The sequence below is a fragment of the Pelophylax lessonae genome, assembly GCF_965119305.1.
Source record: "Pelophylax lessonae genome assembly, chromosome: 4".
Lineage (NCBI taxonomy): Eukaryota > Metazoa > Chordata > Amphibia > Anura > Ranidae > Pelophylax > Pelophylax lessonae.
Window position 1 is genome coordinate 307,254,633 of NC_138771.1, and position 135,081 is coordinate 307,389,713.

The 135,081-nt window shown below is 44.0% G+C and overlaps 1 protein-coding gene across 1 annotated transcript; it reads right to left on the reverse strand.

Moving 5' to 3' along the window:
* Positions 1-9,705: 9,705 nt before the first annotated feature.
* On the reverse strand, positions 9,706-98,753 carry KDM3B (lysine demethylase 3B). Its single transcript, XM_082254092.1, has 24 exons — positions 98,363-98,753; positions 83,670-83,837; positions 81,714-81,827; positions 81,521-81,629; positions 72,909-73,033; positions 64,515-64,589; positions 57,740-58,285; positions 52,915-54,097; positions 52,584-52,785; positions 50,922-51,136; positions 48,486-48,638; positions 42,747-42,851; positions 36,276-36,403; positions 35,261-35,525; positions 31,086-31,327; positions 23,796-24,059; positions 23,532-23,703; positions 20,868-20,958; positions 18,520-18,650; positions 17,254-17,373; positions 16,943-17,082; positions 16,677-16,853; positions 16,087-16,221; positions 9,706-10,373 (listed from the first exon to the last, which is right to left on the reverse strand). The coding sequence occupies exons 1-24, from the start codon at positions 98,528-98,530 to the stop codon at positions 10,293-10,295; spliced, it is 5,109 nt and encodes a 1,702-aa protein (XP_082110218.1). The 5' UTR covers positions 98,531-98,753; the 3' UTR covers positions 9,706-10,292.
* Positions 98,754-135,081: the final 36,328 nt, after the last annotated feature.

Here is a 135,081-nt window from a genome sequence, read left to right on the forward strand (position 1 = left end):
GAACACTAGAAACCGCCTTCGGAGGGAAGGACGGATCCAGACGAAGTACCACCTGGCTCCATGAACCAACAGATAGGGAGAATGACAAGACAATGTCGCCAGGGCTGACACCCCGTGTGCAGAGTGACAGCAACCAAGGCCACCTTCCACAATAAGGTAAAGCAGGGGATACCCACGATACTCGCAAAGGAGGGTCTGGAAGAACTGACCGCACCAACCAAGGTCCCCAGTTGGCGACGGAGATCGCACAGGAAGAACCAAGTGTCGCACCCCCTGGAAAAAGTTACGCACCAGAGAACGGGCAGCCAACGGCCTGTGGAATAAAAATTATCAAAGCCAAAACCTGACCCTTGACAGCACTCAAGGCCAACTTTTGGTCAATGCCCCCGTTGAAGGAAGCCAAGATCCGGCCACTGAGCAAGAGCGAGGGGGAGCCCAAGAAGACTCACACCACGCAATACGCGACTTTCTCATATGATGAAAAAAATCATCATAGAAGACACTTCCCAGGCTTTATGCAGGGTGGGAATCACCGAAGCAGACAATCCCCGGTCCGTTGACACCTGGCTTACAACAGCCAAGCCCGCAAGCCGTCGAACGTAAAGCCGGATGGGAAATCGGCTCCGGAGAGAAAAAAAAAACCAAGGAACGTTAGCGGCAAGCCTGACCAGGTCGGTGTACCAAGCTCGGCGAGACAAATCCGGAGCCACCAGAATGACCGAAATCCTGCCACCTTGATCCTGCAAAGGATTCTTGGCAGCAACAGGAGAGGAGGAAAGGCAGACAGCAGCTGACACTCACCTCGGCCCATCCGCGAGCACTCTCGCACGACCATGCCGGCGACAGCCTTGCACAGGTGACCACGCCAAACAGCTCAGCGTTGAACCTAGCGGATGTCCTTGCCCATGACAGAACACGAGGCCACCCTTGCTCCCGCCAGAGGGTCCCAGGAGCGGGCTACGACCTCTGCACTATCCTGTAGATGCGATGCCAACAGGCCCACGTCCAGAGTGCCCCCAAACGAAGGCACAACTGCAGGAACGACTCCGGAGGAAGGGACCATTGCCCTGCATCCAGGGCCAGTCGACTGAGGCAAACCGCCTACCGATTGTGTTGTTTCCCCCCTGGAAAGGGAACGGCGGATAGAGCCGGAACAAGGCGCTCTGCCCAACGAAGAAACATCACTTCCAAGGCAGCAAGGACACTTATTCACCATGGGGGCACCATGACACAAGCCATGGTCGCGGCGTAGTCAATTGCAAGTGCACCGGACAGCTGCAGGTGCCCGATCCAGTGAACTAGACAAAGCTGGAACTCTCTCAGCCACAGGACAATAAGCGTTAACCTGGATCCTCCAGGGACCATACTTCCGAAGCAGAAAACCTGCCGAGGACTCCTCCCCACCTGGACAAGCTTGCATCCGTGGTGACAATTGTCCAGTAGACAAGGAGGAAGGATTCCAGAGCAAGACTCCCCAGGCACTGGCCCAGCCGGATCCGCAAGTCCAGAGAGTTTGGATTCCAGTCGCCTTCGAGAAGGAGTGCCTCCTGGGGGATCCCCAGAGGGATTGAGCGAAAGGGACCGTCTTGAAAAACACCACCATCAGTCCCAGAACTCGCATGCAGGTTCAAAGAGAAGACCATGTGCGGAACAGCAACAGTCGACCGCAGTCTAAAGTGCCAAGAGTTTTGACCCCGGAGGGAGAAACACCCTGACCGAGGACAAATCCAAAGTCAGACTCAGAAAATCCAGTCTCATGGAAAGGACCAGGGATGATTTCTGAAGGTTCAGAACCCACCTGAACTCCACCAGAGTTCCCACGGTGACAACCAACTTCGTTGTCAGCACCGTAGGGGACTCCAAAACGGAGAAGCAGATCGGCCAGGAAACCAGGGCCGATACGCCCCGCTGCCGCAACAGCGCCAGGACCAGAGCCAACACCGTCGTGAAGACCCTAGCAGCATAAGCGAGACCAAAGGGTAACGCCACAAACCAAGAGATCCTTCCCCACTGCAAAAAACTGAGAACCCGTAGCTGTCCAGAACATAACGGGACGTGAAGGTAGGGAGCTTGATGTCTGTGGAGGCCAGGAAGCCCCCTTATGTAGAGAAGCCACCACCGTGCGAACCAATACAAACTTGAATTTGTGATCCGCATGGAACCAACAAAAGGCCAGTAGGCCCAGCTTGTTGAACCAGAGCCTGAACTGCCCCACAGAGCGCCTGTAAGCGATCCGGAGACAGACGCACATTGTAAGGGAAAAAACCTTACCGGAAATAACCGGATCGAAACTCGATCCTGCAACTGGACCGCATGACCTCCTGAACCCAGTCAGCCTGGGATCCGGGCCAGCTGCAGGTCCTCAACCCCCTAGATGGGAGAGGAAGCACCTTCAGGCCATGTAGGCCTTGGCAGCAGGTCTGGAAAAAACCAAACCCATGTACGCCAGACCAGGGTCGTCTGGAACCCACACGGAAGTCTGGAAGGACTTCGCCACATCGACCGTCCACGACGGACGAAGAAACTGTTTGCGAGCCGAAAGGGAGGAACCCCGACTGCGACAAAGGCCCTCACCCCTGACAGCCTGTGTCATCCAGGGCATCACCAAACAGGCGATCCCCCTGAAAAGGGAGATCCATTAAGACCTTCTTAGAAGTTTGATCCGCAGACCAACACTCTGGTCAAGTAGACTCCGGTCAACCACCGCCAAAAACGACAAGGTGTATACAAGGGAGCCTCGACCAGCGCGGCATCGCAAAAAAAAAAAATGCAGCCCCTCCTACAGGAGCAGCCAACAAAATGAGCGACACCCAAGCTGCAGGGTGTCACGCACCGAAAACAGCCAGTGCGTCCACCAGCGCCTGTCGCGGCAGGGGAGGTGGAAATGTCATCCTCATCATCCGAGGATTAAGGGCGCGAGGTAACAGACCCAGCAGGGAGGCCCACGCCTGCGGCGCCTGAGCAAGACTCAGACTCCCAGACATCAGAAGAGGCAGGGGTAGGTGGAGAAACGTTTTGGCGCACCTACCACCACCCCCCGGGCCCAAATGCGTCCCGAGCTGCCGTAAAGGCATAGACGGACAGTGGAGATCCGGAAGGCCCTGCGGCCTCCGTGAGGGGGTCAGGTAGGAAAAAATGGCCGCAGGGTCCATACTGAACCTGAGGAACCCGCCAGCAACTTTAAAAAAATAAAAATGTAATTTTTTTTAACCACTTGCCAACCGCCACACGACTATCTACGTCGCCAGTCAGCCCCTCACAGGCAAAGTGACGTAGATCTACGTCGCTAGCCTGTGAGCCTCTAGGGGGCGAGCATGCGCTGCAGGAGGCGCGCTCCCGCTTGTTCCCTAACATGTCCGCGCGCGAGTGACCGGCGGACCCGATGTCCGCCGGTCACTCACGATCTCCCCGTGGAGGGAGAAAGGTAGGCGGCTAATGAAAAAAAACACAGCCGCCTGTCATTCTCCCCTGTGTAAGAGCAGAGATCATATGGTCCTGCTATGCAGGATCGTATTTCTCGGTTGTTACACAACAAGCCACATCCCTATACAGTTAGAAGCACGCCCCTAGGGACACACTTAACCCCTCCTTCTCCAATAAAGTTAAAGAGGTTGTAAACCCAGTTTTTTTTTTGTTCACCCTGAAAGAGAAACACATAATGAGCTAGTATGCATCGCATACTAGCTCATTATAAAATACTAACCTTAGAACGAGCCCCCGCCGTGCCGCCCGCTTACCTCTATGACGGGCGACATGTTCAGTCGCCCGTCTTCAGGGATCGCGGCATCCGGCCATCTGATTGGCCGGAGCCGAGGTGACATCACTCCCACGCGCGCGGGAGCCTACGGTCACGGCACGGGGCTCTGAAGGAACGGCGGCCGTTCCTTTCAGAGCGCATGCGCCAGTGACGTCATTGGCTGCATGTAAGGTAAATATCTCCTAAACGGTACATGTTTAGGAGATATTTACAACTTGCAGAGGAGGGTTTACTTCCTCTTTAACCCCTTCCCTGCCAGTGTCATTTTTACAGTAACCGTGCGTATGTATAGCACTGATTACTGTAGTAATGTCACTGGTAACCCAAAAAGTGTCAAAAATGTCAGTCAAGGGTCCGATCTGTCCGCCGCAATGTCGCAGTCCCGCAAAAAAAAAAAAAAAAAATCACAGATCGCCGCCATCACTCGTTAAAAAAAAAAACAACAAAAATATTTCCCTTAGTTAGTAAACGCAATAACTTTTGCGCAAACCAATCAAAATACGCTTTTTTACCAAACATATGTAACAGAAACCAAAGGGAAAAAGAAGCAAGCTTCTTTTTCCCTTTGGTGACTGGCTCTGGCACCTTGAGCCGTTCCCAGTTTCTTTGGGGTTCTCCCCATTCAATTGCATTTAATTGGGATGTCGGTACCTTCGTACATATATCTGAAAACAAACACTATTAATCTATTATATGTAGCACAAAACAAATTGGCCAAAAATTAAAAAATTTTGATTTTTACTTTTTTTTTGGGGAATTTTATATAAAAAAAATTTGAAAAATTGTTTTTTTTTTTTTTTAAATTGACACACGTTTTTTGTTTATAGCGCAAAAAGTAAAAATCGCACAGGTGATCAAATACCACCAAAAGAAAGCTTTGTTTGTGGGAAAAAAAGGACATCAATTTCATTTGGGTACAGTGTCGCACGACCGCGCAATTGTCCATTAAAATCACGCAGTCCCGAATCGCAAAATAGGCCCTGGTCAGGAAGGGGGTAAAATCTTCCGGGGCTTAAGGGGATAAACTGACCCACAGCGCCCCCCCGTGGTGGTCAGGCATGTGCTAACGGACCCCCACAGAGAGGGAGAGACCATCCTCAAGACTCACTGTCCTTCAGGCACTCCCACCAGCCTTCACTGCAAAAAATCTCCAGCAAAATGGCCGAAAACGGGTGTACCAAGATGGCCACCTCCATAGAAGCAGACAGAGGCTACAACAAAATGGCGGCCCGCCCAAAATTTGCGGTATTCGGGGGCCCTTTGGGGGACTCCCCAAATGCCCATCCACTTCAGAAGAACCCCAGCAAGGCCCCGCCCCCCGCACGATCATTGAGCACCGCGGACAACGCACACTCACCCGGCCCCCCATGCGGCCTGCACACTAGGCCCTAGGCTCAGGTAGGCCCAAACAGTGGGGGGGGCGGAGCTAAGGCATACACGCGCTCCCTGGCCAGACTGGGGTGACCACTGGATATGGGGGTCCAGTCTGTCGCCCAGCCCGGCATAATTGCTTGAAGATCTCACAGGAAAAAAAGTCCCGGAGAAAAAAAAGCTAGCTAAAAAAACAATTCTACATAAAAAAATACTTTATATGCCAGGACCAGAGATCCCAGCAAGGAACTAGGTCCTTACTCCTCACTAGGCAGATTAAAACTGACATCCTGCAGGAAGAGAGAGGGTGTACCCTCCGGGACTGCCCATGGCGTAGCCAGAACTTTTTCCTGCCTAGTGTCCTACTCCTGTAGGGGGCAGTATAACCCTACTGATATGAATCAAAGAGAACTGCGTCCGTCAATGAAGGAATAGAGAAAATCTGTTTTGATAAAGTGGTTGTAAACCTCATGAAATATAAACAAAACATATTCCTCTACAGTGTGTACTTTTCTTAACCACTTGCCGACCGCCGCAAGTACATATACTGCGGCGGTCAGCCCCGGCCAGGCAAAGTGACGTACCGGTACGTCACTAGCCTGTCACTCGCTTATGAGCCAATAGCGGGCGAGCGCCCGCCCCGGCTCGTTCCCTAACAAGTCAGTGCGTGTGACTGGCGGACCCGATGTCCGCCGGTCACTCGCGATCATTTGCCGGGAAGGGAGAAAGGCAGGCGGCTAATGTAAACAAGCAGCCTGTCATTCTCCCCTGTGTAAAAATGGAGATCAGACGGTTCTACTATGTAGGACCGTTGATCTCTGTTTTTACACTAGTACCCATGTCCAATCACAGTTAGAAACATGCCCCTAGGACACACTTAACCCCTCCCTCTCCAATACAGTCAACTCCTTCCCTACCAGTGTCATTTTTACAGTAACAGTGCATATGTATAGCACTGATTACTGCAGTAATGTCACTGGTAACCCCAAAAGTGTCAAAAATGTCAGTCAAGGGTCCGATCTGTCCGCCGCAATGTCGCAGTCCCGCAAAAAAAAAAAAAATTAAAAAAAAAAAAATAAATCGCCGCCATTACGCGTTAAAAAAAAAACAACAAAAATGACAAAAGTCTTTCCCTTTGTTAGTAAACGCGATAACTTTTGCGCAAACCAATCAAAATACGATTTTTGCAATTTTTTTTTTTTTCACCAAACATATGTAGCATAAAACAAATTGGCCGAAAATGTTAAAACATTTTGATTTTTACATTTTCTTTTTGGGAATTTCATATAAAAAAAATTTGAAAAATATTGTAATTTTTACAAAATTGACGCTCTTTTTTTTGTTTATAGCGCATGATCAAAAAAAAAAAAAAATCGCACAGGTGATCAAATACCACCGAAAGAAAGCTCTGTTTGTGGGAAAAAAGGACAACAAATTTGTTTAGGTACAGCGTCGCACGACCGCGCAATTGTCCGTTAAAGTCACGCAGTGCCGAATCGCAAAATACCCCCTGGTTTAGGAAAGGGGTAAAATCTTCCGGGGCTTAAGTGGTTAATTAAGCTTAATTAAGATCCCCAAGTGTCATTTTGGTCTTCTGCTTTGTTCCTCTGCTATCAGCACAAATTACTTCTGATAAATTTTCTCCAAGAGAAAGAAATTGAGAGGGGAGAGACCTCTAGCACACAGCCTTTGATCGACAGTCTCAGCTCTGTTCCTGTGTGCAGGAGGTGTGTTCCTTCCCTCCAATTAGCTCTCAGAACTCTGCTCGCCGAGCTCTGCAGTGTGCAATTTCGGCTCCCCTCCCCCTTTTCTAAAAGCTCATAAAAGCATTAAAATGTTTGCACTTTGTATGGATGTATTGAAGACTGCAGATAAACAGGTACAACTACAGTAGGAGGATTTGTTCAATCTATATGTATCACCTGAGGCAAGTCACTTGTTAGGGATTACAACCACTTAAAAGGCTGGACATGTCTTTTTTAGGAACCACTTCTCAATAGCATATGGAGGAGAAAAGCACTTGGGTGGAACAAATATGTTTTCAAGATGAGGCCAGTCACTGTACAAGACAACTCAATATTAACCCCTCAGCCCTGACTTACCATGCCAGTCTTGCGGCCCCATTGGCTGAGAAAGGATATTAGGGACTGAATCCCATACAGGTCTTCACCCTCATAGTGGGCATATCCCCTCCCCTAGGAGTCTTCAGGGACAGGAATCCACTGGCAGATAAATAACGGTCCTGGCCCTATAAAGCACCCTGAGGCTAACGCATTGTGCTGCAGTATGGGCCGAGGTTAGCTCCAAACACAGGATCCAGTGCCTGGGGCAACATTACAAGTCTGTCCCATATCTTCTTTCTAGTGGGCCTGGGTTTGTTACTCAAGGTGCAGCCAACTGAAATGGAAAGTTGCAAGGTGGAAGCAGTGGCGAGTATATTTAAAAAATATAGGAGTGGTTATGCCAGGACTGTCCCTACAGCTATGTTGGCCAGTGTCCAATCACCTGCATAACACATGGTCTAAGGACTAAGATCATGTGTCCTTGTAATGTACAATTAAGAAATATAAATGTTAAAAATGGATCTGTTCAAACAGATACATAACACAATGTAATCTGTTAACAACTGTGACAGGTGAGCATACTGGAAGACTGTATACAGGAAATGGATGGATGCTGTGTCATGGCAGAGTACTTTTCATACAGGAGCGTGTGAAGCAATGGTTATGGTAGCTCCCAGCACAGATACTAAGGCAAGTAGGGTAAGTCCAAGTTCAGTGCTTACTCCATTGCCAGCTACATTGTGGAGGGCAGAGGCCATCCAGCAAAGTCCTCACTGACAAGCTCCATTTCTGAATGTACCAATACCAAATAATAAAGGCTGCAGGCACAGGTCATAAACTATTCTTGTGGCTGTAGAATCTTTTGAACACAGAAAATACAGTGAAACAACTGCACACTGAATTCACAAAGCTTTTGACAAAGAAACTGGGCCTAGTTTCTTCATTAACCACTTCCTGACCATTCTGCATTTACAAAAACGGAAGAGGTTAAAGTGGTTATACTAAAATGATTGCAGCCAGAGTAGTGATCCTGGTATGTATTTTTTCAGCTGGCGATTTTCTTTTATGTAAAGGTGATCCTAGTGGCTATACAGCTGTCGGATCACTTTTACAGGTGGTGGAAGAGGGTTCCCCCCTCTCCCCCACCTTTACATGACTTTCCCATCCCACCGGGGAGCCCGGTAAGTAAGAGACCTCCAGCATCGGCTTTCGGGTACAGAGCAGAACTTCCAGTTTCAGTCTGATGTAAACAAGCCCTTACCAGCTTGTGAAAGCATCCGATCAAACCAATCTCAGTTTGATCAGATGCTTTGGAGGCCAGAGGAGAGATAGGAGGTTTAATAAGATCCCAGAATCTCTCCATAAAGAGGACCTTTCATGGTCCATGCTATCACAAGCAATTTTGTCGCAATAAAGTTGATTAAAAAAAAAAGGGAGTGTAAAAAAAAAATGAAAAATGAAAAAATCAATAATATATTTATATAAAAATTTCAAGTGATCCGGTCCCCCAGTGCAAAGTGAACTCGCATGTAGGTCCCACATGTAAATGGTGATGTATCGCCCCGAATGTCAGAGCAAGCACAAATAATTCTAACTGTAAAGGCTTTTAAAGTGTTTACTGTGGGGATTTTTTTAGGTACCCGTATGCAATTTTGAAGCATGACAAGTTAGGTATCTATATACTTTAATGTAATATCTTTTATGTTTTACTAAACAATTGGGTATTATAATGTGTCTGTGTTTAATAAAACCGAATTGTATTTTCTCCTAAAATTTTGCATTTGACAAACTGCTGCACAAATATTGTGCGACATAAAAAAATGCAGCCGCCATTTTATTCTTCAGGGTCTCTGCTTAAAAAAAAAAAATATAACGTTTGGGAGTTTTAAGTAATTTTCTAGCACAAAAAAAATTTTCATTACGTTGACAGAAATGTCAGGACTGGCTTCGTCTGGAACTTGTAAAGTGGCCAAAAATATGTAATTGATAGTGCTGTGCATTAAAATATAAAAACTCAGGAGAGATTTATTGTACTTTAATAAGAACATGGAAACCCTAATCAGCCCTTCACAAAATCAAGGTACATGAAATTATATTAAAAGTGTTCTACAGTATAACACTAAAAAAAACTGAATATATATATATTTATATAAACACACCTGCAAAGTGGCACAACTTTACAGATGAAGAAATGCTCACCTTTCCAGAGGTCAGTATGGAAAGCTCTGAAATGTGAAACATCGCTGTCCAGTCCAGCTTATTAACAAGTTAGGTTCACAAAGAAACCCTGTGTTTCACGCACTTTCCACTAGTTTGCTCTGCTAAGATGCCTAATAGTGGCTGTTGTTAGCATTACCACATGTTCTAGAATGTTTTGGAGATTTTTAAACTTAAACAATTCTTGCCCTCATGAATTAATAAATCTACAGAGGAAAGTCAATCTGAAAGGAAGACTAAATTGAATGTGCCTTTTTTTTGTAACACAGGAAAAACAGAGGTGGATTTGTTAAAAGGTCTTGTTTCATGAAAGAGTTATTATTTTACTACAAACCTATTTTTCTTAATAAATACATATGTGCAGCCCACTTTTCCCCAGTAAAAGCATAAATTCAGCACCCCTCCTTTGTATTTAGAACTAGCATATTGAACTATGCTGTTTAAAAATGGTTTAACAACTTAACCGGTATTGCAAAACCTACTAGGACAAAGTTAAACTTATCCATTGTGTTAGACAACTGGGTGTAACATATTTTCTCCTGTAACACATTAACTATGTTAGTCAATCTAAAATTCAGGTTGCAGGATTCTTCAACGTCCGGAGAATCGTACACAAAAATCCAAATGTGCTCCTGTTATGTCCCCAGCTCTGAATTGTACTAGAAGCACAACTGTCCAGTGCTAAAACGATTCAGTTAAGTGCATAAGTGAAACACAATCCACATTACCTCAGATATGAGGATTTATAGAAAACCTGGCTGGATTTTAATGGATCCATACTTTAAGACAGTCACCTCTATCAAAGCAATTGAGAAATCACAAAGGCTTTTGTCACGTTATTCTTCAGAGCTAAAAAAAACAAAAAAAAAACAAAACGGTGTTTTCTATGTTCGAGCCAACTTGGATTCATGAGCTCTTAATGTTCCGACAGCATCTTTCACTGCATGATAGATAATATTTTTCACCTGAAATGAAAGCGAAAACAAAATAAACAAAAAAAAAAAAAAATAAACACTACATTATGAGCATCATGGACAGATCAATGGAATACAAGCATTATTTGTTTTTGGGCAAATTATGTTCTACAACATTTTCTGTCCTTTGTACACATTGGAAATAAGGCTCGGTTTCCACTAGTGCGACTTGCGGTGCGACATGACACATGTCAAATCGCACAGCAAGTCAAAACCCATTGTTTTCAATGGGGCACGTTTCCACTGCCGCGGCTTCAGTTGCCGCGACCTCAAAAGTAAATCGTGTACTACTTTTGAGCGCGACTTCCCTCTATATATGAGGGACAAGTCTAACTGAATCCGCGGTTTACTTTTGCTATGAAGTCGTGCTAGAAGTAGCACGACTTCGTAGCCGCACTAGTGGAAACCGAGGCTAAGACATGAATAGGTTGGCACCACATCCCAATCATGGACATTGCATAACACAAAAATATAAAAGAGAGGAGGGATTTTAGAGGTGCCATATATTACCTCAAGAAAAACACATTAAAAAAAAAAAAAAAAAAAAAACAAGAATGTTTATTCAATATAAAAATTATAAAATCATTTCTTTAAAAGATAAAAAAGGCTCAATTGTATTCCCTGATTGTTATACCACTTCCCTGCTACCAAACCTGCACCTCCTAAACATTGGTAGATATTTTACTGGCTCATGATTAACGCTGTACTGACTGAACACCACCAAACCGCGCTGCCATTTAATCCTGGGATCTTCGTGTGATATATAGGAATTTTGGCAGCAACTTCATTCATTAACTTGGTCTGGGCAATTTCACCTCCTACCACATATACTGAATTATCTGCTGAACTGGGTAGTTGTGTCTGTTCTGTGGTTCTTTTACTGGCTCGGTACAACAAATAAGGCTTTTTCTGGTGTACTCTCTTTCACCATACACAGTTCGTGTTCTCCTTTTCTGTACTACAACCACAATTTTTTGGGGGTAGGGGATAATGTTTGACCAGGGTGTAGCACCATTTTCAGGGCATGTTATCTATATATTGCATCAAGCTTCCCTGAAAAAGCTTTTATGTGAAATGCTTCGGGACCTGGTGGACACTCCTCTGTATGACATCTGCTATACCTCCTATCTCTAATTTGCTGAGCTGTATTTGTACAAATATATCTACAAATGTTTAGAAGGTGCAGTTTTGGTAGCAGGGAAAGGATATAACAATGCGAAAAAACAATTGAGCCTTTTTTTTTTTTGTTTTTAAGGAAAATATTTTATATAATTGTTTGTGTTTTCTTGAGGCAATATTTGGCACCTCTAACTTTTTGTTTTATACTTTATCCATGTCCTTCTCATCTACAGCCAGTGAAGGAAACAAAATATTGGCAGACTTTTTCTCTGATGTGGTGAGGGTTCTGCAATTTGTGAAGCATGTGAAACAGTCTGTCCCTTTCACTTTGAGGAAAACAGTGTAGGTAGGAGTTGGGCACCCTGCATCTATGGTGTTCCATGCACCTACCAAATGGGAAACGGCAAATTAAATCGTCCCAGAATCCCTGAGGGAAAGCTAGACTTTGGTAAAACAGAGAGGGGATCTGGGCTGGCTGGCTACCTCCATGACTCACACATTAAACATATGAGTTTTTAAAAAAACTTGTCCATACACATGTAATGTTTGTGCTGATGTTTACATGTAGGCAGCGCAAATTAGGACACGGGTGGCTCCTGGTTTAATCATTGGCACAAACGTTTTACCACACACAGGATTAAATTCGGTCCATACGCAGGGCTGTGGATGCAAATATCTATACAGTTGAAAGCAGCTCCAGATTACAAAGTTGCAGCAGGGTATATGAGCTTATTAACATACATCTGTGTTCAGATCAGTTAAAAAATGTATGCATTACAAATCTGAAAACCGCATATTTTATGCCCATGTGCACAATGCTTTTACTTGAACATAGAGTAGACCGAGAACCCCAGGGCCCCAGTACTTACACTTTCTTAGGCTCAAGCAAACTCTAAAAAGTATTGAGGTCACTACAAATCTCCAGTATCGGGTATCCAGTGTGACATTGACAGGAGAAAATTGGATTTTTGTACTTACCGTAAAGTCCATTTCTCCAAGTTCATTGATGGACACAGCGCTCTGTAAATCATAACTCAAGAGTGCGTGGCTAGGGGGTCGCTGAAAGAAGATTGTCAGGGCAGACACCTGGCCCTTGATAGTACTCAAGGCCAACTTCTGATCAATGCCCTGTTGAAGAAAGGTTAAGATTCGAGCCACAGAAAAGGATCGAGGATGAGCGCCAATTGACTCACACCAAGAAATGTACGCTTTCAAGAAAGACCTCTATCCCTCAGTACCTGGCTTTCAATAGCTAAGCCATTAAAAGCAGCAACTGTAAAGCAGGATGGTAGATCAGCCCTTGGGACAACTGGTCTTCGCTGAGAGGAAGCCCCCAAGGGATGTTTATGGCCACTAGACTGATTGGAAGATCCTTGCCCTTGATTCCCTGTAGGAACTTCAGAAGAAGGGAGGGTGGGGGCAGGGAGGAGAAGGGAGGGTGGGGGCAGGGAGGAGAAGGGAGGGTGGGGGCAGGGAGGAGAAGGGAGGGGGGGGGGGCAGGGAGGAGAAGGGAGGGGGGGGCAGGGCGGAGAAGGGAGGGGGGGGCAGGGCGGAGAAGGGAGGGGGGGCAGGGCGGAGAAGGGAGGGGGGGCAGGGACGGAGAAGGGAGGGGGGGGGGAGGGGGGGAGAGAAGGGGAAGGGGGGGGGGAAGGGGAAGGGGGGGTGGAGAGAGGGGGGAGGAGAAGGGAGGGGGGGCATCGAAGCAATTGCCCTCCCCCCAGGAAATAGTACCAGATTTAAGTTTACAGAGGCATTATCTAAATGCAGCTGCAGATACTTTATTTCTGCTTCCCCCGGCTCCCAGGAGACCTAAAATATAATCCCTGAGCCCCATCAGTTCATTTAGAGTGGCCCAGGATGCTGTATCATAGAGAGAGTTTTTTTTTAAATTCCCTGCTCAGGTGGATTAATACCACCAGGAGCCGCATTTTGCAACAATAAAATGAAGGTTCCGGCCAGGCGGACTGATATAAGGCAGCAGCCTCATCACTGCCTGACTCCTTCAGCCAATGGGTGCAGAGAGGAGAGGGCGGGCTCAGGCTGAGGGGGAATTAGAGACACAGCAGCGTGTGTCTGTGTGTGTGAACACACAGAGGGACAGGTTCCCATAGCAGGCTGGGGCAGTGAGGAAAACATCTAGGCTGCAATGAATTCATTTGTCTCCAAAAAGGTACAGTAACACACCCATCCCCCTTCACCTATGCCATGTCCTTGCTGCTGGCCAGCCACCATGAGGAATTAGACAGCGGCTAAATGTGTTCCATCATCATTATTATCACACAGTACAGATGCATTGAGCCACAGCACCTGCATTGTGTGATTGTCATGATGATAAGGATATAGAATAACAGTGAAAATAATCTTTCTGCCTCCTTCACACAGGGTGTGCTGCATACATGTGTCTAACATGCAGGGCTGTCATTTACTGGCTTTAGGATGCATAAAGTGTTGCATATATCCCTGTGCCGGCATCCCATTTATTTCTACTGAGACACACGGCCAGTGTGTCCCAATATGTCATGCTTCCAGGTGTGCATGCAGGGTGCTTTCATGGACCTGCACCAGCATGTCATTTTAGGACAGTGCAGCCATGTGTCAGAATACAAATAAATGGCATGCCGGCATGGGGATGCATGTAACACTTTAAACCAGTGTCGCTGTTTTAACCAGTTGCCGACCAGCCGCCACAGTTATATGGCGGCAGGTTGTCGCAAATCGTCGTACCTGTACGGTGGTGTGCGGGAGCGATCCTGGGGGCGCGCGTGCCCACTTGCCAGCGGGGGAAGCCGAGGCGCAGGGCCAGCAGCCGGGATTGGCGCCGGGCACCCGCGATCGCTCTCTATGAAGAGAGAACGGCGGTCTGCAGTTGGAATCACTGCAGAGCTCCTGTGTTCCTCCTATTTAGGATCACAGGTCTCGGTGTTGATATTACAAGCCCACCCCCCCAGTTAGAAAGCACCCCCCAGGCTCACATTTAACCCTTTGATCGCCCCTGGGTTAACTCCTTCCCTGCCAGTGTCATTAGTACAGTAACAGTGCACATTTTTAGCACTGATTACTGTAGTAATGTCACTGTTCCCCCAAAAGTGTCAAAAATGTCAGTTAGGGGTCCGATCTGTCGGAAAATCGCAGATCCCCACCATTACTAGTAAAAAAATAAAAATGACAGTGCCCCTCCCGAGATTAGACTCTGGATCCGCCCCCGGGGGGAGAGAAGGGAGGGGGGGGGGGGAGAGAAGGGGGAGGAGGAGCTTCGGCATCCCCACGAGGCTTCAGTCGTCTCCAGTGTCTCCCGGACTAAGTAAAAATGGCCCCCGTCACATCGGGCTACACTAAAAGGCTGCCAACGCGAAGACCAGCCAGACTAAGAAAATGGCCGCTATCAGCTACAGCATGTTGCTAGGATCTTCCCTGTGCCCTCTGCAAGTGGACCCCCTCCTGAAGGTAGGACACACGTTGAGGGAGACTCCACTGCGCACTCTGCACTGGGACCCCTCTGCACTATACCCACACTGTAAACAATGGGGCATGCAGCTAGGGGTCTCCTACACTGGGACCCCTCCAGACTACCAGGGCAGGACACACTATCCCAGGACTCTTACAGAATGGGGATAGCGGGGGAGACCCCAGGGGTCTGCGCTGCATCCTCTGCCCTGGGACACCCACCAGACTCCAGGTCCAGACAGGAGGTAAAGGGAGTGGGGGAAGCCCAGCTTACTGGGGGATTTTTAAGGATGGGAGGAGGGAACCTGCAGGCAGGTCCGACCGTCCCTAGAGGTTACCCATGTCCACCCCCCCCCCCCAAAAAAAAAAAAACGCTAAAAAGGGAGGACTGTATTTATCCCTTCCATGGTGCAGGTAACGCTCCAGGCAGAATCCTCGCCATCGAAGTAGGGAAGCTGTCGGCCAAGGGAACGCTGCGACTCAGACTCAAGCCCGGTCGTATGCAGCCCAGCGAGACATTTAACTCGCGGGCCAGTCTCTGTCTGTGAGGCTATGTCATGGCCAACCTAGTGCGTAGCTGAGGTCTGCACGCGCTCGCTGGCAGGGCGGGGGGGTGGGACCACTGGATCTAGATTATCCAGCTCACCGCCTAGCCTGGCAATTGTTTGTAGATCTCCGGACAGAAAAAACAAAAAGAATGCAAGGAAAGAGAAAAAAATACTAGTACCAGAGATCCCAGCCGGGAGCCTAGGTCCTTACTCCTGACTAGACAGATTAAAACCGATTACCTAGAGCAGAGAGGGGGGTTATATACCAAGCGGAGGACGGCCCATGGGTGTAGCCAGGTGTTTTGTTCTGCCTAGTCCTACTCCTGGAGGAGGCAATGTAACCAAATAGTTCTGATGTATGGAGCGCTGTGTCCGTTGATGAACGAAAGAGAAAATAGAAGTCAGTGTGGTATGTTAATAGCAGCCAATCTCCAGGTTTGGGAACAAGACCAAAAGTCACACCAGAACCCCAATAAAAATAAAAAATAGGAAAAAAAAAAAAAAAAAACTTTGGGAAATGTTGATTTCACTTTAAATCAGAAAACAAATCAAAATGTAATCGTGTAATACAAAAAGCACAGAAAATACCCTACCTGTAGCTTGTCCTCATGGTTGGTGTGGGTATTTGACAGATGCCTAAATTCCTGTGTTAGGCGGAAGCAATGTTTAACATGCTCTGGAGACACAAAGTCTTCGGCTACTTTTATACAGCTGTATAAATTGTGGACCTTTGGTGGAAGAATAAAAAAAAAAAAAAAAATACAATTAAAGCATTGCCTTTTAGAACACTGAGGGTTTGTTTGAGAAAACCCAACGTAAGAGGATTTGGGATACCTCTGCTAAATACTTTTTGATAACACAGCCTGATCCTCTGGTGTAAAATATTCTGAGCCACATCCAAAAGCCTGCATCAAGGTCAGGACACCTGTTGTATAACTTTGTCAGAAATTCAGGAGAAATTGAAACTGCCACGCTCTGGTCGCATATAACTTCTACCTATATAACCATTTTTCTGAAGTCTTTTTCTTAAATTACACATTTTCTTTGGTGCTTAGCTCAAACTGATTAGGTTTGTGACAGATTTACTTTAAAAAGTACATTGTGACTGTTGTTTTAATAGTGCATGTCTGGCTGTGAATGATCTTTAAGTTAACCCTAAAGCATAAAAGACAAGTCTTGGTACCTGATGTGGGGCTCCAGCAGGAATAAAGACCGCATCACCAAGGAACTGCACAATTGCCCAGCCTTGTACACCATATTCATCATGGAGACGCTTACGCAACGCCTGATCCAAATACCAACTCTGATCATGTATTGGGTCATGGTCTGGTGGATTCTCTTGCCCCTGTTCATCCCCATACTACAGAAGGTAAAAAAAATATGACATTGGGGTTAAGCTAGCAGTATGTGTTTAATGTGAGAAATGCATTAATGGTAATATATTAGTACCTTTCTAAGCAGTTCCCGTATTTTCTCGGCATCTTTGGCAGCATAAATATGCCATAAAGCTCCAGGTTTTTCTTTTCCATCATGAATTCGCTTTTTTGTTACTTCATCCGCATCTCCCTCTTCTATGGTCCTAAGTACCTCTGAAATGTGAATGTGGTTATTTAAACATTACAGCTTTACAAGAATACAAATGTCTGCCTGAAATAAGTGCAGCACTGTCATACTGAAATGATCAGCTATCCAGTTTAATAGCAAGCAATACAAACAGTGCACAAACTTAAACTGTGGCTTTGTTTTAAACAAAGTCTTACCTTCATCATGTGCACTTTCTCCTATTGGGATGCCAACATAAACCATGACGTTTACTGCGTCAGAGACATCCAAATGCAAGTTTGTTGTACCAACCCTCCTATCTTCAGCAGTAATTAATCCTTAACCAAAGCAGAATGAAAGTGAATATATTTAAACATACATCACATTAACTTGTCTTACAGCATAGCTAAGAACATTTACCAGACCACCTATTGCCACATTTTCTGAGCTTTAGATTACTAATCCTTCCAAATGATCTACAGTATTACTGGTTACCATTTACTAGCATTTTTAAAATGTCCCATAAGCATTATCCACATTCCTTGGTCCTCCTGATTCCTGAGGAAAAAGCTGCCTCCAAGCAAAAAGCTTAAGAGAGCCAAAAATGTACTGTATCCCAGCTTCATTGACTGCACCTAAAACAACTCCAGTAATGTGGCCAACCTAAGGATAGTGTACCTAATAAAAAGGTCAACCAGTGTTGTAGCATTACAGGGAAAGCATTTGCCAGTACTAACCTAGAAAATAGGGAAGGTTTGAATATATCATCATGTGCCTCTCTCCCCCTAAGGCTGAACAAAGATACATGGAGAAACTATGAAATGTAGCCGATCTTACACTGCATATATATCTTCTAGATCAGTTTTTTTCAACCAGGGTGCCTAGGTCACCTGGGAAAAAAATCACTAAAAATGGACCCAAAATTGTGTACAAGCCAGTGGGTGGATCAAGCCTACATTTATGTTACAGAAAGCCACGGGTTTTCATTGTGCACCATTGCAACCTTCTAGCTGCTGAGGTCCTAATTAATGATGCCATTGGACGTCGGGCGCCTTCATCAGCACTGGTGTCACATTAGGGGAGTGTGGGAGAAGAGAAACATTGGAATACTAGTTAGTACCACTGTGCAAAGGTGTATTTGCTTTGGAAGAATAAAACACCTCTAAAGTTGGGCGTCCTACGTGTGTAGATGTGGTTGGGTTATGTAAACCTATTAGTTTAGCTTTTTTTAGAATGGAGTGCTTCGAGAGTGTTTTTTAAAGGGTGATTGAAACTTAAAAAAGGTTGTGAAACATTGTTCTAGATAATAACACTCAATTTTTAACCCCCTTACATAGGTCTCCAGTTATTAGAAGTGGGAACGTAACTGCAATTACGTTTACATATCAGCATATTGTAAAAATAACAAAAAAAACACAAATGAGGATTTGTAGCTTCTGAATGCAAAGTACAGTATATAAAATGAAATCAAAACTAAAGCATACCATAGGCATTGTACATTTTAGGTCCAAGATCTGGTCGGACAAAATAGCTGGGTAACCTAGAAGCCAAATTAAGCCTCCCATCTCTTTTTGTATATTCTGGCAAAGGAAGGTTCTCCATCAGATCTTCAAATCTAAAACAAAAGTTGAAATAATTTAAAAATGTCAGCCTCATGAAAGCATTTTACCAGCGAAGATATAAAGCAAGCTAGAAAATCTCTTTTTTTTTTACACCACTGGGCCTCACTTATCTATTTCTGGAATAAGAACTGTGTACGCAGGAAACTGGTGAGGTTGAAATCTGTACCTAAAAATGACAGAATCTGAATGACCACATTTGTTTGGTTGCTTTACAGCACTCATTTGTTCTCAGAAAAATGCTAAACATACAGAAAGCATGACCCATTTTTGAGTACAAAGTAACAGAAGCCTATATGGGTGGGTTTCTCTATATAGCACCTTAATGGCATTGCTGAAATAATTGTTAAAGCGGAAATTCCACCCTAAAATTAAACTTACCTCCACCTTCTCGCTCCGGGTCACCTGAAAAACAAATGGATAATCGCAATTTTTTTTTTTTTTTCTTTACTTACCTGGTTTACAAGAAAATATACTCACCTTACTTCCTCTTCCTCCCCTCGGCGGCCACGGCGATTCGTCACTTTCTGGCTTTGCAATGATTCCTGGGAGCTGAACGTCATCGCTCCCAGGAATCAATGCGCCTGCCCTGGCCCCGACGTCAGTTCCGGTGCAGGCGCCGTCATACCTTGCTAAACAGCTTCTGGGCATGCCCAGAAGCTGTGCAGGGATGACGCTGAGGCACCGGTAGTGACGGCGGGGCCGGTGCAGTGCATCGTGGGACCGAAGAAGACGGAAGAGGACACAGAAGAGGATCACGCTGGCTTCAAGCTGCCCACACCTGAGATGGCAGCGCTGGAGAATACATTTTCAAGGTAAGTATTTCTTCTTGCAGGTAAGTGCGACCCGGGACAGATCAGAGGCTAGCCATTGCAGAATGCACTAGCCCTGACTGTCCCGGGGGTATTTTTATTAAAGAAAAAGTCCCAGGGTGGAACTCCGCTTTAAACGAAAACTTTTCAGATACAAAATGAGTATTTCCCAAAGTTCAGTAAAAGGGAAAGCTAACCTGGGACCATGTCTCAAACGGATAGAAACATGGCTCAATCTTCGGTTATCCTACAGGAGTAATAACAATGTGACACTGGATCACTGGCACACCAAGGACCTCTAAATAATAGGATGGCCATGGAAAGCCCTTCACAAGCTAAGAGCAGTTACAATTACAAACAGTGTTAAAGTCAAAAAAGGGTTCAAGTTTTCTGCATACTAATGTCCAACGGAATACATAGTGCTGAAGTCTGTCCAGTTGTACTCCTAACACCTCTATTCATAAGATTCATCTGACTTCCTAAATTATAAAGATAAAAATAATTTCCTAGCAGGTGCACCAGGCAGTGTTACAGGGAAGCGTAGGAAAGAAGTTTTTTTTTTGTATTAAGTGTTACCGAATAGGAAAAGTAGTCATGCACTAGAGCTGTATGATAAACCCCTCCGTTGATCCCCAATGAGCAGGTGGATGACAGGTTCACTGTGTAGAGACGGACCTGTCAAGAGGTCCTCTGTGGGGAGATCTGCTGAAAACGGACAGCATGTCCGGTTTCATCCGATCCCATCTGATCCAACCCGCTGGACGGAAAGCGCATGTATCTACAACCGTCTGTTTTAAGCGGATCTTGTCAGATCGGATGACAGACCGGTGTTAGCGGACACATCTCCATTGACATCCACCTCTCCATAGAGTTGAATGGGTGGCCCAATCAGGTCTGCCTAAAAAATGGACAGGTGGACCTGATCGGTCCGATTGTGTGAAAGGGGCCCAAGCCTTTTTCTGACACTTGTTGCTTTAAAGTTAAAATCAGTATTTTTTGCTAGAAAATTACATACATATATATAAAAAGATTTTTTTTTTTTTTGCAGAAACCCCCTAGAGAATACAATGGCAGTTGTTGCAATATTTTATGTTACACTGCATTTGTGCAACAGTCTTTTAAACACAATTTTTTGGAAAAAAATAAACTTTAATAAAAAAAATAAAAAAAAAAAAAAACAGTAAAAAGTTAACCCAATTTTTTTGTATAATGTGAAGGATGATTTTCGCAGAGAATCGTGATCTTTATTCTAAGCACAAAAATCACGATTCTCGATTTATCCAGAATCGTGCAGCTCTAGCATGCAATCACAGATGAAAGTGTTTCTCAGACAAAAAAAAAAAAAAAAAAAAAAAAACATACATACAGTATGTGTACTGGTTGAGCAGGAAAACATTTTACCTTGTAGGCATCATGTCCCTAAAGTCTTCCCCTGGTGGCCAATCCTTCAGTTTAAGAACCATAGGCGTCCCATCCTCTGCTCGTAATCTCTCTGACAAAATATTTAAGGTTACATGTTGCATTAGTAAAAGGTAAAATAAAAGTAAAATCCTTTGAACATTAGGAGCATTTTTACTACTACATTAGGTGTTTATAATAAACTATAATTTACGGTAGATAATATAATACTATTTAAAGCTCTCTCTCCCTTTCTCTCGCTCTCAAAAGCTGAAAATGTAATACGTTGCAGCCTACCAATCATTAGATGTGATGGCTGCATTAGTTTTCTTTGTCCAGATTTGTCCAGTAACACACCTCCTGTATTATACAAACACTCATCAGGATGATGGGGGAGATTTTGACAGCATAATTGTCAGTCTGGAGTGAGGGGAGTGAAAGATTTAAATACAACAAATTGAAGCTGAACCCCAGCGAATACTTTATAAGCCGTTATGGCAAACACTTTCACTTTGAGCCTCACCATTTCAATATGTTACATACAATTCTTTTAGTCTGGAGAAGTAAAATCCTGCAGTCAAAAATCTGAGGCTACGTAGCTTACATACAAGCTAAGGCTGGGAACAAAATGCATGAAAATGCACCCAAGTCTGCTATCAAATAAAAATATCATGTTTTAAAGCATAATATAGTTGGATTGACTACAAAAACTAAAAGTTATAAAAAAAAAAGGTACAGCATAAACATCTCTGAAAAAAAAAAAAAAAAAAGCCCCAAGTCTTACTGGATTAAAAATGTATTCAGTGGCGCTCCTAAATGTGAAACCACCAACCATTACCCACCAACAGTTCATATTATACCTCCAGGAACGGCAGCCAGGCAAACAATAGCGGGAGCCTGGAAAAACCCCACCCTCTGTTCTAGCGGCCCAAAACAGGATCACCCAAGCTATGATTCATGTCAAAGTAAAGCTGTACTATTGGATATGATCCCTAAATATGAAAAATTCTGAAGTCCATGGGTTGAACATTATTTGCCCTCCAACTTCGTCAATACAATCTTACGTCCATCAAGGCTCCCGCGTAAGAGCGAGCAGCAATGTACACAACACCCCCTAGATGACCCAGTCTCCCCTGGAGACTGCTACCCTCCTCTCCCCTATTCTTTCTTCTACCCTTTCACAATTCTCCACCTCTACTCCTCTCCTCTGTACTTAACACCCTCTCACTATTTTCAAGATGGTTTTCGCTTCAGTTTAACCACCTCCTTCCCAAGCTTATTCTGACACTTTGCTCCTACATGTAAAAATCTCCTACATGTAAAAATCTCCTACATGTAAAAATTTTTTTTTTTTTTTTGGTAGAAAATTATTTAGAACCCCCCCAAACATAACAAATAAATACCCAACATGTCGTGCTTTAAAATTGTGTCTGCCTGTGAAATGGGGGCAAACTATAGTGCTTGAAATTCTCCATAGGTGACGTCTTTACAGGTTACCAGTTTAGAATTGCAAAGGAGGTCTATTACTAGAATTATTGCGCTCACGCCGACGTTTGTGCCAATACCTCACGTGTGGTGCAATCACCATTTACATATGCGTGCGGGAGTAACGCATGCAATCGCATTTGCGCGTAAGCACGGTGGGACGGGCGCTTTAAATATTTATTTTTATTATTATATCAGTTTTTTGATTTGTCATATCCTCCTCAAGCTGTAGATATGTCAACTGTCGGTTTTCATGCTTGTATTGTATGCCTTTCTTGATAAATAAAGAATTTATAAAAAAATATATATATATTTTATACAATTTTTTTTTTTTTTTTATATACTAACTTTATTGCTGTTACAAGGGATAAACACCTCCCTTGTGACAGCATAGGCCGTGACAGGTCCGCTCTCCTTTGGCCCCCAATGCAGCCGATTAGACACAGATTGGTCTGATTGGCTGCTATCCTGGCCGCTGGTGGCCAAGTAAACAAAGAGGCGGAACCAAAAGTGACAAATTACTTGTCGCTCCTGGTTTCCAGGCTTAAAGAGAGAGGGGAATAATGTCCGTTCCTTAGTCTCTGTAAAGGGCAGCCATTGCCACCGGCCACATTGCTCCCGGCCTCCGCAATGGGACTGAAGAGCCCGGAAGAGGCAGTGGCAGGAGGGGATGGGACCCCCTTCCGCCACCCGCAGGAGTGATCGAGTGGCTATTTAGCCACTTGGATCACTTCTGTATTAATGAGAATCGCCGGCTAAAAAGATAGATACTGGGATGACGCCTGTAGGTGCAGGCATCATCCCGGTATAACCAATGAAACACAAGGACATACAGGAATGTCCTTGGGTGGGAAGTGGTTAAAGGAGGAGGATTGTACCACTGTTTTTATTATTATATAATATTATCCACAAATTTTTCAGTGACATGTTAATTGTATCTCGTTTGTACCAATCCTCTTATACCAAAAATTTTATTGTGACATGTTCATTGTATTCTGTTCATTTTCTCTCCAAAAAAATACACAAAGGAAAAATGTATTCACTATAACATTTGCTTAGCGATTGACTGTTTTCCCACATATTGTAAAGGAGCAGCAATGAACGGTGAATAAAATATTACATCATTTGAGAGGATGTTTTTTTTTTCTTGTTAACTAAGCCAAAAATTAAAAATGGACTTACTTTCAATAACTTCAAAACCATCCCAAAAATCTCGCACTTTTACATCTGAAATAATGGCACAGTTTCGGCAATTCACCAGGTCTACATCTTGATCTCCAAATTCCCGGCTAAAAGCTTCAGGCTTCCATAACTCCGATTTAAGTTTCTTCTGCACGCTAGAGACTAAAACAGGCTAAGAGAAAAAATACAAGGGTTTTTTTAATTCTCTATTACTCTGGCTGTGTAAGCAGATGATTGTATTAAAACAAAAAAAAAAGTTCTCACCTGCCCTTGTTTCCAACATTCCCTAAAGATTTTCCAGTTATTTTTGTTGCTAGGGTCATGAAGACAGAGCAGTCTTCCATCACAGAGCCAGGAATGTGAGGTATGTGGATCTAGAACATTTAAACCCATCACCATTTCCTTTCCCTCCTTCAGGCTTTCTGCTGAGCTACTGGCTCTTTTGCTGGCATCTGACGTCTTTTTGTTCTCTACGACAGAAGCTATAATGTGGTCCAGGAAGTTGGGCAAGCTAGATTTCCCCTTTGCCTAAAAGATTTATATGATTTAGTTAAGTTAGTATGAGAAATGACAAATATAAATTACAATACAAATGGCCATTCCAATGCCACTGTGGCAGAGTGGAGGCCACAGATAAAGTTAATTTGCTTCCCATCTAAAAACTGCAAGTAGTTGCCCGTCCTTCTTTAGGAAAGGTTTACACAGTCTTTCCACTGGACCTCTAGGCCTTTTTCTGACACTTGTTTACATGTAAATATCAGCATGGTTTGCTAGAAAATTAGTTAGAACCCATAAACATAACAAAATAGTGGGTTTTGCAATTTTTTGTCACATTATTTGCCCAGCAGTTTTTCAAACTTAAAAAAAAAAAAAAAAAATACACAATACATAACCAAATTTCTTGGTAAAAATATAAAACACGATGCTACACCGAGATGTTACGCGCTTCCAGCACAGACTGGGGTCTCACTCTGAACTGTGTACTAACGATCGGGACCTGTAACTCCCGTTTCCGGGTCACTTGATCGCTGTGATAGCCTCTGATTAGCCATTACAGTGATCAGTCACCCTGAAGTGTTCTCTCGATCTGTGAATTGCAGAGGAAAAAAATAAAACATAAAATACCTAGATCAAGGATTGATCTAGGTCAGTGCCAGGGTTATGCCTCGTACACACAATCAGATAATCGGACGACTTATCGTTGGCATTTTGTTGCACGGTACTAATATCGAATTCAACAATGCGCACTAAACGTATGATTTTTTTTTTCCGTACGATTCTGGAAAAGCTTCCTGGTTGCGTAGCTACGTATCGGATAGTGCAAAACAAAAACAAAACAATGGCAGCCAGGCTTTTTCCAGGTTATTTTCATGATTCAGATCATGCATGGTCTTTGTCTATCGATTTTTAGCGAACGCGAACTGTACCGATTCAACGATGGTCGTTCGCTAGGCTATCGTACGACAAAAGTTTTTTCGTGTTTGTCCCTTTGGATTTTGTTGGACAAAATGTGATCGGCTGCCGAAAGCTGTGTACTAACAATCAGATTATCGTGCGATCAATTCGAAAGCGATTTTTTCGTACGATTGTCTGATTGTGTGTACGAGGCAATGTTTGGGTCAAGGTCAAAAGGTGAAGGTCAGTTTTTTTTTTTTTTAAGTAAAAAAAAAAAAAAAAAAAAAAAGCAAAATGTGCACTTGTTTTTAGGCTGTACTACGGGTACAAACAACATATACATATGTTGTTATTGCTGCGATTGTCAGTAGCAGGATAATTTAATTTGGGTTGTTCTTTGATGGAAGGTTATGGTAATATCAAGAAAAAAAAATACAGCCAATTTAAAAAAAATATATATTTGTCCTGAATAAAACATGGTATAAATCACCTTAACCACTTACCACAAAGTGGCGTATATTTACGTCTGCAAACTTTGCGGGGTTATACCTGGATGATGCCTCTAGCTATCCCGGTATAACCGTATTACTCACTATTTAAAAGGCAACCCCCTTTTTTATCAGCAGCAGCCATCTATTTTATTATATATTTAATATTTTCCTAAGCGCTGGCACTTTACATTTATTAACTTTACTATTTAGTATTTTTTAAATGCAGTGAAATGTGATTTTTCGTAATTTTTCCAAAAAAATGGCGTTTTAAAGACCGCTGCGCAAATACCGCGTGACAAAAAATATTGCAATGACCGACATTTTATTCTCCAGAGTCTTTGCTAAAAAAATATGTTTGGGGGTTCTAAGTAGTTTTCTAGGAAAAAATACTGATTTTAACTTGTAAACAAAAAGTGTCCGAAATAGGGCTGGGGCTTAAGTGGTTAATGGACAAAGTAGTTATGATATTTTCCCAACACATGTCAAAGTTGCAAAAAATGGATTTTTGTAAAATCTTACCGTAAAATCCTTTTCTCTTAGCTCATTGACAGATGTAGTCCTCGGTGATTCAGCACCTTCAGGTTATGCTGCCCTCCACAGGAGTAGGACTAGACAGGAAATAAAATGCTCTGGCCACACCCTTGGGGCAGTCCCCGAGGGTATATCCTCTCTCTCTCTGCCACAGCAAATCAGTTATGTCACAAAGCAGTGTTTAGAGAATTTAACCCAACCCAACTCCAAAACAGAGGGGCGGGTACTACGTCTGTCAATGAGCTAAGAGAAAAGGATTTTACGGTAAGATTTTACAAAAATCCATTTTTCTCTATCGCTCATTGACAGACATAGTCCTCGGTGATTCAGCACCTTCGGGACGTCCCAAAGCAGTACCACAAATGAGGGGTGGGAAAAATGGAAATTAAATCCAATCTAGAAGGCCCAAACGGTGCCAACTGGAAGTTTTACAATGCTCATCCTCAATGATGAGACTCAACAAAAAATTTTTCAACAGAAAAAAACCTCGAGGTAGACCTCCGGTCTCCTCAAATTACGGCCTGCAAAACCTTGCGGCCAAATGAGGCATCCGCCGATGCCATCACATCAATTTTATAAAGTATCGAGTGGAGTGCGCCCTAACAGGGAACGGAGGACTCCGACCCTTAATAGAATAAGCCTGTACCACCGTCTGTCTAATCCATTTGGCGATAGTCGCGGCAGATGCAGGCAACCCCTTTCTGGGGCCATCCGTGATCACAAAAAGTGAATCTGTCTTACGGAACGATTCCGTAGCCTTCAGGTATACCCTGATTGCCCGAGCCACATCCAAGGAATGCAACGCATGTTCCCGATGATGATTGGGCTGAGGATACAAGGAAGGTAGTACAATATCTTCATTCAGATGAAAATCTGAAACCACCTTAGGAAGAAAGGATGGCTTAGGATGAAGTACTACCTTATCCCTATGAATCACTAAGTATGGGGACTGGCATGATAAAGCAGCCAGTTCTGACACCCTGCGTGCAGAAGTGATAGCCACCAAGAAGGCCACCTTCTGGGATAATGTAAGCAAGGGAATCTCCCTGATGTTTTCAAAGGGAGGTTTCTGTAGAACCGACAAAACCAAATTAAGATCCCAGGGCGGTAAAGGCGCGCGGACTGGTGGAGCCAGGTGCCGCACCCCCTGGATGAAATTCCGCACCAAGGACTTGGTAGCTAAAGGTTTCTGAAAGAAGATTGCTAATGCTGAAACTTGACCCTTGATGGTGCTCAAGGCTAGTTTCTGCTCAACCCCTTTTTGCAAAAAAGCCAATATTCGAGTCACCGAATAGGTACGTAGAGGAAATCCTAAAGATTCGCACCACGCGATACAAGTCTTCCACGTGTGATAATAGACTCTGCTGGAAGTCGCTTTCCTTGCTTTAATAAGGGTAGGAATGACTGAAGCTGACAACCCTCTGTCCTTCAGTATTTGGGTCTCAATGGCCAGGCCATTAAAACCAGCGACTGTAAAGCACGATGGTAGATTGGTCCTTGAGACCGCAGATACTCCCTGAGACGAAGTTCCCACGGAACGTCCGCGACTAGCATGTCCAAGTCGGCCAGCCTAGAATTTCTAGGACCACTGGCGCTGACTGGATCTGAACCAGGCGTCCCTAGAGCTATCTGGCCCCGACCATCCGAGAAAGTCTGGTCGTTTTCTGTTCCCACACATTTATCAGACACCTGATTCCTATCAGGAACGGTGATCTTTCCTGGTTGAACCTCAGGGACCGAAGTCACCTGGCTAGAGGCTTCTTGGTCTGTCTGGTCAACCAGATCCGATTCCTGTGGGGAATTGAGACTAATCTTTGGAAAAGGTAAAGGAAAAGATCTGTTCAGGGAACGGTAACTACCGCTCCCTGTAGTACTTAAATGTTGGAAGGGAAGAATCGCACCGGTAGCAGTAGTCGATGCTCGATCTAATGTCCTGAATACCGGTGAAAACGTCCCCCCACCCTCAAACCGGGTGGGGGCGCACCTTCAGGCTGTGTAATCCTTTGCTTCGGGTTTGGCTGAGTCGGTCCTCTGTTTGTCCGATCAGTCCTTCTTGAACCCTCCTGGAGTCTTGCCTTTCCCGCTTGTTCCAGCCGGGCGTGCGAACCCTTTCTGGGCGGTAAAGAAAGGTCCTCGCTTGTTACGAGGTCCCTTAGCTTTAGCAGCCTGTGGCAAAGTGCTCTTGCCCCCAGTGGCGTCCTTAATGATCTCATCTAGGGTGGCCCCAAATAGGCGATTCCCCTGAAAGGGGAGATTCGTCAAGGTCTTTTTGGAACCTAGGTCTGTTGACCAGCATTTTAACCACAGCACACGTCTGAGGATTACCGCTGACATAGATGCATGCCCTAATAGGGGGGTAGCATCCAAGGCTGCGTCACAGACAAACTGTAGCCCTTGTATAATCTGTTCCATCAAATCAGATGTTCCCTGGGGGATATCTTTCCCCCTCAGGTCTTGGCGTACCAATCTCGCCCATTCCGTTAGTGTCTGGGAAACTAGACCAATAACAATTACTGGTCTAAATGCTGACCCTATCAGGGAGAAGATAGTGCGGGACTCCGCTTCCACCTTTCGATCCACCGGATCCTTAAAGGACGAAGTGTCCTCCACTGGGATAACCGTGGCTTTATTCAGCCTGGAAATAGGTGGATCCACCACTGGTGGTACCGTCCATTTCTTAATGAGGGATTCCTCAAACGGATAGCGTCTAGCAATACGCTTGGAAATAGTAAAGGTACGCTTAGAATGCTCCCATTCTTCTTTAATTTTATTACCAAAACACTTGGGTACAGGAAAAACCTTCACCGTTTTGATGGGCTTGTTAGTACCAAAGGGAATCTCAGTTTCAGTTGCCTCTGCCGGTAAAACCTCAAGTCTTAAGGTTTCCCGCACCGCCACAACTAGTGCGTCCACCAATGCTTCTTGAATTATGGCGGAAGAATGAACGTCCTCCTCACTGTCTGAGGGAACTTTACCTGAGACAACAGCCCTTGCAGAGGGACCTGCAGCTGCAGTGATCATCTCTGAATCTGAGTCAGAGGTGTCAGATGATATAGGGGTAGGCGGGGGTCGCTTTCTTGACCCCCGTCCCTGACAGGCCGTCTCCACCCGAGCCACCAAAGACTCCAAAACTGATGTAAATGCGTCTATACTCTGTGCACCGGCGGGTCCCGTGGTCCCCTCGAGGGAAACAGGTGGGGGTGCTTGTGTGGCAGGGTCCATGATAATTCCAGTTACTACCCGGAAAATTCAATCCAAAAATAAAACTTTTTTTTTTTTTTTTTTAGACCCCCAGCGCCACAAAGCCCCTCAGTGTTAGCTGCTCAGGGACCCCTATCGAGCGAGAGAGAGAGAGATAAACCCCCAGGCTCACCACTTGATGCTCAGAGTTTTCCACTGCACTTGTCTCAGCACTGTCTCGAATCGACAGAAAGTCTCTTGGCTGGCTGCCCGGGAAGAAAGGAGGCGGCTCCGCCCCTCCGTACGCCTTCCGGCGCCTCCCCTAGCTCCACGAGGTGTTTGGGTCACCTCAAACATGGCCGCCCCCATGCTGGAGACACGAGGCTACGCCAAAATGGCGGCCTCGTGCGATCTAGCAAACAATGGCGGCGGTAGTACCGAATAGCGGCGTGACTGCAGAGCATCACAACACCTTCTCTACATGGGGATTTAGCCTGGTCGGCTGTACCGGACCCTGGCGGACCGCATGGCCGTTGGAAGGCCTGCTATTGCTGGAGACCTGACTTGGAAAGCAGTCTACATGTCCGTGGCTTCTGACTGGTAGGATACTTATATTATCACAGTAAGATTCCCATACTGCCACTGATTACAATCTTTTAACATATTTACAATTAGATTGTCAGCTCCCAAACCAAGCCTCCTGGCTTTTTGCACATAAAAATCACACTCAAAGTAGGGGGATCTGTGCCATGTTATAGGATAGAGGGGAACTCATCCTTACCATACAGAGAGGGGCCCGCGTTCACCACAAGACCCGTCAGGGGAAAGGGGGAACATACTACTCACCATACCGGAACCAGGCGGGCACCAACTCCTGACAGTACCCCTCTCCACCGGGGCGGGAGGGCTGTCGACCAATACGGACGCCGTGACTCATGGTCCTTGGCGTTTTAGCGAGACGTTTAACTCGCAGGGTCAGTCCCTCCAGTGGGACTATGTCGCGGCCGACCCAGCGCGGAGCTATGGCCTGCACGCGCTCGTAGGCTGAACTGGGGTGACCACCGGATCTCAACATCCAGCCCGTCGCCCAGTTCAGCTTTCTTGCTTGAAGATCTCACAGGAACACTGGAGAAAAAAAGCTGTCTAAAAAAATCTTTTTAAGAAAAAAATCCTGCCAGGACCGAAGATCCCAGCAAGGTATCTAGGTCCTTACTCCTGACTAGACAGAAAAAAACTGATTTGCTGTGGCAGAGAGAGAGAGGATATACCCTCGGGGACTGCCCCTAGGGTGTGGCCAGAGCATTTTATTTCCTGTCTAGTCCTACTCCTGTGGAGGGCAGCATAACCCGAAGGTGCTGAATCACCGAGGACTACGTCTTTCAATGAGCGATAGAGAAATTGTGCTTAGGCATTAACATTTGTTTAACCCTTAGTTGCAAAGGGGTTAATCTATTGATAAAATACTTATATTTTCCCTATTTACAAGCTATTAGAAACGGATTAGTAATGTTAAGGCCCGTACACACGTACCGATCGTCGGCATACAAACGTCGGCGGACGAAAGATCTGCCGATTGTATGCGTGTTAGTATGGTGCCTCCGACAGATGTCTGCGCACAATCCGCGGACAAAAGTCTTTCTTGCAAACATGAAAATTTTTGTCTGCGGACACCAGAACGGACGATTGTTCGCCTGTCAGTACAGAATTCGGCCGACAGACCGCAGATTTGCAAGACTGGGCATGCTCAGAAAATAAAAAACACAGGGAAAGTTAACCATTACATGACATCACTTCTGCAGTCAGCTGAAGTCTGCAGACAAAATTCTTGTGCTGTCCTTGTGCTGTCTTTGCACTTTTCAACAGACACCGACATCCCGGGGAGAAAAGACGAACATTTGTATGACGACGATCTGTGTGTGTGTACGGGGCTTTACATAGACAAAAGTGTACTACTCACTGTAGAATTAAACACAGGTGGAAATGGTACCCCTCCTTCTGTTGTTCCTTGTGATAACTTTCCAGGGCCAGAGTGGAGAAGGTCTCTTAAACTGGAACCTTCTGATTTGGTGTTAGAGGCAGCTGGGCCTAATAAAAGGCTGTTGAAAAGTTTGGGGGAAGGAGAACTCTTCACACTGGAATTAGGAGATTCCAAACTCACAGAACACTCTTTAGGTGGTACTGTCTTTACAGAGCTGGGGTCTGAAAAACAATGACATTTCATTATTAGTTAAATCTGTTCTAACTGAGAGACAATAAATCTTCAAATTGATTTTGTGAATGAGAATGACCCTGGATCCTAAATTCTGCCTGCATGCAAGAGAAAATGCTCCCTCCGATCCTAACATCTATGCTGACTAACCGGTATAAGAAAGATGTATATACTTACCCATTTTCAGTTTACTCTGGTCACCTGAGCTGGCTCCCCCATGTCAGTCAGTGGCAGTGGCAGGGGAGAGGAGGGAGTGCCGACAATGGCTGGGCCATAGGAGATTATAGGTAATGCCAGTAATCTAAGCTTTATCAGTCGTCGATCGCTCTTTCCTCTCCACTGCAGCTTCCACTTAAGCGATCTAAAAAAAAAAAAACGAAGTATACGAGGTCTGTCTGGAAAAAGTCCAGCCATTGTTAATCTTTCGCAAAGGATTTGCACAACATCAATGTAACCTAGCAGCCAAGGTGAGAGAACTGGAATGCGCATGCATAAAAAATGACAATTTCACTGTACTAGTCCGTGGATGCACTAGACACGCCGAGTGAACATGTGTACTTTGTGTGCCCTACAAATTCAAAATGACCGAGCAGGTAGAGCCACGAATCCTCATCCAATTTTGCGTTAAATTTGAACATTCCTCCAAAGAAACTATCTGGATGATTTGGGATGATGCAATGAGTGCAGCACAAACAAAAAACAGAATACTTAAAAGATGCTCAAGAATCTGTTGAAAGTGATCCACGTTCTGGAAGGCAAGCAACAAACAGAACATCTGAGAATGTTGAACGTGTATGGGCTGCAATCAACAAAGATCAGTGACTGACAGTGTGAGATGATGCGGATGGCGATTCCAACAAATAATTTTGCACAGTGCTTTGAGCAGTGGAAGAGACAATGGGAGAACTGTGTGAGGTCCTAAAGTGTCTACTTTAAAAAGGGACTGAAGTGTTTCTCTTGTGTTTATTGTATCTTCTTCAATAAATGTCTTATTTTTCATATTACTGTACATGGCTGAATACTTTCTGGACAGACCTTGTACACATCTTTCTTACACAGGTTAGTCAGCATAGGTGTTAGGTGGGGAAAGGGAGCATTTTTAACACTAGTTAGGATTAGCCAGGGCCGTCTTTAATGTTGACTGGACCCTGGGCAAACATTTTCTACTGCACACCGCTCACCCATTGGTTGCTAGAGGTTACTGCACAGCCTTACTGCTCACTGATTGGTTGCGAGAGGTTGTTGCATATCATTACCGCTCACTAATTGGTTGCTGGAGGTTACAGCACATCATCCCTCACTGTCTGCACACCATGGACTAGCGAGGTGAGGGGACCCATCAATAGACAGAAAACTCCTAGAGATCCTAGGACTCCTGGTATCAGTGGAGGTGATTGGGGAACGGAGGGGGTGATCAGTAGTAGTGCTGGGGGGGTGGGATTAGTTAGGAGGCAGTACATTGTTGCAAACTGAATCAAGTAGAGCAAAGCTGGAAATCTTTGGCATGTGGTGGGGGATTCTACACTGAACACCAACGTAATGGGGAATTTGCACTGACCATCAAGTAACTGAGAATTTTCCACCACTCACCAATAAAAAGAGGGATTTCTACACTGACCCCAATGTAATAGGAGCATTTTACACCAACCACCAGTGTAGGGGGAAAATATACAATGACCTCCATGTAAGGGGAAATTTACACTGACCACCAGTATAAGGGCAACTCTGCACTCACTACAAAATGTAGAGGGAAATTTACACTGACCACCAATGTAATGAAGAATTCATACTAACAATCAAATGGGGATTTTATACAAACAACCAATAGAGGGGGATTTCTACACTAGCCACCAGTGTAAGGGGGAAATTTTGCAATGATCAATTTAGGGAGGGGGCTTTTATATAGACCACCAATGTAAGGGAAGATTTGACACTGATCATAAAAGCAAGTTAGGATTTTTTACCAACTACCAATATAAAGGAGTTTCTACACTGGCCAATAATGTAAAGGCGGTTTACACTGACCACTAATATAATAAGAGCATTCACAGTAACCAATGTGAGGAGGGATTTACACTGACCACCAATGTAAGGGGGACAGTCACACTGCCCACTAGTGTAGAATGAAAGTATTCTAAACCAAGCCCCAATGTAATGAGATTTACATTGACCACCGATGTAACAGACATTTGACTACATTCACATTTGTGTGTGTTAGGAAGCATCCAAAATAGTTTTCCTGACCCCACAGAAACGTGCACTTCTTTAGCAGATACACAGCAGTGGCATTAATTGTTAAGGAAACCCTCATGCATCTTCTGAAGTGAGCGCCACCATCTACCCCTTTCAACTGTACTAAGTGAAACTTTGTGTCACAGGGGGTGACTGGATTATAGTACTTTGATTGCTCACAATGTATTCCCCCCCCCCCCCCCCCAAGTCACTTTTCATGTGTGTCTGCCAATTATAGAATGTGTCCCAGTCATTGTTTTGTGTCTAAGATCTTCATGTTCCTATTTAATCTCCCTTCACTATGCTTGCTTCTATGCCTATGTGTGAGCCTGATCCAGTCCTTTTATCACTACAGAGTGCTGCACAAATATTCCAGCAAGAATCCCTAATATCAGGGCTGGATGACATCACTGTGATTGCCTAGTGGAAAGACTGTGGCTCTTCTAGATTACTGCATTTTACCAATTTTCCATGCAATTCTGTCACTATGGATATCCGCTTTTGCTACTATCACTTTCTTCTGATTTATCACTTTTCTGCTGCCGGGGCCCTAAAAAAATAATAAAAAAAACGAATGACACTGTTCACTGCCCTACTGACATGGGATGGGGGAGGAGGGGGGAGGAGTAGAACATGGGATGGGGGGAGGAGGAGGTGGACGAGAACATGGGATGGGGGAGGAGGAGGAGAACATGAGATGGGGGAGGAGGAGGAGAACATGAGATTGTGAGAGAAGGACATGAGATGGGACTGAAGGAGGAAGAGGAGGAGGACATGGGAAGGAGGAGGGGGAAATGGTATGGGACTCAGTGGGATGGTCAGTGAGAGGATTCGGTGGGATGGTCAGTGAGCAGGCCCTAGGGAATGTTGTTGGTCAGGCCTGGGGGGCCAGGCCTAAAGCTGTGTAAGGGGTCCCAAAATTTCTAATGGCTGCCCTGCTAACAAGGGTCAAATTGTAATGGCTAGACGGCTGGGTCAGAACACCAAAACTGCAACTCTCGTGGGATGTTGCTAGTCTGCAGTAGTCAGGACCCTAAAGGGGGTCCAAGGAAGGAAAACCAGCAAACTGGCGACAGGATCACAGGCCAGTGCTCACTGATGCACATGTGGTCTGATCCACTAGAAGAGCTACTGTATCTCAAACTGCAAAAAAAGTTAATGCTGGTTTCATTAGAAAGGTGTCAGAACACACTGTACAATGCAGTTTGATGTGTATGGGGCTATGTAGCTGCAAGCTGGTCAGGGTACCCATGCTGCTCCATGTCTATAGCCAAAAGCACCTACCATGGGCACATGAGCATCAGAACTGGACCAGAGTAGTGGAAGAGGTCTTGTCTGGGGAATTCAATAATAATGGTTTGAGGAACATGCGTGTTGACTTGGCCTCCAAATCCTCCAAATCTCAATCCAATGCAGCCTCTGTGGTATGTGCTGAAAAAACAAGCCTGATCCAAGCAGACTTCACATTGCAGCTTACAGGACCTAAAGGATCTGCTACTGACCGCTTGGTGCCAGATACCATGGCATACCTTCAGAAGTCTAGTGGAGCTGCTTGCTCTCGCTTAGACAAGTTATGGTAGGTGGGTGGTCATAATGTTATGGTTGATCAGTGTATATACTCTGTGTCAAATAGTTAAATGTGATGTCAAGCAAGAGCAAAAAGGAAATAGAGAAAATAAAAAATAAATCACCTTTTGTCTCCTCTTTTGCTTTCTGTGCTGCTAGGTCAGCCAGCCAGTGCAAGGCAGATGAAGGTGTAGTTTCTGGGCACTGCTGTTTGCTGGTTTTATTCTCTGTGCTGCCCTGATTAATATTTGGTTCAGTCTTCGATTCCTCCAAAACAATGTCAGCAGTTTCTGGTTTTAAATCCTCTTCCATTTTAATGCTGTCATTACACTCTATAGGAGTGGATGGAAGTGTGCCTTCACATGCTGAAGAAGGATTAAGACTTGGAAGCTAGTAGAAAGTGAATAAGCAGACAAGTCACAATTACTACTCTGCTAGCATGTTTGCTTAGTAAAAACAAAGAAAAGAAAAAGTAAAGGACATAAATCACAAAGCAAGTAAAAACATTATATATGGTTCTTACTGCTAATGAGCTAGACACCTCCGAATTTAATTAAGGGCTATGTGGCACCCATTCAAGGGTAACTCTGATTGACCATGCTGTTGGATCAGAATAGTACAGAGTGCTAAAATCGGTGTCATTACCTGACAAATATATTTCCATTCCTCCAAGCATCAACAATAGTTCATGCCATTTCTCCCCATGTGCCGTGGGTGCTGCATTTTGTACTAGCTACAACAAAGCAGTAAAAAGGAAGTGGGCTGCCTATCAGCACAACTTCTGCACATAACTAAAAGCAGTTTAACATTTCATTAATAGTATAAAGTCTAGACGTATGAAGTCTAGCTTGACACTACCTTTGTGGTTCTACAGGAGAATAATAATGAAAGTCCAATGCAGCATTTTCATACAAAAGGCTATATGTGATATTTATGGTTCTGTCAACTTTCTACTTCTTGAGATAACATTTGGAAATGTAAGAACAGGTATTTATTGCCTCATTTGGGAGATTTTTCCCTTACTCCCTGTCAATACAGTAAAGATAGGTATAGCCAAAAGGATTTAAAAAGTCTAAAAAGAGAAAAACAAAAATAAATCACTACTGTGGAGTATAAACGTATATAGATAAATCGAAATACCTGGGATATGCCATTAGTGACTGCCGGTCTTAAAACAGTTTTGTTGTGTCTGCTAATACATGGACAGTTTGCTTTAATACCCCATTTCCCCCTTGCAGCATGGACCAGATCCCCAATGCTGTAAAGAGCTGTAAGTAAAAGCAAAAACAAATCAAACATCACAGTAAGAATTTTTGAAGAATATGTAAACCCAACATTTCATATTCCTGATAGCTGCCTGCTAAGTACCATGTATTTGTATAAAAAGTATCCTGTTCTCTTTGTATTTCTTCCTTTGTGAATCCCTGGTGTTCTTGCCATTCCGTCTGCTGTCCTATTAAAAACTGATCACACTAGGCATGAGAGCACACAGCTAACACACACCCCGCTGCACAGCGTTTCACTGGGTTGCTGATTTTTTTTCTGCCAGCTCTTATGTAGCCAAGAACAGAGGGAATGTGATTACTTAAAAAAAGGGGACAAAATTTGATTTTCTACTTACCGTAAAATCCATTTCTCTGATGTTCATTGGCGTAAACAGCTCCTGATTTTCTTAACCATTGGGTTATACTGCCCCCTACAGGAGTAGGACACTAGGCAGAAAAAAATTCTTGACTACACCTATGGGCAGTCCCAGGGGGTATGGGCATATAGGAACCCAACCATAGGCACTCAGTTTTGTTACAAGCAGTGTTAGAAGAAAGCCAACTCCACAGAGGGGTGGGTGCTGTATCCGTCAATGAACATCAAAGAAATGGATTTTACGGTAAGTCAAAAATCCCATTTTCTCTTTCGTTCATTGACGTCCACAGCTCTTGAATCTTCTTAACCATAGGGACGTTCCAAAGCAGTATTAAACATGAGGGGTGGGAAAACAGCAGAAAAATTCCCAAGGCTAACCATAGCCAACCAGGTAACATGGAGCTCAACCATAAACAACTGGAGCTCACCTGAAAAAAAAAAACAATACACCCTCAAAGAGGACAAGGTCTAAACAGCAGCCTGCCAAACCTTGCAGCAAAAAGAAGCATCCGCAGATGCCAACACATCCACTTTATAAAACTTTGTGAAAGTGTGCATAGACGACCAGGTGGCTGCCTTGCAAACCTGCATCACTGATGCCTCAAGACGGAAGGCCTAGGAGGCACTAAGCGCCTGAGTAGAGTGCGCCTTAACAGGGAAAGAAGGAGCCTGATTTCTAATTGAATAGGCCTGAATCACTGTCTGCCTGATCTATCTGGAAATGGTCGCAGCAGAAGTGGCCAAGCCTTTCCGAGGTCCAGCCACAAGTATAAATAATAGTGCGTCTAACTTCCTAAAAGACTCCGTAGCTGCCAGGTACACTGATTGCCTGAACCACATTCAGGAAATGCAAGGCAATTTCCTTAGGATGTTTAGGTCTGGGGCATAGAGAAGGCAACACAAGGTCTTCATTTAAATGTAAATCAGAGATGACCTTTGGAAGGAACCACGGACAGGGACGGAGAACCGCCTTATCGCTGTGAACCACCAGGCAAGGTGAACGACAATACACCGCTGCCAGCTCTGACACCCTGCACGCAGAAGTAATAGCCACCAAAAAGGCCACCTTCTGGGACAGCATAAGCAGGGGAATCTCCCAAATATTTTTGAAGGGAGGTTTCTGGAGAACTACAACACCAAATTGAGGTCCCACAGCGGCAATGGAGATCGCACTGGAGTAGCCAAGTGTCTAACTCACTGGATAAAAAGGTACGTACCAAGGAATGTGTGGCCAATGGACGTTGAACGAAAACCACCCAAGGCCGAAACATGGCCCTTGATGGTACTCAAGGCCAGTCGCTGCTCAACCCCCACCCGTTGGAGGAAAGCCAAGATCCGAGCCACCGAAAAGGAGCGAGGGAGAACCCCAAGAGGCTCACACCACGCAATGTACGCCTTGCAAGTATGATGGTAGATCTTCTAGCCTTTAACAGCAAAGAAATCACCAGTTTTGTGGACGGAACCAGAGCAGACTTCTGAAGGGTCAGAATCCAACCGAACTCCCTCAGAGTTTTCAAAGTAATCTCTAAGTTGTCCATCAGAGCAGTCAGAGACTCCGCCAGCAGAAGATCGTCCAGGTACCCCAGTACCGCGATCCCCCGCTGACGCAACAATGCTAGCACCGGGGCCACTACTTATGAAGACTCGAGGAGCGGAGGCGAGACCAAAGGGCAAACTGATAATGCTCCTCATCCACGGCAAACCGCAGGAAGCGCTAGTGACCGGCACATATTGTAATGTAGGCATCCTTGATGTCGATAGAAGCAAGAAAATCCCCCTGATGTAGGGACGCCACTACCGTGCGAATAGACTCTATTCGTACTTCTGTACCCGCACAAACAGTTTAGTGCCTTAGGGTCCAGAATTGGACGTACCTTGCCTTCCTTCCTGGGAACTATAAAGAGGTTTGAGTAAAACCCCTGAAAACATTCTGAAGTCGAAACTGGGACAATCACTCCTTGAAGTAACAAGTCTTGCACTGCCCCAAAGAGACCCTGTAAGCGAACTGGGGACAAATGGGAAGGGAAGAACCTTTCTAGAGGAGAAGACCAAAAATCGATCTTGTAGCCGGACCAAATTACTTTGTAGACCCACTTGTCCTGTACCAGGGAGGTCCACGGATCAGAAAACCAGTGACGACACCCCCCAACCCAGATACAGATGAGGGCGCCCCTTCGTGCAGAGGAAGTCATGTCCGCAGGTCTGGAAGAGCCCGCTCATGGCTTCCAGTCCGGGTCCTCTTGGAACCTCCGGCTGAGGTCCTGAAGGGCTTAGATCTGAACAGGCGATCCCCTACAAAGGGGAGATCTGATAAGGCCAGCATTTCAGCCAGATAATACCAAGAAGAACCACTGCTGATACAGAAAATACTAGAAATCAAAAGGAGCCACATCCAAAGAGGCATCACAGATAAACTGTAGCCCCTGGACCAACTGATCTACCAGCTCCTCAAAGGCAGGAGGAAGCGGTTTCCCCTTCAGGCCCCAGTGTAAAAGTTTAGCCTACTCGGTCAGAGTTTACGACAACAGGTAAATAGTAAATACTGGCCTAAGTGCCAAACCAGCCATAGTGAGCAACATATGGCGGGCCAGATCCACCGCCCTCCTATCAGCCAGATCTTTGAAGCTCAGGGACTCCTCAAACGGAAAGGTAGCTTGACAAAGTTGTCAAAGTAAGCGCAAAAGGGGAACACCCTCGCCGCTTTGGAGGGCCTGTGGGTGATAAGACCGGTGCCTCCGAAGCAGCATCAGCCGTATCCTCCATTTTTAAAGTTTCACACACTGACACAACCAGCGCCTTTTCATGTGCGGCTAGAGGAGCAAAGGAATCATCCTCACTATCTGAGCACTCCGGGTGCCTGGACGCAGATCTAGTAGGGTGACGCGCATCCGCAGAGGCCAAAAGAGATTCAGGATCTGATGAGAAAGATGAGGCAGGGGAGGGAGTGGGGCGCTATATACTAAGCTCACCCGGAAAACATCAGGGGAGGGCTGCCGACTGCGATCCCGCAAAGGGGATGCCGACCAAGGGCCCACGAATGGACTACCTACTGGACCCCACAAAAAAAAAAAACAGGGGGGGGGGCGCCCTCCAAGCCCCTTTACAGGAGGCCCGCATAATGGGAAATAGCCCCCTTAAAAGAGGGCCGTCCACCGTGATGCGAACGTGCACGAAGGGTACCCTTATGGTCCTGCAGCGCTAAAAAGGGGCAGGTGCCCTACACAATAATGGTGGCATGGGTGCCAAAAAAAATAAACCGCCCCCACGGCACCATCCCTTCCAAGGAAGGCGCCAAGCTGGCCGCATGGCCTAATAGGCAGCGGCCTAAATTTTTGTGGAGGCTTAGCCAGGCAGATGCCCAAAGGAAGCGCGGGGGCTTTACCTAACCTCACTGGGATCACCCAAATTTTAGGGGGGAGGTGGGGGGGGAGGGGAACCCGGGGGTTCCACCATCCCACTGAGGGGCCCACATCCACCCCAAAACCCTCCAGGGTTAGGGGGGGGGGGCAGCTACTAACCATAAACAGGGTTGGGCACCGCTCCTGACAGACCACTGCTCCATCGGAATGGGGGGCTATCGGCCAGGAGGAACGCTGCGACTCAATCCTAGGCCAGGTCGTATGCGTCCTCCCAAGACGTTTAACTCGCAGGCCAGCCCCCTGTCCAGTGGGGCTATGTCGCAGACGACCAGAAATGGGGGACCCTCTGGATCTAGATTATTCAGACCGTCGCCCGGTCCGGCAGTTGATAGTAGATTCTCATGGGAACAAAATAACAAAGATAGGAGAAAATTCCATTTCAAAAGGAAAACATTGCCAGAACTGAAGATCCCAGCAAGGAACTAGGTCTTACTCCTGACTAGGCAGAAAAAAAAAAATGAAGTGCCTATAGCGGAGAGTGGGTGTATACCCCCTGGGACTGCCCATAGGCGTGGTCAAGCGTTTTCCTGCCTAGTGTCCTACTCCTGTATGGGACAGCATAACCCAATGGTTAAGAATAATCAGGAGCCGTGTCCATCAATGAACGAAAGAGAAAAGTGTCTTTATCGTGTTTTTTTTAATATCTATACACAAATGTTTTGCCTTACATTTTGGTTTTAAACTTAATGGGTTGTTTTACAAGGTGAGGGTTTACATACACTCTAACCATAAAAGTGCACGCAAAGTAATTTCCATTTTCCATCTACCCAATGCAGCTGCTGAAACAAACTTAAGATGCTGTATTTTGTACCATTCTAGGGCAAGGAAAGCCCTTGGTCCTGCGACTTGGGACTGCAAAGTCTCATGACAAGTCGTACTCCATGATATCCAATGAGTACCGGTCAAATCTGTGCAACTTCAAGTTACGACGACTTCAAAGTAGTCCCAGCACTACTCTGGTCCGACTTTAATGCGTTTTTAGGTCCATAGACATAGGCATTGCTTCAAGTCCAGTCAAAATCATGGCAAAATAGCTGCGACAAAATTGCAGTAAAATCACACATTGTAAAGCACTGCGCAAACTGGTTGCGCTATATAAATCCTGTATAATAATAATAAATCATGCAACTTTAAGGTCACACAAGTGTGAAAGGGGCCTTAGGCCTCTTGTACACAAGTGTAACCAGTTGCAGACTCTGGGTGTACTAGACAGGCCCTAAAATATGTCATCATTGTACAAAGAGAGTGTCTAGTACATCCAGTCCTTCTGCTCTGCTGCATGGATTTCCCCTGTCCCAGTACAATGCAACTCCGCTGTGATTAATCACAGCTGCATTGCCTTGAAGAATACACAGAGAAGGTGGACACCAGGAGCTGGCCAAAAAAAAAAAAAAAGTGCTGTCTGGCAAGGTTTGCCAACAACATTGCTCAGACGGGAATATAGAAAGTTACATTGAAACATTGCATCACTTAACTTTGTGTTTTTAATCTAAGGGATGAACTTCGATCTGCAGATGGAGAGCTAAAGCAACTTTTTTTTTTATTTTTAATAAAATGTTTCTATGTTAAAACCCTTTGTTTACTCTAATCAGCACTAAACTCTGTATTCTCCTTCATTCAATTTTAATTTTCCTGGTGATTTTTTTTTTCCATTTTATTTACTAATAGTTAAAATTTTTTTTTTTTTTTTTACAGTTTTTGTTTGCTTCGTGCATTAATATTTTTAAACCTTTTACATATATTCACGTATCACACCGAAAAAAAGCACAAAATTTAAAAGACACACTTTACTTAATTTGTAAATAATGCTTTGTACCAAAATCATAATTTTAGTGTTGTTTCACAAGACAAAATTTAATTAAAATACACACTTTATGTGCAGTAACACGACTTCTTTTTAAACACTGCTCAAAAAAAGAAAAAAATGCCTTTTCTTTAGTTGTATTACGTCTAATTGTCTAAGGATTACAAAAAAAAAAATTGTTGCAGGACAAGCCTTGTTTGTGCTTAAAATCAGGTTACATTATGTTAAGTAATGACAAAATTATTGCCGAATAAATAGGCTCATAACAGAAATTTGAAACTATCTCTTGTCCATAAGGCGTAACCAAGTGTGAGAGCCGAAGTAGGTAATAATTTACTGATATTAATACTCTTGATCTTACTAACCGAAATGTCCTTTATAAAATGTTCTGTAAAGACCTTGTCTTAACGCGCATATGTGTATACATGCCTAAACCTCTTTTTCATCCACTTCTAGTTGCCAGTGTTGCAATATACAAACATATTTATACATATACACGCATATGTGCATAAATTACTGCACTCAGATGTTTTTAGTCTATGCCTCTGTACTCATTGCTGTATCTCTGATCTTTACACAGCTGTGTACATTGTTCCATACACAACAAAAGCACCTGTATTCAGATCATTAAAATCATATGTTTTTATTTATTTTATTTTTTTTTACTCCCATGTGCAAGAGCCTTAATAGCACATAGGGTTATTAAATAAATTTCTGTACAGACCTGAAATTTAAAACCAATCTTACCAGTGCCAGGGATAATTTGCGTGGGCATAAGGTTTTCAGGTTCATGAGACTGTCCTTTAGCACATTTCAGCCAGGAAAATACTTCTTCATCAGCCACCTCGTCTTCTAAAACAGTGATTATAGCAAAAGAAAAGATTTCAGGACAAGTGTACTTTCATTCAACTATATCTTATTTTAAAGTAAAAAACATACACACTGGCATTGCACAGACTGACTGTAGCAGCATCAATATCAGGAATTGACAGCATTAAATTTGTACTTTTGATAAAAGGATAACAGATGCTCATGGTCTATCATCATAAGCAATCTACTGAGTCTGACAGTGTGCTAGTTCAGCAGACAGATACACTGACAAGCTGATTGCAGGTGCAATTCTTTACAGGCTCAAAGTAAAAAAAAATTATAAATGCACTTTTTTTTTTACATGCAAAGAAATATGCATTTTTTCTCTTTTTTATAAAATAAAAAACAAAAGAATTAGGTGAAATTATTTTTTAAAGTCCATCAGACGTGGACAACTTCTCTAGAAGCTGTGAGTTGACATAGGTGGCTTCACTGGACGCTATGATGGACATGAACGAGTTTGCAGGATGTTGCAATGGACACGGAAGACTTTGCTGGACACCATTAATGACATGGATTACTTCGCTGGACACCATGACTGATACAGAAGACTTTGCTGGATGGCGTGATCGTCACGGACAACTTTGCTGCATGACAGACAAATTCTCTGGACACTGATCGACGTGAACAAATTCTCTGGACACCATAATTGACACGGATGGCTTTGCTGGACCCATGATTGATGCGGAAAGCTTCACTGGATGCCATGATTGACACGTACAACTTTGTTAGCCGCACTGATGCCTAGGACTTTGCTCAACACCGTAATTGATGTGTATGACTCTGCTGCATATAGTACCTCCTGCTCCCAGGAATCATGTGCATGTGTGCGAAGCCAGCGTTAGGACACCCATATGTGTTACTAGGGCTGGGGGCGTGCCCGCACACATGCTCCCAATAATAATAATAGCCCGAATAAAGATCAAAAATCTTATACAAAAGGAACATCAGGAAACATAAGGCTAGCCTTGCTTCTTGTTGCTCTATGTTGCGCATAGAGAACATGGATTAAAATAAGGGGGGAAAAAAAGGAAGGGGGTGGATATCACTTTATTATCCATCTTCCATTGGGAACTAGTAGGTGGGAGAGCCTGTATCCAGAGTTAAGGTAGCCTAAAGCTTTCTGTCAGCAGTGTTTCTTGCAGGAAAGTGAATACACAGTGGATTTAAAAAGCCTACACACCGCTGTTAAAATGTCAGGTTTCTGTGACATAAAAAAAAAAAAAATATGAGACAAAGAAATCATTTGAGAACTTTTTCATCTTAACGTGACCTATAAACTGTACAACTCAGTTGGAACAAACTGAAATCTTTTAGGTGGATGGAAGTTAAAAAAATGATAAAATAATATATAGTTGCATAAATGTGCGCACCCTTAATCTAATACTTTGTTGAAGCACCTTTGGATTTTATTACAGCATGGCACATCTTGACTTGCCAATAGTTGCCCACTCTTTGAAACAACACTCCAAATCTGTCAGATTGCGAGGGCATCTCCTGTGCACAGCCCTCTTCAGATCACCCCACAGATTTTCAATCAGATTCAGGTCTGGGCTCTGGCTGGGCCATTCCAACACCTTCTTTTGGTGAAGCCATTGCTTTCTTTGTTTGGATGTATTCTTTGGGTCGTTGTCATGCTGAAAGATGAAGTTTCTCTTCATGTTCAGCTTTCTAGCAGAAGCCTGAAGGTTTTGTGCAAGTATTGACTGGTATTTGGAACTGTTCATAATTCCTTCTACCTTGACTAAGGCCCCCTGTTCCAGCTGAAGAAAAACAGCCCCAAAGCATGATGCTGCCACCACCATGCTTCATTATGGGTATGGTGTTCTTCTGGTGATGTGCAGTGTTGCTTTTGCACCAAACATATCTTTTGGAATTATGGCCAAAAAGTTCAACCTTGGTTTCATCAGACCAGAACACATTTTCTCATATGTTTTTGGGAGACTTCAGATGTGTTTTTGCAAAATTTAGCCGGGCTTGGATGTTTTTCTTTGTAAGAAAAGACTTCCGTCTTGCCACTCTACCCCATAGCCCAGACATATGAAGAGAACAGGAGATTGGCAAGTACTGGCTGTGTGGTACATGTGACCACAGATATCCCTGCAGCTCCTTTAATGTTGCTGTAGGCCTCTTGGCAGCCTCCCTGATCAGTTTTCTCCTCATCTTTTCATCAATTTGGAGGGACGTCCAGTTCTTGGTGATGTCACTGTTGTGCCATATTTTATACACTTGAGGACTGTCTTCACAGTGTTCCATGGTATATCTAATGCCTTGGAAATTCTTTTGTGCTCTTCTTACGGATACCTTTTATCAAGGAGATCCCTCTGATGCTTTGGAGCTAAGCTCTCTGCGGACCATGGCTTTTGCTGTAGGATGGGACTAAGAAAAAGTCAGGAAAGACCTACTAGAGCAGCCAGCTGAACTTTATTTGGGATTAATCAGAGGCACTTTAAATGATGGCAGGTGTGTACTGACTCCTATTTAACATGAGCTTGAATGTGATTGCTTAATTCTGAACACAGCTACATCCCCAGTTATAAGAGGATGTGCAGACTTCTGCAACCGCATTTTAGTGTGGCATCTGAGACAAAGTATTATCAAACCCGAGTATATGCAAAAAGAACAAAAAATGATTGGCACTTCATGAGATTAAAAAAAACACCTAGGTGGTTTATTCATAAAAAAAAAAAAAAAAACAGACATAATGCCCTTAAACAGTGCATCTAGAACATATTTTCTTAGTTTTTTGCATACATGTAAAAATAGATTTTACGTTAAGTCAAAAATCTGCTTGCTCCCCCTTGTGTTGGTTTATGTTGGAGTGAGTGCACAAACTGTCAAAGCCTTGCAGGAGTGTGGCATGAACAGATGTCTTAGACTTTGAGCTGATATTTTGGGACTACACCATGCAAGTAATCGGTTATCTTGATTATACTGTAGTATGTACACAATATGATTAATCAATATGATTAATCAACTATGTATATCACCTTGGACCTTGCTCTATTCCAAACACTGTATCAAATAAATCCATTTATCAAAAAATATGTTTATACTATTATGTATAATTTTCTTGTTAGATTAATTTTGGCACCGTTTTATAACCTCATTTATACTTTAAACATAGAAACATAGAATGTGTCGGCAGATAAGAACCAATTGGCCCATCTAGTCTGCCAAATATATCTGAATCTACTTTCATCAGAAAACCTGGTCCAGAAGAAGCAAGGTGCCACAAAACATGTCACAGTGGTCTTTTATATACAATTTATACCTATTTGTATGCATACAGAATGTTAACTACATAAGCTCTCTGGACAATCCAGACAGTGAAGGGTTAAACATAAGCTCATGGCTGAGATAGTATACATGAGTTTGCTCTTTTTTAGCTCACTCGTGCGTGTAAAGTAAACGTGATCTGGGCGGCTCTATAGAGACCTGATCGCTTGTAGAGTGCAAGCGGTGTGGTCCCCACCCCCCTTAATGGTAGCCAGGGACCACATCAGAGGGTTTCAGGATAGAGAGCAGGATGAGACCAAGGAAGATCCATCCCTCAATCTCCTCTGCAGTAAATGAAGCTGGAAGAGCTCAGCTCTGAGCATTTCCAGATTCAGAGCCGTCATTCCCTAACTGATACAGCCAGGGAAACCGCTAACCTAATACAGTCTGGGGCAGGGGTGACACAGAGTCTGATCCCTGACTTCTCCCGTAAAATATGTCACCTGCCCATTGCTATTACATGGGGGCTTGGTAACCCTCTTGTTAATGCAATGAAAAAAATGGTAAATTAAATTGTAATAAAAGAAAAAAAAATGAAACTATTCCCTGTTGCCCCAAACACACCGTCAAATTCCTATACACACACAGGGCGCTCCTGTGTATGTAGACCGCGATTGCGCCAATTATGTGAGGAATCACCACGAACGTCAGAGTGAGAGCAGTAATTCTAGGGCCATCATTTTTGGTCAACTCTAAACTGAGCAGTAAAGGTTTTTAAAGCGTGGCTATGGAGAATTTAGCGTTTTCTGCGATAACAAGGGTGCAGCAATTTTAATACTTGACATGTTACTCAATGCAACCCCATCTTCTATATTTTAGCAAAAAAAAAAAAAAAAAGGATTTTTGTAAGAACTTACGGAAAAATCCTTTTCTCTGAAGTCCATTGACAGATACAGCTCTTATGCTTCTTATACCATAGTAATACTCCTATAGGGGGTAGCAAAACCATATGGTATAGTATAAGAAGCATAAGAGCTGCGTCGGTCAATGGACGATAGAGAAAACTGGCTTTTTGTAAGAACTTTCAGTAAAATCCTTTTCTCTGAAGTCCATTGACAGACACAGCTCTTATGCTTCTGGTTTGCGCAAAAGTTATAGCGTTTACTAATTATGGGAAAGATTTTTGTCATTTTTGTTGTTTTTTTTTTTAACGAGTAATGGCGGCGATCTGCGATTTTTTTTTGCGGGACTGCGACATTGCGGCGGACAGATTGGACCCTTGACTGACATTTTTGACACTTTTGGGGTTACCAGTGACATTACTACAGTAATCAGTGCTAAACATATGCACTGTTACTGTAAAAATGACACTGACAGGGAAGGAGTTAACTTTATTTGAGAGGGAGGGGTTAAGTGTGTCCCTAGGGGCGTGATTCTTACTGTGATTTGATGTGGCTACTGGTGTAAGAACAGAGATCAACGGTCCTACATAGTAGAACCATGTGATCTCCATTCTTACACAGGGGAGAATGACAGGCGGCCGTGTTTACATTAGCCGCCTGCCTTTCTCCCGCTCTAACGGACGATCGTGAGTGCACACGGGCGGGGGGGGTCCGTGAGCGAGTGGGAGCGCGCCTCCAGCAGCGTGCGCTTGCTCCCTAGAGCCTCACAGGCTAGCGACATAGACCTACGTCGCTTTGCCTGTGAGGGGCTGACTGCCGACGTAAATCGTCGTTAGGCAGTCGGCAAGTGGTTAATTGTAATTTTTCATTTCAATAAGATAAAAGGCTTTACACAAAATTAAGAGATGCGCTTTTCATTTAATTGTGAAGAGGGTCAGTAAGTACCATAGATTTGCACTGTTTAGGGGGGTCCAATCAGGGTCTATTGCAAGTTGATTTGGGGTGGCCTAGGTGATAAGGTACTGTAGGGTTATGGTATCATGATGTAACAGTCTCCCGGAATGGAAAGTCAATGGGATCTAACCCTTCCTGGAAGGCCTACGAATCGAAGGTTGCACCTTCAAAGCATGTTCTTAAGGTAATTTTGGCGTTGCAAAAGGGTTTGAAGTTGAGACTGCTGCTGTCTGGAAGACTGTTCTACTTAGAAGTGTTTCAGTGAACCATTTATTTAATTTCTGCAAGAATTATTGTTGCAACTGCTCAGACTTCCCTGGCAAGGTTATACCTACTCCCACTCCAGTGAGTGTGAATTCTACTAGACCAATTTGGTTTGCTTGTAAATATGGAGAATATAAATAAATGCCTGTAAAATACAGTATGGACATTTAATAGTACCTTTTATTGAAAAAAAAAAAAAAAAAAAAAAAAAACTTTAATCTTAACTGTTTAGCATTCCATTGCAAAACAAGGTTTTCAGATATACTGAGACTCTTACCTCTACGAGGCCTGTTCTTTCTCAGTCTATAGCAATCAAGACAGACACCAAATCCACATTTGCGACACACCCAATGAATGTTGAAAAGTGTTGTCTCACAGACATCACACATTTCCCTAACACCTCTGACTGCTCGTTTCCAGGCTACTTTTTCTGTATAGGAAAAAAAAAAAAAAAAGAATTGTCAAAAGTTAGATACAGTATGTGTACATGTGTTCGAGGTATAGGTATTTTAAAGAGGAAGTGTGGGATATAAAACATTCATACTCGCCTATGTGGCTAAAGCATCAGTCCAAAGCTGCAGCTGTCCCCCGTGGCTCTAACATTGAGAACTGAGCAACTACATGACTGCTGATCATTCAGTTCTCGGTCTTCACTGAGCAGATAACGGTGACTGTCACTGCTCTCTGCAGCGCCGAGCTGTGAAGGGGGTGGAAGCGGCTAGCGCAAGCTCTAAGCAGTGCACTGAAAGACTGAGCCAGCTGCAGGTCAGGTATTAAGAGTGGATCCTGACATTGCTGGGGAGTCTGGATCAGCTCTGTGGCGGAAGCCGACAGTTTTAGCCCACTGTCAGCTAAACCTGGGTTGTAGAAGTGCAGAAATAAGTGCACTCCTTTGACCCACATGAGAAGTTTGGCCAAAAAAAGCTTTGGCTATACTTCTCTTTTAGTTAATGTGACATCAAGTCCCCCTTTTAACCCCCCAAAAAAAAGCTATCCAAAAGCTCTATTCTTCAGGCTTTAAAGTAGTTCTAAAGGTTATTGACCACATTGAAGTGAAAAAAAAATGTCCCAGTACTGTTGCTACCTTTTTGAGCTTAAAGCTGAATTTAAAAAAAGGGACATTAAACCCACTCAGTAAAAAAAAAAAAAAAAACTATTAATAAATGCTGTATCGCATGCTGATTAAACTCACTTGGCTATTATAGGATTTGTCTTCTGTATTTGGCAAAGAAAAAAAAAAACCCTGCTGTTCTCTGCTGCAGCTGGAGAGTCTGCAGAGCAGCCATTGCTACAGCTAGTGAGAATGCACGGTTTTCAGTGGGTTTCTATGTCAAGCTTATCCTCCCTAACCAGCCCATGGGACTATATACATAGGGATAAATGACTGCCTACTCCCTCCTTCCTACAAATACATACACACAAAAGACAGGCTGGAGCGGCATAGAGCAGGCTGACTAGCAGAACCTCCCCCTAGATGTCATTACAGTGTACCTTTATTAACTCAATAGAAGGTCTGTTTCCCTGAAAAACAATAAGAGTTGGGCAAAGACGCATGACTGCTGTATATATGAGAAAAAGTAGTTTGTGTTTTTTTTTTTTTTTTTTAAAGGGACACCGACATCCATATATGTATATAGAGGTGATAATGTATGTTAAACGGTCCGTGTTTGGTATCACTTTAACTCCTTATAACCCCCTTTTTTTTTTACCTTTTTAGTCCTTCCCCTCTTACAAAAATGTTACGTTTTTATTATGGATTTGTACTATTAGGTGTTTTTTGTGTGCTGGACTTCCTGGTTTTCAGCCTAGGCTGGGCCCCACTGCCTCGTGGGATTGCTATGTCACAGCTAGGAAGCGGTATGCTATACATTTGCGCATGTGTGAAGTTTGCTGAGTGCCCATACAGTAGAAATGGCAACACTTGAGTGCATGCGCAGGAATTCAGTCATCTGAGCTGTTCATGTGCAGCGCCATACATTCTAAAGAAAAGGATGGCCGCACACCGTAACAGGATACCAGTAGTAAAACTTCTTTACTGGATGAAGACAGATAAAATGACAGGAGTCCACAGATAAGGTTAACGCGTTTTACACATCTTAGTGCTTAGTCATATGTTTATGGTGGCAAGCTGGGATTGATTTCCCAGTCTCACCTGGAGTGGTTATCCCTTCTCTTTCACTCTAAAAGACGACTGCAAGCAGGCAGGTCTCTACTGAAATAAAAAGCCTGATGGTTCGCAGTTTAGTCATTAGAGATTTAGTTCCACTTTAACCTCATGATGTGACCTTAAAGCAAACATTTTAGCTGAAGTTATAAGAGGATAAACAGGATAAATCGACTACCAACTGACAGGGGATGTGCTTGTAAACTGTTCATCTATATATATATATATATATATATATATATATATATATAGATTACCTATATACTCCTATATCTTTGTAGACAGCTGAAAATAATTCAGGAGCCTCAGAAAATGTTGCCAGTCTACATCTTTATTGCCATTTCTGTAAATCACAATCATAGGCATATGGTCCTGGCTCCTAGATTGGGTTGACTGCTGAATTCTGCATTATATTGGTCTACATCATTCATTAAAAAATGGAAAATGCCTGTGCGAGCAAAAATGAATAGCAGGATTTTTTTTTTTTTGCTTTTCAAGCAGCACTGATTATATACACAGATAAAAGTATTTTAACAGAAATTGACTTACGTTGTGGCTCCACCATCATCATGGCTTCCTTCTCGGACATGACTAACTGACAAAACTGATCTCCGACATTAGCTAGAATGTATTTCGAGGTCTCCAAGTCAATGCCTTCAGCAGGAACAGAGGAGGGAACCCAAAGCCGCACTGCTTCTGAATCACTTTGCTGGGGACTCAGAAAGCCTTCAACGCGAAGAATTCCTTTCCGTGTGAAAACCAGCCTAAAAAGGGAAGCAATTTGTCACAAAGCAAGTAGGCTGCCCACATAATCTAAATGAAAGTCCTGAAAGCACACACAATACTTATGACTTTGCAATAGGAAAATAAGCATGATACTCTTTCAAAAGGTAGGTGTTAGCTGCAGGTTATGAAGGAGATCACCTACAGTTGACTAAATCAATGTTGAATAAAATCATTTATGAGATCTTTAAATATTTATGGAAAAGCTGGAAAGACCCCAATATGCTGGATAAAATAGGAATTTTGTACTCACTGTAAAATCCTTTTCTTGAAGTCCATTGATAATGCCTAAATCTGTCTACATAGTAACTTTCTGACATCTCGTACAGAGAGGGACCTAGAGAAGCAGCCCAGAGAACCAAAAGGCTCTGCTGCTGTTCAAATTTTAGAAGCTTGCTAAAAGGTGAAATAAGCAAACTGATTTCCTCATCAGTAGGGTAAATCCTCCTGAATGAAACAATCAGCAGACAGGGGATGGATGTGTGAATAAGATGTTTCACTATAAATGGAACTCCAGCCAAAACATTTTGTTTGTTTGAATAGCATGATAGAGATTTAGAAATTCTGTTGCGTTCTTTATGAAAAATAGTACTTCAGCAGAAAAGCAAATCAGAGAAAACCCCTGAAACAGGTATAAAGAGTAAAAAAAAGAGGAAAAAAAAATAATTAGTAGTGTAGGGAAAAATTAGCACAATTGTCAAGTTGTTATAGCTGTGCTATACAGTTGGGAGAAATTTGCCAGGTGACAGGACAGCAACGAAACCAGACAAAGGCCTTTCACCCTCTTGTGAAATGCACTGATGTCCAGAAGTCTAGATCACAAGACTGATAAAAAAAGAATTAAAAATCTTTTGGCGGATAACCATTCAAATATCAGCATTTTACTGTAGCTTTGTGCTGGGGGCTGTTTTAAAGGCCAAACCTCAGCCAAATTTAAAGTTTCCTCTTTGGCTCATTTCCATCTAGTGAGAGGATTGCAAATTTCCTATTGACTACTGAAATACATTTTCCTGACAGTGTACCTCTAAATATCGTTTTACACACGTCAGTCTGCTTAAATCTTTCCAAAATCAAGGAGCAAGCGACAATGCAGCTTTCGACACGTGCAGTCACCAACCCTCCCATTGGTCAGACAGTATACACAGTTCCCCTAATGTCTTCACTGTGTATAATAATTACCACAATGCCTCACAGTGGTCAGGCACAGTAGTGAACTTTAAAAAGTTCCTACACCAGATGGGTGAGCTACCACACTGTGCACACTGCTGGGAGGAGCAGCTCTCCTTGTTCTCTGGGTCATTTGATGCACAAATGCAAATCCGTTTTTGTGGGGGTGAACTTATTGATAAGAAATCCTGGAAACCAGGATTTACCTTGCACTGACATAAGTGACTACTGTATAAAAACACACAGCATGTTAAAAAATACCTCCGGAAGTGAAAGAATCTACAAGCCACCGTGGAATCATCCTGATCTTGTTCTTTAAATTTCCGGTACCGCTCTAATCTGCACTCACGACACTTGTGCAAATGTGGTGCGACGTTGATGCAAGATCCATCTTGAAGAAAAGGTTCACCTGACTGCTTCAACTTTCTTACTTTACTCATATCTTTTAAAATGGATTGCCCTACTGTAAAAATAAATAAAAATACAAATTACATTTTTAAAATTACAAAACCCCTAAGAGAGGGTAAACCCAAGAATATACACTACATTTGCCATTAATGCAAACATACATTCTGCTACTTGCCCGTCCTACCTTTGAGTGGAGTAGTTCTCGGCCTTCCTCTCCCCACTTGTTTTCCCCTTCCTTTTCCCAAAAGTAAGTCAACACTGTGCTCTCCATTAGGTCCCAGCCTGCCAACAAGATGTTCTGGGATCCCTTTAAAACCAGCTCTAGAATTCAACTGCTCTTCTGAATCACTCAGGTCACTTAAGTCACTATTAGTGCTGGAATCAGAATCTTGCTTTGATGTCCGGCTTCGCTCATCTAGAGTGAATCTGTTAACAGACTCAAAAGCTGCTTTCCCATCATGAGAGAATTCTGTGGAAGGAACTACACCGGGCTGTAGTCTACTTGACAGAGCAGTGAAAGTTCTTAGCAATGGATTGTCCAGCTGCCCAGATCCTATTGCAGGTTTGTCTTCAGTTGGACTTGATGATAATGTTGGCATCTCAATAGGCTGATTCAAGCTATTTGCAGGAGAATTTGACCTTCCATTTCCCAAAAATGCAGAGCTTTCATTAACTGATGGCGTAGAAGGAATAGGCAACATTTTTAGAGGCTCAGTGGACAGAAACAGAGGTTTATTTTTCATTAAAGAGCCAGGGTCATCAGCTTTATTCTTATCTTGCCATAGTAAAGATGTAGGTGTACCAGATAACGAACTTTGAACTGGCTGGTTTGAAGAGCCAAATGGTGAAACATCTTTTGTATTTGAAAAGGCTAAAAATGGATTTGAAGCATCCTCACGGGATAGCTTTGGAGGCTGCAGAAAGAGATTTTCATGAGCCTCAGGTGGCTTTGCAGCGGGCACTTTCCCAGGAAATGCTGGAGTAAGTTTTGGCATAGAATCAGAAAAAGGCAATTTTGCATTTACTTTAGTTTCTGAAGGAATAAGAGGTTTGGGCTTAAAAAGGGTTGAAGAGAGACCTTCCTTACTTTGTTTAAATGGGTCCTTATTTGAAGAATCTTCTACAGAACTCTCTGATATAGCATTAAAATAGTTGCTGGGTGGGACATTTTGGGACATACACTGAAAAAACAGGTTTTTTGATAGGTCTGTATCTTTTGAATCTTCTTGTAAACTTGACCCAAACTGGAACCCAGCTGAACTGGTACCTTGCACTGTGCCATTCGATGGATTTCGACCCTCTCCAAATGTCAATGGGTGGGCCGACATCCCAAAGCCACTACTTACTGGCACAGGCTTTTTGAAACTCTGAGGGAAAAAAGAAAAAAGGAGGAAAAAAGATTGTAATGTCATACAGCTGAATCTCTGAAATGAAACAGTTAAGCTTGCCATACATGGTTAGATAATAAATAGTTTGAACAAAAAACGATGACCAGAACATTCTTTCTGGTCATCGTGAAGTCAGCTAATTTCATTTGAAAGCCCACAGCATTTCTACCAAACCTGCCATTTGAATGGAATCTGAGCATATTAAAACAGGTTTCGTAACAATATGCATTATTTTTACTATTGGAGTGTGGCCAGTTTTCCTGCACTTTGACCTGTACTTTCCACAACTTTAGGCAATATTTTAATCATTAAAATATTACATATATATATATATATATATATATCTCTGAGGTCCATCTTCCTTTGCCAGGACATTTATAGAAGAAACAGCAAGTCATCCATAATCTACTTGTACATCCCCCTAAAATAAATAAAAATCAAAGTCCAACGTCGGCCAAAAAACTGTGTTTTTGTATATGTATTTTTTTCTTCAAGCTTTAGAGTTGGGAAAGATCAGAACCTCTCATGTTTTTATTGATTTCTGAGCCCACACTGGGGAGACTTTCCCTTGTTACTTTCTCCCAGTCTTTCCAAAGAGGTGACAGGCAGCCATAAAATCCTGGCAGAAGTTCCAATATCTTACCTCTACCCTGTTCAAAAAGAACACCTGGCTGAAGATGGTGCTTTAAAGTTTTAAAACCTATTTGCACAGACTTGCCCACCAAAGTTCTCCCTTTCAGCTATCTGTGTGCAGTCACCGTTTCCCTGCTCTTCTTCTGGGGTTTGGCTTCCCTAGCCAACTTGATTGGCCAGACCAGGGATGACATAGCTCCCAATAATGTGCACGGCAGTTGATTCAACCTGGCATACCAAGAACGCAAACTGAGCTGTAAATGTGCAGTTCAGTGTACGTTCAAAAGCAACATTGCTGGCAGCCAGAGATTTTTTTGCAGAAGAGACATCTACAGAGTATCTTCTGCAATACAAGCCTACCTGCCAGCAACATTTCTAGTTCTACTTTAAAGAGTGCCAGTGATGAATGGGCACTTCAATAATATCAATCTGTAAATCTTTCCTACCATGTCTTTATATTTGTGAACAAAACACTCATAGTCCACTGAGGCTGGGTTTACACTGGCGCAAACTAAAAGGGGGTTTCTCCGCAACCAATTCACATTTCAGGAGACTGACCGCCTCTCAATGGAGCCGCTTCACACAGCCCTGGGGCAGCTGCAGAGCTGTTTGCGGAAGGGTCCTGTGCATCTTCTGGTCTGTTTCAGGTCTGAATTCAACCAAAAATTTGAACCAAACTCAGACCTGAAACAGTGAACAGAGTCGCACCGGACACCCCGCTGTGAGCCGCTCCCGCACAGTGTGAACCCATCCTAAGGCTTCTTCCAGTTCTCCAACTGAAAGTCTGTACCTCGCTGTGTAGAGAGAGCTCGAACAAGTGTGCAGGAGCCTTGAATTGCACCCCCTGATCCACTATTTGTTGGTGCATTGCTTTGCAGGTTCATTTGAAAAAAAAAAAAATGCACATTTGTTTTCTCCAAATCTAAATGCATTTATTATTTTTGCAAAAGGTGGACTTAGCCTTTAAATCTCAATTTTGTTCTCACAGAGATAAGGATTCATAAAAGCAGTAGCAAATGAAAAAAAATGTAGTACATGGACTTTTAGACACAATTGCATACTAGACAGCTCACAGAAATGAGATAACGGTCGGTCGGTCAAAGATCACTTGTGTAAAGCTTGATACACATGGGCTGAAAACTGTCCGAAAACAGTCAGTTCAGCAGTTACCGGCCGATTTTTGGCCCGTGTGTACAGCTCCTCATCTGACAGAAGCTGGTTTCGTGACTGGCTTCTGTTGAACAAGCATGCTGGAAAACAAGCAGCTATTTGGCACCCGTTCAGCGCTTGCAGCCAATGTCTGTGAGTGCTGACCAGTATGTTCTGGTGGGGGGGTGACTTTCCCCCTGCCAGAACACAATAGCACAGTGGGGGAGATTGCTGTACTAACATCGCATAGTTAGTACAGCAGCCGCCTTTTTTTTTTTTTTCATTCAGCCCATTGGGTTAAACGAAAAAACGTCCTGTGTATACCATACTTAAGACCATGACACTAAGGGGGAAACAATGAATCAACAGTAGATATGTGCTGCAATCTCTCCTATTCCTGCTAAGATTGTGCCGCTTCCTCCTCCATCCTCATTTGTGGTTGAGCTCTGCCTTATACAAATTTCTATTCAGTCTGAATAATGTAAATTACAATAGCCCATCTATAATCCCTTCATGATCAAGAGTATTTTGTGCGGGGAGTGACCTTGGCTTCAAAGTGAACATGTGCTTTTGCATAGTGTGAAGCAATAGGTCCACTGCAATACTGGGCTCTGCAGCAGCTAATACTTGCATAGGCAATGTTGAATTTGTATAAATATTTTGAATCAGAGCATACAAGATCTAGGATTCCTACTTTGTGTCAGTAAGAATCAGGGTTGCATATCAGCAGTAATATCAGTTTTCTGTTGGTTTTTAACTAGTGATCGACCGATTATTGATGGGGCCGATATTCACTTTTTTGAAGTATCGTTCACAAACGTGGCGATATGGATGATCTTGATTCAACAGGTTGTACCGGAGTGATGCCTGCAGCTACAGGCATCACCCTGGTACCGTTTTTTTAGAGCGGATGGTCAGCTTTCTTGTAATAACAACCGATGCAGCTAATCACTTGCTCGGCTGTTATTACAAGCAGTGGGAGGGGACGCTCCCCTCCCGCCACTCCGCCCAGGTCTCCTGTCTCACCAGCCAGCATCTCTGCTGGCTGGTTGAAGACCCAAACAAAGCTGGAATCGGAATCAACTCCGATTTCGTCTCCGATGTAGTAACCCGGAAGCGATTTCATGACATCACTTCCGGTTACTGAAACCTTAAAAGGCACCAGAAAAAAAAAAAAAAAAAAAAAGGGACAGTATTCAAAAATAGCCAGACTTGGCATTTTGAATGCTTTTAAGTGCAGAGAAGGGGTTTGGGGACTTATAGACCCCCAGATCCCTCCACATAAAGAGTACTTGTCACTGCCTATTACTGTCACAAGGGAGGTTTACATTCCTTGCGACAGCAATAAAAAGTGATCAAAAAATAAATTAAAAAGGGCAGTGTAAAAATAAAAAAATAAAAATTAAAAATGTACAGAATATCGGCACCTAATCAGCTATCAGCCTGAAGAGTGGCCGAAAAATCGGTATTGTATCTGCTCTGAAAAAACGATATCGGTCGATTCCTAGTTTTAACCATGTACACCACCTGTCGTGCAGTGTGGTATAAAATCTGATTATTATAATTACTAAAAGGCGGTGTCATCAATAGAATTATTACGCAGTGCCTCCAGCCGATTACAACAAATAATTTAATGACTATAAAAAAAAAAAAAACGATCAATTTTGTTCAGACACTCAATAGCATACCACAGCAATTTCCTGAGTTCTTGAAGCTTATTGGGGATTTCTTATCAATATATAAATATCTCAGAATTAAATGAAGATAATTTATTAAAATACAAGTATAATTATATATTTACATACAAAACAAAATTTACTACACTATGCACCAAATTACCTCTCCAATGGCCCAGCCAGACTTGTTATTTTCTTCTGTTGTCACATTGGAAAGAACGTCAGAAATCCGTACTGTGGTTGGAGATACTCCTGCAGAAGTCACTGCCTCAGTTGTGCTTTCAACATGGTCACCTTTGCTCCCAGACCTCACTGGCTCGGACCGCAATGAAGCTTGACTTGCAATGACATTAAATGATGGAAACGCAGCCCCATCAGCAACAGGCTGATCTTGCACAACTAAAGTGCGGCCATTCTCTTTGGTGTAAGTTGCAAAACGAATATTAGGATTTATTTGTGGAACAAAATGCAATAGTTGTTTTGATCTTGACTCTGCTGTGGGATCTGTGATGCCACTTCCCTTCCAGGATCCTTGACTGACCTCAACAGAATCCCCAACAGTGCTGTCTGAATCTTTCTTGTCAACTTTTTGTTTCTTTGCAGAGAAATCGCCTTCTGGGTCAGGGTTTTTCCTTCGTCGGCCATCCCTCCCATCTGCAGTTTCTTTTTTCTTTTTAGATTTTGATGCTTTTACTTTTAGGAGTGTATCCTGCAACAGATCATGTGTTAGCTACTTTTCATTTTAATTACATAATTTCTTTACATTAATGGAGCACGGCAAAATATTAGAAATATTGAGGGGGAATTAACAAAACTTCCTGTGCCATTACAATGGAGCAGGAAACTGACATGAGTGGTGTGCACCACAATAACAAAGCAGACAGACTTGTTTCAGGTCTATCTGTGCCAGTTTCTATTTTAGAGTGAAATAGAAGTCATGGGGGGTCCATAGGGTGCCAAGGCAAGCAGGCTCCGCGCGCCCTGTCTGGTGCTTGATTCCCCTATGTTAATTGGGAGCACGATCTGATGTGCCTGTGCCATTCTTTGTTAATTCCCCCAATTCATTTTAAAAAGAAAAAAACTTGAAGGCAAAAGAAGAGGAATTCTGACCTACAAGTAAATTCCACATCTTGAAGTACCAGTTCAGGTGAATGGATAGAGGCAAAGCATTTGGGTAACACTCCATGGGTGATTCCTCTATAACCCTACACCACTCTTCTGTTTTGTACCAAGCATAGCAGACTAAGCAAGAAATGGAAGGTGTCTTGTACTGTACTCCAGGGTATGGAATTTACAGGCAAGTAAAAACTTCTTATATTATTCATACAATATACAGAACACAGTCAAAGCATTCACACACCCTGGGACATCCCCAAGCAATGCATGAGAAGGGTGGGCAACAACTAGGCAAACAGAACTGTACCAACAGGCCCAATAACAACAAAAGAGAAAAAGTCAAAAGACCCAACTTAAAACATATGTAAACCCAACATTTCACATTCCTGATAAGTGCCTGCTGTACCATGTACTTTTATGAAAATGTATCCTGTTCCCTTTGTATGCTTCATTTGTGTGAAATCACTGGCGTTCCTGCCAGTCCCTCTGCTTTCCTGGTAAAAACTGACCACACTAAGCAGGAAAATATACTATGGTCAGTTCTCTAGCTTAGCCTAATTAGACTTGTCCTGACATTCCCCCGGCAAAGTCTTTCACTGGGAAGCTCAATGTGCTGCTGTTTTTCCTTCCCCCAGCTCTTATGCAGCTAAGAACAGAGGGAATGTGATTACTTATAAAAAAAACAAAATGGAAAAAAGGGTTTTTTATAACTAACCATCATTATCTACACACAAATGTTTTGCCTTTCATTTTTTAAACTGAACAGATTGTTTTTCAAGATGAAGCTGCAGCCTGCCGCCTATGTCCACCTGGTAGAAATTTAAAAAAGTATGAACAGGAGTCCAGGAGGTGGCCTTACAAAACTGGACTACAGAGGCCTGATCCTGGAAAGCCCAGGAAATTCCCACCAATCTGGTCGAATGGGCACCTAAAAGCTTTGAGATTTGTCCTTGTGACTGTGAGCTCTAGCAATCAGATGTCTTATCCATCAAGCCAATGTGGATTTGGAAGCAGGGTGTCCCTTGCTAGGCCATGAGGATAGGACAAACAGGGAATATGTCTGTCTGATTAAAGTGGTTGCTTAGAGGAAGACTCTAATGGAACTAGGACTACATCCAAGCAATGAAGAAAGATTTTCTTTGGATGCTTTAAAGCAAGACATAAGCATGGTAGGACTAGGACCTCATTGAGGTGGAAGACTAACACTACCTTAGGAAGGACGGTCTTGGGCAAAAAACAACATTGTGATGGTCATTGTGAAGGATGAGGAAAGACTCCTTACACGAGAAAGCTGCTAACTCTTGAGGCACATCTGACAAACATGATGGCAAGCAAAAAGGCCACTTTGTAGGAGAGGTCATCTAAGGGAATATACTTGATGGGTTCAAAGGGTGGTTTCTGCAAGGCAGAGAGAACCATGTTGAGATCCCATGGAAACGGTACAGTAAGGAGGGCTTGATGCAAGATACACCTTGAATAAAAAGTTTTCATACAAGGGAGAGTAAAGCCAGAAGTCTTGGGACCTGTCCATTCGGCGTGTTAAGGCTAAGTTCTGGTCAACATCTGATTGTAGAAAGGTCAGATCGTGAAACACAGAATAATCTCTGGGACTGAATAGCCTGTGTTCACGCCAAGCAAAGAAGGATTTCCAGGTACAATAGTACATCTTTCTGGAAGCGGCTTTCTTGCTTTCAGCAAGGTAGCAAGAAGAGACTCAGAGACCCCTCTATCTGTTAAGACTTGGGCTTCAACAGCCCTGCCAACAGAGCCAGAGACTGAGAAGTAGCATGGAATAGAAGGTCCTGAGACAGCAGATCCAGCCCGTTAGGAAGAGGCCAGGGGTTGTCTGCTAGAAGTTGAAGTATGTCTGTGCACCAGGTTCCTCTGGGCCAGTTTGATGCAATGAGAATCACTACCATCCCCTCGTGCTGTATCTTTGATGTATAATTTACTCTGGGGGAAAGGCACAAATTAAAAAGTCTGAACTAAGTCAAGAGCATTATCAAGACCAGCCCTGATTGGTGCTTTGCTGGTCACATGACAAAAAAAAATTCTGTGCATTAATTTAGTGTAGGTGGAGTAAAAGATCATTAACACTAGCTTTCATTTTGTTCAGATTGCATCTGTATCCAAGGCTCTTCTATTTTACAGGTATTAGCAATTACATTTGATATATTTAATATGGATTTATATCAGAATTAAGCTTTTCTGTGAGTTTCTTAATTAATGTAATCAATCAGCATACTGTATCCCACCCCATAGTGTTTAGCAATAGGAGGACATTGAGGAGGAGGGGGGGGAGGAGTGTCATTTACCACTGTTTATACGCTCCCACATGTGTGACTATAGTCCCATGAGCAGAAAAGAAAAGAGGAAATGCAGAGCTTAGAAGGGAACTGAAAAACATGCTCAGTAGGAGGACACCAGCTGGTCTACACAATCCCAGGATGCAGTATGGGCAAAGAGAAGACTGAAGGGACAGCTGAAGACAGAGTCAACCAGGTACATTTCATATAACAAAATGCTTTAGGGGCTTTGCGAGTATGCACATGAGAATTTTTCTCAGTCTGGGTTTAATAATAATATAATAATCGAAATTCAGCAGCAAGGATGGGACAAATTTTGACCTATGTACGTGCTGGGTGCTTGTACAGAAACTGATCTACCGATTGACCTCTGTACATTAACGCTGTCAGATTTATGCCACTTGATCAGTGTATTCCGATGGCGAGGAGATCTCCCTGCCGTCAGAATACAACAGCTCCTCGGTGAGGATTCTCCCATCCACCTCAAGTGTGCAGATGGAGAAACAGAGTCATTATTTTGTCATTTAACACGCTGGTTGAACGGGGGAAAAAAAAAAAAAAAAAAGAAGAAGAAGGAAAAAGGAAAATGGGCTGCCTTGGAGACAGGATAGAACAGGGGGCCTGGGTCATTAGGTCTGGACTATTTTGAAGAAGCCAAAGCTTGAGTACATCTTTCTACCACATTATTTTTGGCCAATTTGGAACAATGAAGTTCACCAGAACGCTTTTTTCCTCTGTCTTTTGCAGCAGTCGAGGAGGGTCTTCATAAGAGGGAAGGCATAAATCAGCTTGAACTTCAAGTTCAAAGAATCACCCGAGCATCCACTGTGAAGGCTATAGGATCCCTATAGTCTTTGCTACAAATTCATCCAGCTTGTTGCTCAACTTGGGAGGTCAGGATGTCTACATCTAGTTTCTCCTGCCTTTAGCAGATCTTGAAAGAGCTCTAGGTGTAGATCATTCCCCTGGGTCTAGGCATTGGCAGCTTAGGAAGTCTGCCGGACAACTGTACACTCCAGGGATGTAGATTGATAGGAGTTTCAGCCCAGGAGAGTATTAGACTAGCTTCTTTTAGGGCAGCCTGACTTCTGGTACCCCCTGGTGGTTTAAAGACCCTAGTTGCCTTAACTGGGAAACATCTGAGGGTGCTGCCTTGACTAAATTCAAAGAAGTGGATATATATATATATATATATATATATTATATATAGATATATAATGCAACAGGGGTCCCAAAGAATCCAGTAAGTTCTGAACTGTGTAACCTTACACTGACAAGGATTACAGACATATTTGGATGGTCAAAAGCATGTTGCTGGGCCACAAGTGTCAAAAGTCACAATCACAGGATATAAGTACAGTTGTGGGAGGCACTTAATATTTAGGGACTGAAAGAGCTAGTTCACAATGCTAGTAAGGTTCTTCAGCCATCCAACAGCACAATGTGTCCATGTGTCTTGTATGCTTACTTTGCAATGTGTGTACACAAAATGTGGCTGGAAGTCGCTCTGTACCTGGATTTATATATGCGCTTTGTTGCATGTTTTGTAACCCTTTAAAAACCTTTCAACAAAAATTTGGAAAAAAAAAAAAAAAAAAAAAGTGTCCAGTCAATAATAGCAGACTGAAGCCCATAGCCAGTCAATCCAGTCACCACTGTCAGAGTCCTCTTAGCAGTGTTGCATGCTATCACATTGGTTGTGCTCTCAACTAAACTGTCAAACCATCAAATAGCTGGTGTCATAACTGATCACATGTGCAGCTTTATAGCAGTTGAAGATCAAACAGATGCCACGATGGCAGCTTCCATGGCTGAAAAGGATAGGAGGGTTTTGTTCGGCTTTAAAATCTAACTCCAGCCATTTATGTGTTTTCAATTGCGTGGGGAAGAAAAAACAATTCTGTTCAATTTATTTCTCTCAGTAATGCCACTGGGGAGATTTTATTTATTTCCTGTCCCAATGACACCTGGATAAGAAGATATGGAGTGCAATAAATACAGAACATAGTTGTCCTTAAGCTTCCCATTTTCCATTTCTGGTAAATAGTTTTTGCCTGCCTCCTGATAAACGGTATGGCTCTTAATGCTTTTTGGAGAAGTGCTCTAGTACATCTCAGTTTGTAGACACTGTACCTTTCACACAAACCAATCAATATACACTTATTGGGATTTTTTTTCTTTTTTTTTTTTTTAATCACAGGGCCCTGTGTTGTCTGTCAACACAGGGCTCTGGGCTGTGATTTGACACAGATCAGCAGGTCTCAGCCATGAATCATTGGCTCAAACCTGTTGAAAGAATTTTGTTGTATCCAATCACAACAGCAGTCAGCCGAGAAGGAGGGCGACCACCCTGAACCTGGAAGACACTGTTGACGTAAAGGTAAGTGATTGTACCTGGGTGGGCGGTAAATGAAGAACCTAAAGCAGTTCCATTGGAGTGCACTTTTTTCTTTTGCATAACATGTACAACTGTCACTTAAGATAGCAGATTTTTCACAAAATACAGACTTTAGTCCAAATCCTTACTGGGCTGTGTATCCTTTGAATATGATGGTGTTAACCACATACGCAAGTCTTTGAACAGGCAGGGTATCCCTAGAAGAACATGGAGGAAGAGACTGCTCCTCAAAAAAATTGCTGCACAGCTTACCAACATAACATAAATCCAACAAAACATAATCCCAACAGCGAAGTATGGTGGTGGGAACATTATGATTTAGGCTTGTTTCACTGCCTCAGGTGCCTAGACCACTTTCCAAGCTTACCAATATATCCTACAGTTTAATGTCAGGGTGGCTGTCCACCAGCAGAAGCTTAGTAGAAGTTGGGTGATGCAGCAGGACAATGACCCTAAGTATCAAAGTGAATCTATCACAGACAGGCTTCAGAAAAAGAAAATGCGAAAATGTGTTCATAATTTACTCATCCACTAGAGAATTTGTTTTCTGAATTTTGTTTTCCAAAATCCTGGTTTAACCTGCTGTTCCCTGTCCCTCTCTCATTGTCTGTGTCCCTGCTGCAGCCTGAGATTTTAAAGACCAGCTGTTGACATCTACTAAGCATGCTCCAGCTTCATTGAAAGCTATTAATTTGCTCTCTCTTCTCCTCTGCGCAGCCCATGTGACTATAGTCAGGTATGACACAGTGGTATATGAACCCCCCACGCTCCCTTCACCATACCTTCATATTGCTATACACTACTGGGGCAGGATATAGGATGTTTATTGATGGAGGCTTCACCTCCCTGTTGGTCCCAGCACATACACACTATAGAAACAGGCTGGAAGCCATGACACAGCCTGTGATTGGCAAAACCGTCTCCAGATCGCTTTACAGGGTGAACAAAGTGAAAGCTATTGTCAAACTTAAACTCCACCGACACCATGTTATTGACAAAAAATATTAAACATTTGCTTTGAAATATAAAATTTGTCTGAAGCTTTAAAAACGCTTTATTGCTATTTTTATTTTTAATTAAAATAACACCTTGTATGCAACAAACAAAAAAGTAAATACCTCAGGTTCTAAGACAGAGTCATCAACTAGAACCACGTGTACCAACTTTGGATCAATCATCACTGTCTCACCTCCCTGTGAATATTAAAAAAATTAGTGTCAACATAAGAACAGCAACATATCTGTAAACAAAAAAAAAAAAAAAAACAGCTTGACAGAACATAGAAATTACAGGAGCAAAGACAGATATTAGGGATTTCAGAATTTGGGGGGCGGATATAAATGGATAGGTTTTGTTGTTGTCCTGTCACCTATACAACCTAGCTGAGTTACTAAAGCATAGGAAAAAATCTGGACTTATCACACAAGGGATTACCCCTTTTTTCCCAGTCTTATATGTGCTGCAAAGATTAAAAAGGATAGAAATTTAAATTCAGATATTTACACTAGTTGCATTAAAAATTAATACAGTGGGGGAAAAAAATGGGATTTTTGAATTACCGTAAAATCAATTTCTCTGATGTTTATTGATGGACACAGCTCCTGATTCTTCTTAACCATTGAGTTATACTGCCCCCTGCAGGAGTAGGACACTAGGCAGGAAAAAGCTTGACTACGCCTATGGCCAGTACCAGGGGGTATACAACCACTATCAGCTATAGACACTCAGTTTGGTAACAAGCAGTGTCAGTGAAAAGCCATCTCCACAGATGGGTGGGTGCTGTGTCCATCAACGAACATCAGAGAAATTGATTTTACAGTAAGTCAAAAATCCCATTTTCTCTTTCGTACATCGACGAACACAGCTCCTGATTCTTCTTAACCATTGGGACGTTCCAAAGTAGTGTTAAACATGAGTGGGAAAATAGCAGAAAAAAAAATCCCAAGGCTAACCATATCCAACCAGGTAACATGGAGCTCAACCATAACAACTGGAGCTCACCTGGGAAAAAAAAAAAAAAAACCCTCAAAAGGAGAACCAGGTCCTCTAAACAGCAGCCTGCAAACCTTGCAGCCAAAAGAAGCAATCGCAGATGCAAAACACATTCCCTTTATAAAACTTTACAAAGTGTGCACAGACGGCCAAATGGCCGCCTTGCAAACCTGCATCACTGATGCCTGATGACAGAAGGCCCAGGAGGCACTAAGCGCCCAAGTAGAGTGCGCCCTAACAGGGAAAGGAGGAACCTGACTAATTGAATAGGCCTCACTGTCTGATCCATCTGGAAATGATCGCAGCAGAAGGGGCCAACCCTTTGAGATCCAACTGTGAGTACAAATAGTAAGTCTGACTTCCTAAAAGATTCCATAGCTTCCAGGTACACCCTGATTGCCAGAAAATATCCAGGGAATGCAGAGCAATTTCCTTAGGATGTTTAGGCCTGGGACATAGGAAAGGCAACACAATGTCTTCATTTAAATGGAAATCAGAGACGACCTTTGGAAAGAACGGACAGGGACGAAGAACCACCTTAGCTCTGTAAACCAAAAAGTAAGGTGAACGACAAGACGCCAATTTGAGGACCCACGGCGGTAATGGACAAAGTGTCAAGCTTCCTGGATAAAGGTACGCACAAAAAGGAATGTGTGGCCAATGGACATGAAAGAAAACCGGCAAGGCCGAAACCTGGCCCTTGATGGCACTCAAGGCCAGGAGCTGCTCATCCCCCCCTTGGAGGAAAGCCAAGATCCAAACCACCGAAAAGGAGCGAGGGAGAACCCCCAAAAGATCCACACAGCGTACGTCTTCCAAGTACGATGGTAGATCTTTAACCTTTAACAGCGTAGGAATCACAGATTCAGACAAACCTCTATCCTTCAGCCCCTTGGCTTTCAACAGACAAGCCAAAAAAAACAGCAACTGTAAAGAAGGATGAAGACTGGTCTTGGGAAAGCAGATCTTCTCTGAGAGGAAGTCTCCAAGGAGCATCGGTGACCAGCCGTACCAAGATCGGCGAGGCCAGTCTGGATCCACTAGAAATACCGTAATCCCTTGGTGCCTTGATCCTGCACAGGAGTCTTGGCAGAAGTTTGGGGGGGGGCATAAATAAGACAATACTGACACCAAAGAGCCACTAATTCGTCTGCCAGAGGATCCTGAGACCATGCCACAAAACTCTGTACAGCAGAGAGGGCTGGAACGATCGTTCTGCCTACCTTAGAATGCCGGCTACTTCCCTATCCACCAGGACACTTCTTATGCCCCCATGTTGATTGATATAGGCATGCCCATGGCATCGTCCGATTGCATTCGAACCAGACACCCCTGAAAACGAATTGTCAAATGATCCAGACAAAATCTGATCGCTCAAAGTTCCAATACATTGATCGGCAGTCTGGACTCTTCCCGAGTACAGACCCCCTGAGCACACATGCTTTGCAGAGGACGCCACCCACCTGGACATTGCTGACATCCATGGTGACAACCGCCCAGTACAGGGGAAGAAGGATTTCCCTGTCAAAGTGCCAGAGAACGAAGCCACATCTAGAGACTGGATTATTGTCCCATTTCACCAGAACCCGAACCGCCTCAAAAAGGTAGATTCCTGGAGTTTTTCCAGAGGAGCAACACTCTGGCTGAGGCCAAATCCACCCAGATAGTCCAGTTTTGTGGAAGGAACCAGAGCAGACTTCTGAAGGTTCAGAATCCAACCAAACTCCCTCAGAGATCACAGAGCAATCTCCAAGTTGTCCATCAGAGCAGTAGGAGACTCTGCTCGCAGAAGAGGATTGTCCAGGTACCCCAGTATAATGCTAGCACCGGGGCCAAAACTTGTGAAGACCCGAGGAGCGGAGCAGAGCCCAAAAAGGTAAAAACGCCACAAACTGAAAATGCGCCTCGCCAACAGCAAAGCGGAGGATTCGCTGGTGACCAGCACATATTGGAATCTGAAGGTAGGCGTCCTTGATGTCGATAGAAGCAAGAAAATCCCCCAGATGTAAGGATGCCACTACCGTGCGAACGGACTCCATTCGGAAATTCTGTACCCGCTGAAAGCATTTTAGCGCCTTGAGGTCCAGAATTGGACGTACCTTGCCTTCCTTCCAGGGAACTGTAAACAGGTTTGAGTAAAACCCCTGAAAACATTCTAAAGCAGGAGCCGGGACAATCACCCCATGAAGTAACAAGTCTTGCATTTCCCAAAAGTGACCCCGTAAGCGATCTGGGAACAAACAGCGGGCCAGAGCCTCCACTCTCCTATCAATCAGACCTTTAAAAGGGCAGAGACTCCTCAACCAGAATTAAGTTAATTACTTTATTTAACCTGGAAACCGGCAAGTCCACTACAGGTGGGACCGTCCACTTTAAATTCAGAGAATCCTTCTAAGGATACCGCATAGCAAAACGCTTGAGGACCACAAGGAGTGCGTTTTGGTCAACAATGTTGTCAAAATAAGTGGGAAAGGCAAACACCCCCGCCACAGTAGAGAACCTGTGGTGCCAAAAGGGACCAGTGCCTCCGACGCAGCATCTCCGCCATAATGGAGCAGAGGAAACCTCCTCACTGGAGTAGGGTGACTCGCGTCCGCGGCAGACAAAACAGATTCAGGATCTGATGGACAGATGAGGCAGGGGAGGGCGGTTGACACTATATGCGAAGGTCACCCGGAAAAACATATCAGGGCAGGGCCTGCCGACTGATATCCCACAAGGGGGAACCCGACCCAGGGTCCACGAATGGACGCGCAGGCAGGGTATCCTGATGGTCCGGCAGCGCTAAAAGGGGTAGGTGCCCTCCACAATATTGGCGGCATGGCTGCCATCAAAAATTAAACCGCTCCCAGAGCATCACCCTTCCAAGGGAGGTGCCAAGCTGGCCGCATGGCTTTGTAAGCTGCAACCTCAATTTGTGTGGAGGCCCAGACGCAAGTGCACTCATCCCAGCCAGGTTCACTGGGGTGACCCCCCCCCCGGTGACCCCCCCCCCCCCCAACCTAGTAGGCCGCAAGCCGCGGCCTAAATTTTTGTGGATGCAGAGCCGACCACCCAGGGGCAGCGGAGGGGAGGTGAGGGAGGGGAACTCGGGGGTCCCACCATCCCAGGTAGAGGCTTATGTCCACCCCAAAACCCTGCAGGGGTAGCAGGGGGACAGCTACGTAACATACCAGGAACAAGATGGGCACTGCTCCTGACAGACCGCCGCTCCATTAGAATGTGGGTGGCTGTCGGCCAGGAGTAACGCTGCGACTCAGGCCGAGGCCAGGTCGTATGCGCCCTCGCGAAACGTTTAACTCGCAGGCCAGCCGTTGTCCAGTGGGGATATGTCACGGGCGACCTAGAGCAGAGCTGAGGCCTGCGCGCACTCGCTGGCCAGACTGAGGGGACCCTCTGGATCTAGATTATCCAGTCCGTCGCCCAGTCAGGCAGTTGATAGTAGATTCTCACAGGAACAAAACAAGGTAGGAAAATATATATTTAAAAAGGAAAAAAACTGCCAGGGCCAGAGATCTCAGCAAGGAACTAGGTCCTTACTCCTGACTAGGCAGAAAAACAGAGTGGCTATAGCTGAGTGTGGGTGTATACCACCTGGGCCTGCCCATGGGCGATTACAGGCGGTAGGCCTAGTGTCCTACTCCTGTAGGGGGCAGTATAACCCAATGGTTAAGAAAAATCAGGAGCGGTGTCCAATCAATAAACGAAAGAAATAATTATTTGATCCCCTGCATATTTTGCAAGTTTGCCCACTTACAAAGAAATGAAGGGTCTATAATTTTTATATCATAGGTGTATTTTAAATGTTAGAAACAGAATAGCAACCAAAAAATCCAGGGAAAAAAAAAAAACACAATACAAAAGTTATAAATTGAGCTGCAGTGAGTAAAATAAGTATTCAATCCCCAAGCAAAACATGACTTAGTACTTGGTGGAGAAGCCCTTGTTGGCAAGCACAGGGGTAAGACGTTTCTTGTGGTTGGTGACCAGGTTTGCTCACATCTCAGGAGGGATTTTTGTCCACTCTTTACAAATCATCTCTAAATCTAAAGTTTCAGCTCCCTCCATAAATTTTCTATTAAGGTCTGAGCTTCCATTAGGTAGCTCCATTACCTTATTATGCTGTGACTTCCTTTGTTGCCTTAGCGGTAGGTTTGGGGTCATTGTCATGCTGAAAGACCCATCCACAACCCATCTTCAGTGTTCTGGCTGTGGAAAGCTGGTTCTCATCCAAGATTTTACAATACAAGGCCCCTTGAGCAGAGAAACAGCCCCAAAGCATAATTTTTCCACCTCTGTGATTGACTGTAGGGATGGTGTTCTTAGGGTCAAAGTCAGCATTTTTCTACCTCCAAACACGGCGAGTCGAGTTAAAGTGTTGTTGTAAAGTCAGAAAGTTTATCTTAATGCATTTAATTCATTAAGATAAAAAGCCTTCTGTGTGCAGCATCCCCCTCACATACTTACCTGAGCCCCCTCTCTATCCAGCAATGTCCAGGAGTGCCTTGGCTGTCCGGGACTCTCCCTTCTGATTGGCTGAGACACAGCAGTGGCGCCATTGGCTGCCGCTGCGGTCAATAAAACTCAGTTAGCCAGCCAATCAAGAGAGAGAGGAGGTGGTACCAAACCGCAACTCAATGTCTGAATGGATACACTGAGCTGCAGCTTGGCTCGGGTGCCCCCATAGCAAGCAGCTTGCTGTGGGGGCACTGAACAGGAGAGAGGGGCCAGGAGCTCCAGCCAAGGACCCGAGAAGAGGAGGATCCTGCAAAACCACTGCACAGAGCAGGTAAGTAATATAGGTTTGTCATTTTAATAGAAAACAAAATAGACTTTACAGTCTTTTTAATGCCAAAGAGCTCAATTTTGGTCTCATGACCACAGCACTGTCTTCCAATCCTTCTCTGAATCATTTAATGTTCACTGGTAAAATTCAGACGGGCCTGTACATGTGCCTTCTTAAAGGAAGTTGTAAACCTCAGAATTTTTTTTTTTTTTTTTTTTTTAAAAACGAACACCTGAAAGACAAACACATAATGAGCTAGTATGGCATTGCATACTAGCTCATTATGAAATACCTTAGAACTAAGCCCCCGCAGTGCCGACCGCTCACCTGTCTCATGGGTGACATGTTCAGTCGCCCTTCTTCAGGGTTTGCGGCATCCGGCCATCCGAGTGGCTGGAGCTGCGATGACGTCACTCCCGCACGTGCGCACGGGAGCCGACGGTCACGGCACGGGGCTCTGAAGGAACAGCACGAGCGGCCGCTCCTTCAGAGCGCATGCGCCAGTGATGTCACTGGCTGCATGCAAAGTAAATATCTCCTAAACCAGGGATCCTCAAACTACGGCCCTCCAGCTGTTGCAGAACTACACATCCCATGAGACATTGTAAAACTCTGACATTCACAGACATGGCTAGGCATGATGGGAATTATAGTTCTTGAACAGCTGGAGGGCCATAGTTTGAAGACCCTTGTCCTAAACGGTACATGTTTAGGAGATATTTACAGTATCTATAGGTAAGTTATCATAGGCTTACCTATAGGTACAAGTTGCAGAGGAGGGTTTACTTCCTCTTTAAGGAGGGGGACCTTGCAAGCGCTGAAGGATTTCAATCCATGGCAGCATATTGTGTTACCAATGGCTTGTTTAGTAAGTAGGGCCACAAGTGCCCTGAAATCATTCACAAGCTTTTCCTGTGTAGTTCTGGGCTGATCCCCCACTTTTCTCATGATCATCCTTACCCCATGAGGCAAAATCCTGCTCTGAGCTCCAGACCAAGGGTGACTCATGGTTATTTTGTATTTCTTCCATTTGCAAATAATCACCCCAACAGTTGTCTCCTGCTCACCAAGCTTCTTGCTGATGGTCTTGTAGCCCATCCAGCCTTGTGTAGGTCTACAATCTTGCCCCCCCCCCCCCCCAGAGGCCCTTTACAGCTCTTTGGTGTTGCCCATGATGGTGAGGTTTTAATGGAAGAGATTCTGTGGACAGCTGTCTTTTATCCACATGAGGAGTTGTTAGGAGCACCTTCTTAAATTGACAGGACTAATCTGTGTACCACATAAGCACATACTGTAGCCGGTCTGTGGAAGCCAGAATTATTGTTGGTTGGTAGGGGATCAAATGCTTATTTTGCTCACTGAACTGCAACTCAATTTATAACATTTTTAGCATGTGTTTTTCGTTCGATATGGTCTCTATTCTGTCTCTATCATTTAAAATACATCTATGAAAAATTATACACCTTTCATTTCTTTGTAAGTGGGCAAACTTACAAAATCTGCAGGGGATCAAATAATTATTCCCCTCACTGCACATAGCTACATTAGATCTGTATCTTTGTCTGCCAAGGTTCCAGGTTTACTTTTACTTTTTACTTAAAAAAAAATATGGAATATTCCAAGGTAAAGTTTATCTTTTTGAAGAAAAAAAGTAATAAATGTGCATTATTTTTTTCATAGGAGCCAGCACAACATTGCACCTACAATCATTTGAAGACAGTATTTGTTTTCATTTACAGATTCCTGCACAGCCCCACACAGCTGTGCAGTTGTCAAAATGTGAAAGCGGTTGTGAGGACCCAACCTGCTGTCCCTGGGGGGGGGGGGGGGGATTTCAGTGGGGGACAGGTCTCGAGCATGTTCTCAATTACACCCTAAATATGGGTGTACTGTGTAACATGCTCCAAACGGTGAACCTATCCTTTAACCATAAATGCTGCTAAACATAAGAGTATTCTGCAGTTGAATTAGACAAATAAATAGTTAACTTTCAAATAGGTTACTAAAAAAAAAAAAAAAAGGAAGTTGCAATAAACTATGGATTTTTGATCAAGAAATCAGCTAGTAAATGAGGATGTAAACTGGATATCTGCTGGAAAATATGTAACCATCAGCACAAAAAAATAATTAAACTAATGAGATAAACATGTTTTTTTTTTACATTTTCCTAAATGTTTTTCACACTGAAAGACAAAGTTTACCTTCTGAACATGCTACACCCTTATTTAGAATGTAAAGTTCAGCAGGCCCCACTTTCCACGGTGACAGCGGACGAGGGAATTTCTCTGCGCTGTCAGATATATAGGTGAGGCTGATCAGGCGGACTTATCGTTTCAATGAACTATGAATGTGCTAATCAGCATGCTCATAGTTCATTTACTCTTCCTCCATCTCTGTTACTGAAAACCCATACAGAGGTACAGGCACAAAGCTGGTGGGAGAGTCTGCAAGAGCCTGACACTGCACCCACAATCTACTGATCGTGGGAGCCATGATTTTCAGGTTCCTGTTAAAAAAAAAAAAAAAAAAGCCCAGCAGGGTCCCGATTCCCCTTGTACTGAATTGTATTGGCACTTTACTGTGTGCCCTTATGTTTTAAAGTGCTGCGCAAACTGTGTGCGCTATATAAATCCTGAATAATAGATGTACTTTTTTTTTAACCGTTGATTGTTTAGGTACACACAGTCTTCAAAGGGAATGTTAAAAATTTGATTTTTTGGAAATGTATACATACTTCGCTCATTGTTACATTTATTATACGGCTGATGGGATCTTGATGGGTCACAAGCCCATAAACCCAATCTTCATCTTCATCTGGCCTGAACACTTTAACCTCCTGACCTTGAATACTGCAAATTCCTAGACAATAAAAAGAAATGCACATACTGTTACTGCAGTAATTATCTTATTTTGAATAACTACTTTAAATCACACTTTGTGGGACTAAGAATTGTGGGATTCCTTTAAACCATGCAGTCCATTTCACACAAGAAAGCAGTCGCCAAAAATAAAAAACGTCACGGTTATCAGGCATTTCAGAAAGTTGAATAAAAAAAAAACAAAAACAAACCCTTTCCAGCCCTATGCAAATGCCAACTTTCAGAAAGTATAAAATGTTTCAGTAGTTGAAAAAGGACCTTGGGCAGACAGGCAATGCTTTATAGGAGGGAGCGGTAAGATGGAGGCTGAGAAACCCATGCTTTTGTCATTAAAGAGGAACTTCACCCTACCTATAAAAATTACAATTTCTATCCTTAACACTTGGCAGTAATTGAGAAGAGTCCAGCATTGTCTTACTTGTAGGCAAAGTTCCCTACATTGCTCTTCTCCAGTGTTGCCATCTTGAATCAACATCAAACACATGCACAGACATGGCAAGGGGGGTTTCTGCCAGGTCTATGGGACCTGGCAGAGACCCAGTAGCGTTTCTGCATGTGTGAAATCTCTTAATTGTCTTCTGGGATGGGTGACGTGGACATCTAAGGCGGCAGTTCCCGAGATCTCGTGCATGTGAAGAAGCACCACAGGGGCTCCTGGAGAAAACTTGTGTCAATTCTGCATATGCTTGCAAAGCTCATACACATCATCTTTGCCTGGGCAAGGATTGAGAATATGAAGTTGGAGGGGAAAAAAACAAAGCTATTTTTTTTTTTTAAAGGAGGAAGGGGATGGAGACAGGAGGGTGAAGGTCCACCCTAATTATAAGTTATGTACGCTGTGATGGTTGAATTATGCTTTTTGAAAATGCTTTTCACAGGGCTATTGTGTTAATCCAAAGGCTTCAATACTTCGAGTAACTGACCCAGAACAAGTATTTAGAACAGGAACGACTTTCCTGTCCAAAAAAGATTCATTTAAAGAATAGGTTATCCCAACATTTCATATTTCTGATATTTTCTTTGTTGTTGTACCACGTCTTTGTGTTAACAAATATCCTGTTCTCTTTTAATGGCTTCCTAGGTGTAAAATTCCAGGTGTCCCTGCTAGTCCCCATGCTTTATTATTTCAAACTCACCATGCTAGACATAGAATTCAAGCATGGTCACTTTTCTGGTTGTGCTGGGAGGAGAGTCTGCCTATCCTCCAATGATCAGACTTGTGCTAACACGCCACAGTCAGTCATTCACTGGGAAGATCATAGTACTGTTCCTTCCCTACCCCCACTCCTCCAAGCCCTTTATGCAGCTGAGAACAGAGATTATGTGATCACTTAGGCTCCTTTCAAACTTCTGAGAGGAACAGATCCTGCAAATTGCATTGCTACTCTGACTTTACATTCTCTGGACCGATGTCGCATCAAAAGTCGGACCAAAGTAGTGCAGGAACCTTTTCAGACGTTGCATGGACATCAGTAGGAACAGCTCTAATAGACATACATTGAATTTCACATGTCTTGCAACTTGGGGGTCTCACAAGCTGCATCCAAGTGTAAAAAAAAAAAAAAAAAAAAAAAAAAAAAAAGGTTCATACATGTAAACAAATGTTTTGCCATCATTTTTTTTTTTTTTCAAACAAATGGGTTGGTTGTTTTACAAGGTAAGGGTTTACATATACTTTAAAAGCAGAAGTTTAGTCATTTGTTTTTGGATACAGCACCAAAAAACGGAATTTTTGTAAAATCTTACCTGTAAAATTCCTTTCTCTGAGTCCTCCGACAGTCGCCGCCCCTTCATATTCATCACCAATGGGTTATGTCCTCTTATCCGTAGGAGTAGCTAGGCAATAGAATATGTTAGTATAAAAGACTTTTAACATATCCCCACCCCCAGGGGGTGGTCCCCTCAGTACATAACCCTCCACTTCCTGTAACCAAACCAGTTTCAGTGAAATAGCAGTAGAGAGTACATGAAAAACCCCAAAAGAGGGGCGGGGGCGGCGACTGTCGGAGGACTCAGAGAAAGGAATTTTACAGGTAAGATTTTACAAAAATTCCGTTTTCTCTTACGTCCTCCGACAGTCGCCGCCCCTTCATATTCATCACCAATGGGATGTCCCCAAGCAGTGTAAACATGAGGGGTGGGAAGAACGCAGCCGCGCCCAAGGCAACGCCGTCTCCCCATCAGAGAAAGGAACCTTACCAAAGGAAGGAACCCAGTTGGGCATAAGAACAAAACACTCGCTCAACAGGAGCAAGAAAACCCAGGGAAAAAACAAATGTCCCAAACAGTCAAAGAACCCGTAACAAGGGCTCTAGGGAACTGCCGCACCGAGAACCTTGCGGCCAAAGGAAGCATCAGCCGATGCCTTAACATCTACTCTGTAGAATTTTGTGAAAGTGTGAACGGTCGACCAAGTCGCCGCCTTACACACCTGGGCCACAGAGGCCCCATGACGACAGGCCCAAGACGTACTCAGAGATCTGGTAGAGTGCGCCTTCACAGGTACAGGGGGAACTTTCCCCTTCAAAGCATAGGCCTGATCAATGGTCTGTCTGATCCATTAGGCGATGGTAGAAGCCGACGCCGCCATGCCCTTCCGAGGACCTGCCGGAAGAACAAACAAGGCATCCGACTTGCGAAAAGACTTAGTCGATTTCAAGTAGACTCTAATCGCCCGGACAACATCCAAGGAGTGAAGCAGCACCTCCGTCGGATGCTTAGGCTTCGCGCAGAGCGAAGGTAGGACAATGTCCTCATTGAGATGAAAGTCCAAAACCCTTTTTGGAAGAAAAGAAGGGTTAGGTCGCAAGACCACCTTGTCCAAATGCACAACCAGATACGGAGACTTGCAGGACAAGGCTGCCAGCTCCGACACTCGACGAGCCGAGGTGACAGCCACCAAAAAGGCGACCTTCTTGGATAACAAAGACAGCGAGATTTCCCTGATCCTTTCAAAAGGAGCACGCTGCAATACAGACAGGACTAGATTCAAGTCCTAAGGGGGCAGAGGGTCCCTCCTAGGGGGGATCAGATGACGTACCCCCTGCACAAAAGTGCTAACCAAAGCGTTAGATGCCACAGGACGTTGAAACAGAACGGCCAAAGCGGACACCTGACCCTTGATCGTAGCCAGCGCCAAACGCTGTTCAACACCCGTCTGAAGGAAGGGCAACACCCTAGACACTGATTAAGTGGTAGGAGAGAAACCCCTGGATTCGCACCAGGCAAAACATGCCTTCCAAGTACGGTAGTAAACCTTCCCCGAGGAAGACCTCCTCGCAGTGATCAAGGTGTGAATGACCTCAGGGGAAAGACCCCTGGTCTTTAGGACCTCGGTTTCAACAGCCAGGCCGTCAAAGCCAGCGACTGTAAAGCAGGATGGAAGATCGGTCCTTGCGACAGAAGATCTTCTCGAAGAGGCAGACGCCACGGGACGTCGATTGCCAGATTTTACGAGGTCTGCGTACAAGGACCGGCAAGGCCAGTCCGGTGCCACAAGAATCACCGCAGTTGGTTCCGAGTGCAACCTGCGAAGGAACCTGGACAGTAATTGAACCGGTGGAAACGCATACATCAGTCGGTACTGATGCCACGGGGCAACCAACGCGTCCGACGCGTCTGCCCGAGGATCGCGCGTCCTTGCCACGAACCGTGGAACTTTGTTGTGCAGACGAGATGCGAACAGGTCTACCTCCGGAAGACCCCACTTCGCGCACAACATCTGGAAGACATCCGGGTGAAGGGACCATTCCCCCTGGTCCAGGGTCTGGCGGCTCAGATAATCCGCCTGCCAATATTCCACTCCCGGAATGTGAACAGCTGATATTGTCGGGACATGCGTCTCGGCCCAAGACAGAATCGCGGCCACTTCTCGAGCCGCCTGGGCACTCCTGGTGCCCCCTTGGTGATTGATGTAAGCCACCGCCGTGGCATTGTCCGCCTGCACCCTGACCGGACAGCCGTGAAGACTGTCCGTCCCACGACGAAGACAGAGGAGTACCGCTCGCAGTTCCAGAACGGTGATCGGAAGGGAGGATTCCTCCTGCGACCAAACACCCTGGGCGGACAGAACGCCCAGAACACCACCCCAGCCCGACAGGCTGGCGTCCGTGGTGATCACCGTCCACGAAAGGGGACGAAAAGACTTGCCCCCCGACACTGAGGGAGACCGAAGCCACCACAGAAGATCCCTTCTGGTCTGAGAACGCAAGGATATCTGAAGATCCAGAGAGTGCGGTCGCCCGTCCCACTTGGACAATATCTCCGCTTGGAGACCCCGAGTGTGAAACTGAGCGAAGGGAATCGCCTCGAAAACCGAGACCATCAATCCCAGACACCGCATGCACGTCCGAATGGACGAGAACTGATTGTCCCTGAGGGACCTGACTCCCTCCCGAAGAGCCCTGAGTTTGTCGTCCGGTAGGAAGACCTTCGCCTGGACAGAGTCCAGAATCATTCCCAGATACGGGAGGCGGACCGACGGGCACAATGTTGATTTTGGGAAATTGATCGTCCAACCAAACTCTTGCAGAGTCTGCAACGTGACGGACAGATCCTTCACCAGACCTTGGTTGGTCGCAGACCGAACCAAAATATCGTCCAGACATCCCAGGACCGATATGCCCTGGGCTCCCAACAAGGCCAGAACCGGTGCCAGCACTTTGGTGAACACCCTCGGAGCCGAGGCGAGACCGAAAGGCAAAGCCACAAATTGGTAATGATCCTCCGCTATGGCGAATCGAAGGTACCTCTGGTGATCCTCGAAAATGGGGATGTGAAGATACGCATCCTTCAAGTCGATGGAAGCCATGAATTCCCCCGGAACCAGGGCAGCCACCACCGACCGCAGGGATTCCATGCGGAACTTGCGCACCCGCACAAAGCGGTTCAGCGCCTTCAAGTCCAGAATCTGACGTACCTTGCCCTCTTTCCTGGGCACGGTGAACAGATTGGAATAGAACCCCCGAAATCTGTCCCGATGAGGCACCGGGACCACCACACCCTGAGCCCTCAGGTCCTGCACCGCTAGGCGCAGGTCCCGCAAACGCTCCGGGGATAACAGAAGATTTGAGGGAAAAAATCTGCTCATCGGCCGAGAGAGAAACTCGATCTTGTAGCCAGATCGAACGAGTTCCTGAACCCACCTGTCCCGAACCCGGGACAGCCATGGCCGAGAGAAACCGAGCAAGCGTCCCCCCACCCCAGACTCGGGTGAGGGCGCCCCTTCAGGCCGCACTGTTGTGGGCCGCAGAACCAGATTGGCCGGACTTTTGCTTACCTGCCCACGGCTCCTTCTTACCAGGAGCCGCCTTGGGCTTGTGGGATTGAGGCAAGAGCGTGCTCTTACCACCCGTGACTCACTTAATTAGTGCATCTAAGGATTCGCCAAAAAGGCGAGAACCATCATAAGGCAGATTGGCCAAGGTCTTACGGGAAGATTGATCCACAGACCAACACTTCAACCAAACCAGGCGGCGATTTAACACCGCCACACTGTGTACACGTGCAGCCAACGGAACCATATCCAGGTCCGCATCACACAAGTACATGACACCCTGGCGGATTTTATCCACCATATCCAAAGTCGCCTGGGGGGCAGAATCAGCCACCAGGACCCGCCTAAGCACCTGCGTCCAGCTCGCGACCGCCTGGGTCGCCATAAGAGAAGCGAATAAAGCTTTGAACATAGAACCCATAATAGAATAGGTGTGACGGGCAAGAGATTCCATTCTCTTGTCCGTGGCATCCCGGAACACCGGGGTGTCTTCAGCCGGAATCGCAGTGGATTTGTTTAAAACAGCTATCGCATGATCCACCGGCGGTGGAATACACCAGCGCTCATCAGTAGCAGGCGTAAAGGGATAGCGTAGCTTAAAACTACTAGGTACAGCAAATGGCTTGCGTATATTACGCCACTGTTCTTTTACAGCGTTTTGAAAATCAGCAGTGCAGGGGTACACCTGCGACGTTTTGCGCCTTTTCTGCGTCCCATCAGCCGCCAAGGCAGCTGGAGGACATGATTCCTCCTCTAACCGCAGTGTTTGCTTGATAGAAGCAACCAATTCATCCATGAGTGCAAGCTCTTCAGACGAGCCAGGGGGAGAATTATCAACCCCCTCCACCTCAGCCTCCATATCTGACCCGACAAGGTCCAGGGAGGAACGGGACCCCGAAAAGGAGACCCCAGCCACAGCAGCCCCAGCACCATCACCCTCTGAATCAGAGGAAATTGAAACAATGGGCCTTTGTGGATTGAGCAGCCACCAGCATTTGCACCTGAGTCGCAAGGCTAGCCACAATCACAGCCAAATCCCCCCCATGGGGGGAGAGTACAGACCCCTGGCTCCCCACTAAAGTTGTAGGAAATTTGTATTCCTGAGAATCCATGCCCCTGTAGCAGTAAAATAAATGGGTGACCGCCCCTTTAAGAGAGCGCTGCGATCGTAGCCCACTGCACACACACACCCCACACAAGGGACCCCCACAGGGACAATTAAACCAAGGCAGGATACAGGGAATAGAGGGAAATGAACCTGGATATCGCTGCTGCTGCTGCCTGCGGTGCTCCTGAATGCTGGTATACAGGGCGCTCCATTAAAGCCTATGGAGGCTACAAGAAAATGGCCGCCATGCATGTAAAACATGCGGCCGGAGCGATCGCGGCCAAAATGGCGCCGTTTGGCGCCGAAACTGCCGCTCCCACACCCCATGAGGGTGAAGTAAAAGAAACATCCTAATTGCCCAGCAAAAGGAAACATGTTAAACTGCCGCAGCGGCGCTGTAATGTGCCCCAAGCATGAGAAAACTCAAGCCCCACAGCACACAGCCGTTCACATACAAACTGACACAGAGTGCAGCACAACCCCCCCTCCTGCAGCCCACAGCATGCAACATGAGGGATAGGGAGACAGTAATATTGTGAACACAGGGTAAGGTAACACAGTCCCAGACTGACACCCCCCAGACAGACAGGTCCCCACATACATACACTTACCTCTAACATGGCGTGGGGAACCCGCACAGGCGAACAAACCGCTGAACATAAGGCAGGGAGAGTCGCATCCAGGACGCATCAGGAGGTGGGTTGAGAAACCGCACAGCGTCCGGTGAGGTAGCCACCTCACCTGGCATCCCTGCACGACACAGGGATGGGTCGTTCAGAAAACTCAGGAGCGATACCTGACTGAACGCTCGATGGCGGGCTGAGAAACCACTGACCCACAACCTGCGACCAGGGAGGTCAGCCCGAGACGCAGCCCGCATGATCCTCTTCTTCCGAAGAACTAACTAACGCTGATAAAATAACAGCTAACAAGAAAGAGAGAGAAAAAAACTCAAATAAAATCCAAAGAAAGGAAAGAGAGCTGGGACAAGGTGTCCCAGCACAGAAACATCCAGCCACTCCTAACAGCTAGACAAATGAAACTGGTTTGGTTACAGGAAGTGGAGGGTTATGTACTGAGGGGACCACCCCCTGGGGGTGGGGATATGTTAAAAGTCTTTTGTACTAACATATTCTATTGCCTAGCTACTCCTACGGATAAGAGGACATAACCCATTGGTGATGAATATGAAGGGGCGGCGACTGTCGGAGGACGTAAGAGAAACAAGGGTTACATGTAATGGTGTGCATCTCATTCTGTAAATTGGTGGTGGAGATCCTATAATTCTTCTGCTCATTTACTTAACTTCAGCTTTAAACCTTCACAATCTTAAAGCGGTAATAAACCAAAAACCTAATATATTGCAGCTTTCTAAACATTAGATTTGATAGGCTTCAAATTCTTTTTTTTTTTTTTTTTTTTAGGCTTTTCTCTCCTCGTTTTCACCTGGTGATCTGGCCAGTAAAAAATGTCTCCTGTATTAGGAGTGCCCTCACTCTGGATGAATGAGCACAGGGGCCACAGCATTGTTAGTCTGGGGGAAGGGGGAGTTGTAGCTGTACTAGCAGATTTAAATATACTAACAAATGAGGCCAGTTCACATTTTTTATTCAGTTAAAACAGTTATTTTCCTTTTGGGATAAAGGTTTTTTCATAAATAGCTGCTCACTGTAAGCACCTCTGTTAGTGTTAAACGGTTTCTCCGATGCCTGTAAACTGATACACCTGGAAGAGAGCCTATTTTGAAAAACAACAGACTTACTAGCTGAATCACACATCCTAGAATTCATAAGCTGCATAATAATATAGGTTTGTTTTTGAGTTTAACCCCTAGGCGCTGACAGCACACTCTTGGCAAAATTACGGTCAGCTAACAGAAAGCAAGAAGCGTTCGGGAGCTTTCTGTTCATGTGACTGCCGTGACAGTCAATCACATGATCATAAACCACACCCTGCCTCCTGGCATCTAAAACCTCCTAAAGGGCTGGGAGGCACCAGCACAAAGGGGTAATATCACTTTCATTTATAAAAAAGAAAAAAAATCTAATCTGTAAACACTAAAATTTTAAAAATGTGTGTTTAACCTCGTAAAATGATCTCCTGGATTTTTCTTGAATTGATCACATCAGTTACTGCATCCCTCAAAAAAGGCTGTTCTTTCAAAACCAGTTTGTGGCTGTCTACTCCCATCTGCTGGAAAATGGAATGAGAACAATGTCATTAATTTTCAGAGAGACTTCATTTAAAAATATTGCTTCTTAATGTAAAAGGAGTTACCTGGTAAAGACGAAGTGTACTGGCATCTGGAAGAAAATGCAAAATTTCTTCTAGGAGAAACTCTATAGGGACCAATGTTCCCAGTCCTAACTTATCCACCAACGTTGTGAATGTCTGCAATGTTAAAAACAGTTTGTGTTAGATCTTTACTTCACAACATTCCATAACTGAAAATAGTCTTTATGAAGATAAACTATGTACACCATTTACCTCTCAATTTTCAATTCTTCGTACTTCAATCCACATCACAATAAATAACTTAGTGACTGACAGTCATGAACATTAAGTGTTCATAAATCCACATCAGTGAAATCAGTCTGTCTATGCAGTAAAGCAGTGTTTCTCAACTCCGGTCCTCGGGGCACACCAACAGGCCAGATTTTAAGTATTACCTTGGGGAGATGCAAACTAGAACACTGCACTCACTGAGCAGCAAATGAGATCACCTGTGATGTATTTCAGTGTTCTTGCAAACCTGGCCTGTTAGTGTGCCTTGAGGACCGGAGTTGAGAAACACTGCAGTAAAGCATGCTTGTTATACTCACTGTGGAACCTAATGGGTTAATCCTCTGCATCGTGTAAAAAGGCCGTTTAATCCTGTCTTCTCTAATCCTCTCCTTTAACTGTCCCCAATCCATCTCCTAAAAGTACAGAGCCTTGGGGGCACTCTGCACATGCTCAGTTTGGTGTGTATTGCTAGAGAGGTTTTTTTTTTTTTTTCTTAGGAGGGTGAATGTGATCAGTACAGGGCCAATCAGCACTGTCCAGGCAGAGTGTCGGGGGTCCTGCTGCCTCATAGGACAGTCAGAGGAGAATGAAAACTCCTCCTACAAGCTTTAACCAACCAGACACTGATAGAAGTCACAAGACTGCTTATACTGCTGATAAGAAAAGATATTTAGCAGTTTGTATTTACTAAAACAATTGCATTTCCACGTTCTGTGTACTGTGGGAGACCAGATATAGTGAATGCAGTGCCCTAGGTTTAGTAACACTAAGTGCTATAGTTAATCTGTCAGAGGTGGCACACAAGTTACATAATTGCTTCAGCAATAAAGACCTCACAGCATTTTTGTCTAGAGAAAATCTGCTCCTCATGTACATCTTTTTTCAAAATCAACCTATAAGTTTCCACTTTGTCAATTCAACTCAGTGATCACCAATTTATTTGGTTTGATATTAAAACAAAAACTTAAAAATCATTACTAAAAACAAGAATTTTAGATTTTTAAAAACAAAATCGTGCTGAAATGGGAGAATTTCTAAAAGCTGAATTAAAGCAGAATTAAACCTAAAAAAAAAAAAAAAAACTGAAAAACTACTAACAGGTAGGATTTTTTATGACAGAAACTATTGGTCTCGTCAGTCAATAAGTGGTTCTCCCAGCCTGTCAACATTTGTGTACACTTGGCTACACATGCACAGCTCATCGTACATTTATAGCATGGCTCTGTGAGGGGACATGACATGACATCTAAGCACATGTGAGGGAGTGAAATTTCAGCCCATTCAATTAAGCAGCCAAAGGGTCCAAAACCAGTAAGGTTGGGTTCATGGGCTCTCTCACTCTTACCACTCCTATTTGCTGCACTTCCTGATGCCTTTGACTACACAGCCACATGAACACTATTGCCATCTGGGTTATTGCATCTCCTGCATTCTGAACATGCAAAAACCCATTTTTGAACATCCCATTCTGTGAGTTCCTTTTCTTTGGATCCCCTAATTTTAGCATTAACTATTTTTTTGGGGTTTGAGCAAGTAAGGAAGAATTAGAACTTCTGCTTTATTGCTATCTGGGTCCCATTGGGGAGACAGTCCCTCATTTTCTGCCCTGTCACGCAATGAAAAACAGAAGTTAGAGATTTCTCGAGTGTTTATTTGTATAACAGAAGTAGATGGAACCCTACAAAACTCTAGTTGGCAGTAATTTTGAGTGGCTTGACCATTACTTACCAAAGCAGGCCAATGAGTGGGGCAAATACGGCTCCCTTGGATAATTATAGGTTCCTTCCTTGGTGACCAAACTAGTGGTCCTTCCAGTAAGATTACCAAGACATCTTCTCCATGAACTTGTACCCATGAAGGTGTCCTAGAACTTTTCTGGTCAAACTCCACATATACCTGAAAGAAATAACTTACTATTATTACGTGTAAACCATTACTGTAAAAAAAAAAAAAAAAAAAAGAAAAGCAATGATAGTAATATATAGTGAACTTAGAAAACACTGTGTTAAAAAGAAACACGGCCAAAGATGTTATAGTCATACCTCTCTTCTGGGTCACAGGAGTACACTTTCACTCCTATGCCACAGAATCAGCCAACAGGGGGCTAAAGCCTGCTGTCAGCTGATGTCACAAAGTCACTCACAGTGACTCTGAAGGACCCCAACCATACTGTGGGATCCACCCAGATGCCGGACTGCTAGCTCTGGCTCTCAGCGAGCGGCTGAGAGCCAAAACCAGCAGTGCCCATCCCCTCTTCTGCCTGGCGCTTCAGTGAGCACTGGAAATGATCAGCAGTCATGCGATCGCTTAGTTCTTGGGCTTAGAGCCAGCAGAGGAGTGCTGCAGCGTCACACCAAACTGTAAATATGGTATATATGTGTTATGTATATCTGCTTACAAAAAAATGGGGCTGCTTCCTGCATATTAGCGCTGTACATTACCGCTGCCTTGCCAATCCTCTTACCCAACTGCAGGTCTACCAAACAGGGACTGCCTGACTGAAAACAACTTCAATGACAATAAAAGAGACAAATGACACAAGGCTCCATTTACACCTGTGCGATTTGTCATGCAACTTTGGACATCAAAGTTGCATGACAAGTTGTTTCCCCATGTTTTCCAATGATAACCATTCATATATGCGCAAAGTTGCAGCAACTTTAAAGTAGTTCATGCACTACTTTGGTCAGACTTTCATGCAACTCAAGGGCCAAAGACTTCAATATTAACCCTCAGAAGTTGCATACAAGTCGTACCTGAATATTACACAATGTAACTTGTGTGCAACAGTTGTCCATTATCACTGGTCAAAGCCAAAATCCTTCCCAAGTTGCACCCATCCAAAGTTGCATCAAAGATGCACCAAAGTCAGCGCAACTTTGGGGTCGTACAAGTGTGAATGGAGCCTAAATGACACTTCAATGACTTTAACCACTTGCCGACCGCCGCACGACTATCTACGTCGGCGGTCAGCCCCTCACAGGCAAAGTGACGTAGGGCTACGTCACTAGCTTGTGAGGGTCTAGGGAGCGAGCGCGCGCTCCCGCTCCCGAGTGGTCACGGACCCCCCCGCGCGTGTGACCGGCGGACCCGATGTCCGCCGGCCACTCTGCGATCGGCGGGGGAGAGGGAGAATGTCAGGCAGCTTGTGTAAACAAGCTGCCTGTCATTCTCCTCGCTGTATGAGAGCTGATCATCTGGATCTACTATGTAGATCCGTTGATCAGTCTGCATACAGCTGAAGCCCCAGCCAATCACAGTTAGAATCACGCCCCTAGGGACACACACAGCCCCTCCCTCTGAAATAAAGTTAACCCCTTCACTACCAGTGTATTTTTACAGTAACAGTGAATATATATAGCACTGATTACTGTAGAAATGTCACTGGTAACCCCAAAAGTGTCAAAAATGTCAGTCAAGGGTCCGATCTGTCCGCCGCAATGTCGCAGTACCGCAAAAAAAAAAAAATCGCAGATCGCCGCCATTACGCGTTAAAAAAAAAAACAACAAAAATGACAAAAATCTTTCCCTTAGTTAGTAAACACAATAACTTTTGCGCAAACCAATCAAAATACGCTTTTTGCGATTTTTTTTACCAAACATAGGTAGCATAAAACAAATTGGCCGAAAATTTTAAAAAATTTTGATTTTTACATTTTTTTTTGGGGGAATTTCATATAAAAAAAAGGGAAAAATATTGCTATTTTTGCAAAATAGACGCTCTTTTTTTGTTTATAGCGCGTGATCAAAAAATCGCACAGGTGATCAAATACCGCCAAAAGAAAGCTCTGTTTGTGGGAAAAAAAGGACGCCAAATTCGTTTAGGTACAGCGTTGCACGACCGCGCAATTCTCCGTTAAAGTCACGCAGTGCCGAATCGCAAAATACCCCCTGGTCGGAATGGGGGTAAAATCTTCCGGGGCTTAAGTGGTTAAAGCGGACCTGAACTTAAAAAAATAAATAAATATGTACGCTAAAAACGCGAATAGGTAGGGTTTTTATGACAGAAGAGACCCTATTGGTGAAGATTTGACTCCCATATGTAGGCGTGGGAGCGAAATTATAAAGCAGCTGAACAGACTGAACCCAGAAGGAAGAATAGGAGAATATGCCAGCACCAGTGACAAGTGGGAATGATGACAGTGCAGCGCTGGAGGAAATTGTTTACAGGTAACCCCGGTTTACACTCCCGCGACTTTAAAGCCGAATCCCAGCGTGACTTTGGCACAACTTGCATATGACTCCTTTATTAGAAGTTAATGCAAGTCATGCAAAAGTCGCACCAAAAGTAGTGCAGAAACCTTTTTCTTATGCCCCATACACACGTGCAGATTATCTGCAGACTTTTGTCTGCAGACTTACCAAAACCATATAATATGAGGTCAAACCTAAACACTTTCAATTTGTATGCAATCTGGCAGGCCCTTGCACTACATAGAAAAGGTAAGTCTGCAGACAAAAGTCTGCAGATAATCTGCAGGTGTGTATGGGGCATAAGTCGAAGCGAGTCAAGTCGTTCCTATTAGAAGTTCCATTGCACTGAATGGGGTGTGACTTCTGATGCGACATGTGCTCCAAAGTCGGAGCGCATGTCGTACCAATGCAAACCGGGCCTAAGTCTAACAAAATGTACTAACACATGGCGCATACTAGCACAATATAACACATTGCTCCTGGGGGCCAATTTAATTTAAAGAAAAAACATAAAAAGAAGAAAGAAGGATCGTCAAGTTTAAATTTTGATTCAAAGACCAACTGAAGCTTTGCCACAAGGTACAGAAGCATTTACTAGTAAGCCAAAAGCTTACATGGAAAAGTCTTATTTATGAATACTGCTTTTACTGCCAGCCCCAGTTCAAAAACAAATCTAGATAGTACAGGCAGCAGGCTTAATAGAAAGACTGCTGCTCCCTCAGAGACGCTGTGTCCATACAGCAGTCTGCCTCATCCCCTGCCTTGTTAGCACTACACCCATATGAAACTATAATCACAGAGCGACTCACAAAAACCAAAGCTTTGTGGGAACAATAGGGACAGACAGGAACATACATGTATTTTTTTTTTTATTTTACCCACAGCTCCCTTAAAATATAATTTTCTACATGTCTTGCACACAGGGTTTTTTTTTCTATTTTTAACCTATACAAAAACCTTGCATAGTTATAGAAAACACCTGAAGAAAAGGTTAAATCAAACCTGGAGTGAAAGTTAAATTAGTGGACTGATCATTTTTAGTCCTGCTGAGGCTTCATGCAAGAGATACCGGTATCTCTTGCATGAAGCCTCAGCAGGACACAATTTGTGTAAAGTTTGAAATTTGGGGGGTTCCAGAGCACTCTGGACAAAGCGCCTGCTATGTCATCATAGTCTGAATGTCATACATTTTACATACACTTTAAAGACTATACAGACGTGAAAAGAGATAAATTGTTGGTCCCGCTTAAATATTGTCAGATGGCCTGGACACAATTGTTGGTACCCCTAGAAAAGATTATAAATGATTGGATCATAGCACGATTTCAAAATGTTTTCTATAACTAGTTTATTGTTTTCTGTAGTTAGTATCATGTATTCCTTTAATTTGTAATCCGTCAGCCTTGGTTTGGAATTATCATGTGCAATACAATGAACATGGACCAGAGAAAGCAAAGGGAAGAGTTGCCTGAGGCGATGAGAGACGATTATAGACCAAAGGTAAAGGCTATAAGAACCTCTCCAATTAGCCAAATGTTCCTGTGACTACAGTTGAAAATATTTAGCTTATCTGTAGCATATGTATCATCCAGCAATCAAAATCCGTGCCGCTGCTGGAAAGTCAATGGGAAGTAATCATGGCACTCAAGCAGCAACATGGGTACCCAAAAGAAGAAGGGCTGGGCTGCAGTTCAGCTTTAAGGAATCATTTAAAGCTGAACTCCAGACAAAGTATTACAACAGTGCATTGGCAATGCATTACCAGACTTTCCTGTCCTTTATTTTCATAATGCCTTGGCAAAGTCATATGTAATATAGCACTAGGGCTGTTATTTGCATTTTGAAACCAATGGTCACCACTGTCCGCTTGCCATAAACAGGTGAGCATTCATCCCTACTGCACTGCATGCACATTGTTCCATCATCCTTTGCCATTTGTGGTGGAGCCAGCATCTGCCTAACTACTCCTTTCACTGCCCAGCCAATTATTTTTCCTGCTACAGGCGGTTCCAGGGTTACAAACAAGATCGGGTCTGTAGGTTTGTTCTTAAGTCCAATTTGTTTGTAAGTCGGAACAGGTAAAGTGTAGCTCCGGCCAAGAGAACCATTTTTACATTTTTTGGATAGTATAGGGAAGGGTTAACAGCCCTGTAACATTTGTTTTGCTGTCCGTACCCCTGTTCAGAAGATTTCACCTCACTTTCTGTCCCTAGGACAACTGGATTTTGAAAATTTTGGGTTGTTGTGGAAACAAAGATTAGTGATAAAGCTTGGAGACACCTTTTTCCCATGAGAACTCTTACGGGAGTGAATGTCCCTTCCTAGGGGGAGATTTCTCCTCATTTCATGTTGTCTCTCTCCGTTTGTAGTAGGAGTCGTTTGTAAGTCGGATGTTTGTAACCCGGGGACCGCCTGTACATCCATGCCATGCCCAAAAATGTTGCAGTCCCACAGGTTGATGGGATATGTAGTTCTGTGTGGAGCTAAACTGGAAGCAGCATGCCTAAGGCATCTGGAACGGAAGTGGGATCAGGTACCTGTCAATAGATGGTACCCAACTGATCGGAATCCTGGATGTGGGTTATCGTCATCCCGATACGATATTTAAAAAGAAAACCCCCTGAATTGGTGGGACTATAAAAAGGTAACCACACATCCAAAAGTATAAAAAATATATAGTTTATTATAATAGTTCTAAAAGAAGTTCACAATTCATGTTGGGATGCGTTTTGTAAAACAGAAATATTAGACAGTGCAACATATAATAGACAAAACAAATAAAATGGTCACGGCTTGCAGTGGATATTCATCGGAACGTGTGGAACATCAGTGGAAAGAACTCCTCCAACCCGAAAAAGTATTCATACCCCTTGAAATTTTCCATATTTTGTCATTTTACAACCAAAAACGTAAATGTATTTTATTGGGATTTTATGTGATAGATCAACACAAGTTGTGGACTATTTACTAATTAGGTGACTTCTGAAGGATATTGGTTTCACTAGATTTTAGTTAGGGGTATCAGAGTAAAGGGGGCTGAATACAAATGCACGCCACACTTTTTAGATATTTGTAAAACATTTTGGAAAACCATTTTTTCATTTTCCTTCCACTTATGTGCCACTTTTTACCCCAAAATGTATAAAAACAGTTTGCTGTAACTGCTTAAAAAGTATTAGCTGGAGTTTGACTTCAATTTGTTTAGTGTATCTAAATCTGCTAGTCTATCTTACACTCCCCTCTCCCAAGACTGACAATGCTGCTGTCCAAAAGGTGTCTCTGCTATGCCTTCATCCAGAGTGGAAGCACCAATACAGGAGATGTGTTACTGGCCAGATTACATGTTGAAAACAGAGGGGAAAAACTCTAAGGACTCATACACAGAGCTTAAAAGAGAAGTATGGGTTTTTTTTTTTGTTTCCGAGTTCTACCGAACTAGATATTGCCCAGTTCTGACAGATCCCCTATCAATCATCAGCTCTCTGCTCTGCCCCCTTCTCGCTCACTGGAGCGCTGGGCTGTGGAGGGACGCTGAGAGCCTGAGCCGGGTGTCAGTCCAGGCGGACATCTGTGACGTCAGCAGAGAGCTGACTTGTGATCCATAGGAGATGTACAGCCAAACGAGCTTTGGCTGTACATCTTCTTTAAAGTAAAAGTAAACCCTGTTTTTGAACTTGTACCTACAGGTAAGCCAATATTAAGGCTTACCTGTAGGTATTGGGAATATTTCCTATACCTGCATGGTTTAGGAAATATTCAAACTGCGCGTAGCCGGTGACGCTACACCTGTCCACCCTGAGGAATTCACGTGTCTGACGCAATGCGTAGGAGGACCTTAGTGACGCAAGGCTTTCCCCTGCACCAATCACCCATGGAAGCAGCTGATCATGCGGCCGGGTGTGTGTCAGTTCGTGGGCTGTGCATCTCCCACGTACTGACGGGCTGGGGCTGCCCTTATGGAGTGGGCGTAGATTGGAGCAGGGAATCTTCAATTCCGGTTTTATTTGTAAGTGAGACTTGTGTGTCATATTAATAAACCTGATCATTTTATTAAAACATTGGTCTCCCTTTACATTTCCATACTCTATGAGAGCTGCGCTCTCTGAAGAAATCCCTAACTCTATCGTATGAAAGGCTAAAGGATTTAAAAAGGCATTATTTTGTTTGAATTCAGGTGAGTGCGCATTGCAGCCTTACACCTGGGTGGAAAAGAACATTTCTGCTAATCATTTATTCAATTGAAAGCACTGCATGGTGTTCACAGCACTTTTTGAGGTTTACAGTGGGTACGGAAAGTATTCAGACCCCCTTAAATTTTTCACTCTTTGTTATACTGCAGCCATTTGCTAAAATCATTTAAGTTCATTCTTCTTCCTCATGAATGTACACATAGCACCCCATACTGACAGAAAAACACAGAATTGTTGACATTGTTGCAGATTTATTAAAAAAGAAAAACTGAAATATCACATGGTCCTAAGTATTCAGACCCTTTGCTCAGTATTTAGTAGAAGCCCCCTTTTGATCTAATACAGCCAGGAGTCTTTTTGGGAAAGATGCAACAAGTCTTTCACACCTGGATTTGGGGATCCTCTGCCATTCCTCCTTGCAGATCCTCTCCAGTTCTGTCAGGTTGGATGGTAAACGTTGGTGGACAGCCATTTTTAGGTCTCTCCAGAGATGCTCAATTGGGTTTAAGTCAGGGCTCTGGCTGGGCCATTCAAGAACAGTCACGGAGTTGTTGTGAAGCCACTCCTTCGTTATTTTAGCTGTGTGCTTAGGGTCATTGTCTTGTTGGAAGGTAAACCTTCGGCCCAGTCTGAGGTCCAGAGCACTCTGGAGAAGGTTTTTGTCCAGGATATCCCTGTACTTGGCCGCATTCATCTTTCCCTCGATTGCAACCAGTCGTCCTGTCCCTGCAGCTGAAAAACACCCCCACAGCATGATGCTGTCACCACCATGCTTCACTGTTGGGACTGTATTGGACAGATGATGAGCAGTGCCTGGTTTTCTCCACACATACCGCTTAGAATTAAGGCCAAAAAGTTCTATTTTGGTCTCATCAGACCAGAGAATCTTATTTCTCACCATCTTGGAGTCCTTCAGGTGTTTTTTAGCAAACTCCATGCGGGCTTTCATGTGTCTTACACTGAGGAGAGGCTTCCGTCGGGCCACTGCCATAAAGCCCCGACTGGTGGAGGGCTGCAGTGATGGTTGACTTTCTACAACTTTCTCCCATCTCCTGACTGCATCTCTGGAGCTCAGCCACAGTGATCTTTGGGTTCTTCTTTACCTCTCTCACCAAGGCTCTTCTCCCCCGATAGCTCAGTTTGGCCGGACGGCCAGCTCTAGGAAGGGTTCTGGTCATCCCAAACGTCTTCCATTTGAGGATTATGGAGGCCACTGTGCTCTTAGGAACCTTAAGTGCAGCAGAAATCTTTTTGTAACCTTGGCCAGATCTGTGCCTTGCCACAATTCTGTCTCTGAGCTCTTCAGGCAGTTCCTTTGACCTCATGATTCTCATTTGCTCTGACATACATTGTGATCTGGAAGGTCTTATATAGACAGGTGTGTGGCTTTCCTAATCAAGTCCAATCAGTATAATCAAACACAGCTGGACTCAAATGAAGGTGTAGAACCATCTCAAGGATGATCAGAAGAAATGGAAAGCACCTGAGTTAAATATGAGTGTCACAGCAAAGGGTCTGAATACTTAGGACCATGTGATATTTCAGTTTTTCTTTTTTAATAAATCTGCAACAATGTCAACAATTCTGTGTTTTTCTGTCAGTATGGGGTGCTATGTGTACATTCATGAGGAAGAAGAATGAACTTAAATGATTTTAGCAAATGGCTGCAATATAACAAAGAGTGAAAAATTTAAGGGGGTCTGAATACTTTCCGTACCCACTGTATATATATTTTTTCATGGGCACTTATGCACATTCTAGAGCGCGATTTTATTCACATACACGTGCTGAATATCTGTTGGTTATTTAATCATTATAATACATTTTTTGTGACAATATTACACTATATTGGTCTTTTTCTTTTTTATTTGTCTGAGGATACTACTTTGAGAGGATTATTTACCGCTGATTGTTTGGAAGTATCTTTTCTTTTTTTTTCACAAACACGGATTTTCAGTTTCCGAGGTGGGAGCGCCATCCAAGATAATTGGTGAATGGACAAACATTTTTTCATTTAATATATTTGTGGACTTTGCAAGACTTTTTTTGAGCACTTATTGTGTTTATTCACATTTTTCATTCCTCATGCTTCAAATCTATTGGTGAATGAACATTTTGTCTTTTGCAGAGTTTTATGTTTTATTTATTGCCTATATTGTTGGATCACCATCTGAATTGTAATTGTGAAGGTTGTTGAATTTTTGCTTTAACATATTTTAGATGTGGTCATCATCATCCCGTTTGGGAATAATCTTTTAGAGAGTTTTTTAATTATATTTTAATTATGGGCCTGTAGTTTTTACACCTGAACAGCGTACCTACCCTCTTTTATAATACTGGTATATTCAGTTTATAAGCCTTTGAGTACTTGTTCTGGTGAGTGCTCTCCTTCACGATGTGGGTGCAGTATTTATCGCCTTAGCAGCGCACCTTATCCTTACCTTTTTGATAAAAGGAATCTGACTTTCTAAACTCTTTAGAATTCTTGATATAACACAAGAGACTTCATCGAACTTCTAACAGACTAAACATCTCCTCTTCTTACTGGCAGGAGAGGAATAGAAAGTGGGTAATATAATATCCCGGGACCTATGAAAGGCAGAGGATACCTTCAGGAGAAATGCAGGATCTGTTTTAAGAACTACTCTGTCCTGGAAAATAGATAAGAATGGCTCCCTACTGGAAAGAGCCTGTTACACACTCACCCTTCGTGCAGACATAACCACCAAGAGATCAGTTTTTAAGGTCAGCCATTTAATAGAAGATTCCTCTATAGGCTCAAACGGGGTGAGCATTAATGTCTAAAGCACCAGAGAGATCCCAGGCTGGACAGGATTTAACTGCCACTGGTTTAGATTTGGATAAAGCCTTAAAGAAGTTTGATACAAAAGGATCCTGATGCAGAGGGGTCTGAAGAAACACGCTAAGGTCCGAAGCTTGCACCTTTAAGGTGCTAACAGAGAGCCCATTGTCAGCCCCCTCCTGGAAGAACTCCAATACTGTTGGGATATCTGGAATTCCATGACCTTGATATGACATCCAGGAGTTGAACTTTTTCCACATTTTGGTGTAGATAGCCCTGGTAACGGGCTTGCAACAGTTAACTAAGGTCTTCACCACTTTTTCTGAAAACCCCTGTGATCTTAGGAGCTGTTCCTCAGAAGCCAGACCAACAGCTTTAGTGTTGACACCTGAGGGTGAAGAACTGGTCCCTGCATGATCAAGTCCTCCCGGAGTCCTCTCCAGGAGGAGGATAAGGGGGAACTGCAGATAGTCTTTGCAGCCTGGAGAACCATGGCTTCTTGGGCCAAAAAAGGGCCACCAAGACGAGATCGGTCTTCTCTGAGAGTTTCCATAGAACTTGCAGAATTAACCTCACTGGGGGAAAAGCATAGGCCAGGCTGAAAATCCAGGGATTGGCCAATGTATCTATCCCCATCACCTGATCCCAAGGGTCTAAGGAAAATAACTTTTTCGACCTTGTTCTTCTGGGATGCAAAGATATACATTTCTGGCAACCCCAATTTCTGAGCTTGGATCTTAAACCCCTCCTGACTGAGAGACCATTCTTAATGGCTCAGCTGCTATCAACTGTGGAAATCCACCAATGAATTTTGAGAGCCTTTCAGGTGTATGGCTGAGATTGAAGCCAACTTCTGTTCTTCCCAAGCAAAAATGTTGCTTGCTATCGCTTGCAGCCACTGACTCCTCTTACCACTCTATTTGTTGATGTATGCAACCGTAGTAATGTTGTCCGGACTAATCTGAAGATGAGAATCCTCCAGATCCAACCAAAAGGCACTCACTGCCCGCTGGACTGCTAACAACTCTCTCTGATTGGAAGACATCAGGCTTCTCTTGGGGACAAGGTCCCCTGGGCTACTCTGTTGCCTAGATGTGCCCCCCAACCAAAATGACTGGCATTGTTGGTCAAAACCTTTTTCTGTGGCCCCCAAAGGAAGTGACACCCCGGACGAAAACTCCTCACATAGTGAGGCATGCCGAGCCAGCTGGGACACATGGGAAACCTTTAAGACCCATCAGCAGCGGTCCTATCTCTCGCCAAAGCAAAAGGCAGCCAAACCACAGCCCCATCTCCACTTCTCTAGGGAGGGATCATGCAGGCAACAAAAAGGTATAGCCATAACTTTGCAGGGAAGCTCCACCAGACAACCTCTGAGACCTAGAGCTCCCCAGGTTCCTTAACACGAAACCTATCCTTCCGGAGGAAACACTAATACTGAGGTGTGGGCATGGAGGACCGCCTTTTAATTCTTTTATTTTAATGGGGGTACGCGTTTCCTGTCCAGGGAGTGGAGCCCTAGGTCTCAGAAGCTATCCTGGAAGACGATTGGAGAAAATATCCCAATAAGCGCACATTGATTGGTTTGCGCAAACATTTTAGCGTCAACAAACTATGGGATATTTTTATTGTTACTAGTAATGGTGGCGATCAGCGACTTATAGTGGGACTTTGATATTGCGGCAGATGGTTGGATACTAACTGACACTTTGTGGGAACCAGTAATACTAATATAGTGATCAGTGCTAAAAATATGCACTGTCACTGTACCAAGGACACTTGGCTGGGAAGGGGTTACATATCAGATGTGATCAAAGGGTTAAATCTGCGCCTAGCCAATGCTTTAGTGTACTGTGGGGGAGGTGTTTTTACTAGGGTAAGGCATGGATCCATGTCCCTGCTTTGCAGAGACACAGAATCCATGCCTTCCCTCCTGTCCGGAAAAGCGATCTGCCTTGTTTACATAGTTAGCCTGGCTGAAAAAGGAGAAAAGTCTATCTAGTTCAAAAAACAAATTATACACATATCTCCTCTATACCCACAGTTGATCCAGAGGAAGGCAAAAAAAACCCAATAAAAGCATGATCCAATTTTCTCCAGCAGGAGAAAAATTCCTTCCTGACCCCCCAGGAGGCAATCGGATATTCCCTGGATGAACTTTACCTATAAATGTTAGTATTCAGTTATATTATGTTTAGTTAGGAAAGAATCCAGGCGTCTCTCTTAAAACAATCGACTGAACTGGCCAGAACCAGCTCTTGAGGTGGTCTATTCCACATTTTCACAGCTCTTACTGTAAAGAAGCCTTTCTGTATTTGGGCCTAACGATCGACAAGTGCCAGTGGACATCAAGTCCACGGTAGTAGATATCATTATGATAAAAGCCAGCGACTTGGAGCACTCTTGCAAAGAAAATTCTTTATTTGCTACGTGCATGATACAAAAGATTCGAATGCGTTTTGGCTTTTGCAGCCTACCTCATAGCATACAGAGCCGACACACATTAGCATCGTTTGTATCATACTTTTTAGCCAATAAAGAACACTTCGAGACGCTGGCTTATCTCTTATTGATATCCACTACCTTAGGAGTTTTATGCCCCAGCCAGAGCACCGGACTCCCTCTCCTGGATATAAAACATAGCAGTTGAGCTTGGGTACAATTCTTATATTTATCTATATTAAGTCTGCAGTACCTACAGATCAGCTCCCGCTGTGTAAAATCACAGGAGTGGGCTGCCAGTGGCATGCATTTGAATCCATCCCCTACGAGGAGGTGTCTGATCACGTACTAGGTATGTGATGTGGCACAGCAGAGCCACCTCACCACTATATATGTAAAATATACAGTTGGCAAGTGGCTAATTAAAATTACAGTGTCACCATCCATATACAGAAATGGAAAAGGAGAATGTAAATTAAAGCGCAACTCCACCCAAAAGGGGGAAGTTCCACTTTAAAGACTCGTCCCCCGCTCCTCTAGCACATTTGAGGAGCGGGGGGGGGGGGGTACCCGATTTTTACAGGTACCTGCTCCCACTTCCATCTGGCGCTCGGTAACAAAACGTTCTCCTCTCTCCCCCTGCAGCCTTGCGGGACACCGACAAGTCACGGAAGACTGCATCCACCAACCCAGGATGCATGGAGCGCGACTCGCACAAGCACAGTGGACAGCTGGGTGCCCATAGTAAAGATGCCAGCACTGCCAAGGGAGGACAAAAGACAGAGACGACTGGGGTGAGCTCACCGCTGGATCGTGGGATAGGGGAGTGTGTTTTTTTAAAAAACACTTTTTTTTAGCTGCTGACATTTTTTTATAGGTGCCTGGAACTCCTCTTTAAACAGTGTGTGTTTAGTATCACTTTAAATAGTTTGTATAGTATGCTCAAAGACTTTGGAAAGGAGTTCCCCTTGGGGTGGGACTTTTAAGGCACAGGTAGTAATATATAACTTCAAACAAGAATTATACAAATTTCTAAATTTATTGAAAAAGATATACAAATACAAAAGATTATTAAAAGCATATGGCAAGCTGTATACAAATCATGAGGTCATGTGGCAAAAAGATACCGCTGTAATGAAGGTAAATGCCCGACGCGTTTCAGAGACACAAGTCAGAATTCCTTCTGCAGGGGCAACCTTTAGGTAGCGGTCTGCAAGTGATCACATAGTAATTAATCATTGATGTATGTAAAACAATGAATACATACATAGAGAATATAATATATAAAGTACTCTATTATAACAGTTATATTACATACATAGTTTAGACAAAGTATATATCTATCATAATGTAATGAAACACTTACAGAATCTGCCGAATGACACTTTAGAGTGTATGCCTGCTAATTACATTAAAAGCAAGTGCCTGGATTGCTCTCATCGCTGCATTGGGGTGCCTTGTCGGGGAAAGCGAATGACTAATAATAAAGCCGTATCGATACTAATATATTATTAGTCATTCGCTTTCCCCAACAAGGCACCCCAATGCAGCGATGAGAGCAATCCAGGCACTTGCTTTTAATGTAATTAGCAGGCATACACTCTAAAGTGTCATTCGGCAGATTCTGTAAGTGTTTCATTACATTATGATAGATATATACTTTGTCTAAACTATGTATGTAATATAACTGTTATAATAGAGTACTTTATATATTATATTCTCTATGTATGTATTCATTGTTTTACATACATCAATGATTAATTACTATGCGATTGATCACTTGCAGACCGCTACCTAAAGGTTTCCCCTGATGAAGGAATTCTGACTTGTGTCTCTGAAACGCGTCGGGCATTTACCTTCATTACAGCGGTATCTTTTTTGCCACATGACCTCATGATTTGTATACAGCTTGCCATATGCTTTTAATAATCTTTTGTATTTGTATATCTTTTTCAATAAATTTATAAATTTGTATAATTCTTGTTTGAAGTTATATGTTACTACCTGTGCCTTAAAAGTCCCACCCCAAGGGGAACTCCTTTCCAAAGTCTTTAAATAGTTTGTCTCATCCCTGTGAACGGATAGCTCTGTAAGAGAGCTTGTTCTATATTTTAAAAAAAAAAAAGAAGAAGGAGGAAGAACAGACTTGCTGGATGAAAATAAAAAAAAATGAAAAAGAAAACGTATGCAACCATCACATTTAAGAGTGGTTAAGCTGCAATATAATGTTTGCTTTGGGTTTAATACAGCTTTAAGCGTGTATAAACAGAATTTATATATATATATATATATATATATATATATATAGCCAGAGCTTAGCTTGAACTAGACATGTAAAACATTTGATCTAACCTTCTAAAAGACTCATACATATGTACAAAAACATTGCAATAAGTTATGTAAAGTAAGTAATAAGGAGAAGGGTCAGGTGATCAGGGACTCTGGCAGCCATGGGGATGAGAGGCATACCTGCCTATATATAGGACTTTTCTATTGGGGGGTGAGGAGTTTGCTCCGATTTGTTTATGTTGGCGAGTTCTGAAATAACCTCTTCCTAGGGCCCCGGGGCCGGCGGCACCCTCCCCTCCCCCCACATTCATGTGTACGGCACACCGTGCGCTCTGTTTACACGGGGTATGGGGGAGGGGCCACCAGCACCGGATTGGGGCCGGATTTGAGGCGGTATGTTTACACGGTGTAGGGGGGAGGGGCATCAGCACCGGACTCGAGGCCTAGGCGGGACACTCCCCGACTAACTTCCCCACGTCCCCGGGTACGGAGTGGCCACTTACCGCCAGCTCCTCGGGCGCTGCTCCCTTCAGGCCCCGCACGGTTCCGCCCTCCCAGGCCCGCTTCCCCAGCGGGATAGACGGCTCGCCAGGGACTCCCTGCCGTCCGGAGGAGCTCTCGTCAAACAGAAGCCTCAGCCGCTTCCCTACTGGAGATACCGGGGCCGCCATCGTTCAGGGCCGCGCTCCACACGGTGCACCGAGCGAACACCGGACGTGAAAGAAGCCAGGCCTCTCTGCAGCAACCCGCGGAGACGGTACGGCGCCTTACACAACAACGCCGCCCTGCGGCTGGGAATGCGGTGTGACGAGTCGACAGCGCCCCGTGTGGCGAGGAGGGGAAGCGCGGCTAGAACAATACACCAAACACCCCTTCGTTGTGTTCACTTCAGGTGCCGTTTAATGGTGATAAGCGCCCCCTGGTGTAAGGGATCCCAAAAAAAAATTACACAGTGAAATTGCGGTGTGAGTAGAACGTGTGTATAACCCACAGCGCCCCTTGTGGTTCGGAGTGTTCACTGCAGGTCATACCACCCATAGAAACCACGCGATTGGTTGACGTTACGTAGAGAAGCCATCTTTAGACAGAGAGGCGGAGGTTGTTATTGGTTGACTGATGACGACAGGATGATGTAACAATTTACATTCAATTAATTCCCCTAAAACACATTTGTGGCCATTAATGCCCAAAATAGAGATAGCTCAATAACATATTTTGAAAGTGACCTACAAAAGGTGTGTCTGTTATTATGATCAGGCAACACATGACACAGTGGGTTCATTTACTAGGCAAATGCTAAATCTGGTGCAGCTGTGCATGGTAGCCAATCAGCTTCTTCAATTAAGCTTTAACAAACAACCTAGAAGGTGATTGGTTTCTATGCACAGCTGCAGCAGAGTTTGCACCCTCCAATTTTAGGAAATAATCCAATGGAGGCAGTGGGCATTGTCAATGCTGTGTAGAATGTTAGGAAGGAAGGCTAGATTGTTGTTCTGAGAATTATCATATTTGCCTAGCACATGTCCTGGGCAGAATCCTAGAAAATGGGCTTTGCCCCAGGCAGGGGCACGTTGTGCCAAGGGGTCGTAACCCCCATAAAAAGACCACACCACTCTGCTGTCACCCAATGTGCCGTGCAGATGGTCTATGTGTCATCCCAGCCTGCCAACATAGTAAGCTGGGAGTAAGGAGATTCTGGGACAGAGCTAAAAGCAAACTGCAGCTACCTATTGCAGGAGGAGGTAGGCTGCTGTACTGTGTCACAGCCACTGGGTGCGCTGTCTAGGTTTCCAGTGTTGTGGCATGGCGCTGCATTAGGTGAGGAAGAAGAAACTCTCTTATGCCTAAACAGTAATTTGAAAATGTCCCTCTCCCATCCACACTGGGTCAGGAGGTGGGGCTTCTGTTTCGCACCTTGCCCTGCCTTCTTACCCAGCATGCTAAAAAGCCTGGGATGTGACAGTGGACAGCGGTGTGTGTCAGTGTTTGCCACTAGCATGGGACCGGAAGCCAAGTCTCAGCCTGCACAGAACTGGAACTTGCCATGACCATATCCCACTGTCAAGTGAACCTGTTGCACTTAATATAGGTTCCCACCATTGAACCCTTGATGTGTATCGGAGTTCGGTATTGAGCCTTTTTGTGTGTGGAGGAATCTCTTATTATGCTGCATGACCTCAGCCTTTTGGTAAGCAGCCATTATCTATCAGTCAGTATGAAGGTGGATCACTGCGCACCTGGAGGATCATTAATTTCACCACGTTTAACTTTTTCTCTGGCTGTGGACTTTCCATCAGTGTTTCACTTATGGGACTGGATCTGTTCTAAGAGTCCATTCAGACTAGCGCGACTTGGTCTCTCGCCATTGAGTAGTACAGGACCCGTTCTAATAGGAGCGCCACAAGTCACTCCGACTTAGAAAAAGGGTCCTGTACTACTTTGGGGCGACCTGGAGGCGACTTGCATTGACTTCAATTATATGAAGTCCGTGCAAGTCGCGCCGAAATCGCGGTGAACAGTGTGCCGAAAACCGTTGTTCGGGCAGGCCTGTAAATAAAAAAGGGCCCACCAAGATGGAATTTAGTAAAAAAGAGGGAGTGGTGGGTGGGGTAATCAGCAACATCAGCCCAGCGAGGAGGGTGTCCCGAGTTTAAAAACTCCCTTCCCACAACTGCGGGGCTCCACCTGCCCATATATTATACACAGTTCATCCAGAAAGTATTCACAGCGCTTCACTTTTTCCAAAATTGATTAAATTCATTATTTTCCTAAAAACTCTACAAACAATACTCCAAAATGACAACATGAAATTTGTTTGAAAAATTTACAAATTTATTAAAATTAAAAAAAAAAAAAAAAAAAAAAAAAAAAAAGGAAAAAAAAATTACATGTACATAAGTATTCACAGCCTTTGCCATGACACTCAAAATTGAGCTCAGGTGCATCCTGTTTCCACTGATCATCTCTGAGATGTTACTGCAATTTGATTGGAGCCAACTTGTTGTACATTCAGTTGATTGGACATGATTTGGAAAGGCACACACCTGTCTATATATAAGGTTCTACAGTTAACATGTTTGAGCACAAACCAAGCCATGAAGTCCAATAAATTGTCTGTAGACCTCTGAAACAGGATTGTATTGAGGAATCGATCTGAGAAAGGGTACATTAAAAATGTCTGCAGTATTGAAGGTCCCAATGAGCACAGTGGCCTCTATCATCCGTAAATGGAAGAAGTTTGGAACCACCAGGACTCTTCCTAGAGCGGGCCACCTGGCCTAGCAGCGATCGGGGGAAAAGGGCCTTAGCCAAGGAGGTGACCAAGAACCTGATGGTCACTCTGACAGAGCTCCAGCATTTCTATGTGGAGAGAGGAGAACCTTTCTGAACAGAAACCATCTTTGCAGCACTTCACCAATCAGGCCTGTATGGTAGAGTGGCCAGACGGAAGCCACTGCTTAGTAAAAGGCACATGACAGCCCACCTGGAGTTTGCCAAAAGGCACCTGAAGGACTCTCAAACCATGAGAAACAAAATTCTCTGGTCTAATGAAACAAAAATTGAACTTTTTGGCCTAAATGGCAAGCATAATGGCTGGAGGAAACCGGGCACCTCTAATGACCTGGCCAATACCATCCTAACAGTGAAGCATGGTGGTGGCAGCATCATGCTATGGGGATGTCGTTTTAGCGGCAGGAACTGGGAGACTAATCAGGATAGAGGGAAAGATGAATGCAGCAATGTACAGAGACATCCTTGATGAAAACCTGCTCCACAGCGCTCTGGACTTTTGACTGGAGCAAATTTTCATCTTCCAACAGGACAACAACCCTAAGCCAAGAGAACAAAGAAGTGGCTACAGGACAACTCTATGAATGTCTTTGAGTGGCCAAGCCAGATCCCAGACTTCAACTGGAATTGAACATCTCTGGAGATATCTGAAAATTGCTGTGCACCGACACTTCACATCCAACCTGCTGGCGCTTGAGAGGTCCTGCAAAGAAGAATGGGAAAAACTGCCCAAAAATAGGTGTACCAAGCTTGTAGCATCATACTCAAAGACTTGAGACTGTAATTGGTGCCAAAGGTGCTTCAACAGAACAGAGTAGTGAGCAAAGGATGTGAATACTTGTGTGTGGATACAGTGGATAGACACTTCTGTTCTGTTTTTGTGAGTGTTAACAAAAAATGAACTGTAAGGCCCCTTTCACACAGGTGGACCATTGAGATCCGCCTGTCCGTTTTTTTGTCGGATCTGAACGGTCCCCCCCATGCATACCTATGGGGCATCTGGTGTCAGCGGAGACATGTCCGCTGACATCCAATCCGTCAAAGCTGGACGGATGGAAACCCTATTTTCCATCAATCCAGCGGATCGGATGAGAACGGATCGACTGTCCATTCTCATCCGATTCCCCCATAGAGATGTATGGGGAACTGACAGCTGAACAGCTGTCATCCTCCTACTCAGCGGGGGATCGGCGGATCGTTCCTGCGCTGAGATAAACGGAGTACGTCCGACGGACGGATAGTGTGAAAGAGCCCTAAGACTTTGCACACTCTTTGATGCACCTGTACTTCACTGAAAGAAGAGTTGGGCTTTTAAGAGGAATTATACTCCCCTCCCCACAAGTGCCAACATCTTCCAGGTTTGAAATATATAGCCACCTTGATTGGATGTGTTTCTAGGACTCCCATGCGTGCATGAGCTCATTCATTCAAGCACCAGGGTTTGCTGAGTGTATACATTGAGCTGTGCACGCAGATTAACACAGGTTATAATAGGTTTTGGGTTTTAGAAGTTAAACGCTAGAAAACACACTGGATGTAAAATGCTGATAATAGCATTTTGTGCCAGCTTATAGTTGCATTTTTACAGTACATGAAGAAAAATAAGTTAAAAAAAAGTTTTAGTGGTGTTTTTCTGACAGTAAAATGCTCAGAAAAACTCTACAAAAACATTTTTTTTCTGAATCACTGAATCTTGAGAAATGCTCCTAGCATAAAATAGTGTGCATGGACAAAGGATAACACTATTCACTTTAAGAGCAGAAAAAATGCACATATTAGCTTATGGGAGCTTAAAAAAAATCTCTAGTGTGCATGGAGCCTAAGAAAGTAACATGGATTTTCTTAAAATTCACATTTAATGGGCCTTTTAAGGGAAAAAGTGTGCAAAGAGAAAAATACTACTAATAAGAGTTTAGTTACACTACAGACATCTGTTTTTGTGTTTCAAGTAGCTTAATTTTGCATACATATGTACATTAACCATTTCTGGACTGGAGGGATTTGCCCCCTTATGGACCAGGCCATTTTTTGCGATTCGGCACTGCATTATTTAAACGGAAAATTGTGTGGTCATGCGACACTGTACCGAAATACAATTGATGTCCTTTTTTTCCCCACAAATAGAGCTTTCTTTTGGTGGTATTTGATCACCTCTGCAATTTTTATTTTTTGTGCTATAAACAAAAGAAATGACAGTTCTGGGAAAAAAAAAAATATTTTTCACATTCTGCTATATAACATTACCAATAAAAAAAAAAAATCAAAAATGTTTTTCATCCTTTCAGACCAATTTGTACATGGTCTGCTACATATTTTTGGTAAAAAAAAAAAAAAAATCGCAATAAGTGTATTTTGATTGGGTTGCGCAAAAGTTATCGCGTCTACAAACTAGGGGAAAGATTTGTCATTTTTATTTTATTTTTTTTACTAGTAATGGCAGCGATCTTTGATTTTTAGCAGGACTGCAATATTGTGGCGGACAGATCGGACCCCTAACTGACATTTGACACTTTTGGGGGGACCAGTGACATTACTACAGTAATCAGTGCTAAAAATATGCAGTTACTGTAATATGGACACTGGCAGGAAAGGGGTTAACCCAGGGTTGATCAAAGGGTTAATTGTGAGCCTAGGGGAGTGTTTTCTAACTGCAGCGGGAGGGACTTGTGAAATGATCATAGAGACCTGTGATCATATATAGAAGGCGCTTTGTGATAGTTTCAGAGAGAACGGTCAGCTGTGTTTACAACAGCTGACCGTTCTCTCAGCAGGGAGCGATCGCATACAATTTGAACATAAATGCAGTGTAATTCTGCCCAAATCACATGCGATTTCCCCCACGGCTCCTGTGCGTGTGTAAAGAAAGAAAAGCGTCATCTAGTGGACAGTTTGAAAATGTTAGAACTCACAGTACAGATCTAGCCACATGCAAAATAATTATAGGTGTCCCGGTCCGCCAAATCATTGCAACTGAAGATGTAGATGAATTCTGTCCCCAAACTGACATCACTTCTGCCCTATACCCACAGGGTCCCAGAACTTCTCCAGTGGCCCGATACACCTGTGTAGACTATATTGTATGTGGCCAGATATGTACTGTGAGTTCTAACTTTTTTTAAACTGCCCACTAGATGACGCTTTTCCCTTTCTATACACACACGAGCAGTGGGGAAAATCGCATGCAATTAGGACAGGAATGGCTTTGCAGTTCAAATCGCATGTGAGTCTGTATAGTGTAATGTACACCAATTTTTTTGTATTGATGCAAATCGCATTGTTGACTGAAACAACAACTCGCCGATAAAAATAAATAAAAACTGGATTTTTGACTTACCGTAAAATCCTTTTTTCTTAAGCTCATTGACAGACGCAGATCCATATCTTGATATCCGTAGGGTATTACTGCCCCCTACAGGAGTAGGACACTAGGCAGAAAAAAAGTTCTGGCTACACCTATGGGAAGTCCCAGGGGGTATACCCTCTCTCTCCCTGCTATAGGATGTCAGTTATGTAACAAAGCAGTGTCAGAGCAATCATACCAATCCAACTCAAAATAGAGGGGCGGGTACTGCGTCTGTCAATGAGCTTAAGAGAAAAGGATTTTACGGTAAGTCAAAAATCCAGTTTTCTCTGTCGCTCATTGACAGACGCAGATCCATATCTTGATATCCGTAGGGACGTCCCAAAGCAGTGCCATAAATGAGGGGTGGGATAACAGAAGAACCCAATCCAGAAGGCCAAAACAGAACCAACCAGAAGGGGGATGGAGGAGAATTAAAAATCTATTGAAATTATTCGCGAGTTTATTTAGTACTTATATTGCAAGGCTGCACAGGGAGGTATGGGAGGACTGGGCTGAGCACTACTCAGAGCATATTTACCTCTCCTTTAGGGAGAGTAGGTTGGTGTTATAAAACACTGTTAATTTGTACCCCCGTTTTAAGCAGTAATAACTGCCCATTTGCCTGCAATGGTTCAGGTGTTTCTTTTTTATTATGTTTTGTGTATAGTCTGTTTTTTTTCCTTTTTTTAGGTTTTGTTCTCTTTTCTTCCTCTTCCCCTTCCTTATCCTATTACCCTTCCCTTCCAGAAAGACAAATTATAGGGATCCTAGGGGTATACTTGGAGAAATGGTTTGATAAGAATACAGATAGCTGTATAAAGCAAATTTGGGTACAAAAAAAGTTGAAAGTAAGAGATCCTAGCGGCAAAAGAGTAAATGGTTTATATATCTAATGCCATTGACTATTGTTTCTATAAACACTAAAGGCCTTAATAGCCCCTATAAAAGAGCGGCGCTATTGAAGGAAGCTGATTTAATTTTTGCCCAGGAGACACAATTTGCTGCCTCTAAGTGTCCACTCTTTCAGTTTAAACATTTTCCACACATATTTATGGCTAATGGTCCAAAAAAGATGTGTGGAATCCTGATTGCGATTCAGTTAAATTTGAACATATCTGCACTACACAAGATCCCTTGGGACGATATATAATATTAATATGCAAACTCAATAACTCAATTTTTACATTGTTAAATCTCTATGCTCCAAATACAGGCCAACGTAGATTCTTATCACCTCTATTAAGTAAAATTATGGAGGTGAGGAAAGGGGCTTTAATGATTGTTTAATACAATCTTAGACACAAATTTAGATACTTCAAACCCCACTAGAAGAACAAAGCAATCTATACTCCCTCTAATGGCAAAATATAAACGATTTGATATTTGGCGCTCTATAAATGGAGCTGAAAGAGATTATACTTTTCTTTCTCCTGTTCATTCTGTTTACTCTCGAATAGACTTTTTCCTTACAGACAAGAGGATGCTACAAAATATTCAAAGAGCTGAAATTGGTACGGCTGGATGGTCTGACCATGCACCGATTATTTTGACGGTGGATGACAAATTGTGTAAAATTCCGTCCCCGCGATGGAGATTAAATACATCATTACTTCAGAATATCGATCTGTGCCAAAGAATGACTCATGAACATAGCGAATACTTTAAATATAATGACAATTCAGAAGTTAACAAATTTGTATTATGGAATGCGTATAAAGCCTACATGAGGGGCATTTTAATTAAAATGTCATCATATATTAACCGCCAGAGGGAAAAAAAGATAGGAGATATTCTTGATAGCATAGCTTTGGGAGAAAAAACAAATAAAGAAAATCCTACTTCACAATGTACACAGACTATACTGAAACTTAGACAAGAACGAAGGTTACTTTTGTTAAATAAACAGGAATATCACCTAAAGGTCCTTAAAGCTAAAGAATATGGCCTGGGTAATAGGGTGGGACGTTGGTTAGCTAAAAAAGTGAAATCTAAACAACTTAGTAACAAAATAGAAGCACTTCTACACCCTCATTCACATAGGAGGTTAACAAATCCTAGAGATATTGCCAACGCCTTTGCAGATTATTATCAGTCATTATATGATCTTCAAAAGGATACAACCAGGGCAGCCATCAGGGGGGGACAGCCCATACACATGTAAGGGGCCCAGGCGTTCCAAGGGGCCCAGCTGCCCAGGCCCCAACCAAGGAGACCGAGTAGTTGCAGCTGTAGTAACTAGCAATTGCTGAAACATAGCGGCTGCAGAGTAAGCCGATGCAGCTGAAGAACTGTCTCTTTGCTGAAAATAGGAGGCTGTCTCTTTGCTGGATTTGGATATCTCTTAGCTGAATATATGAGGTTGTCTCTTTACAGGATTGGGATGTGTCTTTGCTGAATATATGAGGCCATCTCTTTACTGTATTGGGATTTTTATTTGCTGAATATATGAGGCCGTCTCTTTGCTGGATTGGGATATCTCTTGGCTGAATTTATGAGGCCATCTCTTTACTTGATTGGGATGTCTCTTTGCTGAATATATGAGGCTGTTTTTTTGCTGGATAGGGATATCTCTTTGCTGAATATATGAGGGCGTCTCTTTGCTAAATATATGAGGCCGTCTCTTTTTTGGATTGGGATGTCCCTTTGCTGAATATATGGGGATGTCTCTTTGATGGATTGGATTCATTTGAATTTATTAAGTTAAAATAGAAGTGGGTGCACTGAAGGACTTGGTGGGATGGCCAGTAGGCGATTCAGTGGGACGGCCAGAGGGCGGGCCCTTTGGCATGTTGGTGGTCAGGCCCAGAGGGGCCCAAGCCTAAAGCTGTGTAAGGGGCCCCAAAATTTCTGATGGCTGCCCTGGATACAACTATCCCCCAACCTACCACAGAGATTATCTCAAACTATTTGGCACAGATTTCGTTACCTAAACTTACAGAGGATCAATTGAGCTCAATATCTCAACTCAGGAAATTAGCTCAGTCATCATCAAACTCCCCAATCAGAAATCACCGGGGGAGGACAGGTTTCCCAATGAATTCTATAAAAATTTATCTACAGAAGTAGCTCCCCACTTAAAATCAGTATTTGAATTAGCAGCCTCCACTGGTACATTCCCATCGGAAATGTTGAAGGGATTAATTGTCACAATCCCCAAGCAAAAAAAGGATACTAAGGACCCTTCATCTTATAGGCCAATTGCCTTATAAAATGCAGATATTAAAATCTTTGCCAAGCTTTTGGCAAGTAGACTGCAGAAGTTTTTACCCCAGTTGGTACATGCAGACCAGGTGGGATTTGTGCCAGGACGGCAGGCTCCTGTAGACACGAGAAGACTCTTGAATCTGCTGACATGGATGGGATCCTGTCGGACAACTTCCCTGCTACTTTCTTTGGATGCGGAGAAGGCGTTCGACAGGATCCATTGGGGATATTTGGAGGCAGTGCTGCATAAATGTGGGATTGTGGGTTGGTTAGAAAAAAAATATAATGGCTCTTTATTCCAGACCAACAGCAAACGTACTTATATCGGGAATATTATCTAAATCAGTTGGGATAACTAATGGGAATAGGCAGGGATTTCCCCTCTCACCAGTTGTCTTTGCGTTGCTTATGGAGCCTTTTGCTCAGAATATTAGGAGCAACGCGAAGATAACAGGGCGGAAAGTTGCTGAAGTTGAACATAAGATTAGCTTATTTGCTGATGATGTCATGTTAATTATTACAAATACAGCGTCATCTTTAATAGAAGAGAGAAAATGATAAATGATTTTAGAGCAGTATCATATTACAAATTAAATATTACAAAATAACAGATTATGGGTGTTAATGTTACCACATTAGTACAGAAATATATAAAACTGGAAAATTCTTCTTTACATGGTCTTCGTATACAGGTCCTTCTCAAAAAATTAGCATATTGTGATAAAGTTCATTATTTTCTATAATGTACTGATAAACATTAGACTTTCATATATTTTAGATTAATTACACACAACTGAAGTAGTGCAAGCCTTTTATTGTTTTAATATTGATGATTTTGGCATACAGCTCATGAAAAACCAAAATTCCTATCTCACAAAATTAGCATATCACGAAAAGGTTCTCTAAACGAGCTATTAACCTAATCATCTGAATCAACTAATTAACTCTAAACACCTGCAAAAGATTCCTGAGGCTTTTAAAAACTCCCAGCCTGGTTCATTACTCAAAACCACAATCATGGGTAAGACTGCCGACCTGACTGCTGTCCAGAAGGCCATCATTGACACCCTCAAGCAAGAGGGTAAGACACAGAAAGAAATTTCTGAACGAATAGGCTGTTCCCAGAGTGCTTCATCAAGGCACCTCAGTGGGAAGTCTGTGGGAAGGAAAAAGTGTGGCATGGCAGAAAACGCTGCACAACGAGAAGAGGCGACCGGACCCTGAGGAAGATTGTGGAGAAGGACCGATTCCAGACCTTGGGGGACCTGCGGAAGCAGTGGACTGAGTCTGGAGTAGAAACATCTAGAGCCACCGTGTACAGGTGTGTGCAGGAAATGGGCTACAGGTGCCGCAATCCCCAGGTCCAGCCAATTTTGAACCAGAAACAGCGGCAGAAGCGCCTGACCTGGGCTACAGAGAAGCAGCACTGGACTGTTGCTCAGTGGTCCAAAGTACTTTTTTGGATGAAAGCAAATTTTGCATGTCATTCGGAAATCAAGGTGCCAGAGTCTGGAGGAAGACTGGGGAGAGGGAAATGCCAAAATGCCTGAAGTCCAGTGTCAAGTACCCACAGTCAGTAATGGTCTGGGGTGCCATGTCAGCTGCTGGTGTTGGTCCACTGTGTTTCATCAAGGGCAGGGTCAATGCAGCTAGCTATCAGGAGATTTTGGAGCACTTCATGCTTCCATCTGCTGAAAAGCTTTATGGAGATGATTTCATTTTTCAGCACGACCTGGCACCTGCTCACAGTGCCAAAACCACTGGTAAATGGTTTACTGACCATGGTATTACTGTGCTCAATTGGCCTGGCAACTCTCCTGACCTGAACCCCATAGAGAATCTGTGGGATGTTGTGAAGAGAAAGTTGAGAGACGCAAGACCCAACACTCTGGATGAGCTCAAGGCCGCTATCGAAGCATCCTGGGCCTCCATAACACCTCAGCAGTGCCACAGGCTGATTGCCTCCATGCCACGCCGCATTGAAGCAGTCATTTCTGCAAAAGGATTCCCGACCAAGTATTGAGTGCATAACTGAACATAATTATTTGAAGGTTGACTTTTTTTGTATTAAAAACACTTTTTTTTATTGGTCGGATGAAATATGCTAATTTTTTGAGATAGGAATTTTGGTTTTTCATGAGCTGTATGCCAAAATCATCAATATTAAAATAAAAGGCTTGCACTACTTCAGTTGTGTGTAATGAATCTAAAATATATGAAAGTCTAATGTTTATCAGTACATTACAGAAAATAATGAACTTTATCACAATATGCTAATTTTTTTAGAAGGATCTGTATACCATTTTTGGGGATTAATTTAACTTCATCTATTTCCCAACTTTATGATTATAATTGTAAACCCTTTCTGGACACTTTGTCATGACAAATTGGAGAACTTAAGGTTCAAGATTTGACTGTAGCAGGCAGAGTGGCTATGTTAAAAATGATTATACTTCCCAAACTACTTTGTTTCGTACGTTGGCAATTCCCTTACCACTTCAATATTGTATCTCTGTTCAAAAGTGCTTAAATCAAACTATATGGGAAGGAAAACCACCCCGATGCGCGTCCCTCATTATGAGGAGACATAGGAGGGATGGGAGTTCCTTGGGTTTCTGCATATTATAAAGCATCTGTATTAGATCAATTGAAATATTGGTGGACGCCTGTGCAGCATAAATTGTGGCTGGGATTAGAGGCGGATGATTGTAATCAAGAAAATCTTAGGACCACGATAGCTGTAATGATTGGAGCTGTTGTGCCCAATATCCAATCTATTACAGTGCAAACTGCCTATACAACGTGGGCAGAAGTATTTTGTTCGCCTCCCGAATATGGGGCGACACGTGAATTCCTTACTCCCCTGTCAGTTCTCACGTACTTCATCCCAAATGTTGATATAAAATTGTGGTTGAGAAAGGGGGTTAATTGCTTGAAAAATCTGTATAATGAAACAGGGATTCATCCCTTTGAATATTTTGTTCACCAGTATAGAATACCACCGTCAGCTTTTTTGAGCATTATCAAATATTTTCCTTTCTACGGAAAAATAGCCTTCCTTCATATGTTAAATTACCAATTTCTATATACAAGTTGTATTAAGCACCCTTGGCTACTGCCAACGGTATTTTAGTTATTTATGATATATTGAACAAGCATAATACCTATTCTAAAGCCACTACTGTTCTTAAATGGGAAAGATTACTGGGGAAATCTTTCTTGGAAACTAACTGGCTAAAAGCTTTTGCTGCCACATATGCTTCCTCAAAATGTACTAATCATTGGGAATTATATCAAAAGACTTTAAATTTTTGGTATTTGACCCCCACTAAACTTTCCAAATTTTACCCCTTTACTCCAGCATTATGTTGGAGAGAGTGTGGTGAACAAGGGATGCTATTCCATATAGTTTGGGAGTGTAAATGTATTAGAGCATTTTGGAACAAAATATTCTCTATGATCTCAGAAGTTGTGGAAAAAAACATAATTCCAAGTCCTGAGATGACAATCTTGCATCTAAATAGCCATGAGATACTGTACCTATAAAGTATCGAGTAGTGGTCATACATCTTTTATTAGCGGCAAAACTCTTAATCACAAGAAGATGGAAATCTCAGGAGATACCATCTCCATCTGATATTGTTACATTACTTAATCAGCAATGTGAGATGGAAAAAATTATGGCTACTATAAGTTCGGCGAAGAAAATATTTGTAGTTGGATGGAATCCATGGCTAAACAATCTAAGATGTATGGTGACAATGGATTAGAGAAGGTATGTGTGTTAAAGCGGTAGTATCCCGCTTTTTGACACTTTTACCTACAGGTAAGCCTATAATAAGGCTTACCTGTAGGTACAAATAATATCTCCTAAACCGGCACGGTTTAGGAGATATTTACAGCGCGAGCGGCGCATGCGCTCTGAAGGTCCGGGGGGACCTTCAATTATGTTTGCCGGGAGCTTGCGGGAGTGACGTCATCGCGGCTCCGGCCAATCACCGCGCCGGAGCCGTCTCTTCCGGCCAATCACCGCGCCGGAGCCTCCGAACCCGAAAGTGACGGCAAGGGATCATGGCAGCGCCCGCAGCGATGTCCGGGGGTCCGTGTCGGGGCTTCGTTCTAAGGTAAGTTACACATAATGGGCTAGTATGCGATGCATACTAGCTCATTATGCCTTTGTCTTGCAGGTTTTTTTTTTTTTGGTTTTTTTTTTTTAGGGTTTACAACCGCTTTAATGCAAGGATTGCTTAGTAGGAATGAATTTATTGATCAAGAGGTAAAACGTGAATGGGCTATGGGGAACAGGTCTCTCTTTTATTATAAGATCGACGTCGAGTGACGATAGATCGAAGATAATGAGCATATATATTATGGCTGCAACTAACGATTAATTTGTCTGTCGACTAATCTATCGATTATTTTTACAATTAGTCGACTAATCTAACGATTATTTAAATTTTTTCTTTTTTTGCTTAATCGACTGTTCTTTCTTTGATTAGTTAAATAATCCTTTGAATAACTTAACAAAAAATGATACGTACAACTTCTAATCTAAATATTTCAACTTTTATTACATTTTTTCCAAAAAATACTTCAATGTGGTTGAAGTTTAAGTGGCAAAAATAAAATGTAAACAACACTTTAACATCAGGCAGGAATAATGCCATTAATTCAGAACCAAAAGCATTCAAAATGCTATATAAAGCACTGCTCAACAACACTGTGTGTGCAAAAATACAAGAGAGACACACAAAGTGCCAAACACTTTAGGGCATCAGGCATGAAAAATGCTATATCTGCCTAACACTTTAACTTCTTTAAACTACAAGTCAGCTCTCTGCCTTCAGGTAATCTTTTGCTGTATTGGCCATTATGTTGTCCATTACTTTTGCAGTGTTGAGCAGTGCTTTTGTTGGACTAGTTGGCTCCTTTAAAACTTGGTAACTTTTTAGGTATGTTTTACATATACAGTGTTATTGTTGACCAGTATTTTTTTTGGCGTGTTACTTGTAAATGTAAAACATACCTAAAAACTAACAGTTTTAAAAGGAGCCAAGTCCAACAAAAAGCAAGCACCGCTCAACACTGTGCAAATTATAATGGCCAATACTGAGGAAAGATTACCTGAAGGCAGCCAACAGCCATCTTGTAGTTTATAGAAGTCCAACATTATACAACCCAAGAGTGCAACAGGTACAGGTTGGGGGCCTGTATCTATTCTATAATATAGCATTGCAATGGAGGAAGGTTAGCATATCGACATGCTCTGCAGTTAGGCTTGCTCTTTTTTTAGTCACAATGTTGCCAGCAACTGAGAAAAGCCTTTCAGATGGGGTTGATGTTGCAGGCACAGACAAGTAACTCTTTGCCAGCATGGCCAAGATGGGAAACCTCCCTTCATTTTCCTTCCACCATTTCAGTGGATTTTCTTCCTTTGGAATGGCCTGCTCACTAAAGAACATGTGTATCTCATTCCTCACAACTTCACTGTGAATTTCTGGATCTTGGATGTGACCAGTGTCATCCTCACCATTACTGTGGTGTTCATCTGAATCTGAACCAAGTAAAGAGTCCAACATAGACACTTGCCTCTTTTCTGAAATTTTCATGTCTGCACTCAGTGCACTGGCTGACTGAACCTGTTCCTCACATTGACGTTGATGTGTTTGCTCTTCCTCATATCTTCTTTTCTCTTCAAGAGCAAGAGCTTGGACCTTGAGGTGAACTTTTAAACTATCCTCTGCTGCCAGGAATTTTAGTTTGCGGAATCTGGGTTCCAGGGCTGCTGCAATAAGACATATTTTCTCCACCGTCATCTCTGAATTTAGTTTCCCGCTCCCATCTTGAGGTCATCTCCTGTGCAGCAACATTTTGGAAAGCCTTGACTGCCGCTGTCTCGCAAATTGTGCTCTGTATGGATTTCTGGAGGCCTTTTACCAAAGGAGGTAGAGCGGAACCAGTCACATAGGACTCTCCACTCAAGAAAACAGTAGCACACTCAAAAGGCTTCAAGACTTGTTCCACTTCCTCAAGTAAGCTCCACTGATCATGTTTTAAATCCAGGAAGCGCTTCCCTCGTGGTGTGACATCAGGATCGGAAAGTGTTGCAGTGACAGGCCACCTCTGTTCAAGCAGGCGACTGATCATGTGTAAAGTACTGTTCCATCTTACCGATACATAATTTATTAGTGCATGATCAGGGGTACCCATTTGTTGTTGCTTTGCTTTAATCTTTGTAGTGGCAAGCTCACTTTTTTTAAAATGTTCCACTAGGCACTTCGCAGCCCTCAGTGTCTTCCTGATCTGGGGATCCCTCAGGGCATGGTTGACAACTAACTGCAATGTATGACCAGCACACCTGAGAGAAGAGATGCCAGGATGCTTTTCTTCCAAAATATGCAGAGCAGCGACAACATTTGCAGCATTATCATGGACAACTGCAATTACATTGGCCATGGATATCTCAAACTTCTCAGCTGCTTTTTTCACCCAGTTAGCAATGTTTTCAGCTGTGTGGCGATCTTCAAGTGGCATAGTGGTCAGATTGTAGGATGTAAGCTTCCAGTCTTCATTAATGAAGTGGCATGTGACACCCAAGTATGCCTCTGTGGCAATACTGGTCCATGCGTCTGTGGTGAGAGCTATTTTGGATTTGACATCTTTGATTGACGCTTTCAATCTTTCAAAATTCTCCCTTATATTTCTTCTCCGTCAGCTTAGTGAAATGGGACCTGGAGGGAAGTGTGTATCCTGGGTAAAATGTGCTGATCATCTCACGACCGTCTACAATAGAAAGAGGTCTCAGATCTTTTACAATCATGTTGAGTATGCTATTGGTAAGTGTAATGGCCACTTGGGGTGTGCAAGCAGTGATATCCTTTTTATGAAAGAAAAAATCTTGTATACAGCTTTGCCTCTTCCTGAGAAAAATAATAATAATAATTAATAATAATTAACAACATTACCAATTTAGAATTTACACATCTATGAATGCTCAGCCTCAACAATATTAATTGTATTTTTCTCTAGTAGAAGTTTGAGATATCCATGGCCAATGTTGTAATTAATAATGCTGCAGTCAAAATATGTTGTTGCTCTCTGCGTATTTTGGAATAAAAGCATGGCTGATGGCATCTCAGGTGTGCTGGTGGTCATGGTCAGATCATTGCACAATGCACTTGTCAATCATGTCCTGAGAGATCCACAGATCAGCAAGACAGACACTGAGGGCTGCAAATGCAAATTGCCTTGTAGTGCATTTAAAAGAAAAGTGAGCTGGCCCGGCCTGAGCAATCATCAGCTAGCATTAATTATATTGTTGAAATTAGGAGTACTAGTACTTACAAAGATGGCTCGTCCTTTGTCGTCAGTGCGCCAGGATGCTTTCTTCTGAGGTGCTCGTGTATAGCAGTTGTGCCGCCGTGGTACGCCATTTCATTTTTGCAAAGGGAACAAAGGACCATTTTATTTGGCCTCTGTTGAAAGTATTCCCATACCCTTGACGATCGTGACCGTGCTCTCGCTGTCTTTTGTGGTACTGGAACTGTGCAGCTGGAACTGCTGCTGGAAGCCTTTTGTGGTACTGGAACTTTCTCCCCCAGGAGCAGAAGTCGCCATTACCACTGCTATTTTCCGCTATTTACAAGCAACTCGCGCGAGATGACGCGTCAACGCATTTCACATACGTCGACAATTTTTCGTAGTCGACGCGTCGTGGCAGCCCTAATATATATATATATGGAAACCCCATTGTTTGACGGTTAAACTGAGTTGGATGGAAGGTTCCCCTTTCCTATTTCTCTCCCTGTCCTTTCCTCTTCCCCCCCTCTTTTTTTTTTTTTTTTTTTTGAGGCAAAATGTTATTTTGCAACAGTTTATGTTGATATTTTGTTGTTTTGTTTTGTGTATGTGTATTTTTTTTTGGAAAATTACAATAAGAGATATTGAAAGAGAAAAGTCCAGTTTTCTCTGTCACTCATTGACAGACGCAGATCCATATCTTGATATCCGTAGGGATGTCCCAAATCAGTGCCATAAATGAGGGGTGGGATAACAGAAGAACCCAATCCAGAAGGCCAAAACAGAGCCAACCAGAAGAAGAGGACTCATCGAAACAAGAAGATGAGACCCACCTGAAAAAAACAGAACCCCCGACGTAGACCAAGGGTCCCCTCAAACAGCAGCCAGCAAAACCTTGCGGCCAAAGTAGGCATCCGCCGATGCCAGCACATCAACCTTATAAAACTTAGTAAAGGTATGAACAGACGACCAGGTAGCCGCCTTGCAAACCTGAAGCACCGACGCCTGATGGCGGAAAGCCCAGGAAGCACTAAGAGCCCGAGTAGAGTGCGCCTTAACAGGGAATGGAGGAACCTGACCCTTAATAGAATAAGCCTTCCCTACTGTCTGCCTGATCCATCTGGAGATAGTCGCGGAAGATGCAGGGAATCCTTTTCTAGGGCCATCCGTGATCACAAAAAGCGAATCAGACTTACGAAAGGAGTCAGTAGTAGCCAAGTACACCCTGATTGCCCGAACCACATCCAAGGAGTCCAACGCAAACTCCCGAGGATGACTGGGCTTAGGACACAGGGAAGGTAACACAATATCCTCATTCAAGTGAAAACCAGAAACCACCTTAGGAAGGAAGGACGGATTCGGACAAAGAACCACCTTATCCCTATGAGCCACGAGATAGGGGGGGGGGGAACGACAGGACAACGCAGCCAGTTCCGACACCCTGCGCGCAGAAGTAATAGCCACCAAAAAGGCCACCTTCTGGGATAAGGTAAGCAGGGGAACCTCCCTAATATTTTCAAAGGGAGGTTTCTGGAGAACCGACAACACCAAATTAAGGTCCCAGGGCGGTAAGGGCGAGTGCACCGGAGGAACCAGGTGCCGCACCCCCTGGATGAAATTCTGCACCAGGGAATGAGCGGCCAGTGGCCTCTTGAAGAAAATCACCAAGGCTGAAACCTGACCCTTGATAGTGCTCAAGGCCAGCTTCTGCTCAACCCCCTGTTGAAGGAAGGCCAAGGCCCGAGCCACCGAGTAAGAGCGTGGAGGAACCCGAGGGACTCACACCATGCAATATAAGACTTCCATGTACCATGATAGATCTTTCTAGAAGTCGCTTTCCTCGCTTTAAGCAGAGTAAGAATAACTGAAACAGACAATCCCCTGTCCTTTAGCACCTGTCTCAACAGCCAAGCCATCAAAGCCAGCGACCGTAAAACAGGATGGAAGATCGGCCCCTGAGACAGCAGAGACAGCTGAGAGGAAGCCGCCAAGGAGCGTCCGCAACCAGCCTGACCAAGTCGGCATACCAGGCCCGACGAGGCCAGTGTGGAGCCACAAGAATGACCGGAATTCCTTCCGCCTCTATCCTGCGAAGAAGTTTCGGCAGCAACTTGAGAGGAGGAAAGGCATACAAGCAGCTGATACTGCCCTCACGGGGCAACCAGCGCGTCTGTGGAGTCTGCCAGAGGATCGCGGGAGCGGGCTACAAACCTCTGCACCTTCCTGTTGAGCCGAGACGCCAACAGATCCACATCCGGGGTGCCCCAATGAAGGCACAACTGGTGAAACACCTCTGGATGAAGAGACCATTCCCCTTGATCCAAGGTCTGACGGCTGAGAAAATCCGCCTGCCAAATTTTCCACGCCCGGAATGTGAACCGCAGAGAGAGCTGGAACAAAACGTTCCGCCCAACGAAGGATGCCGGCCACTTCCACGGCCGCCAGAACACTCTTGGTGTCCCCATGGTGATTGACATAAGCCACGGCCGTGGCATTTTCCGACTGAATCCCCCCCGGGCAGCCCTGAAGACGCTCGGTCCAGGCAAAGCCTGATTGCTCTCAGCTCCAACACATTTATCGGCAACCTGGATTCTTCCAGGGACCAGAGTCCCTGAGCAGAAAGCCTGCCGAGAACCCCTCCCCACCCGGATAGACTGGCATCCGTGGTGACAATCGTCCAATAGATCGGAAGAAATGACTTCCCCCCCCCCCGACTGAGCATCGGAGACCGAAGCCACCAAACCAGGGACTCCCTGGTCCACTCGCTCAGCCGGATCTGATTGTCCAGGGAATCGGGATTCCGGTTCCATTTGAGAAGGATCTCCTTTTGGAGGGTCCTCGTATGAAACCGAGCAAAAGGTACTGCCTCGAATGACGCCACCATCAGTCCCAGAACCCTCATGCAGGTCCGAAGAGACGACCAGTTGGCGGACAGCAACAGCTGAGTCGTCGACTGTATTTTCTGGAGTTTTTCTGCAGGGCGAAACACCTTGGCCAAGGACGCATCCAATGTCAGGCCCAGATAGTCCAGCCTCCTGGAGGGAACCAGGGATGACTTCTGCAGGTTTACAAGCCACCCGAACTCTTCAAAAGAGGTCATGGTGATCTCCAAGTTTGACAACAGAGCCTGCGGAGACTCCGCACGGAGGAGGAGGTCGTCCAGGTAGCCCAGGACCGATATGCCCCGCTGCCGCAACAGCGCCAGAACTGGAGCCAAAACCTTTGTGAAGACCCGGGAGCAGAGGCGAGACCAAAAGGGTACAGCCACAAACTGATAATGGTCCTCTCCCACAGCAAAGTGCAGAAAACGGTGTCCTGCGTAAATGGGAATGTGAAGATAGGCATCCTTGATGTCTATGGAGGCCAGAAAGTCCCCCTGATGCAGGGAAGCCACCACCGTGCGAATGGACACCATCTTGAATTTTTGCACCCGGACAAAACAATTGAGCGCCTTTAAGTCCAGAATTGGACGCACCTTGCCCTCCTTCCTGGGCACCGTGAACAGATTTGAGTAAAAGCCCCGAAAACGTTCCCCACAGGGAACCGGAACTATTACTCCCTGTTGTACCAAGTCCTGTACTGCCCCCAACAGAGCCCTTAGTCGATCCGGGGACAGTCACACATTGGAAGGGAAGAACCTTACCGGTGGAACTGACCGAAACTCGATCTTGTATCCCGACCGTATGACCTCGTGAACTGATTTGTCTTGAATCCTTGAGAGCCACGGGTCTGGGAACCGGCAAAGACGCCCCCCCCCCACCCCTGACATGGGTGGGGGCGCACCTTCAGGCCGAAGCGGACTTGTCCTCAGGTCTGGAAGAACCGGATTTCTGCTTACCAGACCAGGGTCTCTTGAAACCCCCCAAGGGGGCCTTGAAGGGCTTCGCCTTGTCGCCTGCCCCGGGGGAACGAAAAAACTTCTTGTAGGCTGAAAAGGAGGGTCCCAGTCTGCGACGAGGTTCCTTACCCTTGGCAGCCTGCGGGAGAAAGGTGCTCTTGCCCCCAGTGAGACCTTTGATAATATCATCCAAGGTAGCACCAAACAGGCGATCCCCCCTGAAAAGGGAGATCAGTCAAGGCTTTTTTAGAAGCCTGATCCGAAGGCGGCACCGTCCATTTCTTAAGGAGGGACTCTTCAAACAGGTAGCGCCTAGCAATCCGTTTAGGCATCCCAGGGGGGCATTTCGGACAGACCCACTCTTTCTTAATGATATCGTCAAAGCATGTGGGAAAAGGAAAAACCTTTTGTCACCCTGGAGGGCTTGCGAGTGCCAAAGGCAACCCGCGTATCAGTTGCAGCCACATCCTCCAGCTTTAGGGTCTCCCGGACAGACACAATCAGCGCGTCCACCAGCGCCTTGTCTTGCGCGACCCCGGAGGCAGAAAGGTCATCCTCACTATCAGAGGATACGGGGTGCGAGACAGCAGCCCCAGAGGGGAGACCTGCGTCAGCAGGGACTGGCTCAGAATCAGAGGCATCAGACGAGACAGGGGTAGGTGGGGGTCGCTTTTTAGCCCCCCGCCCCTGACAGGCCACCTCCACCCGGGACACAAGACTCCAGGACCGCCGAAAGCGCATCAATGGTGAACTGGGGACCGGAGGGCCCTGCGGCCACCTCAAGGGGATCAGGTGGGGACACGTGCAGCAGGGTCCATGGTACACCAGAGGAACCCGTCAGCAAATTATGACAAAACTAAATTTTTTTTTTAAAGTCTCCCAGCGCTACAGCGCCCCCCAGTGGTCAGGCAGCATGCCTAGAGACCCCCGCAGAGAGAGAAAGAGAGACTCCCCAAAGGCTCACCACCCACGCAATGCACCAAAAGTGTCCCAGAGGTCCGCTAAGCAGCGCTGTCCGCATGAAAAGAAAGGCCTGTGGAGAGATGTGCCTGGGTCTAGGGAGGGGCTCCACCCCCTCACACGCCTCCAGGAACTCCCACTGAAGCCCAGCTCTGAGAGAAAAAAACGAGCTGGGTGTACCAAGATGACCGCCACCGTACAACATGAGGAGGCTACAGGAAAATGGCGGCCCCGCATGCTGCGACGGGAAAGGGGGTCGCTGGGGAGCCAGGAAGGAAGACCCCCCCGCACAACAGCCGTCTGCACCGTCCGGACACCCCGCTTCCCGCCCCCTTAGCGGCCTGCATGAACAGCCAGCCACCCCACACATACAAACACCCCCCCCCCCCCCCGAGGTGGGGGGGAGAGGGACACCACAGGTGGGGGGTGCACAGGGGAACAGAGGGGAACCCAGAGAAATGGGGGTCCGAGCATCCCAGGGAGGGGCCCGCGTCCACCCCAGAGCCAGCCATGAGGAAAGGGGGGAAATTTACTCACCATACCGGAACAGTGCGGGCGCCACTCCAGACAAAACCACTCGCCGCTTGGTGGGGGGAGGGGGGTGTCGGCCAAAAGGAATGCTGCGACTCGGTCGCAGACCGGTCGTATGTGACCTGGCGGGACGTTTAACCCATGGGCCTGCGACTATGTCGCAGCCTTGTAGATCTCACAGGAACAATTCGGAGAAAAAAAGCTAGCTAAAAAAAAAAAAAAAAACTTGCCAGGACCAGAGATCCCAGCAAGGAACTTAGGTCCTTACTCCTGACTAGGCAGAAAAAAACTGACATCCTATAGCAGGGAGAGAGAGGGTATACCCCCTGGGACTGCCCATAGGTGTAGCCAGAACTTTTTTTCTGCCTAGTGTCCTACTCCTGTAGGGGGTAGTAATACCCTACGGATATCAAAATATGGATCTGCGTCTTGTCAATGAGCGACAGAGAAAGGGTATCGGTACAACTCTATATTGGATATTGGAGTGTATATCTATTAGGCCTGCGGAAAATAATCACCGAATCGATGCAGCGTGATGCGACCCTTCGCGATTCTGCATCAATTCGGGGTGACTGCAAAATTGATTAGCTTGACATCACTTCCAGGGGTGGGCGGCGCTGGCGCTTGAGAGTGGTGGCGGCGGCCGGGCTTGCGAAACACGGAGCTCCTTGTGGGAGAGGAGAGCAGAGCCTGCAGAGCAAACTGCCCCCCCGACCCACGGACTGCCGTCCCCCTCAATTGACTTGCCGAGGAGGCCCTGCTTTCCGCCTGTACCGTGCACTGCACGATATCCGCTACGAGTCCGAGCTCCAAATGCCCGACATCATGAGGCTCATCACCCGGGGACCTTTTCGAGCCCTACTTCATACACCTACCGCTACTTCACCCACAACTGGCTGCAGCTCTGCTTCCTGGTAAGTCGGGGCACTACGGGGCCCAGCATTACTCCTTACCAGGGCCTGCTATAATACAACTAGGGGCACTACAGAGCCCAGCATTCCTCCTTACCAGGGCCTATTATACTACAACTAGGGGGACTACAGTAGTCCCCCTAGTTGTAGTATAACAGGCCCTGGTAAGGAGGAATGCTGGGCTCTGTAGTGCCCCTAGTTGTAGTACAGTAGGCCCTGGTAAGGAGGAATGCTAGGCTCTGTAGTGCCCCTAGTTGTAGTACAGTAGGCCCTGGTAAGGAGGAATGCTGGGCTCTGTAGTGCCCCTAGTTGTAGTACAGTAGGCCCTGGTAAGGAGGAATGCTGGGCTCTGTAGTCCCCCCAGTTGTAGTACAGTAGGCCCTGGTAAGGAGGAATGCTGGGCTCTGTAGTCCCCCTAGTTGTAGTACAGTAGGCCCTGGTAAGGAGGAATGCTGGGCTCTGTACAGAGCCCAGCATTCCTCCTTACCAGAGCCGGTTATACTACAACTAGGGGGACTACAGAGCCCAGCATTCCTCCTTACCAGAGCCTGCTATACTACAACTAGGGGCACTACAGAGCCCAGCATTCCTCCTTACCAGAGCCGGTTATACTACAACTAGGGGGAATACAGAGCCCAGCATTCCTCCTTACCAGAGCCTGCTATACTACAACTAGGGGCACTACAGAGCCCAGCATTCCTCCTTACCAGGGCCTGTTATACTACAACTAGGGGGACTACAGAGCCCAGCATTCCTCCTTACCAGGGCCTACGGTACTACAACTAGCATCAGGTAACTCTTCTAACCCGATGCCCATGCCTGCCATGATCGGTCTCAGCAGTGCGCAGCATGCCCCAGCCCGCCCGGGTTCCAGCTTCTCATAAGAGACGTCACGTGAGTAAAGCAACTCTTCATTCATTCTGCATTGAGTGTCCTCCCTTAACAGCGATTCCAGACTTTAAAATTGGAATGGATCATTAAAGGAGAAGTGGGGGACCCTGCCTAGTGCCTCTTTGCTCTAAAGGGAATATATGGAGGACCCTATGTGGCCTGCTCTAAAGGGGGATCTATGAGGGGACCTGCTCTACTAAAAGGGGGATCTCTGGGGACGCTGGCCTGCTCATAGATCTCCCCTTTAGAGCAGGGTCCCCATAGATCCCCCTTTAGAGCAGGGTCCCCATAAATCCCCCTTTAGAAAAGGGTCCCCATAGTAATCGTGATGCATCGCGGAATCGAATCGCGACCCTAATAATCGTAATCGCATCGAATCGTGAGGTAAGTGAAGATGCGCAGCCCTAATATCTATGTATGCTAACTGCCCGTTTTTTTTCTTTATTACCTTTTAGATGCAATTAGGGTATATATCCTGGAGGTATACCTTTCTGGATAAAGAGCATTTAAATGTTTATATTTACAGTATCTTACACAGCACTGTGCTTTACAATAGCAGGTTGGACCCTACTTCAATGGAAAAGAAAAAAAAAAAACACACACACACACGACAGTCCATGCTTGTCAGCATTTCGTGACCGGCTTCTCCTTCAGGCACATATCTCTCTGTTGCAGTAAGCACCAGACTCCACAGCCTAAATAAAAAAAAAACAAACAAACTGTAAAATGCAGGCAGTAATATGGACTAACATTGCAGTTTACAGCAGAGAGCAATTATTTATCTATTCTTTTTTAATAACCCCTTGGGTTTTAACCACTTCAATACAGGGCACTTTCACCCCCTTCCTACCCAGGCCAATTTTCAGCTTTTAGCGCTGTTGCATTTTGAATGACAATTGCGCGGTCATGCAACACTGTACCTAAACCAAATTTATGTCATTTTTTTCCCACAAATAGCTTTCTTTTGGTGGTATTTGATCACTGCAAGGTTTTTTCTTTTTTGCTAAACAAATAAAAAAAAGACCGAAAAGTAAAAAAAAAAAAAAAAAAAAAGTTTTTTTGTTTAGGTTATACAATTTTGTATATAGATGAGTTTTTTCCTGCACTGATGGGTGGCACTAATGGGTACTGATAATGTGGCACTGATAGGTAGCACTGATGTGCAGCATTGGTGGGCACTGATAGGCGGCACTGGCGGGCTCCCTGAGCCCTGATTGCCATCCCTGGTGGCCATGGAGGGCATCCCTGATGGTTCTAGTGGCACCCCCCCAAGGGTCTGCACTGGTAATCAATGCTCTGGTTATCAGTGCAGACACCCCCCCCCCCCCCTGTCAGGCACGAACTGAGGAAAGCCAATCAACTGCACTTCCTATTTACTATGTGACCAGCTGTGATTGGACACAGCTGGACACATGGCTGGGTTGCCCACCCATGACCACAGGGATGGCAATCAGGGCTCAGGGAGCCCGCCAGTGCCGCCCACCAGTGTCCATTGTCATCTATCAGTGCCCACCAATGCTGCACATCAGTGCCACATTATCTGTACCCATTAGTGCCACCCCATCAGTGCAGGAAAAAAAAAAATCTATATACAAAATTGTATAACAAAAAAACTTTTTTAACGTGGCATGGATGTGGCACTGACGTGGGATGGATGTGGCACTGATGAGGCATGGATTAGCCCTGACGTGGCACAGATGAGCACTGATGTGGCATGGATGAGGCACAGATGAGCACCCCGACATGGCATGGATGTGGCTCTTTACCGAGATTGGAAATGCAGGGTGTCAGAGTGACACGCCACATCACCGATAGCCGCAGAGGGCTTTATCCTGCCACCGTCATACGACGTCCGGTCAGGATAATGCAACCACCTTCCCGCTGTCATTTGCCTATAGGGAGGGCAGGCGGTAAGTGGTTAAATAGATGCAGGCCCCAGGATTGTCAGCCTCAGACTACTAAAGTCCAACTTCATGTGTTTGGTGAACTGTAAATAGTAGGTTTGGATGAAGCGGGTCCAAACTATTTCCTTCACGAATACATGAAGCAGCTGTCAGTGCTGTGAAAAAGTATTTTCCCCCTTCCTGATTTATTTTTTTTGCATATTTTTCACTTAATTATGATGATTCAGACCATCAAACAAATATTACACATACCCAACCCAAATAAATACAAAATGCAGTTTTTAAATGATGATTTCATTTATGAAGAGAAAAAAAAAGCTGTCCAAACCTGCCTGGTCTTATATGAAAAAGTAATTGCCCCCTAAACCCCCTGCTGCATAACCCAAGAGTGCTTAAGCATGAGGTCACTAACTGATGGCTGGACATTTTCCTTCAGGATTTTTTGGTTCCATCAATTATTACGAGTCTTTCAGGTCTTGAAGCTGGAAAGCAGCCCCAGACCATAACACTAACACCACCATGTTTGATTGTTGGTATGATGTTCTTTTTAGGAAATGCTGTTAGTTCTACGCCAGAGGCAATGGGATGCACACCTTCCAAAAAGTTAAACCTTTGTCTCACCAGTCCACAGAATATTTGCCCAAAAGTCTAGGGGATTATCAAGATTTTTTTTGGTAAATGTGACACAAGCCTTTGTGTTCTTTTTGATCAGCAGTGGCTTTTGCCTTAGAACTCTCAAACAGATGCCATTTTTGCCCAGTCTTTCTTATTGTTGAATCATGAACACGACCTTAACTGAGGCAAGTGAGGGCTGCAGTTCTTTTATGACATTCTGGATTAATCGTCGTGCTCTTGATAGGCCAGCCACTCCTGGGAAGGTTCACTGTCCCAAGTTGTCTCCATTTGTGGATAATGGTTCTCACTGTGGTTTGCTGGAGTTTCAAAGCCTTAGCAATGGCTTTGTAACCCTTTCCAGACTGATTTCTCATCTGTCCTTGAATTTCTGTAGATCACGGCATGTGGTGTTGCTTTTTGAGATCTTTTAGCGTGCTTCACTTTGTCAGACAGCTTCTATTTAAGTGATTTATTGATTCAACAGGTCTGGCAAGTCATATTCCACTCTTTCCAAAAAATGTTTATTCATGATGTAGCGGGGGTGGGGGGTGCAATTACTTTTTTCACATAGGGCCAGGCAGGTTTGGACAGCCTTTTTCCCTAATAAATGAAATCATCATTTAAAAACTGCATTTTGTATTTACTCTGGTTATTTTGGTGTAATATTACAATCGGTTTCATGATCTATTCTAAATCATTTAACCGGTTACTAAACCCAGGATCCTGCATTCACTATATCTGGTCAGCTACAATACACAGAGCATGCAATTATTTTAGTAAATATAAACTGATAAATACCTTTTCTCATCAGCAGAATATAGCATACATAGTTACATACATAGTTACATACATAGTAGGCGAGGTTGAATAAAGACAATAGTCCATCCAGTTTAACCTGTGTAGCAGTCTTGTGACTTCTATCAGTGTCTGGTTAAAGCTTGTAGGAGGATTTTTAATTCTACTCCGACTGTCCTGAGGCTGCATGACCCCTGACCCTCTGTCTGGTCAGTGCCAATTGGCCCTGTGCTGATCACATGCACTCTCCAAAGAAGAAAAAAAAACCCTGTAGCAATACACACTAAACTGAGCATGTGCAACTTGTCCCCTAGCCTCTGTACTATCCAGAGATGGATTGGGGACAGTGGAAGGGGAGGAACAGATGACAGCCTTTTAACACAATGCAAAATATTAACCCCTTAGGTTCCATAGTTGGTATAACAAGCATGCTTTGCTGCTTATACAGACTGGTTTTACTGTTGTGGGTTTAGTAACACTTTAAATGTGGCAAATATGCAAAAAGAAATCAGGAAGGGGCAAATACTATTTCACAGCACTGTATGTTGCCTGTATGTAGCCTCAACTACATACAGAATTAAGTGCTGTGTTTCAGGAGTGGAATGAGGATGTCCTGTCCTGCTCCTGGAAAAACACAGAGTGTGCTGAGAACTGCACAGCCAGCAATTTACAGGATGCTTTGTATTTTCTGAATGCAAAGCTTCCTCTGATTGGCAGAGGCGAGAAGATGACTTCACAATCTCTGTCCCAGCCAGAGGAAGCTTTGTATTCATTTATAAAATAAAAGCTCCCTGCAAAGAGCTGAGCACAACATGATTTTGTATTAGGGTGGTAAGTTCCCCTCCAGCTGCTAGAACACAACACTGAATACTGTGTGCACCCGAGGCTATATTTTATACAGCACTGAAAGCCACTGCATGCGTTAGTTCTCCTGGACCAATTTAGTCCAAACAAAATATTTGGAATTCACTAAAACCTAGAGTTAGGCTTTAACGAAACACCAAAGTGAGAAAGTAGGCAGCAAATGAAGACTAAAAGTCTAAACTCCAGTGTCGAACGCTTGTTTTAGGTTAGTTACAAAAAACCCATGACTTTGAAAACCCAAGCTATCTACAGCAGTTCTCATATTTCTAACCCCAGATATTCCCTTGATTACATAGTGTCAAATTTTTACAAGAATCATCGTACAGACAAAACATTGGTTGTAGGACTTTATTAAAATATTATAGAGAAATGATTAGGAGACAAAACTATCCTCTAACAAATCATTTTCTAAGTACTATAAGTGAAAAATTAAAGTATTTGCAGTCAGACGAATTAAAATAAAAAAAAAAAAAAAGGAAAAAAAAAAAAAAACAAACAATGAAAATACAGAACACTTGTTTACAGACAGCTTTTCAATGTTTCACAGTTTTAGCTATCCAGCTGAAAAAGGCATATTGTTCATCGTCTACAAAAATATATTTCTGACACTCCGAGTAATTTATAAAAAGCTGGTCAGCTGTGCATAACCTGTAACAAACCAACACAAGATTGACCACAAAACACTGCACCTTTAGGACACAGGGTCACATCTCAGCTCAGTCCATGCGGGGTTAATACAAGATCACCCATTGCAGATGTAGGGCCACTATACAGGGAAAAAATACGTTCTAATATCCTCTACATGCAGATTGGGACATCACCTATACAGGAAAATGAAACTAGTCAAGGCTCCAGGAAGGAGTCATCTTTTTGAGGGCCTTTTTTCACCCTCATTATCAATCCCATATCAGATGTGAAGTTCTGGGGAAAATAATGAAAAATAACAGAATCCCACATAAATAGGGAGAGACAAACCAATTAATTACCATAATGCACGGAATTAAAGCTATTAGCCAAATATTAAATGCATGGCCTGTATTCACAGATTATCACGAGGGCCCTCTGCTTATCTACACAAGCTTTTTTTTGTGGTAACCAGAACTTATGAACCCCTAGTCATCCACAAAAACCTTGAATGGGAGAAAAAGAAACCTGCTATGTGCATGTCATACTGAGACGCGCAAAGTCTTGCATTGAGCTGATTTATGAAGCTGGTTTTAAAACAGTATAAAAAAAGGCTCCTTTTAAAGGAGAGCGGATAAAATACATGTTATATCACAGGATTTACGAGGAGATTATTTTCTGTGTGCTGGGCGGCTGTCGGAAAAAACAAACAAAAAGGAAAAAAAAAAAAAAAAACCTTAAGACTTTGGTGAGTTGCTTCCCAGACATCCCAGTTAGAAATGATTACATCCGCACTACCAAACTGCACCAACCTTCTTCTCTAACTTGTATATATTGTGCTCTGCATTGTTAGAAGGGCCAACCTCTTCACTAATGACTGGGGTGGGGAATTCACAGATTTCCATCTGCATACTAGTTTACTTTGCTTATAAGAGCTAATTGTTCATTTAGATTCAACACACCTGAACTGACATCAGAAAATCTAAACATGATGACATCAGACAAACAAAATTTATATATAACTTGCTGAAATGTTTCAACCAAAAAGGAATAAAAACAAAAAGAAAAAAAAAAAACAGGAAACTGCCAGGCTAAAATATGCAATCACCATTCCTTCCTCCCACTTTTGCTAACACAGCTGGGCGAATAGAAAGCAAACCACTGAGATACAATGGTGTCTATGAAGAACAAGTGGATTTTATGGTTGCACTTTACAATCGCACTACAAGCTTACATTATTTCAGGTGACATTTGGAACAACAACGTCTAGTCCCAGTGAAGTCTTAAGGCCTGTACACACGATCAGAAAATTGTACGAAAAATACTACTTTTAAAACGATCGTACGATAATCTGATCGTTAGTACACAGCTTTTGAGAGCCGATGACAATTCATGCGAAAATTCCGGTTGGGACAAGCACAAAAAAATTCTCGTATGATACCGGATTGAACGATTTTGATTTACTTTGTACAGTTGTCGTCCGAAAATACAATACAAATACAATGCATTACATCACTTCTGAATTTTCGTAACCTCTTCATTTTCGATAGGCGACTAGCATGCAAAAAAAAAAAAAAAAAAACATTTACCTGCTAGTCTCATGTGTACCAGGCATTAGAGTTGTGAAAACTATATGATAGGATCTCAAGTAAATATAATGGGATTCCCTTTTAAAGCCCAAATGAACTTTTAATTTAAAATCCGCTAAAATACATTATGGATTCATCAAAAAAATTGGTGTACAAAGTCGGTGTTTATTTTCTTTAGAAAGCAACTACAGCCCAAGGAGAAAAGCCAGTTGTCGGCTAGCATACAGGCGGTCCCCGGGTTACAAACATCCAACTTACAAACGGAGGGAGACAACAGGAAGTGAGGAGAAATCTACCCCTAGGAAGGGAAATTCACTACTGTAAGAGTTCTCATGGGAAAAATGTGTCTCCCCTGAAGCTTTAATCACCAATCCTTGTTTCCACAACCCAACATTTTCAAAATCCAGTTGTCATAGGGACAGAAAGGGAGGTGAAATCTTCTAAACAGGGGTACAGACAGCAAAACAAATCTTCCAGGGGTGTTCACCCTTCCCTATGCTATCCAAAAAACGTAAAAATTATTATTTTGGCTGGAGCTAAACTTAAAAAATGTACCTGCTCCGACTTACAAACAAGATAGACTTAAGAACAAACCTACAGTCCATATCTTGTTTGTAACCTGGGGACTGCCTATACACCCATGCTCTCTATGTGGAAGCAGTGATCCTTTGCCAAGGTCCCACATGCCCCCTGTTGACTCATAAGTCTAGCCCTGCAATTAAGAAAAGCCCATACTTCCTTCTGATTGGGAGTTCTAGCTTTATTGCAGCAGAGGGAGTGTCAGACCATTTCACAGACTCCAATGCTTCAACACAGACAGCAAAGGGTGGATTTACTAAAACTGGAGTGTGCAAAATCTGGTGCAGCTCTACATAGAAACCAATTAGCTTCCATTTTCTTTTGTCAAAGCTTAATTGAACAAGCTATATGGTTGCCATGCACAGCTGCACCAGAATTTGCACTCCCCAGTTTTAGCAAATCAACCCCCAAGTGTCCTTTGCGGCATGCCGACAAGGGGCAGGCTTTTGAAAAACAAACTTTAAGAATGCACATTTTTGTTTCGATGCACCTAGATTGTATCTGAAATTGAATGTTCAATTGGGCTTTACCAAAATATACATTTATATCTCAGGTTTGGGTTATCTACCAGTAACAAAATTCAATTTATGGCAAACTATTGTCCCTATGAGGTTGATTTACTTGGTGGGGGCAAAATCTGGTGCAGTTGTGCATGGTAGCCAATCAACTTCCAACTTTAGTTTGTTCAAAAAATCTGGAAGCCGATTGGCTACCATGCACACCCGCACCAGATTGTGCACTCTGCAGTTACAGTAAATCCACCCCTATGTGTCCAACATACATACATATTGCCAATACAATCTGAGTGGATAACTTAGGGAAAGTTTAGAGCGTGTGTGAAAAATGAAAACAATGTATGATGAATAGGAAAATATTTATATACTGCACTGTCAATGAATGCATTACAGAGTTAATATTTTTTCTACCTTTCTAGAAAATAGTATTAAAAGAGAATATCAGATGGCCTAGAAGGCATCATGTATGTCGATTACTTTTGATTATAGCAAACTAAATTTTTATTTTTTTACCTTCATGCATATTACCATCAGAGTATCATGTCAGGTACAGTTCAAAAAAAGAGTAGTAAGCTGCTAAGGCTGGACAATACCCACTACGCTGATCATAACATACTAAAAGGCAAGCTATTTAAATATATCCACAACATACTGGAGGCACACAAGCAATTTTGGTTTTTCAATTATCTAGAAAATATAGGCTGGTGTACTAAGTACATAGTAACACAATTGACGTAGTTTATTCAACACACAAATGCGTCTTCCATACAGGTTAATAATTTACAAAAAGAAAAAAAAAAAAAAAAAACGTTTTAGGAGTACTTGAATAGGAAAAGCACTATATAATGTGGTTGTTTTTCTAGTATATCATGTAAAAGAGATGCCTACTGTCCTTGTTAACTAAAAAGAAACAATATATCTACCAAGAATCAGAATGACCTCAAACAGGCTCATTTTAAAATGCCATTGCCCCATAAACACATAAATGTAATTATAAGAAGCTATTAAGAACTAGAAAAAATAATCTTTGTCAATGTACATGCAGCTGAGCAGAATAGGATGTAAAGCCATTAAGAAAAAAAAAAAAAAAAAAAAGGAAAAAAGGGGTGGGTTTTATAACTTTATGCTATTTTTTTCTATTAATAAATATAACGAAACATACCGCAGTAAAACAGATTTAACCACTTGCATCCTACTACATAATAAATAAATTGGTCAGTATCTCAGTGTCTGTAAAAGCATGGGGAATTTTACATATACTGTATGTGCAGGATTCACAAAGCTTTTTATACAGAAAAAGTTTACAAATAAAAAAAAGGTCCGTATTCTGCAGCCTATCCCCATATAGACTCACCGCATTAGTGCTGGCTCATTGTACTTGGGCATAAAGTCATAGAAACAAATTAGAAAATTAGGTTTGCCAAAAAAATGTCCAGATAATGTTACAATGTAATATTACATTTTGCATTGTAAGGCTACATTCACATAGCCGTTAAAAAAAAAAAAAAGATATGCAAGCGTTTATTAAAGCGGAGTTCCACCCAAAAGTGGAACTTCCGCTTTAGGGAGTCCTGACCCCCCCGACATGCCACATTTGGCATGTCATTTTTTTTTGGGGGGGGGGGGGGAGCGGGTACCTAGTTTTGACAGGTACCCGCTCCCACTTCCGCTCGGAGCGCCGCGGCGCCCTGAGGGGAAGTTCTCCTCTCCCCCTCCCTCCCTGCAATCTTCTGGGACATGTCAGAGGTCCCAGAAGATTGCCGGCCAATCACGGCGCGCAGCGCGACTCGCGCATGCGCAGTGGGTACCCGGCTGTGAAGCCGCAAACTGTAACAGCCGGGTGCCCACAGCAGTGATGCCGGCGCCGAGGGAGAGGATCGAGGCTTCGGGCGTCCGCATCGCTGGACCATTGGACAGGTGAGTAAATGGCTGGAACTCCGCTTTAATTACAGATCGAAAAATCTATGTCTAAGAACATGCGCTTTACACACCTATGCGTATAATAAATGTATACGCATGCGTTTGTATGTGTGTAAATTAGGTCTAAACAAGGGGGAAAATAAATCATCATACACATCATCATTACGCATACACTTCTTTCTGTGTTTAAACGCATCTATACGCAAATATTTTACTGATCACTACGCAGGAACTTTTCGCTACAAAACACAAGTGTGATAACATCACACCCATGTGAATAAAGCCTAAATAATTCGTAATGGTGGCATGAAGGTTAGAAAGAGTACTTCATATATTACATTTCAGTATGGCGAAAAAATGTGACAGATCGTAAGGCTCCTTTCAGACAGGACAGACTCCGCCAGGCGGATCCGCCTGCTCAGCGTGTGATCCGTCTGCTGATCCCTGCTGTGCAGGCAGGTGACAGGTCTGTGTCCGCTCTGCATAGACACAGCCTACTCTTCTCTTTGGGGTGGTTGGATATAAATGGACTGCCTGTCAGTTTCTATTCGATTGTCATCTGATTTGATGGACAGATGGGGAATGGATCCCCCATCTGTCTGTTTTAAGTGGACTGGATCGAATGCCAGCAGATGTCAGCTGACACACGTCCACTGATGTCCGCCGCTCCATAGAGAGCTATGGATGGTCCGATCGGGTCTGCCTGAAAAAATGTCAGGCGGACCCAATCCATGTCAGTGTGAAAGGGACCTAAATGGACAAACATTGCTTAATTGTTTACAGCGAATTAAGAAACATAATACATCATACAGATACTGCTGCCTTTGGCCCTAGTGGTTCAAGTGAGCCAAAGGAAGGGGGATTCTATAGTACCTAGCATAACTCCAAGAATGCCTCCCCTTACCCTGGCTGGAGAAAAGAGGGCAGGGTGTAGTGGCTTTGAAACAATATAACAATAGCTACGTTTTTAATTTACCTGTGAAAAGAAAAATCTTTTTTAGGCATGTACAAATTAAATGTATTCTTTGGTGGTTTTCACAGCTTTACCTTACAGATTACCCAGATGCGGATTGATAAAATATGACTTTATATCTGCAAGTACAAAAGCTCCATAACACACAAAGTGGATAGAAGTCTGCTGGAGAAACAAGCAGAGCACCAAGAAATCTACAGAATGAACACAATCTGCTGCCAAGTCATGGCCAAATTTAATAAAAAAAAAAAAAAGACCCTTGCCTTCTGCGTTCTCTGAACCACCATGACAAGCACACTATATGCAAACTTCATGGCAGATAAAAAGGTGCTGAAAACCAACCATGTATCCAGGTAACTAAGAATTCCGGTCAGTTTAGAGAACATTCAAACCTTAACAGGTGCTTGTACATTTAAATAAAAAATAATTATGTTTCATTAATTACCCACATTCCATAGGGAATAGTATAAACCATTTAAATACACATTTACTGCTAACTACTTTCACAAAAAAGAACTGATAAAATCAAATAATGCATGCTTGCCTTCATGCTTTTGAACTGCACATTGCTAGATGGGTTCAGACTAGCATTCGTGGCCAATAAACCAATGGCTGGGAACAATTTAGGTCACAACCTGTACGCCCTAACACACACTTCGAACAGATAAATGTTATAGTTAATAAAAAAAATCACTACAATAATAAATATATCTTTAGGCAATCCAACCATTAATGCCTGTGAACCAAAAAATAGAACATTTCTATTTAATGGTCTTCCCTTCAGAAATGTTCACACACATACAACCTATTCACATGCCCAGGGCATTAAAGCGTAGAACACACAGGCCGAATGTCAGACAGCAGCAGCCGGTTTAATAGAAATCAGTCGACATTTGGCCCATGTGTACTGCAGTCGGTCTGACAGAAGCTGGACATTTAGCTGGCTTCTGTTAAAGGGCATGACCAAAAAAAGCCTGCCGATCAGCGTTCTCAGCCAATGTCTGAGAGTGCTGATCAGAAAGTTCTGGCAGGGAAGCCAACCCCTGTCTGAATACAATAAAACAGCAGGGGAGATCTCTGTACTAACGTCAGATAGCTCCTCCTCAGCTGTCAGTTTTTTTTTTTCGCTCAGCCCTGAAAAAACGACTAGTGTGTACTAGGCTTAAAGGTCCAGTCACAATATTCAGGTCTGTTGCATTAAGGCAGCACAATGGTATGCGAGGGCCCTAAGGCTAGGGCTACAATGGAAAAAAGCTCTTTATTATCAGTAACCTCATTAGCATTACACTGATTTCGAAGTGCTACAAAATAAAAGAAACTGCCAACAAGCTTATCTAAAACCAAGAACAAATATAATAAATTTATTCTAGCAAGCTAGTCCCTAAGGCCCCTTACACACAGACTGATTCACTCATTCTCCTCTATAGAAAGGCAGATGTCAGCGGACATGTGTCGGCTGACACGCGTCTGTCACCCGACCCGACAAGATCCGCTTAAAACAGACGGATGGCGATATGTTCGCTCCGCTTTCATCCGATCTCGACAGAGAGCGTGACTCTGACATGTCCGTCTCTGCACAGTGACCCATAACAGACCTGTCATCTGCCTGTTCAGCCGGGATCAACGGAGCAATTCCTGATGAGCTAGCGGAGTCCACCGAGCAGATCCTCCCTGTGTGAAAGGGGCCTTAATGTGGTGGCTGCATTGTTTTTCTGATTACAGGGGTTTTTTTTCTAGTCACCTGGTGACCCTGCCATTACCTCCCTTTCTGGGCCATGGACGAAATCAATGTACCCATGGTGGAACAGCACCATCATCCGAGGACAGTAAGTGTGTTAGGACTACAAAACACCCTCCCTCTACATAACATAGGGGGGAGGTGATATGTGGTCCTAACACTTCCTGATAACATTTGTTAAATCTGCAGAGTGCACAGGACAGAATTGACTTTCTGGCAGGATCAACAGGTAATTTTTTGCACTTCTTAAACACATATATAGCTTTTACCTATATAATTACCACACCAAAAGGAAGCAAAAAAAGGGGAATATTAGGGTTTAAATATACTTTGAATTTCTCAGTTTTATTGTTTGTGTAACCCTAGCCTATAAAAAGCCCTAAGTTATAGTACTGTCAGTGGCACAGTTTGTTTCTCCAGCAGGACTCCCAGCCCAACCTATACAAAGCTAAATGAGTATGGGCTAGAGCAGGGGTCTCCAAACTGCGGACCGAGGGCCGAATGTGGCCCTATGCCAATCTTTACCTGGCCCTTGAGGCCCTTTTTCCTACCAATGATATGAGGCACTATTCTTCCCACTGACACCAACAATGGGGTACTGCTTTTTCTATTAATAGAAATGATGGGGCACCGCTCCTCCCCACAGATACCAATGGTGGGGCACCGCTCCTCCCCACAGATACCAATGGTGGGGCACCGCTCCTCCCCACAGATACCAATGGTGGGGCACCGCTCCTCCCCACAGATACCAATGGTGGGGCACCGCTCCTCCTCCCCACTGATACCAATGATGGGGCACCGCTCCTCCCCACTGATACCAATGATGGAGCACCGCTCC

Coding starts and splice junctions, on each gene's coding strand:
- KDM3B (XM_082254092.1), bottom strand. CDS start 98,530: ATGGCGGCCCCGGTATCTCCAGTAGGGAAGCGGCTGAGGCTTCTGTTT. Junction 81,630..81,713: donor GTACACTTCGTCTTTACCAG/GTAACTCCTTTT, acceptor TCCATTTTCCAG/CAGATGGGAGTAGACAGCCA. Junction 64,590..72,908: donor TAAATGTAACAATGAGCGAA/GTATGTATACAT, acceptor TAATATTCACAG/GGAGGTGAGACAGTGATGAT.